This window comes from Lepisma saccharinum, chromosome 16 (assembly GCF_977018435.1).
Source record: "Lepisma saccharinum chromosome 16, izLepSacc3.1, whole genome shotgun sequence".
NCBI lineage: Eukaryota > Metazoa > Arthropoda > Insecta > Zygentoma > Lepismatidae > Lepisma > Lepisma saccharinum.
Genome location: NC_139244.1, coordinates 47,950,849 through 48,082,518, shown reverse-complemented (window position 1 = coordinate 48,082,518; position 131,670 = coordinate 47,950,849). Strand labels below are relative to the sequence as shown.

The 131,670-nt window shown below is 37.9% G+C and overlaps 2 protein-coding genes across 4 annotated transcripts; one reads left to right on the top strand and one right to left on the bottom strand.

The window, feature by feature from the left end:
* Positions 1–19,841: 19,841 nt before the first annotated feature.
* On the top strand, positions 19,842–79,054 carry LOC146000471 (uncharacterized). Of its 2 annotated transcripts, none has more exons than XM_083138133.1 (9): positions 19,842–20,010; positions 32,822–33,004; positions 46,891–47,082; positions 51,106–51,173; positions 55,820–55,974; positions 57,779–57,925; positions 68,068–68,322; positions 69,334–69,479; positions 76,406–79,054. In XM_083138133.1, exons 1-9 carry the CDS (start codon positions 19,910–19,912, stop codon positions 78,282–78,284), a joined length of 3,126 nt encoding a protein of 1,041 aa, XP_082994259.1. In that variant the 5' UTR covers positions 19,842–19,909; the 3' UTR covers positions 78,285–79,054. The 2 variants fall into 2 exon arrangements, with proteins under 2 accessions (XP_082994259.1, XP_082994258.1); XM_083138132.1 differs by having other exon boundaries at positions 69,331–69,479.
* Positions 79,055–96,754: 17,700 nt separating this feature from the next.
* LOC146000065 (thioredoxin-2-like) lies at positions 96,755–119,579 on the bottom strand. 2 transcript variants are annotated; one of them, XM_083137389.1, is made up of 4 exons: positions 119,479–119,579; positions 102,906–103,010; positions 99,215–99,340; positions 96,755–96,963 (listed from the first exon to the last, which is right to left on the bottom strand). In XM_083137389.1, exons 1-4 carry the CDS (start codon positions 119,503–119,505, stop codon positions 96,901–96,903), a joined length of 321 nt encoding a protein of 106 aa, XP_082993515.1. In that variant the 5' UTR covers positions 119,506–119,579; the 3' UTR covers positions 96,755–96,900. The 2 variants fall into 2 exon arrangements, with proteins under 2 accessions (XP_082993515.1, XP_082993516.1); XM_083137390.1 differs by lacking the exon at positions 102,906–103,010 and having other exon boundaries at positions 119,479–119,561.
* Between the last annotated feature and the right edge of the window lie 12,091 nt (positions 119,580–131,670).

The window sequence follows — 131,670 nt, the reverse complement described above, 5'->3', positions numbered from 1 at the left end:
CGCTCTTGGTTCAAGGTCTGTTCCTCACTCAATTCGCAGCTCTGTCCTGGCCACCCACCTGTAGTCTCGAAGGAAAGAACAACTGAAGCTCGGAGCTTTTAGATTGCAAACAATGCTCACGAATACCATTGACTTTTAACGGTTTAGTCTGCAACGTAATCTTGATACAGTGTTGAACATTCGAAACCTCCAAACGATTCCGAGCGAAGCAAAACGCTTTCGAGGGTAAACTTAAGCGGGACGTTACTGGTCGAAAATGTCGGCATCTCCGCTAGCGCCGCCCGCCACACTTCTCCCGATCTCTCGGCCTCGCAAGAAACAGAACGGACTGTATATTTACATCTAGATAAATGGAACCAAACTGCAATCAAAGCTACAAAGAAAAATAAACTATAAATACCGATGATGCATGCAGGTTCATTTTATATTATTGTTGTTTTTCATGCCACTTACGGTATCGATGTAGCTACTCTTGTTCTGTGTAAAAACAATGTTCCCTTAGGATGTAACAATGTTCCCTTAGGTAATGAATTTATGTCTTTGATTGCATTTGGTAGCATGTTAAATAAGCGTATTCCATTATATGTTACCCCTTTTTGATAGAATGTGGTATTGTGCAGTTCCATATGTAAGTCATTCTTCCCCCCTTGTTTTGTATGTGTGGTAGTCCCTATTTACTGCGTATATATTTTGACAAATTTTCATGAGTGTTAGGAACTGGTAAAATCTGTAGTTCTTTAAATAATGGTTTGCATGGTGCATCTGTTGGGGCATTTTCTAGAATTCTAACTGCTCTTTTTTTGTAATCTGAATAATGTAATGGTTTTGTTCATGTTCCCCCAGAAAATTATTCCGTACTGTAGTACAGAATGAATGATGCCATAGCCCATAGTATAGTGTTTTTGCTGCTTCTAGATTTACTACATTTGTTACTGTTTTTATTGCATAACAAAATCCACTAACCTTGTTTGCTGTAGCTTCAATATGTAGATCACTTTAAATTTTCAGAAAGTTATATGCCAAGAAATTTGATGTTAGATACATATTCTATGCTTTGATTTTGAAAGTTAATTTCTGGTGCTTCACTGTTACAGCTGTTGATTTGAAATGTGATTGCATTTGTTTTTTTTTAGTATTTACCACAAGACAATTTTTCTATTCACTATTATGGTAGCTCATAATTTGTACTTTACAACAATGTACTTAGTTTAGACTTTAATCTGAAGTCTTGTATAAAACTAACGAAAAACGAACACTATGTAAGGTGGACTCAATATGGCCTACATAGGAATATATCGTAAGTACCCAATATGACCTAAACGTTACTTTTTAACAAAATCTTAACTGTACCCATCTTATTATTTGGAACTGACTCCAATTTTCAGTAAACCTCCAGAATCATTTGAATCTTGCGATTAGTTTTACCTTTCTGACTTTGTACACCATTAAAAATAATCTCAAACCTTGGGTAGGCCATATTGGATTCAGGTACCTTACATTAAATCATGTGCTATATAGGTACCCCAACACGCTGCAAATAAATTATTGAGAATTAGATAAGTCGTATCTGATTAAGCTAAGTTTTAATACATGTTCTTAGAAGTTGGTTAGCTACAGAAAATAATTTCCAATACTGGGAAACGCAGATTTCCACTGAAGAATCGGAAAAGCCTGTTTCACATGGAGGTTATCCTTGGGTCCATCTTCCTCCTCCAAGTTCCTGATTTTGGACTCTCGATGGTCAATGTTTTCCTCCGCTTATCGGCCATCTTGCTCTTGGTACCACACTTCCTTCCTGAAGATCGTTCACCAGTCATCGCTTGCAATCCCGTCTCGTTATTCCAAGATGCGTCGAATAACAACTCAACCGAAAACAAGAACAAAACAATCAGTGTTGTTCTTTTCAGTGGCGGCGATTGGGTCCCAAAACCGGGGGGCAAGGTGTCGAAACTGGGGGGGGGGGGGGCAAGGACAGTATATTTCCTTTTGTAGATAAGATTTAGCATAGTGCATGGACAAAAGTGGCGAAAAGTAAGGGGGCAACTGCCCCCTCTCGCCCCCCTAATCGCCGCCACTGGTTATTTTACATCCAACACCGTATCAAAGGTTCCAAAACATTACAAACAGGGGAAGCAAAAACTAAACTAATTCAGGCGCCAGGCCCCTTTTCTCAGTAGCAAGCTTAATTTTTGGAAAATTAAGTATTTTTGGAAAATATTGTCTAAAAAAGCCATGAACCTACTTTGAAATAAGATTATAAAACATTTTATATTTAATTAATACAACATTGGATTAAAAGTAATTAATTTCTGCAAAAAGAAAAGTAGGTGCGTTAATTGGTCGAGTTTCGATCTCGCCACCGAAGTTCACGGGTTCAAATCCCGTCTTGGGCATGAGTGCTCACGATTTGCCAAAAGTGGTAGAAAATCAACGATAAATAACACAAATATTTATACGACTGACGAGGCACATTTTCCGAAACTTCATATTAAAGAACAGGATAAATTAGACAATAGATAATGTCTAGATAATATTGAACTCTAGAAAAATTAGTTACTAAATTATTGTAAAAATTACATTAAAATGAACACTCGAAAAAGTAATTAGTTAATTTCCACTGCTAATAGCATTTTTTATATTTTACCTCTGTTCGTATAAGAAACTATAAATACTCATTAGTATATGCGTAATATCTCGTTCGTATGTGCATATGCACTCACATGAACAGGATTCAGTTTTTGTAAAGGTTATTTCCAATATCATACAAATGATGAAAGAAAAAATGTTTTCTTATTTTTGTTCACGAGCTGCAAGTTTTTCAGCACAAACTTAAATTTTTAACAAGAGATGGCACTTTACTTGCAATTTCTGAAATTCTAATTGTGTAGAAATGTTTGAGAATTGCTTAGATATTATATTTTTAAAAATATGTTGTATTTAATATTATACCTGATGTAGCACAAAAAGTTTACAATTATTGAAATTCTACCTTACATGTATTTATTACTTTGGAAGATGGCATGTTTATGGAACTGTGACTTTATTCAAGTTAACTATAGGATGTTAGATGCATTGCACTATTACTGCATTTTCATTATTTACTATTTTTGTAGAGAGCGCTTTACAACCAGCTCTTATTTATTGTGAATGGAAACTTCCGTTGTAGACATGCTTCTGGTCTTCTTCACTCGGTGTCCAATGTAGTTTTGCCAAAATCTCAACTTGAACCTTTCAATACATAACTGTGCTAATATCATCTGCCAGGCTGATTAGCACGGTTATCTCTGACGTCAAAGCTCTCAACTGAAGATATCTTCGCATCCTAAGACTATCCCTAGCTTCTTCATTTCCTACTCTTTCGCAGGTGTTCCAGAATCATTGTTCGGAGCAAGTAATCTTCTTGGAAGTTTCCACTCGTTAAGTTTGAGCTCTCTACTGCCCCAAGATTTCCATCCCTTCGGTCGGAGATATGGCAACACTGCACGAGACGCTATTATATCTCGTAGCAAATCTACTATATCTCCAACGGGAGAAACGGGAACCTGCGGCCAAACCCAAGAGAGATGAAGGCGGGATTCGAACCCAAGACTTACGAGAATTTGCAACACTAACCACCTTGCCATTATAATATAGGCTAATATAGTATCAGAATTCCATAGAGCCTCTCACCTCCTCTGGGTTTTATCTCATTTCGTTCTTAATGCAATACATCCTATGTTTAACTGACGTACGACATTTAATTTATATTTACTGGGAAATTCCCTGTTCTTAACTCCATGATGCCATGAAGGCTGATAGGGTGATGTGAAGGTAGGGCTCCATACATTCACGATTTCCGCCTTACAGTTATACGAATGCCATCTTCCTCAGTAGTAACACTAAAAAGCAGCTACAAGAACACCTAGCACTACAGTCTTAACTCGACATGTACGCAATAAAATAAATAAATAAATGTTGTTGCTTTTTAAGAAATGGAACGTGTACACGTCACCCCCAGATGTTAACCTCAGATAATGCATCGCGACTACGTATTTCGTGAGTATAAGAAGTAGGATAGAAATTACGGAAGGGTCCGGTATTGTAAATTCTTACCGTAAATTGTTATAACACTTGTCATATTCATTTGCATGAATACAATTTCTGCAATTAGTGGACTGTGTGCTGCTTCCATGTTGGTCCACTGTTTCGTTACGGATTTGTAGGCACCAAAGCTTTCAAAATAGATAACCAAACAGGCACTTAAAAAGGAAATATGAAATAAAAAAAGGCACCAATGTAGACAGTGAATACGAGCTTAATTATACCGCGTTTGTTACAACCTGTCCCGGTTCCCGCGCTAGTTGATCGCTGGCTTTTCTCGGTGCTGGGGAAAGTCAAAGCCAGGCAGCCAATTAAAATACTCAACGTGGCAACAGCGTCTACGTAAGCGCCTCTCTTCTGGCTTCCATTCGCTCCTCGCTGTCCAGCAGACGATTTTTTCCTCGTTTCTCATTGGCACCGAAACTGTCGAGCGATCCCTAGCGCGGGAAACGGGACAGGTTCTAACAAACGCGGTATAGTCTAGTCGGTTGCACTCTTATTGACTTCAATCCTTGTATTATATTGTACTCTTTGTTACTTTCCGTCGCTTCTCTATTACTTTTGACTAATCGCGACGATGGTGACAATGGTGATTAGGCATGGCCGTATTTAGAGGGGGGTTTCTAGGGTTCAAACCCCCCCCCCCGAAACTTCTGACATGTTGGATTAATGGAAGTTCAGAAACCAAAATCTGTAACTAATTTTCAATTTTTTTTTTCGAAGCATCACAAAAGTACAAGGAGACAATGTTGAAACGATCAACCTAGAATTTTCATACAATTGGAATTCTGAAACTTGAATGAAACGGAATTTATTCTCGGAATCGCAGCCCCTTCTGCTGTCCTCTTTCCAGTGTTGTTCCTGCGGTACTATACCGTCACAATGAATATAGACTGAAAATTCCCTTATGATTGTCCCAAAATTCCCTATCCGTAAAAGTCGAAAATCCTCCTTGATAGGAGTTCAAACCTAAAATCTCCAGTTTCGTAGCGCGTTACGTTAGCGATTGAGGTTACAATCCATGCACCAGGCAAAGTTTAAAAAAATGTAACTGGTTCCACACTTTTCAAAATTCCAAAAATTGAGTTTTAAGTTCAAACAACAAAAACTTTATGACTAAAATTTCCATCTAACTTTTACAGCTTTTTCTTGAAAGTATCTAAAATTTAATTACAAAGTATAATAATTGTGCATTTCAGTACACACTATATGAAACGTAAAGGAAGAAAACAAAAGAGACCTTGTGCTGGATATTCACTCATCTGCTGGATTGAGTAAACCCCCTCAAGGATATAACAATGTTAATAATAATAATAATAGTAATTAGCATTATTATGGGATAAAATAGTTTTATTATTATTACATTTTAATTATTATTGTATATTTATTGTTATTATTTCTATTATTCAAATTTCTGGCGACGCCCATGGGAACAATTATGAATGAACCCCCCCCCCCCGAAAATGTTTCCTGCCTACGGCCATGTGATTAGGTAACACTGACGAAGCGACACACACAAAACGAGAGATAACCTTCTACAGTAGACAAAGAAAGCAGGGGAATAAGCAAATCCGAAAATTTAGGCTAGTTTATGCAGAATAGGCACATACTGGCACTATAAAATACGCTATGAGGTTTTAGACAACATGAGACGAATTTATAAAATTGACGCCTACCTTTTAATAAAAAGGAATAAGAAAAGGCATTGACTTAAGCACGAGAATGACGGGAGAGGAACAAGAAAGCATACAAGAAAGATACCATCCAGACATTCACATGGAGTACCTGAAAAAAAAAAACACGGAAAAGCTGCTTATGTGTTAGTAACAATGAAACAATGGACATACAGCGACATTATCTAACTTATTTTGCCACAATAACAGACGTACACATAAATTAACACTCAAAAATAAATATTTAAATTTTCTGAACTTACGCCGTAAAGTTGACAATCCACAATCATAGAATATTCAAAACTGAGGAAATTATAATTTGCTGGACGAACAGATGCAATTTAGGTTGCTTGCATTGCTTCACGGAAAACATAGAAACCGCAATGTGTAACAATTGGTTACGTTGTTATGTACACATAGTTAAAAACTAAAGTAATAGCATTCCCAAATCATTGTTGAAGGTAAGGCTTTTTGTGTAATGGTTAGAGTTCTCGACTGGACTGCTAGCGGTTCTAGGTTCAATCCTTCTTACGAGGTGTTTTTTAATCCTCCATTTATTAACCAAGAGCATTATTGTTATTTATTGTTATTTTTTTTATTGATTTAGTTTATTTTACTTCGCGTTTTGTGCCTCTTGGCTAATTTGCGAAGATGGGGATGAGTGATGAAAGGATGAAATTGATGAATGGATATTCACAAACAACCAAGCCCGACCGGGATTCGAACCCGGGACCCTTGGCGTCGCAGCGCGATGTGCTAACCACTCGGCCACAAGGTCGGGCTAACCAAGAGCATTGTAACAACATTATTTGTGATAGCAGTGTAAAGTGACCACATTGTTCTGCATCTGGAAAAAAAATTGAATAAATTGTCACACGTTCAAAGGGATATATTCACATAGAAAATGAAGGCTACAAGATCGTGAATTATGATACCACAGAGAAGATAATTTTATTTAATTTTATTAAAATTATCTTCTCTGTGATGATACTCTGACTATAATTGTACATGGATTTAAAGAAATTGACAAAAATTAATAAAATAACTATTTATATTTGTGGTAATTCAACACACACTTTTTTCCACTCGAGTTAAATGCAAGGCTACCTGCTCAAATATTGAATGAACAGTTTTCATCATGTGCAAATACCAGTTAAATGTATACGTCCTTCGTTTTTGTTACTATCAAGTATTCTGTAGGAGGCGAGTTTCATCTACAATGGACATTTCCACTCATTTTTTTTTTACAACAATTTTAAAAACTACATCCTGGAAAAATGACCCCTGCAAGTTCTCGCGTTTCTCTGCGTGCAATTTAAGGCAGAAACGAGACTTCCAAAGTTGCAAGGCTAGCGTTGCGCTGGAGAGCTCGTTTGTCTTCTGCTTCGAGCGTCCAGTTCCGGATGGGTAGCTCACGGTGAGCGCAGCAGTTTTACAAATTTGTGCCGATTTATATAATGGAAGAAGGAGCGATAGGAGAAAGGAAAGCTATGCTTTGTAATGATCATTCTTCTATGAAATATCCGTGCTGCTCACGTGCAAGGTAAATGGAAGGGTTCAGTTGCGTGTGTGTTCTCAGGCCATGCGAAAAATATTGCTTATAAAATTGGTTGCTGACCAGACACTCAAAAATATTTTTTAAACTTATATTTATCGATATTTACTGTAACCTATGTAGTGCAAAATAGGAATTTTCACATTCTTCACTTTATTTATAAAGCCTATTTAACTTTCTTTTCCATAAAGTAATTTCAGTTTGTGTTCCATTTCTGTTGCGCAAATTAAGATCAAATATTCTTGTGCAGATAAGAGAAAATACACTGAGAAGATTACATTAGTTGCACAGTACATATCTATACTTAGTTTATGTATAATTATTACAAGGAAATAATGTGTATAACCATGGGCGTATTTAAGGGGGATTCAACGGGTCTAACCCCCTCTTTTTTTGGTTCACTAAAATTACCAGTTTCCTTGTTCTATCCGCTTGTTCATAAAAAATTCCTTCGGACTTATTTCATTCTCTTAAATTAGAGACGTATAGGACGGGATACGGATGGGAAGGAAATTACGTAATTCCACACACCAGATGGGACTGCAGACCAATATCTGCAATTTCCTGATAGATTCGAAATTTCTGCGATAAGAAACTGCATTGAGACTGTCAAATCAGTTATTTTTCCCCCTCGAATCATATTAAAGAAATTTGGTTCTTAAAAACGTAGTTATACAAGATGAACAGAAAAGTATCAATACTAAGCAGCGTGACTTCGTGACTACAAACCTACAACTTTCTCGTGTCCAACATCCCCTCCCCCCATGCTCCCCAACAAGCTTCAGGCCAGCAGTGTCCTGGATTTTCACTTACGAAATAAAGCAACCCTAATCATACCAAAAGTTGATCCATCCCTTCCACCCGTGAACTATAAATACGCCCATGTGTATAACAATATCCCATACTGATATAGTACGATATAATTATTTTGAATTTTGTACTGCGAAAAAAGCCGCCTCATCTCGTTACCCCGAACTCATTAATTGGTTGGTTCACAACTTCACCACTAAGGATCCTATCGAGACGAGACATGGCAGCCATGGTCTCGTTCTCGTTGAGAGTTGTAAATGTCTGTCTCGTGTTTATTTGTAAATGTTTCATTGACAGTCTCTTCTCAATTTATAAACATCCTTCTCGGTTTGGGAGGGCAATTCTCGTTCTCGTCTCAAGTCTAGAAAAATATAGAATTAACAACGTATGCAAAGGCTTATCATTATAAATACAATAAAAACCTTTCTTATTTTTATTTTGACTCCTCGTTTCGACGGTACAGCCCTCGAAAACTAAATATTATCCTGCTTATATATGCAAACAAAACTGCAGATTCAGAATTACAAGGAATGATCTGGCGTTGTAATTATTATACAAAAAACAACAACATGATTTATCTGAGGAAGTCGCTTGTTCCAGGTTTGACTCTCGACCTGGGCATGACTGTTTCCTTGTGAGTGACACTTCATTGAACTGGAAATTGTTACATGGGAGGATGTTTGCTCGAGACTTTGGGGACAGCTTCTATTGTTAATGTTAGTGTTGCTCACGAGACGAGGCATGTTCCGTCTCGTCTCATAAAAGGAGATGGGACAAGTGAATGTTTTCGAAATGAGATGGGGCAGAAGAAAAAGTTCGTCTCTTATCATGGCAGGTTGGGCATGGACGTCCGCAGGATTTTTTCCAGGGAGGGGCAACGAAGGTATTTCTTTCCAGGGGGGGACCAACATGGCATATTATCCCCAATAATAGTGTTTATCCCTCAAAAACATTGCTTAAATTTGAATTTATCATGTTTGTGCAATAATTAACACACATTATTGTAGCTGAAATTGAATTATATGTGTGAAATATGTAATTTTTGGTTGACTTTCGTTTTCCAGGGGGGGCACGGCCCCCCTTGCCCCCCTTCCGGACACCCATGAGGTTGGGTGATACTTAGATTGTGCAATTGGTGGTAGTGTGTGTGGGGGGGGGTCCTCCTGCCCCCGTCTTCGAATACTGCTTGTAGTTATTCATCTTCATTGTAGCGATTAGCCAAAAGTGTGAAGAAATGTGATGTTAGAGATGATACATAATAAATTAACCATACGTTCTCATCGTTGCTGTTAAACAAAGTGAACGGAAAAGCGATGTAAAAGTAGGCTAAATACAAAAATTTGCAATATATATATTAACTGAAGAAAACTGTCATTTACTGCAGGAAATTTAAAAACTCACCGTACCTTTTTATACCGTATCACCTCTTATATTGCAGAAATTGGCGTGTAAACCAGTGTGTTCTAAAAGTATTATCTTAAAATTTGTGAAGAAAATATTATGACGAAAATAATTGTAATTCCAGAAAAGGCATTCCTATAACATTAAGTTCTTGCCAGTCAGAACTAACCTATGTATTCGCAATTAACAAGGCTGTTCACGTGTTCAGCCATTGACTGTTACAATGTTTGCTTTGTCACCCTAATGGGAAAACCCTCTATCGAGTGGCTGAATTACAGTAAATACTACTCTACTGCTAGGGCATAATTCATCTCCAAGAAATGGAGCACAGATTTTTGAACTGGAAGTAGTAAGATACTTGTTTTACACAGTAACAAGTGAATTTGCTGTCGATTCCGCGGCTCAAGCTAAGTTGACGGGATGAGCAGAAGCCCCGCCTGCACGCATTTCTAAGTGATGACGTCAGAGGACCTCCTGTCTGTGGAGAGGACGTTTTCAAATCCGTGACGTAGTGGGTGAATTTCAGCGGTGTTTGAAGGCGTGTTTCTCGAGAACCGAAACAAATATCGCCGAGATATTTTGCACGTCTCATGTTTGTGTCATTATCTGTAAAATGAATGGATTTAAAACGTTTTTCATCTTTCAAAGTCTCGAGCAAACATCCTCCCATGTAACAATTTCCAGTTCAATGAATTGTCACTCACAAGGAAACATTCATGCCCAGGTCGACTAGTCAAACCTGGAACATGCGACTTCCTCAGATAAATCATGAATTTTCTGTATAATAATTACAACGCCAGTTCATTCCTGGTAATTCTCAATCTGCAGTTTGGTTTGCATATAGAAGCATGATAATATTTCGTTTTCGAGGGCTGTACCGTCGAGACGAGGAGTCAAAAAAAAGAAAATAATAATAATAATAAAAAATATTAAGGAACTTTTTTTGTATTTATAATGATAAGCCTCTGCATACGTTATTAATTCTATATTTTTCTAGACTTGAGACGAGAACGAGAATTGCCTTTCCAAACCGAGACGGATGTTTATAAATTGAGACGAGACTGTCAATGAGACATTTACAAATAAAAACGAGACAGACATTTACAACTCTCAACGAGAACGAGACCAAGGCTGCCATGTCTCGTCTCGATAGGATCCTTAGTGGTGAAGTTGTGAACCAACCAATTAATGCGTTCGGGGTAACGAGATGAGGCGGCTTTTTTCGCAGTACAAAATTCAAAATAATTATATCGTACCATTTCGGTATGGGATATTGTCATACACATGGGCGTATATATAGTTCACGAGAGAGGGGGAGGGATGGATCAACTTTTGGTATGATTAGGGTTGCTTTATTTCGTAAGTGAAAATCCAGGACACTGCTGGCCTGAAGCTTGTTGGGGAGCATGGGGGGAGGGGATGTTGGACCCGAGAAAGTTGTGTGTTTGTAGTCACGAAGTCGGGCTACTTAGTATTGATACTTTTCTGTTCATCTTGTATAACTACGTTTTTAAGAACCAAATTTCTTTAATATGATTCGGGGGGAAAAAATAACTGATTTGACAGTCTCAATGCAGTTTCTTATCGCAGAAATTCAGAAACTATCAGGAAATTGCAGATATTGGTCTGCAGTCCCATCTGGTGTGTGGAATTACGTAATTTCCTTCCCATCCGTATCCCGTCCTATACGTCTCTAATTTAAGAGAATGAAATAAGTCCGAAGGAATTTTTTATGAACTTGCGGATAGAACAAGGAAACAGGTAATTTTAGTGAACCAAAAAAAGAGGGGGTTAGACCCGTTGAATCCCCCTTAAATACGCCCATGGCTGTACACATTATTTCCTTGTAATAATTATTCCTAAACTAAGTATAGATATCTACTGTGCAACTAATGTAATCTTCTCAGTGTATTTTCTCTTATCTGCACAAAAATATTTGATCATAATTTGCGCAACAGAAATGGAATATAAACTGAAATTACTTTATGGAAAAGAAAGTCAAATAGGCTTTATAAATAAGTGAAGAATGTGAAAATTCCTATTTTGCACTACATAGGTTACGGTAAATATCGATAAATATAAGTTTAAAAAATATTTTTGAGTGTCTGGTTAGCAACCAATTTTATGAGCAATATTTTTCGCATGGCCTGAAAACACACACGCAGCTGAACCCTTTCATTTATCTTGCACGTGAGCAGCAGGGATATTTCATAAAAGAATGATCATTACAAAGCATAGCTTTCCTTTCTCCTTTCGCTCCTTCTTCCATTATTTAAATCGCTACAGATTTGTAAAACTGCTGCACGTGTTCGCTCTCCGTGGGCTACCCATCCGGAACTGGACGCTCGAAGCAGACGACAAACGAGCTCTTCCAAAGAAGTGACGTAGTAATATGGCGGCGGCATGTTTTCAGCGCAACGCTAGCCTCGCAACTTTGGAAGTCTCGTTTCTGCGTTAAACTGGACGCAGAGAAACATGAGAACTTGCAGGGATCATTTTTCCAGGGTGTAGTTTTTAAAATTGTTGTAAAAAAAATTGAGTGGAAATGTCCATTCACTTTTTTGTGTGGTGTAGCGCTATTTCTTGATTTTTCACTTTGCATAACGCTTTTGGTGATTTTAAGCTGGAATCTAGCCCGGCTGCCCGCTGGCATTTGGCAACGCTGTCTGTGACAGTAATCTGTGTGGACCAGTAACTTAAAGCATGGGGTGGGCAGATTCGCGTACGAGCGCTCGAGGTGATAGGTTCAGTCGTAAAACACGGTGCATATCCGACAGAGCAACACAACGCGAGTGATTGGTTCAATTTCGACGACGTTATTGACAAGTTAATTGCGTGTAGAGTGCAGTGCAACGATTTAGTGTATTTTTCCCCTTGGAGTATACCCTAGACAGCGACCCATTAGATCATCGTGGCTTCCGGCGGACAGCCGGATACCACCCAGGATGCCGCAATGTTGGACCCGAGAGAGAGGACGGCGGCGGAAGGACTAGTCGACCTGGCGACACAGGAATTTCCATTAAACCACCATGATGATGACATTACCATGACCGACTCAGTAACACGCTCAGGTAAACGGACCCTGGACGAGGTGAGTAAAAATGATAGCCAACAAGAGAAAATGTTCCGCCCCATTCAACCGGACACAAGACCTCCAACTCTTTGGTATTCGACCGATACCACCGGCCCATTTGTGGTCCTCTTAGAAGGACACAATCAAAACATTGGTAAACTTTCTAGTGGCAGTTTGGGCAACAAATTCCGGAAGGCCAACATACCCGTGTGTTTAGTGGAACAATGTGGCAAAAACAGGGTTCGGGCCACCTTTAAAACAGCCGATACAGCAAACGCTTTTGTGCGGAACGGGACCTTTCTGGACTCCCTGGGAGTCCGTGCCAAAATACCTCACAGCCTGATCCAACGGGAAGGGCTCGTGTATGGCCTCGAATTTGACGTGACAGAACAAGACATCTTAGACGGCATTGACTCACCATTTCGGGTCACATGCGCTAAAAGACTAAAGAAAAAATCTGGCGCGAGGATGGTACTTCCCACCTCGTGGACACCAAGTTGATATGCCTTACCTTCCATGGTAAACATCTACCTGAAAAAGTGCTGATCAACAAGGAAATCTTCACAGTCAAACCGCGAGTACGATCGGTGTTACAATGCTCTAGCTGTTATCGTTATAACCATTCCCAGGTTCAATGCCGGTCTAAACCACAATGTGCTAACTGTGGACAAGAAAGACACGGGGACGGATGTTCCAACCCCCCTCACTGCAGCAACTGCAAGGGCCCCCATGGGGCACGTGACCGCCACTGTACCTTCTGGCAACGAGAACAAAACATACAAACTCGCATGGCGGAGGAAAATATCTCCTATTACGAGGCGAAGGCCAAACTTTCCGGTACCTTCCACCCACCCCTAACCCGGGAAGATATTTTAAACCCCCTGCTCAACAAGCGCGACTTCCCCAAATTGTCTCCCACACCCACCTCCACCCCCTCGAATGGAACACGCCAATTCGGCGCTTGGGACAATCCTTTCCATACCTTACAGACGCATTTTGCATCTGCACCCCCCACCCCAAGTGGTCGTCAGACCACCACACCGCAGGCAGTGGAAACAGTCCGCTCCAAAAACAAAATCCAACCCCGCCGCTGGACTGGCAAGTCTAATCCTCCTATACCCCATTACCCCCAAAAGGAACAACCCCCAGACTCACACGTTAAGGCACCCAGCCCTAAAGTTGACAAAACAAGAACGATTTCTAGTTCCACGACATCAGAAGATGACTTTACCCCCTCTCCCCCCATTGGGCGTAACGCTCATCCGGCCCGGAGGGCCTCCCCGGACACGGTACCACCACCGAATTTGGAACCACAGCAAGTTCCATATCCCGATCAACAAAGAATCTACAAATCACTCCTGGACCTCATAACAACCTTATGGGCATCAGTGCTCCAAATATCAAACATACGCGAACAAAAGATTCTCATCCAGCAAATACAAGCCCTCACGACCCAACTATTATCCATAATAGAAGGCTGATTACCTTTTCATTTTTGTTTCTTTTTCCTCTTCCTTTTTTCTCGTTTTCTTACCCTATTGACAAAATGAAGATATTACAACGAAAGCCCGCCTACCCCGGCACAGACCGCCTCCATGAATCTCTCTCCCCGTTTTATTTTCCCTTCCTCCCTCCCCCTCCATGTCATTCCCTGTTACCCTTCAATGGAACGTCCTCAGCTTTTCGGCTAGAAAATGCGAATTACAGAAACTGGTGGCGGATTATAAACCGCATCTCCTTAGCCTACAAGAGGTGAAAGGAACTCGATACGAGAACTACAGACTCCCACATTTCATCTCTTACGGTCCCCCTTTCCCCGCAACACAACGAGGTGTTGCTATTTACGTCCATGAAAATATTCCACATTCCCCCCTCCCTCTCCCTTCCTCCCTTCCTCTAATTCATCAGTTTAATGTCGAACTTGTTGCCGTACGCATTCAGTTTCATCAACACCTATTCACACTCCTCTCCCTCTATATTCCTCCCCACCACTCTTCACAAAATATCCCTTTATCCACCCTCACCGACCTACTCGACACACTCCCAGGACCCTATCTCATAACCGGTGATTTCAACAGCCATAACCAATTGTGGGGTAACGTCCAGACCGATAGATTAGGTTACAACATTGAACATTGGATCTCTGACAACGACTTCATTATAATGAACGACGGTACCCCCACCCACTACCCACACAATGGTTCCTGCCCGACTGCCATCGACTTAACAATAGTGTCCCCAAACCTCTTTTCTCATATCAACTGGACAAACGATTTAGACTTACGAGGGAGTGACCACACGCCGATATTTATTTGTTTACCAAACACCTCTCCGACTACAGGAGTGACTGACATCCCTGTCCGTCGATGGAGACGCGAGTCTATCAATTGGAATACCTTTCGTTCATACTTCCTTAACTTATACTATATGGATGACATACCCTCTCACCGGACAATGACGTACACCAAATTCCTCCAAATGATCACGTTAGCACTTGATCGGAGCGGTACGCGCCAAAAATTCTTTTCCATAGACCGATTCCCTAAGATTCATTGGTGGAACAATCAGTGTGCCGCCATCAAAAAAAAAAAAACCGCACTCAAAAAAGTTTATGCCAAACACCCCACGCCCGAAACATGGCAGGAGCTCCACAAACTACAGACGCTCGCAAAAAATACATATACTAAAGCCAAACGACTGGCATGGAAACTCTTCTGCCAGTCCCTCGATGTGACTATCCCCATAGGAGCCATTTGGCGTAAATTCAACTCCTTTCGACACCCCCATATTCCCCGCCCCCGACCGCTCCATAATGCCTGGGAAGCGGAATTTATGGACCTCCTCACACCCCCTACGGTTACCTTACCTCCCCCATCCCTAGCCCTGACAAACTTTTCCTTTACAGCAGATTTCCCTGCCGTTACAATTCCGGAACTTCAACATATCCTAGAGAATTCCCCCTCCACTGCCCCAGGATATGATGGCATCACTTACGACACCCTCAAACACCTCCCAGAACAAGGACTCAATATCCTCACGGCAATCTTCAACTCTGTTTACCGCAGGGGTAAAATCCCACGAGGATGGACCCAACATGTTGTCATTCCAATATTAAAACCGACGAAACCAGCGACCCATGCGACGTCATACCGTCCTATAGTTCTTATACCTGTAATGGCTAAATTATTCGAAAAAACTTTACAACACCGCATAACTTGGAATTTAGAGAAACGAAACTTTTTTCCTCCCTCTCAAATGGGTTTTCGAACCGGACTCGGCAGCCAAGATGCTATCTGTACTCTTACAGTGGCAATTCAAAATAGCCAAATCATGCGACATTATTGCTTTAGTTTATTTATAGATATTGCTCACGCCTACGACTCGGTCCACATTCCCATATTATACCAAATCCTTAATACTCTTCACATTCATCCGGGGGTAGCCCAATTAATATGGCACTTATACCACGAACGAATATTGGTTTTTTGGTTCTCCCATAACGTCACGGGACCACGAATAATTCGGAGTGGTGTCCCCCAAGGCTCCCCACTTAGCCCAATTCTTTTTAATATATACACTCAATACTTGCATCAAACGCTAAATTCCAATCATCATATACTGCAATACGCTGACGATTTTTGCTTCTACAATAGCACACCAGATGCCACTAGAGGCATCTTAGACCTACGCAAATTTATCATTCAATTACGTGATCAATTAGCGTTCCGCGGCTTATCATTTTCCCCGGAGAAATCACAGATCATTATTTTCAATCCGTATACGCTTACCCGCTATCCCAATACGTTACCTCATTTACATCAAATTCCGGTGGTCCAAACCTGTAAATACTTAGGTATCCATTTCGACCGTAAATTAACTTGGCAACCGCATCTTCAATACTTGCACACAAGAGGGAAAAAATTGATCAACATTTTGAAAGGGCTTGCCACTACCAAATGGGGGGGCCACCCCTCCATTATGCTATTATTTTATAAGAATTGCTTTCGCTCACTTTTTGACTATTCGGCACCCATATTGGGAGGGATGCCTGATCGCTGGCTCCAAAAAATGGATATCTTACAACGTCAGGCACTCCGCCTTTGCCTCGGATTAATGGCATCCAGTCCCAATGTAAGCGTTTACGGAGAAAGTACTGAACCGCCGCTCTCATTCCGATATCAATACAATACCACGAAATACATATTGAAAACATGGGAACGGCACTCTCATCCCTTCAATACCGAGTTCGCTATTCAACGCCAACTGGCAGCAAATTTCACTCTCGATCGCCCTCGCCCTCGGCTTTTCTTTTTATCTTGTTATAATATTGATCGCGACGCCTACCATCTCAGCTTTACATTTACATCCCCTTTGATATACACTTTACCAATACTCACCGCCCCTCTCCCCAATATTAACTTTACTGATTTCGGTCGACACGAATACTACAAAGAACTCTGGCCCGACCATACTTTTATCTACACAGACGGGTCCAAGAATGCCGACCGCGTTGGATGTGCCTTCTATGTCCCTCAATACAATGTTGTCCGACAATTCTCATTATCATCAGAAGCGTCTATTTACTCGGCAGAGTGCTATGCCATTTATCAGGCCTTGATCTATGCCCGTGAAGCACAATACACGCACACTTTAATTCTCACAGATGCCCTCAGCGTATTACTCACGATCGCTCGTTGTGGTAAGGATGCTTACCGGTTGCAACTCTTTCCCGTTTTAATTTTACAAGAGTATTTTCACCTCCAAAACAAAGCCCAACGCGTACAGTTTACCTATGTCAAAGCTCATAGCAATCTTAATCCCCATCAAGACCTTGTGGATCATTATGCCAAAACAGCTGTGGACGTCCCCCTCCCCTCCCCTATACGACTTGCCTATACTGATCTTCTCCCACGGGTCAAAAAAAAAATTCACTCTCAGTGGGAAAATTGGGTCCACGACGCCGTGGCAAAAACCACTACTTACAAATGGTTCTATGATAAACTCCCTATTCGACCCTGGTTTCATCATTTAAAAATGCCTCGTGAAGTGATCACCTGTATCCTACGCCTTAGAACGGGACACGTGACCACAAACGAACATCTGGCACGAATACATCAAACTCCTTCCCCCAATTGTACATGCGGAGAACATAAACAAACCCCCACCCACTTATTTTTCCAATGCCCGCTATGGAACACCCAACGACAGGCACTCCTCCACAGACTCCGTCGACAAAAGGTTGCTTTCCCCTTCTCCTTGCCCACTCTACTTTCATCTCCTTCCCCCTCTATAATGTGGATTCTCTATGGATTTACCCGACAGTGCGACCTTCGCTTTTGACTCCATCCCTCATCCTTACTGTATTATAGTGACAGTGAAGTGAAGTGTGAACCAATATAAGCTGCTCGTCAAGTCAACCTTGCAGCAGGTTTTATGTATCAATCCGCGCGAGAACTGAGCTCAGAATCTTCCGTGCCAGTCTTTCCTCAACCGCCGAGCTGCTTACATCGCAGACACTGAGAAAATCCACAGTATTGCCAACCGCACAACACATCAAAACCCGCATGCATGTCAAGTGGAATGTATTTTTGCTTCTCTTTGTCTCCTGAAACATAAAATTTTAAAAGTACTTTCTGCGCATAGATTATTTAATAAATGTGTCATTACTTAATATAAATGCGAAATATCTTCGAAACATGAGAGCGTGTGTGTATATTTCGAGCACGCAAAAATAAAAATGAACAAAGATAAAAGTAAACAACGATAGGCCCTCTTGAATTTAATGACAATTTTTTTTTTTTTGGTTTAGAAAGAAATACATTTATGAAAAACGTGGTTGCTTCGTCCGCAATACATCCGTTCCTGTAAGACACACGCAATTCAAGTTATACCACCAAAAAAACATGATTTGTTATTGGTGATATATACAATCAGGTGCATTGTCTGTCGCTATTACTCTGGTTTCAATTTATGAATCACTTCACTAAACCAGGATTCAAATCTTGGTCTGTCCATTTCTTGCGGATAATCACCCTTCCCTTTCTTTGCGCGGAACAGTAAATATGCACCTTCAACAAAGCTTTCATTGCCGCCAGTGGGTGAAACAATAAGCCTCCCCCTTCCCCTCATCGTTGGTTTCTTCAGCCCTGGCGTGGTTTTGCATGCTGGTATCCTTCCATGTTTTATTCCCCCTTCCCCCACCCACCGAGTTGAAGGACGTCTCGTCCAAATAATAAACATGTTTCTTCTCACTGCGATATCTTTTAATACCGCGGAGATTCTTTTGTCGTCAAAAAACAAACAATCGTTTCCTCTTGCTAAACTCAAACAGCAAATCATTCAACACCCGTGATACAATTCGTGCGCACATTGACGGCAAATCACCTCACGCCCTGTTTTACTTTGATCTTGTTGCCGCAAGGAGGATTATGCATTCAAAACAACTTGCTTGTCTTTGAAGAAAATTTCCCTTCGGACGAAGTCCAAAATAACATTAGGGTAAAACCGCGCGCTGAACAGTAGATTCAGCCATTCTCGCCGCTCTACAATAAACATAGGGTTAAAAGAGTGGGATGTGCAACACTGGTATCGCCGATTGCACGCGTTCTGCAACGCATTCAGTCTCGCTCGACTCGCTCTAAAGTTTCAGTGTCTCTTCAACGCACTACACATTGCAGTTGGCGAATCTACGGTTCTAAGTTCGTCTGCACAGTGATTGCAACCAATTAAGTCCATACCTGCTAATGGATGTACTATTTTGTCTGTATATTACAAATTAAATAACTGTTTTCTTGCAAGTATGCAGTTGTGTCGGAATAGAACCCGTCTCAGTGGAACTATGTTCTTGCGCGCACGTTTGGAACTACATATGCGAAAACCTGCTGCAAGGTTGACTTGACGAGCAGCTTAGTGCAGTTTATATTAGTGCGCGAACTTTTAGCCCTCAATGTTCTCAGACCGTTGCCCAAGACTGCTACCATTCCAGCGGTGAGGGGCATGAAGAAGAAGAAGAAGAAGATGGGGTGGGCAGTCTTACGCATCCACTTTGACGCATCTTTGAGCCCCGGGGTCATGTCCACGTAGTTCAGTCACAGATTGTTCAGTTGGTAACTTGGTACAACCAAGGGACCAAAATAGTTAGAATATCACCGATAGATGGCACGGCAGTCTGTAAAACGAGCGTTGCAAATCCTGATTCAAAATTTGGTACTCAATCCCGCTCAATCCATTCCATCAACCGATCTGCAGCTATATTGTAAACCCGCAAGTGGTTAATTGTAGGAGTTTTGTGGATTTTGGATTTTTTTTCTACACGGGATGAGTCTGACTTACCTGCAAAGTAGGAAGTGTGCCGTCACTGGATGTGGAAACACATATCCAACGGTGAAACTTTTCCGCTTCCCTCGGAGTTTGAAACGGTAAGTAGACAAATTGCAATTATTTTGAAATTTAAAATGTCAAGTTACAATGTTACAATAGAGTTCGAGTTATTTTAGTGTTATTTCAGTACTGCCCCAGACAAGAGAGGGGAATAAAATCATTGTCACATACCAGTATATAATTGACGTCAGATACGTATAAATATAAATAAGCTAAGCTGTAGTACAGCGCCTAGAATAATATAGTGTGGAAAACGGCATGCTTCTGCGCTCTCTGGCTGGTTCCACTCGAAAATGATCCGCTAGTGCGCTGGTGTTGACCCCGGTGCTTGGTGTTCGACTGCTTATAATGGAAGTAAATGGAGTTTTCGCTGCAACGTCTGATTCTTTTACATGAAGCATTTCTATGAATGTGATAATTGCTATGATATTTGGTACAGTGGTCGCGAAGATATTAACGAACATTCTAAAGATATACACACTGAAGCATTTGTATTTTTGATATTTACTGTCTCTTTTCTTCCGCTTTAAACTAATCGCGGCGATGATGATAATGATGATTGCATGAAACGACAAGGGGAACCCCACAAAACTTTCTTAGTGCCATCGACATGAGTGTAAGGCAACTTTCAAACCAATGGGACAAGCGACACGGGATGTTCACACTGCCACACTAGTGACACACATTTCCAGACTGTAAAATAGCATTCATTGCACATGAGGGTCCAAACAGCAAACGACACGTTCATATGGCGTATTGTTACTTCGGTCGGAAAGCTCCTTAAAGGAAGTGTGCTGAGACCGAAGTGACGTGCTACAGGGGGAGTTCCCAACTAAGTGATAAGCGACATGGTGCCTTCAGTCTATTAGCAAGCGTTGCTTGCGAACAACAGATAGGCGACACGATAAACCGCACATTACAACAACAGATCTAGGTGACATGATAAGCCTAACGTGTCGCTTCTGCGTTGCTCAAACTGGGCCATTTCCTCAATAGCTTGCAACATGTTGCCGTGGTTTGTTGTTCGCGCATACGCGATGCAATGAGTGTCTTGCTTTAGTGAGATTGCGCACCCAAGCGGCACGCGACACTTATCGCTTGAGGATTTCACCAACCGAACGCTGACCTGTGCTTCCCATCATGCCGCTACGATGTGAAATGTTGCTCTTGATTGGCTCCTTTCCAAGCAACATGTGTTACTTCGGTATGAAAGTTGCCTTGGACCGAATGACCCGTGTCGCTTTGGTGTGAAATCCTCGTATCGTTTGTCGCGTGTCGCTTTGGTGTGAAATCTCCTTGAGGAAACGGTGCAGTCAGAGCTTTTGTCCCCACGGTTCGATAGGCTGCATTGATTTCAGACTGCTTGCTTTCAAGCAACATTTGTGGTTTGTCGCCTCGGTATGAAATATCTCTCAGGATACTATTTATATTCTAATAACATAGAAAAATAAACTCCAATACACCGTCCAAGACCTGACGTCCGGAATCACATTGCGATGTTTCTTCTTGTGTTACGCATACTATTGATTTATTCATTTTATTTTACTTTTCTTTCCAAATTAATGCCATTTCGTGACTGCAAATCACTCCACAAATATAACTGTTTCCATCAATTCACTTACCGCCTTTCTAGAGAAACAAATCTACACAATATATTCCAAAAACTAACTAAGCCGCTTTACTTTCATAACAAAATTAGCACCTGGGTCGATCGCACTGCCATCTACTTGTCATCGTCTCGGGGAACCAGTTTCTTGGGTTGTTTTCCACACTATGTTATTCAAGGTGCTGTAGCTGTAGTGAAAGAGATGTTAGAGTACAAATACAATCAACATATTCTAGTTCTTTTTTTCCCCTAGAATTCCAAGAAATTATTGTTCTAGTAACGTTTTCACTTCGAAAAAGTTATTCGCTCATTCGAGAAGAGACACTATCATCTACAAGAAATTTAACATTTGAAAAAATATACTTAGGTTCTACGGCTTTTCTGTATTATATATAGCCTAAATTAAAAAAAAAAAAGTAACAATAAGGAAAATATACTGAAGCTAGTATTCTCACTTAATTTTGGTAGTAGTGCTTTCCACCTGTTCAATGAACACTGATTTTTTGTAGTGAAAAATGTCGAAGAGTCAGCGAAATTTACTTTCAGGGTGTGTAATTGATTTGGTAAAAATCTGATATTCCCCGGACACCTATAACTTCTTCGTTTTGTCAATTTTTGACATTTGTACTTACCTATCTGCTTCGCGGAACATTCTTTAATGTCTATTCACGTTGATCAAAGTAATTGCAATTTTTTTTAAAAAAAAGTGTTTTTGTAACTGAAGAACGTACATTTCCGCAAATGGTTTGGGGGGCCTATGTGTCAATGGTTCGTGGGGCTATGTGAGAATGGTGTGTGGGGCTACGCATATTTTTTTCGAAACCAATTTTTAACTATTGTAACCTATACGTGACGCTACCTAACCTAACCTTACGGAAATGGTTCGTGGGACTATAAGTCAGTGGTTGAATTTCCACTATGAAACATTCCCACATCACACAAAACACCTTCCAGATGTTAGACAATGCTACAGGAACTTATTACCGTAAGTAGTTTCTTCTGTAAAAATGAATAAATCTGTCCGGGGAATATCAGATTAGTACCATTGATTTAAAGCCATGTATCATGGTTCCCTAAATGTCTATACCTAAAGATCAGCTAATTCTCTTGATACGTGCAGAAGTATTTAAAATGCACAGGAATTATAGTTCTATTTTTTCTCCGATTTTTACAGGTTTGATGAAGTTTGCGAAAGGTCCTAAAGTTAAAAAGGACCTAACCCATGCATACATGTGGTCTGTGCATTTTTCAAGTAGAATGTTTTGCAGCGAAAAACGGGAGAAGCTCACCCCACTTGCTGTGCCATCTATCATGTCACAATCTGAGGAGAACCTAAGTTTTAATTCTAGTGAGGCATTGACTTCTCATTCACCATGTCTAGAAGTAGATGAGCAAGTGATTGTTACAGAAAATGTTACTCTTGATGTTTCCCATGTTCACAACCATAATTACTCTTCACCATTCCTTTCTCCACCTCCAAGCGACCCCACACAACCTCAGAGTACCTCTACACCAGAGCTAAAACTTTTGTCTTCCATTAACCTATTTTCCTCACCACAGCCAGGCACATCACAACCACAACTTAGCATTATCCAGTCCCCAATTCCTCATGCCAACTGTTCCATAAAACCAAAATGTTCCGTTGAACTGTTCACCTCTCCACAGGCAAATATTTCAACATCAAGTGTCAGCTTTGAGTCTTTGGCTGAAACTTCCAGAGACACCGTATGCATTTCTGATGAAGCATCTTGGCTCAGTCTTAATGCTTCCCAGAAGCCTGCAAGAAAAAGGAAATCACTTTTGGGTTTAATTAATTCTACCAGATATTGTCAATTGACACCAAAAAAAAAAAAAAAAGATTTTGTTGAAGTTTCTTTCAAAGAAAGAGAGAACTATATCTCGATTGAAAAAGCAAAACTAGGCAACATCATTGACTTTGGAAGAGTTGTGTGATAACCACACAGACTCGGTGAAGTTGGTGGAAACTTTTTCAAAATCAATGTCATTGTCTTCTGCCATATTTCTTGCAGGACACATGCGTTGTTCCAAGTTGAAACCAAAGAGTAGAAGATGGACACTTGATGAGAAATTATTAGCTCTTTCCCTTTATAAGCGTTCTCCCAAGTGTTACTCCATCCTTAGTACCATGTTTGCCCTACCCAACAGGCATACTCCGGTTAACCTGCTGAATGCCTTCCCTTTCCACACTGGAATCAATGAGCGCATTTACAGATTAATTTCTCATTCCCTCAAGTCCAAGAATGCATGTTTGATGAAATGTCAATCCGGGAGCATGTGCAATATGATTCATCCTTGGACCGAATCATTGGATATGAGGACCTGGGTTCTGGTCGCACAGATCGTGTGGCAAACCATGCTCTTGTATTCATGGTTAAGGGTTTGAAAAGTAAGTGGAAACAACCTCTTGCTTTCTATTTCAGCCATGGTAGCGTGGAATCGGGTACCCTAGCCGATCTCCTGAAGGAAGTTTTGTCTACCTTCCAGAATATAGGCCTTCACGTTGTAGCAACAGTATGTGATATGGGTGCTAACAATGTGAAAGCCCTAAAAGATTTAGGTTCCACTTGGAATGATCCCTATTTTCATTTCAACGGGCATAAAATAGTCACAATGTATGACCATCCGCATTTATTGAAATGTACGAGGAACATGCTGTACAGGCATGATGTAAGAGTTGAGGTGAAAGTAGGTGATCATTTAATGGTGAAAAGAGCTAGCTGGGATCACATTCGGCAGCTCCATGATCGAGATTTGAAGGTGGCAACAAGTGGTTACCAGCGGCTACATAAATTAACATCTGCACACATGGACCCCACCTTTCAGAAGGCTATGAAAGTCAACCTTGCGGCACAAGTTATGAGCCATACAGTGGCTGCAAACCTAAACGCTGATAGCATACATCCTTGTGTCCTATCGGATAGTGCACATCCTGCCGGGTAAAGGAAAGTTAACTGTTGAATTCAGGCATATTCAACATGTTATCCCACTAAGGTAATAGAGCTTGTTAGTTTATTAGTTCATCAGGAAGCAATGTGCTTGTCAGTTCCATAGGAAAGTGGCCTTATCCTCTCTTGAATCGGTTAATTAGTAACAAGTTCTTAATTCTTGTTCATGGGAATTGTGAAATAGTGTGTTCAAATTGCGATAATTTGTTTTTCGTTCTTTCGAAGCAACTGCATGAACACAGCATATTGTGATTTATTCCTAAGTATCTGTTGTTCATGGAAAATGTAAAATAGTGTGTTCAAACTGCAATATATATATATATTTTCTTGAAGTCAACACAAACATAAGATGTGATTAATTCCTCATTATGTATTGTACGTTGCAAATATTTTATAAACTGTATCAAAATGATATTTAGCCGTTCATATTATTACTATATAACTTTCACCCATTTTATTTACGTACTGTTTAGCCTTTCTAATTTTTCCATTTTGTGTGTGGGTGTGTGCGTGCGTGCAAGCATGCGTGTGCGCACATGTATTGACAGATTTTATTCATGACGACGGTCAACCAAACAGCAGTTTTGCTCATAATAGAACTTCATATGGTATTTCAGTTTCATAAAGGTAACACGATTAAGTAGCTAGGCATGTCAGGTTTAGTGCTGTTAGCATGTATCTTCAAGTTGCTATAGTTGTCGCTAGCTGCTTGTATCTTGACATTTAAGTAAAACACGCTTTACATGAAACGTTTCAATCTTTATAAAGGTTTTTCTTCAGACTAAGAACCTCACAAAAAAAAAGTATTTGGAGACCCTGATATAGGGTTCAACGTTGTGTGTGAAGTATTTTTTTTATGGAAATAGTTTCATAAAGGCATTTAAAGTGTCAGTTTATAATTACACTGCAGGTTATACAGGTGATATAGTGTGCAAGTACAAAACAAAACGGTATCAGTTTGTTACATCGGAGACACTTTAAAATCGGATATTTTGTGTTTCGTATGGTTCGTACTTACCAATTGTGTATTGCGGAACATATTTGAAGGTGCCATTAAGGTTTTCACATGATTAGAAAAAAAATTTACACTAAAATAAGCCATTTCTCTAAGTGTTACGAAACGCATGTCATGGTGCGAGCCCCAAAAACCATTTGGGATCGTATAACCATCCACGAGTAGCCCCACGGACTATTCACAGAAGGTTAGGTTAGGCAAACATAGTTAAAAAACGGCGTGGTTATGTTTTCGCTGAAATTGAAGCAACTGGAATTGATTTCCGGCTGAAATAGATTGAAAGATGAAAGAAAATACCTCGAAGAACTTCGACAATGCTACAGAAACAGATTTCAGTAAGTAGTTTCTCCTGTAAATTTGAAGAAAAGTCTCTCCGATATAACGAACTCTTACCAACAAAACTAAGGACCTAAATTAAACAATTCCTTTAAAAATGAGAAAGGTTTAATAAAATTATTTATAAACAGTGTGCCTGGTATTATGTATATACTCTATATTGTATTATCTTTGCAGCCCACTATACAATTACTGTGAATGTATTTTTGTTTGCATGGAGAAATTGCATTGTGCGTGAAAATTGCTATCTTTCCCCAATTAAGAGAAACTCTATAACCAATATATACGAGAATAGCTGAATTATTAGTTGCAAATAGGAAACAACTATGTTTCAAAATTATTGCATTATAAAGTACAGGTTTTCTTATAAAAATTTCGAATCCATATTCTTTTTATAAAATTGTTTTGTCGCTAACTCGATTAAGGAGGTGCAAGGAGAAAAACAGAATATTCTATATATTGGTTGTGAATTTTTTTCTAATTGAAAATGTTCGAATTTCTTGCAAGGGGTAATTTCTCCATACTATAAAAAAAAATACGTCATTTACAGTAATGCTACAATCTACTGCAAGGATAATACAAAGTTAGCAACACTAGCGATCTACCTAAATCGAAAATTTACAAAGTTGGCAACACTAGCGAGCTACCTAAATCTAGAGAATTTGTAAACTGGATGGCTACACTGCCAGCAGCAACTGCAAGTAGTTCCGTTGGTACAACCAGTTAGCGCCACTTGCAGACAAGATTTAGTTCAGCTGTTTAACACGGCTCTTTCCAATCTTTCCCTTAGGGGATATATGATCTGTGCTTAAAGTAAATTATGAGTAAATTCAAACTGAAGACGAAAATGTTTCCATTTAGAATTAAAGACAATTTACTAGGTAGAAAATGTGCAGTCAAAGGATGCGCAAGTGTTTACCCTTCTGCAAGGGTTTACAGATTTCCTAGACGTTATTCGAGGTAAGCTGTTGGCAAAATAAAATACGTTTGAGGTTTAGTGTCCACTCTCAGTAAAGGAATAATAAAAGTACAGTTGATAGAAGATGTTACTTGTGTTGTATAAAAATGATTTTATGTTTAGAGTGAATATTATTAAAAATCGAAAGAACGCAAATGTAGCGGCAACTTTTCATGCGTTTCTTTTTTGGAAAAAAAAAAAACAACTGAAATTTTGGCTTTTTTTTCAATTGCCGCTAGCTAACCTATTTGGTAAAACTTCGGTATGGTCCCAACACCTCTCACTCGTTTATTTAGTCATTTTTAACATTCGTACTTCCCTATTCTGCATTGCGAAAGATTCTTCAAGGTGGTATTTTGATTTTTTCACGAAAATAATTTCAATTTGTGACGAGTAATTATTGTTCTTCCTTTTTTCGCTTCCGTAAGACAATATGCCGAGACAGCTTGACTAGCGTGGTAGATCATCAGTGGGTATGCATTGTTTCCAACCTTGTCAACCGAAAAATCCCCATGAACTATTCACGGATAGCCCCAAGAACCATGCACGGATAGCCGCACAAACCGAAAAATCCCCACGAACCATGCACGCGTAGCCACAGAAACCATTCACGGATAGCCGCACAAACCATGCATGGCAAGGTTAGGTTCGGTTAGGTTAGGCAAACAGTTAAAATTGTCATCTTGCAAAAAAACGGCGTGGTTGGAAACACTGACAGGGAGTTACGTCATCAAACATTCACAACATTTGGTTCACATAGTGCAAGGAAATAAACGCAATGGAAATTGTACGTGGGAGAGATATTTCTGTTGAAAAATACATGATTTCCAGGTGAAATAGATTCCACGATGAAAGAAAGTACCTCCACGAACTTCTAAATGCTACAGAAACTCATTTCCGTAAGTAGTTTCTTGTGTAAAAATGAAGAAATCCGTTGGGACCATATCAAAGTTTTACCACCTAGGTATTTCACTTGCATAGTGTCAGTTATGGGCTTAGAGGTTCGTAATGTCATATTTTGAAACTGGGCTAAATGATTTTATATGGTGTAGCAGCCAGACGACACATTTTGGCCATTTCTTCTGCAGGGTATTCGAAAAGTCACACGACCGAGACTGAACTAACCAAATCATTCCATCCAACAGAAATTGCCATAAGTATTGAATACATAAGTAATGATTTGGGTGCGATAAAAACATGGTGTGATGCAAATGGCCTTCAAATTAATGCTAATTAGTTATGTTATACATTTATTGGAACTCGAAATGCTATTGGTTTGGTCGAGCACACTAATACAAAAATTAAAATAAATGATGATGTCTTACCTTGAGCTCAAGTAGTTAAAAGTCTTGGACTAATATTTGACACTCGTCTATCATGGGATGAGCATATTAGCCGCAAAATCAATAAATTATTTGGAACACTTAGTCTTGTTTAAATTTAACAAACTATTATCTTCAGAAATGAAGCAGCGATTAGTTGAAACACTTATATATCCACATCTCTACTATTGTGACGTAATGTACTCTGGTAGAATAAATAAAACTTTACAAGCAAAAATGCCAAAATGCGCATGCGGTTCATATTTTGCATCCCGAGGCATGAACATATTTTCCATAAATAATAAGAATATCCTCAATATGTACCCTAGGCAACTACTGCATACATATTGCCTTATAAATAAAATTATTACATCTTGCAAGCCGTCGTATCTGGCAGACATGTTGATCCCTCGCACCAGTATTCACAGCCACCATACAAGAAACAATTTCAAATTTAACCTTCCACTGTGCAACACACAGGCATATCAGTCGTCGTTTTCATATTTTGCTGCAAAAATATGGAGTGCCCTACCTAAGAGCATGTCGAGCATATCTAAAATAGAATCTTTCCGAAATGAAGTAAAGAATTTTCTTTTGTCAGAGCAGAGATTGTGTTCAAATACTATGATGTAACTTGTATGTTGCGGTGGGTCAGTCAGTAACGCATCTGACTACCATGCTAAAAGTCCCGGGTTCGATCCCCGGCCGGTTCAAATCTGGGAACTTTTCTAACAATGGAAGCGGCCCCGGCGCCCTCTCAGCGTCGAATAACATGGGTACCTGGGGGGTAAAGGTTGTCATGGGTGTGATGCTGATCACATCACCCCCACTCCCGACCGGATCAAGAAAGTGTGTGGGGCGTTACTTCCACACCCCCTATACGCCTTCATGGCATGGTGCTATTTATTGGAACGACTGAAGATGACCGGACCCCTCTCCAAAAAAAAAAAAAACGGAGGAGGAAAAACCGATTTGTCCGGTTATGTGGAATTGAATGTAAGGAGGGAATTTTTCAATTAAAAGTGTACTTAAATATAACTAATATAACCTAACCTAACCTAACTGAATGGTTTGTGGGGCTATCGTGAATAGTTCTAACCTTGAAGGCATATCTGAGACACATGCATGCTCCCACAACACTCCTTGTTATTTATCACCGAACAGGGGTGTAAACACTGGCTTCGCGAACTGCCTAGGGAAGTATTGAACGCAAACGAGCAAGGCACACGCATTCACAACGCGGACGCAAAGGAGCAAATCTGCAGTGTTGTTAACCTCCATCTCTTACCACCCAAAGGAAAGAAGGACGGGAAGTAGATTCTAGCCTAAAACATTAAAAAAGTAAATGATTCTCTGCATGAATGTTCAGTTTGGAGAAAAAGTTCCAAAGGTGTAAAAAATATTTGTACGAAGTAAAGAAAAGCATGGATAAAAGACAGATGTCGAGTCGCTTGCAAAAATTTCAATGGTTTCTGTGAGTATGTATGGAATTGTCAAAACAATAAATCTTTATGCATCCTATACATAGGCCTAACAGACGATTTATGGTGTTATTTATGGCATATTCATAAAAAAGTATGTTTTTCAAAACTACGAAGTGTACTGACCACATTTTTCATGTCAGAGGACAGTGCCAGGTGTGTCTGACATCTGGCTATGTTATGTGACCAATGCCCAGATGAAAAAAAATATTTGAAATCTATCCTACAAAAAACTAACCTACGTTGGTACCCTTGACCCTCTATACACCCTAGAGAAAGTGAAATATCATGCATGATTTATGAATTTTGTTATTTATGAACATTTTCAGTTGAATTTTGCTCTGGGAAATGTTATTGTGAAGTAAAGTAAGTACGTCTGTTATCTTAGCATGTTACTTTACTGTGAAGCAGAACAGCTCGAAGGCTTCACACAAGTGAATATGGCACCCAAAACGACATTTCACAACAGCAGCTATAATTTTACGTGGTTGGTACTGATAGTTACTTTCGACGTGTTCTCTTGCTATTTTAGTGTGCATGCAAACAGTTTTTATTAACAAAAAGCAGCCAACATACTCTGTAATTACAGGTTTTTACTTGCACGGACTATAGTTTGGGATCAAATATCTCCGTTATTTGTGTTTCCCTAACGCTGAAACCAGTTTTATATTAAATAAAACATTGAAATCTGTAGATTAAACACAAATTCAACATAATTCTCGAGTGGGTACAGTGGTCAACTTCTCCCTTCCCCCTACCTGTACTATAGAATGAATAAAAATTTAACGTTCTTTTGCCAATTTCATAAATACCCACAGAGACCATCCACACACTGATGTTTTGCAAGCGACTCTCTTTCTTTTATCCATGTTTTTCTTCATACAAAAAACAATATACACCTTAGTAACTTTTCTGCATACTGAACATTCTTGCAGAGAATCACTTTCTTCTTGATGTTTTAAAAATATACACATAGTAATACACAATACCCAATGCAAGGTTCATGTGTCGATCGCTTTTTGTATGAAAGTTATGTACGTTCAAAGTCTCGGTTGCATGACTTTTTGAACACCCTGTAGTTATTTGTTTTTGCTGTCCGTGAATTTGTGTATGTGCCTACCCAATGCATAGTGGTAAGACTGGTATCTTGTAATCAACGGATACTGGGTCTGATCCTCAGTAGAGACATGTGGCATTATGATTCGGATCCCATTTTATAACTGTAGGACCAGTCCTGATTAGCCTATTAAAATCATTACTATTCATAATTTGTATGCGGAACTAGATGTTCATATACTCCATTAAATAATTAAGATCAGTATGCCGCTACAAGGGAGATTTAGATCTCAATGTAACTTATAATTTCGAATACTGTTGTTGGAAAATGGCTGTATTTTTGATTGAATGTCATACATATAAAAGAACGAACATCCCTGATGGCAGAAAGTAATGTTTCCACCTTGTAATCAATGGGTTCCAAAGACAATCCTCAATAGAGGCACAATGGTGCAGGTCCCATTTTAAGCTATAGATTAAATGAGCATATCTCAGCATAAAGTGGACTTAAACAAAATTTTACTGACAGAAAACCAGATTTAGAAAAAACCTTTTTTTTCGGTCATTTTTGGCCAACTTTTTTTTTTCCAACCATTTCCAACTCTACACCTACCCACTTCTTTGTTTCGGTGGTGATCCAATTTCCCATGTTTAAGTATACTTAATTTCAATCCTTTCATTACGAAAAATGTTAATAAATAGTAACATATGGTCGTAACTATAGGCAACCAAGTAGTCTGACGTTCCCACTTCAAACCCTAGTTCCAGCTCCAATTAGTCTAACTGCATAAAAGTGAATGTACACAAACTTTTGACAACCTACTTTTAGTTCGGCTTTATACACATTCAGAATTGGTACCCTTGACAGTCTGTAGCCCTTCGAGAGATTGAAATATTGGTAACGGTTCCGATTGTTTTATGTTTTTTTTCTAATTCTCCTAGCAGAAAGACTAATTATTGTAGAATTTTGGGAATTATTGTCACATGAAATTTGAACCTCCCGTAAAGTAATGAGCACTATTTGGATTTCGAAAAAGTTATTTATGTTGGAAAAAGAAACTTTAAAATTATCTTACACAAACACTCCCCATGGACAGGGCATTCTCCGTTGATAGAAGCGACAATAAGGATCTTAGACTAGTGGAAATGAATGTAGAAGTAATTTAGAACCTTTTTTTTAGATAGCATTTATAGATATTATATCAATGCTAAGAGATATAAACCTGGCCTGCCTAATCTAACCACAAATAGCCGTTGGCAAGTACAGAATTAGGAACGACTTGAGATGATTGAACCCCTCTCTGATTTTCTTCATATTTGGCATACTCACTAATTGAGGCCTCCTAATCATGAATCTGAAGTTAAAATTTGTCAGAAACGTCTAGAAATTGCAAAATAAGCGAAAATAAGGCGTTAGTTTTCGGAATGGAAACTGTCGATTTTTGCAAAATATTTTGTTTCACAGCCAAATTCCTGACACCAAATTTTAACTATGTTTGCCTAACCTAACCGAACTAACCTAACCATGTGCCAATGGTTCGTGGGGTTAGTGCCAATGGTTCGTGGGGCGAGCGTCAATGGTTCGTGGGGCTAGCGTCAATGGTTCGCAATTATTTCCAATTTCTAGATCCTGATACTACCACAACACCAAGTTTTAACTATGTTTGCCTAACCTAACCACGTGCCAATGGTTCGTGGGGCTTGCACTAATGGTTCATGAGGCTATCGTCAGTGGTTCGCAATTTCTAGACGTGACCGACAAATTTTAACTTCAAATATGTGATTAGGAGGCCTCAATTAGTGAGTATGTAAAATATGAAGAAAATCGGAGAGTGGTCCGGTCATCTCAAGTCATACCCAGAATTATATAGAAGTATATGAAAGTGAAAAACCAGTGTCAAGGAAACACAAATGTTTCAAACTTACTTCCACAATATTTTCCGACATTCGAGATGCATTTCTCATCATCCTGTACCACTTGTGTGGAAAACATTACACAGTTGGAACTGTGACCAGTTTCTGCATTTCATTCTTCATATTTTCCTATTTTTATATGTTTTCATTGTTGTAAATACATATATGCACAGGAAGTCATTTTTTTTCTTTTAGATATGTGGAATGGTGTAAAGTGGCAAAGAATCCGCGTCTTCCGCTGCAGATGTGTGTGCATGCATACATGTGTGAGTTCCATTTTAAAGATAACATGTTCAAAACTCCAGCCAGAGAGGCGCTTGTTCCGCTAGCATTGCCATACCTGTCTGAAGATAAGGAGGAAGAGACACCAATTGCTACGTAAGTAGTGAGCATGTTGCACAATTGTGTAATGTAATATGCAAACTGTAAATACACTTAAATTTCTCCTGATTTAAAAATTCAATAATTTGTATAGGCAATAATAGCAAACATTTTGTGTAAAATAATATACAAAATACTAATCATGTTAAACCGTAAATAGTGTCATTATCATTAAACTTTAAATAAATATGGCAGCTGATATTTTGCAAAATATAATAAAATAGTTGCCAAAATTCAGCTACAGAGACTAAAAAAATATTTTAAATTACAATTATGTAGAACATCTAGGATGTTTTATTTTCACTGGAAGAAAAAGTTACCGGTACTGAAATTATTATAGTTTCATTAACACACTTAACAAATATTTTCAATGTAGGTTCATAAATTTATATACAGCATCAGAAACAGAAAAATGTATATTTACATGTAGTTTATTTACTTGAATCAAACTGTTCAAATATTTTACAGGGCTGTTTACCAGAATAAGCCTTTCTGTAATAAAAACATATCTATATGTATAGTGTCAAAAAACCATACAAGCAATTTCAAGTGTGTTTTTTTTTAAATAAAAAAATCAATTTAAATATAAAAATAATCAAAAATTACTTTTTAAATATAAATCATGATTTTTATCGATCCTGCTACTACATGTAAATAACAAAATTTGATTCACCTGAAAATTATATTAGTGTTTTTAATTGCAGTAAGGTTTAACTGTTTGTAAATGTACATAATTTGTATATTTCGCCAACATAAATTATTAGTACGTGATTATTTGCTTCACAGACAAATGAAGTCAAATTTTGCTACATTTTTAAAGCATCACACATGTAACACTTTTTCCTTACTAATGCTTTTCATGCATTGATGCTATGTCACCATACTCAAGTTTCTTTCATTTGTTAGCAAACACCACAAAGTATTTTATAATTCTATGAAATCAGTTCATTAAGAATATTTTAACCCAATCTCATGTCTAGAACACTATATTTTGTATGGGAAATGTCACACACAATGCTGGAATTATAATATGTTCCCAGATTGCACATTTTCCAGCATTTTATTTATTGTTTTATCTTGGTCCCATGAAAAGTATAAAATTGCGATTCCATTGTCCTAGTGATTTACTTGGGAGTAAAAAAAAATAATATAAATATTTGCATTAAAAGAAAGAACTTTAATTCATTCAAAAACATATTTGATTCAAGACATCCCGGGTTCGATACCCGGTGGAGGCAAATAGTGGTTTGGATCTCACTTTAAACTGTAGGTCCAGTCCAGATTAGCCTTACTGTGCATAAACTGGACTTAAATCGTCAACTCAATCAATTGATTCAAGTACACGATTCAACTGGTTGCATGGACTAGCAATTGTGAGATTAATGACTTTTAGTCTGGCAGCTAACGAAAAAAAAAAGATAAAAATCTTGCACTTCTTGATAAAAGCAAGAGACTTAGTAGGATTAATTATACCATTTAAGCACATTTCAGCCAAGGAGTTCACATATATCTTCATGCTAATGGCTATCAAATTTTATTTGATGTATCAAATCAAATCAAAATAATTTATTCGTAATTAGGCAACTACACGTTGCAATAGACTTCGTCACAGTGAATTTACATTCCAATATTGTTATAAGCAAGGTTTAAATTGATTACAGCGTTTTAGATACAGTACACTATTGTACATGTTCAAGCATATATTACAATAAAAAATCATTTTACATACAAGTCCTTATTCTTAACAGTTTACACATGTTATGATTACACATCCTGGCTATTATACAGTACCCATATTCCTTTCACTGTAACATAATTCTATTTAGTGTTAAGGTAATGATAATGCTATCCCCGTATACGTTGTTGTTAGGTATATTTTACTTAATGATCTAAAGATACAGGGAGATTAGCTTCTTTAAACTCAGTTACATTATAAATACAATTTTCTGTTAGAAAATTTTGAATAGTTTTCCGGAATCTATTCATGTTCAACTGCCTAATGCTTAGGGTTAACAGATTGTAAAGTGTCTGAGCATTATATTTGTAACTGACTTTTGTTTTACTAAGTCTAATATGGGGTGTGCCAATATTATACTTTTTCCTAGTATTATAGTTGTGAACCTCTGAGTGCATCGGAAAGGCTCCGATGTTTTCTTTTACGTACATCAGTCACTGGTAAATATATATTGCAGGTAGATTCATTATTTTTAGTTCAATAAAAAAAGGTTTGCATGTAACCATATCAGACACACCCATAATGAACCTAATAGCCGTCTTTTGCCATTTGATTACCTGTTGTACACCACTAGAATTACCCCAGAGTAATGTGCCATGCAACAAGTCAGAATGGAAAAAGGCGTGTCACCATGTCTTTACTGACAGATTTTTTCAGTTTATATAAAATATATACTGCTGGACCAAAAAAAACCGGACACTTGCATTTTTTGTGATAACGCAATAGGTCGATAAAAGCTCTGGTACAAGGGCTAACTAAATGTTGCAGAAACTGAATTAAGTACGAATGCATAAACAAAGTCCGAGCCTATGAATGGTGCATATGGTACTACATGATCTGCCGAACATTCTGTAATATACCTGCGAGCTGTTATTGCAATTCAGATGTCAAATATTAAAGTGTCCGGTTTTCATTGTCCAGCAGTATATATGACCCTTGATAATATAAATGTATACCCAGCAACTTTACAGGCTCATTTTTGTTAATGTTTGTTGTGACATTCAACAATGAGAAGCATAACATTTCAGTTTTTGTGTTATTTAAGATTAATTTATTGGACTGTAGCCAGCTCCGAGTGATATCTACCATGGCTTGATTTGTTAAAAGCAGATTATTTAAGTCATTGTCACAAGTAACCAGTGTTGTGTCATCTTCATATATAATGGTTTTACATGGTAGATGGCTAGGTAAATCATTAATATATACCAAAAATAGAAAAGGGCCAATAACATAACCTTGTGGTACACCAGTAGTTACATTAAGTGGCATTGATACTGTATTGTTAATTTTAACTATTTGTTGTGGATTGGTGAGGTACGACTTAATTATGGATAGTTCTATACCTAAAATGCCATAGTGCTTCATTTTTCCAATAAGTAGATCATGTGGAGTAGTATCAAATGCTTTACTCAAATCAAGGAGAATTCCATATGTGTACAAACGAGATTCAAAACCTTCAATTATAGAATCCACCATAGATTTGACTGCTTGGATGGTAGAAAGTCCATTTCTAAAACCAAATTGCGATGGGTTTATAAGTTGATAACCTTCAAAAAAAGAAGTCAATTGTTTTTTCATACATTGTTCAAAAATGTTTGAGAAAATAGGTACAAGTGAAATGGGTCTATAGTTTCCTGGGTCACTTTTATCCCATTTTTTGTATATTGGAATAGTAATTGTAATTTTAAGGCAATCTGGGAATATTCCCTCTTGTAAACACCAGTTTATAAGGTATGTCAGTGGAAGGGCCAGTAAATCTTTGATTTTCTTGACTATGGCATTTGAGAAACCATAATAATCCTCACTATGTGAGTTTTTCATTTTCATTGTTATATTTACTATTTCTTGTGGATATACCTCATACCAATTAAATTTGATACCCTTTTCATGAGATTTACTTAAATTAACAAAAGTATCTTCAATGCTTTGAACATCTTGATCGTGGTTTTGTAATAATAGAGTACTGTGTACAAAGTGCTTATTAAATGCATCTGCGCTGATTTGTGTGGATATCTCTAGTTTATTTTTACCTACTTCATTTTTATTACTGTCCAAGCAGCTTTGCATTTATTGACAGAATTAGTTATGTAATTTTCATTAGCTTTCATTTTGGCCAGCTTAATTTATTTTCTATAATTATATAATGCCTTTTTGTATTCCATTTTAAGCTGACAGGTACCATTTTTATCTTTATTGTATAATCTGAGATTGTGTTGTCTATACTTTTCCAAATTACGCGTATACCATTTTCGTGTATTTATTTTTTGTTTGGTCTTATTATAGTTGACATCCTTAGTTTTTCTAGAGCAGTAGTAATTTAATAAACAAGTAATTGTGTTTATGAATCTATTCCATCCATCTATTACATTTTGACTTTCAATTATTAATTGATGTAAATTACTTTCATTTAAAGCAAAGCTTAACATAGATATATGGCTCACTCCGTGTAATCTAAAATTCTTAACCAGTTTGGTATTAGTGGGTTGTGTTGTTTGCAAGATTACTGGAATGAATAGCCAAAGGGCTTTGTGATCAGATAAGAGCAGTTCAATTGTTCCACATGATAATTCAGATATGTTTATATTAGTAATAATATTATCTAGGCAGGAAGCCTTTCTTGTTGGCTGATCATTAACATAATAATAATCAAATGATCTAAAAATATCCCATACAGTTTTCTTGTCATTATTGTCATTTAGAACATTTATATTAATATCTCCCACATATATAACCTTATACAGACTGTGTTTCTCAAGGAATGTAGTTATTTTTTTCCATTGTGTTATGAACAAATTTAAATCTGAGTTAGGTATTCTGTAAACTGTTATTGTAATTATTTTTATGTTATTGATGATAACCCCTGTCACCTTAAAACTTTCCTCTAGACAGAACTGTGTAATATCTAGTACCTTATAGTCAGTCATAAAATCAGATCGTATGTAAATCAACTCCTCCCGTGTAAATGCAAGCTTATAGTTGTGTGGTATGTACATTGTTTCCTCATATTTTCTTAACCAATGTTCATTCACACATAATATGTGACATGGGAATTCAGCAAGAGCAATTTCTAATTCCGGCAGCTTGTTTCTTATAGATTGCAAGTTAATATGTAATAGCATAATATTCATAGTATTAGAGTAGTCAAGATGAGAATTTATTTTGTTTTTGGCAGAGGTAATCGCCTTATTTCTAAAATTTCCATGAAAAGATTTAGTTAGATTTGATTGTGTGATCTGTCCCCATTGCAAGGATGGGCTACCTATGGAGGCAGATTGACAGCGTCGTTTCCCTGGTTTCACTTGTTCAATATTTCACTAACTAAATATCCTTTCCCAATTGTGTTAAGATGCAAACCATGATAGGTATGAAATCTTCTACCTATTTTACATATATCTACCACAGTTACATTGTCTATTTGCCCATGACCAATTAGGTAAATCATTTCGGTGAGGGACTGTGAAAACAAGAGTATTTTTGTATGTTTTAAGTCTAGTACCAGTTTTTGCATATTTTGAAGAAGCTTATTACCGTCATTTTTAGGGATGTCATTAGTACCTGCAAGTAACACCACTAGATCATGTGAGTTCAAATTTTTGCATTCCTTTACGACTTTTGTAGTGACATCTTGGAATGTGGCACCAGGTTTAATTGTGCTGTAAGTCTGTACACTGCTCTTATTTATGAGTTTTGTTGAAATATCCCTACCTGCCGCATAGAAATATATTCTACCACTTTCATTTATTTTGGATTGTACTTTAGACTTGCAATTGTACCTTGCACTATTGGAATCACTTCCTTTCTGCGTACCAGTTTCTTGATCTTCCAATTTTCCTGTGTTTTCTAGGGAACAGTAACGTATCTGCTTTTCATAGATATACGTAAGTAGTATAAACTATCATAAAATATATTAAAGAAGCTATTTCATTTTCACACGGAACTAAGCCATTAAAACTCATATAACCTGTAATTTCCCAAATTATATTTCCCAGTTTTGTAACAACGTTGATGTGCAAAGATTCTATATCTTGTCTGTAATGTTTGCTATTAAAAAAAGAAACATAAATAACTGTATTTTAATAATAGTAACAATGGATATTTTATTTTGAGATATGAGTATGTCATAGCTTCATATGCATATAAATGAACAGAAAAAGAGAATTGAAATGTTGATGAAATGGCACATTAATTGTTCTTACATGGTGCTGATAAAGACTGTCTTACCAGCCACCCAAAGTGGCTTACTTGTTTCTGGTGTGACAGTCGTAGCAGCCATCCATTAAAGCTTAACTCATCATTGTCTTGTTAAAGAGCTGTTTAAGAACCTGTTATCCTGCTATTCCTAGACAATGTGTAAAGAGTAGAGTGAGTGACGTGCTAGGAAGAAGACGTCTTGCGCGCCAGCTCTGTCTTCGTCCGTTTAAATCAAGTTGGAACGAATGTTTCGTGTGTCCAAAAGTGCCGGGAGTTAGTGCGGTGTGTGTGGTGATTGTTTTGTTTTTGGTGTTGTGTGGAGATCTGGAAGCCAGCTCTCCAGGAAGCCGTAAGTATTGAGCTTTTATAAACAATTTGCTTTATGAGAACTATCCTCCGAGTTTTCCCACGCGGTGACTTTTCGGAACAGTCAGCAAACCGTCGACACCACAATGAAAAATAAACTTTGAACTTATAATCGCAGACAATATATTTCAGTAAAATTACACACCTGTTTAGTGAAAAACAATCCCGAATGCCCCAAGAAGGGGAATCAAATCGAAAAATCCCCACACAGAATAAAACAAGAGAAAATGATACTCCATCCTTCCAAATTGGCGGTCCGGTCTCAGATCGGTCTGGCCTCCACTCACAAACAACAGTAGTTAATAAAAGACTGCGCTCCCAGGAAACATTAGAGGACCCAAGAAAGAAGAGAAACCAGCAGATAGGGGGCGGCCCCCAGTCCAGCCCCCCACCCCCCGTAATTACAAGGGGGAAGGGAATTGGATACAATGAACCCCATAATGGAAAATATTCCAGATACTGCGGATATACAGCTTGGACTCTTCATTAAACTGTCACTAGAGCTAAACCTGATGATAACCAAAGACAGGAACATCGCATCAGAGAATAAGACATCTATTCTGGGAATAGTTGCTAAAATGGCTCAGGTACACCAAGACACAGTGGCGGAGAACAAGTCTCTAAAAACAGCATGCGACATTCTGCAAAGCACTGCCAAAGCAGACTCCAAACCCTCCTACGCTCAAACGCTGGCCCAACCGGCGGTAACACAATCTGGGAAAACTGCACAAATACAGAAGACAGTGCAGAAACCCAAGCACACTGTCTTCATATCAGATGAGAATCAAACAAAAGATTCAAAAAAGGTGCAGGAGGTATTTACAAAGGCAATTAACCTCCCCAGGGATGGTATTAAAATAAAGCAAATGCGGACGACTAACAAAATGCTTATAGTGGAAACGGAGACCAGAGAAGAGGCAGAGAAGATAATAAATCATCGCGAACTTGCCAAACTCAAGATCAGGGCCGAATTTCCTAAAAAGAGAAATCCGCTTCTCATCGTCTACGATGTCCCTTCAAATAAATCCGAAACGGAGCTTTATGAGGAGATTTTCTTGTTGAATTTAGAGAATCATATATCATGGGAGGACTACATCAAAAAGTTTAATCTCAGATTTAAAACAGGACCACGCAACAGGGCAAATTGTCATTGCGTATTCGAAGCTACCCCTGACTTAAGAAAGATCCTACTAAAAACAAGCCAGGTTTTCATATCCTTCCAGTCATTGTCTATAAAAGACTACATTGCCGTGTCAAACTGCCATAAATGTGGAAATTTAGGACACATAAGCAAAAACTGCAAGGACAACGAAATCTGCACTCACTGTGCTTGCGAGGGGCATACCAGAAATAAGTGCCCCAGGATCGAAGAACCAAAGAAGTGTATACCCTGCCTCAGAAGGAAAAAAGAATGTGACGGCAAAGACTGCCCCACATATAACATTCATTTACAAAGACTAATTGAAAGAACCGATTATGGACCATAAGACAAACTCCAAACAGTCATCCAGGGCCAAGAACAGGAAAACACCCTGCCGCGTTCGCCGCGATGCAGCAAGGGCGGCAGCATACAGAGAAAGAAAGATAAGAGAATGGAAACTAATCTTAGCTACTAAAGAAGAGAAACCGATTGACGATCTAATTATTAACCTGCTAAAATCGACAATACTTAACTCAGAGTATTGCAATAGTCACTGCAATAACAATCCATTATCAAATTTTTACCTAACCAACAATCAATCCACCCCTCCAGCGAGACTACCTTACCAAATAATTAGTCGAAACATTCCCGGACTACCCATGAGCGTTTTCACCGCATTGCCTTGCATTTTCCCCACACTTAACCCCCCATATGGCTCCCCGGAGTCATCCTACTCTGAAATGCCACACAGTTATTCTCCACTTTCCTCATCCACCCCGCCATCACCAGTTTGTGCCTCACCAGTCCATGAACCTAATACAAACAATGTTTTAACTCTGCCTATGACCCCACCCGACTCTGCCTATGACCCCACCCGATTCCCCATCGGAATCACCCGAGAGACCTCACACTATCTACTATTCTCCTAAACTCAAAAGGACTACTCCCTCCCCTCCCTCGCCAACAAACATCCTTGCGCAACTGCACCTGGAGCCCACCCCCTCAGAACTTCCGCGAACAAACCTTGTAAACACAACCTCTGCTTCAGAAAATAACCTCAACCCCAACGCTCCTGAGTTCCAACCTTCCAGTAAATACCCTAATTTTTGCAAACCGACACTCCTAAACCCACCTACACCGGAAGTCACTTTCAATAACATAAACCCAGATACAATATATAAAGATTTCGAAACGTCTTTACGCCTCAGTCGGCTGGAACAGAAAGATAACCTGGCAACCGCACTGAGACTAATAATCAGATATAAACATAAGAACGGCAGAAACATTACTTTTCCATATCCGGAGGCTATAGACAAAATAACTCTAGCGTCAAATAACATACCAATTACGGAAAATGAACTCTTTGAACTCCTTGACAAGGTTTTCTCACGAAGGGAAATGCCCTTCGAGCTGGAAGACATTTATGCTGACTTCGCAAGGGCGTACGGAAGAGTCGCGTTTATCCACCATAAAGAATGGCCGCAATGTTACCAGATCGTCAGACATCCATGAACGGCCAAATAAGAGTCTTACAGGCCAACCTCAATGGTGCAAAACTAGCTACCCAGGAAATATTTGAATTCGCAAATATAAATAAAATTGATATTCTGTCCATTCAAGAACCGTATACTATTAATAGTAAAATACCATACGTACCGTCAGGAATAAAAGTATTACATGACAGCGAGAAACCACAAGCTGCTGTAATTTTAATGAACAAGAACATCATTCCAACCAAAATCGCTCAATTTTCGAACTCGCACATTAATTGTGTACAACTCTCCCTAGAAAACTTTACGTTCATCCTTATAAATAGTTATTGTCAATTCAGCACTAACCTCGAAATTTTTCTTGACAAGATTGGGGAAGCATGCGATGCCTACAACATCCACAAATTACTGATTACTGCGGATGCGAACTCTTCCTCCCCTTGGTGGCACGGCGACACAACGGATCCTAACGGAGAGTTGATGGAAGATTTTATTGCGAGCCACAACCTCTTTGTCGAAAATGCTCCTGGTAATCCGCCAACGTACAGGGGAAGAGCGGGGGCATCCAGCAACATAGACATCACTTTATCAAACAACAAACTCTCAGGAAAAGTGGGAGAGTGGAAGGTCTTCGACATGGAAACCACGAGTGACCATAACATAATCACCTTCTGTTTATTAACCAACATCAACGAACCCTCAAGCAAGGCCGAAAATACGTACGACTGGAGAAAAACTAATCATAGGCTTCTTATGCAAGCAATAAATCTCCCACCGCAGGTGGACTTTACAAAGACCGTGCATGAATGGGCAAAATACGTGACAGAAGAACTAAAAAATGCAATAGATCAATAAACCCCGAAATTATCGTCCAGCGGGAGACAATCTGGTAAGCTCTGGCCCAAAAAACTTAAAAACCTAAAGCAAGTCATGAAGAAAGCACGTAAGCTGTACCAGAGGATGCGAATACACGCTCTGAGGGTAATAAACTTAGATCTCTACAGGAGGGCCAAGAGCAGATACGAAGCCGAGCTGAAGAACTTTAAAACCAATAGCTGGAAACGCTTTGTCGAATCAAAATTAAAAAATGACAAATGGGGACTCCCCTATAGGGTTGCAATGGACAAGATAAAGATTGGAACTGGTTTTACAACTCTGCAGAAAGAGGACGGCACCTACACCAAGGACCTGCAAGACACAGCGGAATTGCTACTTAACACTCTACTTCCCGATGATAACGTAAATGAAGATAACTACACCCATAAATACATCAGAAGTAATTATAAAGAAAAAAAAAACAACAGACCCCTCCTTCCCTTCAGCGTGGAGGAGGTCATAACTGTAATCACGGCCACAAGAAGCAAAAAATCGCCGGGTCCAGACAAAATTCCTGCCGAAATCATTAAAATGGCAACCCCGGCAATCGCCCCTTTCCTAACGTCTCTGTACAATCAATGTCTCATTGCTAAGGAATTTCCGAAAATTTGAAAGGAATCTGAACTTATTATTATTAAAAAAGACGGGAAAAAAGAGGAAACGCACCCAAAGTCGTACAGACCGATCTGTCTTATCAACATATTGCGAAAAATATTCGAAAAATTACTGACTAAAAGACTTTTGGAATTCACAGCTTTAACAAACAGCTCAGACATTCAATTCGGCTTCACGAAAGGCAGATCTACCGAAGACGCTATAAACAATCTATTAAACACGATTGGCTTGGTTGATGAGAAATATGCGGTGGCGGTGCTGGCGGATATATCGGGGGCCTTCGACAACCTCTGGTGGCCCCACCTCTTCCAAACTTTGCGGAACTTGGACTGTCCTGGGACACTGTACACTATCTTACTTGACTACCTCACCGACAGGAGAGTGTTTTTATCTCTTCCAGAAGGAAAAATCAACAAACTTATATCTAAAGGGTGCCCACAGGGATCGGTACTCGGTCCACACTTGTGGAATGCTAATTTCGAACCATGTCTCCAAGTCATGAAGGGCCTACAGGTAGTACACAAGTGTATTGCGTATGCAGATGACTTATTGCTGGTGATAACTGGAAATTCCAGATGGGAGATTGAATCACGCACTTCTACTGCTCTTAATAGATTGACGCAATGGTGTAACAAAGCCAAATTGGATCTTTCTGCGAATAAAACCAACTATGTTTTACTAAAAGGAAAATTAAGTTTTAACAGAAACCCTACAATTAAAATAAATAATAATTCCATCAAAAGAGTGAAGGAAGTAAAATATCTCGGAGTCACTCTCTACGAGGGGCTGCTTTTCAAGAGGCACATCGAAACCATTACCTCTAAAGCAGAACTAATAATGAACAAGGTGGCCACAATAGCCTCCAACAAATTCCATCTGCCACCCTCAACTTGGAAAACGAACTTGGTCTACATTTATGACTCGATAGTATCGTATGGTGCATCTGCGTGGGCATCGACATCCGTAGGGAAATCGACATACGTGCATAGACTCAGATCGTCGCAGAGAAAGGTTCTGCTCAGGCTAACCGGGGCGTTCAGAACAACATCTACCGAAGCCTTGCTCACAGTAACGGGCACCTTGCCGTTGGATTACATTATAAAGCTCCGGGCCCTTTCCTACTTTTTCAGGAAGGGCAACGAAAGAAAGATAACCGAGATGCTAGGAAACTTCTACCCAACATTCCGTGACATAAAGCATAGAGTAAGAGAGGATTGGCAGAGGGAATGGAGCTCTTCCGAGAAGGGTAGGAGACTCTACCAGTTCATGCCGAACACGAACGAGCCTTTGGTGCATAAAAACAAGGGGTTCTCGAGGGGCTTGATCCATTTTCACACGGGCCACGGCCCATACGGCACCCATCTTTTAAAAACTGAGAGACGAGACAACAATCTCTGCAGGTCCTGCACGACGGAAATCGACACCCCAGAGCACAAGGTATTTTTCTGCCAATCTTCGGACGAAATTATCATCGCAGCGAGGCGGGAACTTCCCCACACGGACGTCTACAATCTGCTAAGGAGTCCACATTTTGATAAATTAAATGCTCTGGCAGACACAGTGTCTGATGCGGAGCTGAAGATATTCATGTGAGATAATCGCCGGCGACCTTTTGCCCCCCTGCCCCGCCCAGCCCCCGCCGAAACACCAAGAAGGAATCCGAGGAGAGGAATCCCTGCGCCGCCTCCCGAGCCCCTCCCCGAAGAGGAGTCACCGGAGGGTGCGTCGGGGCGTCGCTGCTGCGATGTCGCCGCTGGACGAAGGAGGCGGCCGAGAGAAGAAGAATCCACCCACCTCGCACGCCTGGGGAACGACACAGGAAGTACATGAGACGGATGGAACGGCGTTAGGAGGAACAGCAGTGTTAAGTAAATGATGTCAGCTCGATCCCCAGGGAGGACCAAAAAATGCTAAAGAAACAAATTTTAAAAAATTAATTAAAAAAAAAAAAATCCCAAAACAAGAAACTGACATCCCGGGAGCTTCCCTTCTGGAGATTTTTAATTTACTTAAGAAAGCTTATCTGATCAAATTAGATCAAATAAATGAATCACCGCTGGAAGCCAGTGGACTCCCTGGGAGTTGAGCTCGGGACTGAGATTAGAATTACAATTTAAGATTATAATTTAACAACATCTAATATATGTATGTTCATTGCGTTCAATTAACTTACACAAGTTGTACGCTTAGCATGGTTAAACATATTCTATTTTTCTTATGTAATATATTAATGTTTATATTTCTTGTACTTTAAACATATATAATTTTAACAGGTGAAGGTAATAAAGGGATATTTTTAGTTTCATAAACATTAATCACTCCCGTTACATTGATTAAATAATTAAATAATAATGTAATAAAACAAAAAGTTATGACCCCTGGTAGTGAGACGGGCGTGATAGGATGCCATTTTATAATGTAGAGAAGCAACGACAATAAAGCATCGTTCTTCACACGGACATTGCTCCTTGTCCGTCGTGATCCCTTGTCCCCTCCCTGGAATGCAGACGCTGCACTCTTGCATGGACGTGTGCCAGATCAGCAGTTGTGCACGCGGCGGTAACGACCCTAAAGAATTCAAATACAAATACAAATATCACACTCCAAAATTTTAATTTTATCTCTTCTTTCTAATTAATGAATAGCAATCAGTGTGGGCGCAGGATGCGGCCTTTTTTTGTTCTCCCTGCTCTGGTATGCCAGACTGGGGCTCTGGACTTGTGAGTTGGGTTCTGTGGGTTTGATGAGGAAAATAATCTTGTACATCAAACCGCTCTGGAATGCCGGAATGGAATCTTCTGCGACTCCAATATTATGCATGCTTGTCTCACTGCCAGGGAATCGTTATCGAGAATGTTATTGAAGATGTTCTTCATGATGTTGTTGAAATAATATTGTTATGTAATGTAATGTCATGTCATCTGTTCTGGATTCCAGAACAGAAATAATATCACATAAAGTACATCAATTATATCATGTATATGTTCCTTGTATAACATTACAATTTATTATTATTATACCTATTTTAAAATGCAAATAGTAATAAATAGAGGAAATAAAGTCGGGGGAACCGTCAAATTCGGAGGAACTGACGTCCTGGTATATTTTTAGGAACCAGGACAATAAGACCATACCCTCGAATGTAGGCGGGAGGAGCCGGGCTTACTTCGGGGGTTCCCCCCTTATTACATGTATTGAATAGCTGTATATTTGTGTATGATTGTTGCTTATAGTTGATAATTGTCTAAATTATATGATAATGCAAATTCAGTATGTAATGTAATAATGTAATAAAGGGAATTATTATTATTTTGTTATCCTGCTATTCCTAGACAATGTGTAAAGAGTAGAAGATAACCTTGTAATAATATTAATTACTAATTGCTAATTGAATTCATCTATCATGTACTAAGTTATATCAAAATGTTCAACATTTTATCTATATGTGTATTGAAACTCATTTATGCAGGGACCCCCAGGCTCCTGTTAAGAATTCACCATTGCCTTTGCCAGCTTCACAGCCTACAGCATTCTCACCTGCTGACAAGAAGCCACGTGAAGATGCAGTTCCTCCAGGTCCAGTGCCTCTGCCTGTGCCTGTCATTTATGACCATGACTATTGTTCTGACATTAGCAGTTTGGATTATCAGAATCTAGGATTGTGAGTATATGTTTTCTTGTCAAGAGTGGGGGTGATAGTGTGCAAGATAAAGTGGAGTTGGACGTAGAATTCTGTTCAAACTCATGAATCCAATGTTATAAGTTGCTAATATGCTTCCAACAAAAAATCCAGCATGGCACTTATTTTCCAAGCTGGCAGAAGATGGGAAATTTTGGGGACTTCAGCTTGTTACCTCACATTCCACTACACAGCAAAAATGTTATTTTGAAATGAAGCGTGTTATTAGAATCAATTTAAAATCAAATAATCTTTTTCACACAGGAAACTAAAAATCGATGTTGCAAAACCTCTTGAAGGTCAAGGCCTGCCCCATGGCTGAGTGGTTAGCACGTTGTGCTACGACCCCAGGAGTCCCAGGGTCCAAATTCTGGCCTGGACATGGGTGATCTTTTTGACTGTTCCTTCGTTAATTTTGTATCATCACTCATCCTCATCTTCGTGATTAGCTAAAAGTGGCAGAAATGCGAAGAAAAATAAACCAAATCATGAATCACGCACCAGTCAAGGCCTGCCAGGTGACTTTTTATTGAGTGATACATGTTAATTGAATTCAGTCCCAACTTCTGTTATCGAGATATGAGTTTGAATTTAGGGCTGAACTGATAGTGAAGCCAATACTCTTTTTGATTCTCACCAATAATCAGGCTTGAAAATTGTAACAGTTAAAAGCAGGATTAATATTAATCCTAAGTATTCCACTGTGATTATACACATCGTTTACCTGTGTTTTGCTCTAAAATATTCAAAGAATTACATTGGAAGTAGTCATCGAATCACACAATACAGGTGCAAAATACTTGAAAATTGAAACTTTAGATGTAATTTTCACGAGTATTGGACTCCACATATTGTCACACAGCATTTTTACAGAACCTGGAAAATGCTCAAACTCTGAAAAAATATCGGACGATGTTGATGAATAAATTATGACTGATACTTACTGATACCATTACTCTTTGTATTGGTTGATACTGATATATATTGGCATAGCCCTATTTTATTTCTTTTCTATCTTGTTCCCTAATTTTCCTCATGATAGCGGGTCAGTGTAGTTTTTAGTTCCCATCAGGGATCTGATTTTGAACCATTTGAATTTTCTTGGTAAACAAGGAAGTCAAAAAGTATCCTTATTTTTTTATTAACATACTATGTACTAGGGATGGATGGGCCACCTATAAAGTACCGATATAAAATTTACCGATACCGATAACCAATATTCTACTGATCGAATATAAAATTCCAAATGACCCTTGAAGAATTTGAATGGTTCATTGACCTCTTTAATGAATGTGTTTCCAGGTGACTGCAATGCAAAAGAATGTGCATATTTAGACATTTACTGTTTATAGGATATAGAGATTATCTATAAAAATTATAATAAATGGCATAATTTTGCACTAAATTAAAATATATTTATTTATAGATATATCAGATTGGTAAAATAATCGGTAATTTTAACGATACGTTGATACACCAATATGCCTATATTGGCTGATGCCGATAGAGTACCGATTAATCTGTCACATACCTTCTACAGGGAGGTTATTTCAGTCGGTCGTTTACCGCCAGCGTGTTGGCCGTTCAGCGGACTCTTCACGCAACAGGTCCCGGCAAATTGCGTTCAGGAAGTCCGTAACAGAAACAGCTTGTTTTGTAATGTTTCCACTTTTCACAATTTCAGTTACAATTACAATTGAAATAAGCACGTACCTTGTCGCAAGGATGCTGGAAAAGGTGTCCTCCCAAATACAAATATTTCTGACATATAATCTTAGATTAGACATCGCTACTTTATCGTCAGTTGACAGAAATGGAAGACAGCATCCCGGCACATAAAGCAAACCGAAAGCGTAAAATGATATTTAAAAGTAATAATAATGATGATCACTAACCTCCTGTGTTATAAGAGATGTTGAAAATGACCTCCTTCAACATCAATACAACACGTTTCTTAGGTTCAAGAGATCCTGTCTCTCGTAATTCCCTGACCACTTTTCTGCAAGAATTTGTTTTCATGTAATTATCGTACATAAAAGCTCTCTGTTCAAGACTATATTTGTTTAACGGCATAAGTAATGAATGAATAACAATTAACACACAATAAAGCACTGGCCATGAGTAGCACATTACAATAACACAGTATAAACAACACGCGTACTGATAAACGCAAACAGAAGTGAACATGAACGTACACTGACTACGTCTGGTAGCCGACAGTGTTGCTAACCATTTTTCGGCAATGTCCCTACAGACGTAGTCAAAATGTCCCTACAACTGACCAAATGTCCGTACGCCAAGTAAAGCGACTAAAAAAAAAACATCACCTCATGAGCATGCAAAACAAGATAAAATATACACATTTACTTACCAAATCTTTCTGCTGGGTGCTTCCACAATTAATGAAGGAGCAAATTTACAATACATGACCCCTCCCCGATTTTTGTAATATTTGGCATACTCACTAATTGAGGCCTCCAAATCACGAATTTGAAGTTAAAATTTGGGGGTCACGTGTAGAAATTGCAAAATAAGTGAAATTGAGTGGGACGGGAATTTTTTTTCCCGATCCCGGTCCTGACTTTTCAGGATCCCGCACACCCCTAATGAATAACATTGAGTCGTTTACTGTTGATTATGTTATTTGAAGTCATACATGTTGCTGCTGTGAAGAGATAGATGTTGGTTGGTGATATATATGCTGTATTTCCTTCAGTCTTTAACAATTTTGGTCCCATTTTATTTCCCTTTTTTGTTTTTGTATCACTTAACATTGAAAATATTCTTTCCGTTTCCACGTTAGAATGCGGCAATGTTAGCACTATTTTCGCGAGAGTGGAAATGTTTTCAAAAAAGAACTTACCTTGAAAGTTTTTGGTAACCGATAACATATTCCAAAATTCTGATGAAGATTTGTTAGTTAGTTCTTTTTTCTCCTCCTCACTAAAGTATCCAGATAAAGTAATTCATAAAATGTCATTTTCCAAGATTGAAAAAAGTACCTACGTTTTCCCTCATTTGGCAAAATCTGTCCCTATGTCCCTACACGGGCGAAATTTAGTGAAAAGTCCCTATGCGTAGGGACATGTCCCTATGGTTGGCATCACTGCTGACACGTGCAGTATGAAGCGCTGACAACTCCCCCAACCCCCGATAAACTGCCGGCGCTGTCGCAACAACTGAGGATAAAGTAGGGATGTCTAATCTAAAATTAGATGTCAGAAATATTTGTATTTGGGAGGGCACCTTGTTGCATGAAGAGTCCGCCGAACGGCCGTCACTCTGGCGGTAAACGACTGAAATAACCTCCCTGTATGTACTAATAGGATTGAAAAAACATATCACTTTTCAGCATAGTCCTTGCAGTGTTTCTAGTGGCCCTGGGTTCAAACTCGAATTTGACATGAAAAATCCCTCTTCTGATTGAATGCTTACCCACCAATGCTTCGTTTATCTTGTCTCATCATCTGTACTGAACTTTTTACCATCGAACCTATGGCCAATAGTATCGGACTGTATTGATGAATAAATTATGTTGTCCTGTGTTTTGTCCTTATATGTGCTGAGTTCTCCCTTACAGCCTCAGCTTTTAACCCAGGTAAGGATATTTTACTGCCCAGACCCTTGTTTATTTTAGTTATGGTAAGGGGTTGGGCCTGTATAATGTGATGGGTGCAAAATAGCCTAAGAGCTGATGCACTCACATTTTTAAATTCAATCAAATGATCAACCAATTTTATGATCCAGGATTTTACATTTTCCCTCATTATTCATTCAATCTTGATGGTCTGAACATAGCAAAATGTTATAAAATTTCCTCCATTTTACATTTTACCACTGTTTTTTCCAACTTGGTCCCCTGAAAAACATAAATTTTGATGTTCCACTATTTCAGACTGCAATAGAAATGCCTATGTCGGTACAATTATATTCTTTGCTATAGGTAATAATTTTGCATCGTTTTTCAAATATAAAATTATTTATTACTATGTACATTCTTTTCAGCTTTAAATCAACTCCATCATGTGAAGATGCAAACTCTGTAGCTGGAGGAGATGATTGCAATGATAATGGTAAGTGCTGTGTTCACCCTCATTATAGAAAAAATTCTTAACATGCACTGCTGGCAGTGGCGGTGCCAGGATTAATCATCTGGGGGTTGCTGAGGGGGTGCAGAATAAAATTTAGGGGGTTGCGATGTTAAAAATAAAGAACGCATGAAATATGCATGCATGTTTTAGCAAGAGGCGCAACCACAAATTTGTGTCTGAGGGGGAGGGGGGCAAGTATCAGGATAAATGCCAATAATAATAATGACGTCATTATTATTAATAGTAGTATAGAGCGACCACAAGGAAAGAAAACTTGGATGAAAAGTCCCCGCACAGCTTTCCCTTCAGGCCATAAAGAAGCATGTCCACTCTGCCCCTCCCCTCCACGTGGGAGCACGGTGCACAGGAGTCGTGGGTCTGCGCAGGTTTCTTTGATTGTGGTTCCACTATAGTAGTAGTAGTATCAAAGACAGTATTATCCTCGTAAATCATGCACAAAGGGGAGCAGTCAATACTAAAGCATTTGTGTTGGACAAACAATTTGAAATATTTTTTATACATGTTCAACTTCACATTAGCTTAATAATTGAAAACAAGCTCAAACATAAAATGCATGACAAATATAATTCTTTTTGTACATATGATATTTAAAACTTTCATGTACAACATATGTTTTACACATATGCAACATGGATCGATGCAAAAAATATAGAAAATACATATGCAACATGTTAACACTAAATTGTGTACGTATTCAAAGTTTCTTTAATACATATACATAACATATTATTTAAATGCATTACATAATCAATTCATCCATCTCATAACAAACCAACAGCAAAAATGTTCCTTTTCAAACAAACAATTGTTCATACATTTAAGACCAAACTGCTTAGCAGTAGCAGTCGGAAGTACATAGTTGATCTTACTTCTCTCTCTGGTAATTTACAATGCATTTCAGAAAAGAATGATATTGCTCACTTTGATTGCAAGTAAATTATTAGATCCAAATTCTTGCAAACTTAAAACAATATTAATTTAATAGGACAATGCATTCTCTTATAACATTTTAATTTAGATTGTTTGCCGCCCCCTAGCTACGGATCTGAACTTTTACGAATATACAAAATGTATTTTTATTTGCATAAAATTTGAAATCTAGGCTGGCAATTGCCTCTCTGTTCCCCCCTGCAGGTGCCCTGGCTGTCTGGAAGAAAAAATAAAGAAATACATGAAAACTAATTACATCTTGAGTATCATTTTGGCCTGCTGCTCTTAGATTATGCTAGCCTTGCTTTTTTTTTTCCACTTCAATGTTTGCCCCTTGCCGCCCCATAAAATTGATTGCGGCTTCTCCCTCAATGCTTGGCTGTTGTATATAATAACAGCAGTCTCACTACAATACCTAACATTCAGGTGCTCAATGTGACTACGACATATGACACTGTAACGGTTAATGTTTTCAACATAAGTTTTGAATAGGGGTGCTGAAGAAAATTAGGGGGTGTGCAAACACCCCTTCACGCCCCTGACTGCTGGCCTCCATGGCGGGGTGGTTAGCACACTACTTTATGATACCAGAGGTTCCAGATTTGAATCCTGGCTTGGACATGGGAGTTGTTTGCCAGTGTCCTTCATCAATTTCATCACTCATCCTCATCTTCACGATTAGCCAAAAGTGGTAGAAATGCAAGGTAAAATAAACCAAATCATTTAGCATGCGCTGACATAAATATGTCTGATCTTCTCCAAGCTTCTCCATGTACAGGTCTTCAGACATTCTTACATTCAGACAATGGATATTTTGACAGCCAGACAATCCCAACTACCATTACATTACTTTGCACTCAAGGGCCTGAAGTCCCCCTCCCAAATCCTACAAATGTTTTGTTGGAAATAGTGTATTGTGGTGATTAATTTTACGTCCTTTACAGGAAGCATTTTGTATAATGAGTTGTAATGTACTGAGAAATTCATCTTCAGGGCTTCTACCCCCTCCTCCTCTTGTGGCCAACACAATAGACCAAAGTGAACAAAAAAAGTAGTATGTTACAGTGGTATATTCCTACAACCATGCAAAATCACTTTGAAAATAGTTTGATACTTCTTGGGGTGGAAATAATAACAATGTATAGGAAAAGCAGTGTTGCCATCTTAACAGAAAAATAATTTTCGAAAATCACATCTAGTATTGGCAACCAAATTTGCAGGGAAGCATGGTAAAAGACTACTCTTTGAGGACACATAATCTTCATCCCACAATTTTGAAAACAAATGGAAGATAAAGAAATTGTAATTTTCTGGTAATTTTGAAAATTTGACTAAGTTACATAGCATAATTTTTGGAGGGGAAAAATCGACAGACCATAACCCCTTTTCAGACAGATACTTCATCCCTGCTTGCAACACTTGCCTTTCCATTTTCCTGCACAGCATGTACTTAGCACCAATCATGGCTCTGCTCTGTTGAAAGAGACCAACATTTAGTGACTGAAATTGACACTCCCGTATGCAGTCCCTAAATTATTTTATGATTAGATAAATTAGTCTAGGTCAGGCTCATTGTTTCTGGGACACTTCAGATTATACAGGGTGTCATTTTAATGGCGCCCACGGACCACGGAAACGTACAGAAGACATCAAAACAAAGAACTTTTCTCAGTAACATTTTTCTCGTTGGTGCGTAGTTTCGCTGCTACAGTCGCCCAAAAAAGCACATTTTGCCGCCTGAATGCTGGCAACCACACACAACATTTGATTGCATTTGTGACGTCATATCCCGTCGTGAAGCGATGTGTTCCAGGGTTGCCAGGAACACACATATTCTGTAAAAAATGATATAGCTACATCAGCCACATTATGTACCGTAAAACAAAACGAGAAAACACGTTCTGTAACCTAAGAGGAAGTAAACAAACAATACGAAAAATGGTAGAAATAAAATAGAACTCAAGTGGAAGTGGTCATATCGAATTTTGCTTCAGTTTACATGTCAAATATTTGCAAATCTAGTTACCAAGTTGGCATCTACAATTTAGTCTATCTACTTCGTCCTTCTGATACTAGTTGTCTGTGACACAGTGAAACAGAACAAATGACAAAATACAAATGAAAAAACTCAAAATTCCAAATTTAAGCAACACATAGGCTAATATAATGTATATTCAGGGCATTATGAGGCAAGTGGCAAAATCGTTGAAAATACAGGGATATATGTAGTAGTAATACAAGCTCTCCGACGACTGTGTTTACCCATGCACCGGATACACATGTAATAGTTGCAGCTGAGAACAGGACATTCGTTACTGATTCATAATTAGATTGTTACTGTGGTTGTACGTGTTTTAGCCGAAATGTAACAATGTGAACCTCGGATACTTCCCTTATCAGTACAAAAGTACCACATGGCATCTGGACACAAACCTGTAGATATTAAACTTTCAACAACTTTGCAAATATTTGACATGTAGTTGGGCGTAAACAGCCACATGTAAGCTGTAAGTCCAATAACATTTATTGTTGTTGATATTTGACATGTAGGCTGAGACAAAATCCGATACTGACACTTCATTTTCAATACGTCTTGTACCATTTCTCATATCGTTGGTTCAATTTCCCCTTCCGCTGAGATGACTGCTGATCTTCAGGCTGGTAGGCTATGATTTTCGGTCTACTGGACGCGTTCCTCGCTTTGTTTTACAGCTAATAATGTGGTTGGTAGTTTGTAATTTTTCACAAAATTTGCATGTTCCTTGCAACCCTGCCGTGTGCTGTTTCACCGTAGGAAATGACGTCACAGATACGATCAAATGTTGTGTTGGGTTGCCAGCATCCAGGCGGCAAAACGGTCTTTTTTGAACGGCTGTAGCGTCGAATCGACGCACCAACGAGAAAAATGTTACTGAGAAATGTTGTGTGTTTTGATGTCCTCTATACGAATCTGTGGTCCGTGGGCGCCATTAAAATGACACCCTGTATAATAAATCAATTAAAGGTGTTCAGGTTGTTAACTCACAACACCCGATCTTGATAATAGTGCTGCTGCATGCATGCTGTTTTTCTGTAGGGGTTTTCTCCCTTAGCCTTTGAAGATTCCTCTTCTCTCTATTACTCCCAAGAGAGTAGGTTGCCTCTTCTGCCAACTGTGCCATATCGAAGGACTCCTTCTCCACTGCATCTGCTGTTAAGGACTTCACTGTAACCCTGGCAAGGGGCCCTTACATGATACTATCAGCTGGAGCCAGCTGAATGTTTTTTTATGAGGTGTTACTCCTCTAGGTTCCTTCGCCTTCTCACCAGTTGAGATGAGCATCCATCGTCTTCCGCCATTGGAGCCGTTGACCAATAGGTTGCTTCTTAGTCTGGCTCCTCCTCACTAGCCTGCCAGCATGGGAGTAGCTATGCTACAGCTGATATAGCATAGTGAATCATCATCAGAGCATGCAAGCCCCACCACCAACTACAAGGTCACTCAACCACTAGGTGAGGGCTTCTGGGACAATCCTTGTAAAAATATAAGTTGCTATGTTTTTCTTATCAGTTAACCGTGAAGATTTATATTGAAGACTGCCGGAAAAGAGATTAACATTAAACTTTTTAATAATTATAACAATGTGTAAGTTGCAAATAAGTGTGTCAAGTTGTGTTCCACTTCTCTTTCGTTGTAGGAGGAGTTGATCATTCAGCAAATGCTTTGAACTCAAAAATGTGTAACCTGTGCAGGATTTGTGCAAATGTTTCATCAAGTTTTGTACCTATATTCACTGATCAAGGGCTTAAAGAGAAGGTAGAAGAAAAAATTCACCATTGTCTGCCTATTACAGTAAGTAATCTTTGTTCTTCATTTTTTGATTGCCTGTGGTGCATTCAATTTACTTCATAATATCTAATTTTTGTTATATATCCATACTTGACATAAATAACCACAATAATCCAATTGAAATAGTTTCTTCACAATAATCAATGTGATATATTTTGTATTTCAACTATTTTCTTTTACTTGTGATTAGTCACATGTTCATAATGCATCATAAATCAAAATTTTTGGTTTGCTGGCATATTAAAATTAGGTAATACTAGAATTTTAAAATTTTGATCTATTTTAAAAAATAATACTTTCCATTCTGATAAACTTATCCATATTGTTTTGCATCTTGTATTGCTATTTTATTCCCATTTACAGTTACTCGAAATATTACAATTAAAAATTTCTTAACGTCATTTATGTAGTTTATTGACTACATATGGACCATTTCATGTCAAATCAACAGACCATCTACCACCATGCCTTCCAATTTTGACCAAATTTGCATATTTTGTTCCCTCAGGTCACCTGATCATGTGTGCATATATATTTTTTCAAAACGTTTAGTTAAAATTGGAGATGATACCCCATGGTGCAACAGCCCGTTGAGGGTCAGGGCCTACCTACTGACTGCCAGCCTCACTCCCATGTGATCCTAAGTGCTGCGACACCAAGGGTCCCAAGTTCGAATCCCGCTCGGGCTTTGTTGTTTGTGAATGTCCACTCATCATTTCATCACTCATCCCCATCTTCGCAAATTAGCCAAGAGGCACAAAACATGAAGTAAAATAAACTAAATCAATCAATCAATCAAACCATGTGATCCTAAGTTACAGGTTGACGTGTGGTCAGCATGACGAACCCCCAGTGGTTGTAGGTTTTCATGAGTGAGTTACACTACTCATTCGTAGATCTCCAATTTCCTCACGATGGTGGGTGGCCATCGGTCCCATACACAGGCCGAAATCTCGTTAGCAAAGTTGTTACGGTTCCCCCAGGAGACTCGAACCTGTGCATGTCCCTTAGCCAGAGCTCAGAGCATGATGCTTTAGTCCACATGGCCACAATGCGGGACTAAAATTGGAGCAGTGGCTTTAAATTTTACCATTGTCCCATTGCTTTGACATTGAATGGCACGTACAATATCTTTTCAAGACAATATTAGCACACAGTACACATTTTCACAAATATTTCATAAGATAACAAGGCTGCATTAAGTATCGGACAATTGACAAGGAAACTTTTAATATTGTGCTTTGGGGGTTTATGTTGTGGTTGATTACCATGTGTGATTACAAAATGAGGTAGTAAATGTACAATTAATGTTGCATCTTAATTTTAACATTGCAAGCCTAAATTATATGTAATGTTTCTATCAAACACTAAATATGCATTTACACTTAAGGTTTCAAATGCCAGCCCCCATGGTGGAGTGGTTAGCACATCACACTATGACACCAGAGGTCCTGGTTTTGAATCCCGGCCTGGACATGGATATTTGTGAGTGTCCGTTCATCAATTTCATCGTATCATCACTCATTCCCATCTTTGCCAATTAGCCAAGAGTGACACAGAAGCGAAGTCAAATTAAGCAAATCAATCAAGGTTTCAAGCATGAGTGTATTTTATCAGTTATGTGCTTTTAAGTATGATGCTTATGTTAAGTTGAATCTAAAATCTTTAAACGGTAAAGAAAATTAAGATTTATTGTTTCTTAAAGACTGAGACACGAATAGTACTGAAGTCTGCCAATAGTTATAAAATAACTATCTTTCGAGGCAGTATATGGTACGATGTGTAATATTGTGGTTATATCTTTCAGGTGTCATCTGGAGATACACTGCCACTGCAAGTGTGTTCTCCCTGCCTTGGAAAGCTAAACGAATGCCATAAACTAATTAATTCCTGTGTGGAAGGTGACAAGAAGTTAAGAGCATTGCTTGAAGAATACTACACTTGTGATTCTGAGGTTGGTACACTTTGGGTTAATTTAAGTTATGAGGGTGAGTCAAAAGAGAAGCTTATAAGTCTGATAAATATTACAGGCCAGACTCTGCACATGCTGTATCAGCTGTTATTTACAAAATGTCTGCACTGGTTGAAAACTGAAGCTTCCAACGTGTAGAATTTTGTTGTGAGTGAATATATGGTATTGCAGTAATGCATAAGTACCAGTCTACCTAGTTTACGAGTGTTGTATATGGTTTGACAATGGCATTGATTCGTGGACAGAAAGTTGGAGAGATTTTTGCAGAGCAGGAGATGGTGCATGAACAGCTGTAGTATTGTTTTCTTAGAGGCATCCATTTGCCCAACTCAACACTGAAAAATATCCATAGATGAACAAGGAACAGTGAAGAAACAGATGGTGGCAGAGACCACCAAAACTAATAGAACCTCTACAAGTAAGTTTTGCAGAAAATATTAGTAACTTGTTTCCATCTAATTATCAACCCCGTCTTTTATTCCCCAGGCATGAAAAGGATTCTATATTGGAAAATGACTACTTTGTGCAGTCATTGGACTCGCTCTCTTACAAACTTCTTAATTACTGCTTGGGTTATTAATATTGGAATAAAGTAATCTATTTATTGAAGTTGTATTAATTTCGGTGGCCACCTCAACAATACACTAAAAAAATGTGTTGTATAATGCTTTTTCGGTTTGTTCTGTGTTGTATATGAACCTAAGTAGTCACAAGTTAAAACTTTCTTAATGATTTGCTCCTTGGATACAAATCAGAGCCACTGGCAGCAGAAGAGCAGGACATCCACCAGGGAGCTGACTTGTGGAAGTTTCCTTCTTCCAAAATCGTAAATATACATACAGGGTGTTTCTGTGACCTTGATTCAAACTGTCATGGTGGTTGGATGGAAACTGACCCAAGTATCAATATGAGATGAAGAACCCTGTCGGGAAACGCACCGTTAAAAAGTTATAAAGCAAAACTAGTTGGAGCTTCCTCTGAATAAGACGATTGAAGATGCAGCTTGTAGATGTAATACGGACATTCAGGGTGCACTACCCGACAGTATCAGCTGACGATTGGTTGCCAAGCCAGTCCCCTCCTGGCAAGAATCCTTGCTGCCCATGATATTGTCAGAATAACTCCAGGGATGTTAGAGCATATGACAGAGCTTCTTGCAATGCTGTTGTGCCATCATTTGGAATAAGTACTGTGACAGGGTGGCGACAGACCTGGAAAACCGGGAAAAGTCAGGGAATTTGAGGTGTCAAAAAAAGTCAGGGAATTTCGTCTTCATTGACTTTTTTTAAAAAAAATTATTTATTTAAAGATATTGTTATGAAACTCTGCACGGGAACAGGAAATCTTGTTCGTAAGTTTCGGCCTCAACTTTTAGGCCCCTTTTATGCGCAACACAACCACGGCGCCAGAAACCAGTGATGACAGGAGGAGAGAGAGAGAGAGAGAGAGAGAGAGAGAGAGAGAGAGATTTCTCTCGCCCGGGCTTCTCGGCGGGAATTTTAAATTCGAATACTCTTTGGAGGAAAATTGTTATAACTCGGGCACTATGGGAGCAATCTACTTCGGATAACTTTTGTTTTTCAGCTAAAACATCAGCGCATGCATCCGTGTACAATTCATAACGCCGGACCGAGGAAGGGGGCTTGGGGGCACGACCCCCGAATTTAAATGGAAAAACATAAAAATTTGGAGTTTGCCTCTTCTTCCCCCGCTATTCTGGGGAGAGGGAGCGAACTTTAGTATTCTTTTCAAAGAATGGACATTTCTCAAGAGAATGTAACATGTTTCATGTTCTTGGGTGCCATACAAGTTGAATAATAAGCCAAAATGCGATATTTTTTTTTACAAAAAATAGGTAATTTGCATTTTTGGAGGTAAATTGTTATAACTCTGGCACTATGGGAGCAATCTACTTCGGATAAGTTTTGTTTTTCAGAGAGAACATCAGAGCATGCAACCGTGTACAATTGAGAACGCCGGACCGAGGAAGGGGGCTTGGGGGCGCGACCATCGAATTTCAATGAAAGAAAACCATAAAAATCTGAAGTTTGCCCCCTCTTCTCCCACTATTTTGGAAAGAAGGCGGAAACCTTAGTATTATCTTCAAAGAATGGACGTTTCCAAAGAGAATGAAACATGTTTCATGTTCTTGGGTGCCACATAAGTTGAATAATAAGCCAATATGTGATACTCTTTTTTACTAAAAATAGGTAATTTTCATATTGCTCAGAACATTGTTATAACTCGGGCACTATCGGAGCAATCTACTTCGGATAAGTTTTGTTTTGCAGCTAAAACATCAGAGCATGCAACTGTGTACAATTCAGAACGCCAAACCGAGGAAGGGGGGTTCGGGAGCACGACCACCGAATTTCAATTTTAAAAAAACAACATAAAAATCTGGAGTTTGACCCTTCTCCCGCTATTTTAGGGAGAAGGCGCAAACCTTAGTATTCTCTTCAAAGAATGGACGATTCCAAAGAGATTGAAACATGTTTCATATTCCTGGGTGCCATACAAGTTGAATATGTGGCATGGATATGTTGCGGAGATTGGGGAGGTTGGTCATCAATATGAGTTTCCCAGGCTTGCTCCAGACCTGTGTCAGAGTTTCCGCCCAAACATAAGAGTATGAAGGTCCAAAAAGCACATTCATTTCGTAATCAGCACCATGATACCATATGGTATCATCGGGCGAGTACGACCTTACTCTGATGATACCATATGGTATCTAAATATTACGTGGCAAATGCATTGAATTATCATTTTTTCTCGTCCGTATGGGAGTAGTAAGGGGACTTGTCAACATATGGAGGGGATAAGAGCGGGTGGCGCCGTCCGATAGTTGTCGGACGTTGTAGTAAGGCATTTTGTTGGGCAAACTGAAGGAATATGGAAACAAATAGGTTCCATTGATACATACGATTTTTGTCGAATATCGCCACCCGACAAAGTATCTCACTACAACGTGCGACAGAAATTGCATGGACTGCAACATCCAACAAAAATCGCATGCATAAACAAGAAGAACTTTGGACTGCAAATATGCTGCTGGAATTTCATTACTCTTCTGGCTCACTTCACCTTATTTAATGTAGCATTGCTTACGAAGGTCTTCTTTCATCATCCTGACGTATTACTGGTTTCGCACAAGTAAACATACGTTTACAATAACATTGCACTATTCTTAGATATCAAGAAGAATCCAACCAAACGGGATATATATTGAATACTATCACGAAAATGTGAAAAATAAACCTGCATTGGTGAACATTATAAAGATTGGCAAGTGCAGGCTCCCAACCTCAAATTTACTGCAGCACTAGTATTGCAATGAAATTAACACCACACACTATCCTGTCTGTTTAAATTCGTGAGAGATGGTCATTAATATCTCACTGAGTAAGGTGAATGTCCAATATTATTAAATAAAATACTAATAATAAATACGTAAATATTTTAATATCATATTTACTCGAATCATTCGATCATAAAAGCAAATCACTTTCACTTTCAAGAATTGACTTTTCTCTGCCAGCCCTGCTAAATTTTCACTTTCCATCTACTGATTTATACGAGGGGTGGCCAGAATGCAATTTCCAATTAGTAGGGACATTGATTTTTCGCAAACATCAAAACCGTGAAAAATTGTAATTGCTGCGAAGTTATGTTTAGGAATGTGCAGTGATATCTGGACACATTTTTCACCCGTTCGAAATATCGAAATAATGCGAATTGTGGGCATTTTTAGCAATTTTTTAAAAAAGAAATGTCCTAAAGCAATGAAAAATTACATGAAATCCAACATTCTTGTCTTTTCTAGGCCATATTTGTGTACATAGAAAATGCAAGTTTTCCAACATTTAACTCAAGAGTAAACTATAGAGTTATACGTACATGGAATAATTCCGACAGCCACATTAAATCATGTATTTTCCACGATTTTTTCAACTTCTATCAAAACCATTTTCATCACAGAGCAAAGTGGCAGGGTTCTAATAGGAGATCGAGTGCGTATCTACCGTCACACGGGAGCCACATCTTCGTATTTGTCGCACGAGATATGTTTTGAATTACCAAGCTAAGTGTGCACCATCGGCATTTGTCGAGCGAGTAATAATGGAGCTCAGTTGTTAGGGTGTCTGACTACTATGCGAGAGACCCAGGGTCAATCGCCTGCGGGGTAGAACCGGGATGTTTTCCACCTATTCAAACTACTCCGGCGCCCACCCAGCATCATATGAAGCTGGTACTTTGAAGAAAAGTTGAGGGATAAAGGTAGCCAGGAGCATGGAGCTGATCACATCACTCCCACCTTCAGCCATGATCAAGAAAATGTGGGGCCATAACTCCACACCCCTATACACCTTCATGGAAAAGTGCAGGGGAGCACTTTACTTTTACTTCCTCAAAAATCTGTTCCAACATATCAAACTGTCACGAAAATACGTAGACCATGTGACCTACAATTTAAAATAATAGTTTAAAAGCACAATGGAGTATTAAGTTTCGGTATATTTGGCAGATAAATGTTCTAAAACAGAAACGCGAATTTTTGGAAACGTAACACTAACAAGTCAAAAAAGATAATGCCAATTTTTGGTGCCATAATATATCTGTATCTGTCACGTGAGATTGATTGATTTTAATTTTTTGGGTGCGTCACCACTTATGGTCATTATGCACCCTTCAGTATATACGGGGAAAATTACATTATTTAAAATCCTTACCTTAAAATTAAAAAAAGAGGTATGGAAAATAACTTTCCCAAAATAACTTTCAAGATATCAAACTCTCACAAAGAGGCATAAGCCATGTGACTTACAATTTGAAACAGTAGTTTAAAAACACCATGAAGCTATAATTTCAGATATTTGCCAGAAAATGCGCTAAAATGAAAATGTGAATTTTGGGAAAAATAACACAGTATAGTAAAAAATAAAAATAAGAAAATACACAAATTTAAAAATAAATATCAAGGTCCCTACCGATTAGGCATAAATAAAACAAGTATATCAGTTGTAATTTATTGCATTAGTAACAGTGAGTCCTAACCTAATTTTCGGCATAATCACCACCGTTGTTCTGGCATTTGTAGTAGCATGGCACTAAATTTTGTATGCCCATGGTATATGTGTCTGACAGCAAAGATTTGAAATATCTCTATCGCAGTGTAGCTGTCAAATCCTTGTCCTGTCAGAAACCTCTTCAGTTAAACAAAGAGATGAAAGTGGGTACATTCAAGGCCAGTGCTGTTCAGGGAGTGGTCCAAGATCTCTCACCTGAAGTGGTGCAAAGGGCCCATGTGTACTCAGCTGTATGGGGTTGTACACATTCGATTGGCCTTCCGTGAATTGTCTGCACCATCGTCTGACCACACTATCACTCACGACGTCCGGTCTGCACACCTCACACGATTGCTGGTGGCTCTGTGCCAAATTCTGAGCGTGCAATGTAGGCTACATCGCAGTCGGTGGGAGACTGTATGAGAGCTGCAATCTTTAACCTAGAACTGTCCCTAAAACGGCTGCATTGCAACTGTACCAGATTACAGCTACATGCCACTTCTTCCTGCCTGCATGTGTGTGTGTCGCTCTCCGACCACTAGTGCTGCGTATAGGCACCATTGGAGCTTTTTTCAGGATGCCCCTCGTATATAAACTTTCAGAAGCTGTTATTATTTGTGTTCTTGTTTTAATGTGTGGTTAGCTAAATCAGGTACCTATAAAATGTAATTCTATAAATTCCTTGCGTTAAATTTCTAATACCTACATTCCCTTTTCGTCAGCATTAATGGTATAACTGCATGTTGTCAGTTTCACAGTACTTCACTTGGATATACTTTACTGAAGCAGAAATCCCATTGATATTGTAAGGAAATATGACACTTTATTTTGTTCGATTCAATTGTTTCACTTATATGAAAGAGTTAAGTTGTTTGCTTTACAGAGAAGAGAGAAGTAGCTTTATGCATCGAAAAATAAAATGAGTCTGCACTCATGGTTCTTGCAAGTAGAGGATTCCAAACCTCAGTGGAAATATCAACATATAATACCGAGAATGTATAAGTAGACTGATAAATTACAAATTGTATTTCTTAATCAATCACTCTTATCTCATTTAGTCGTAACTTTAAAAATAATCAAGTATTTTATTTTAAGCTTACTGCGTATGACAAAATTCCGTAATCCTTCCCTAGCTTGTGAATTGTAATAATTTTCCAAATTCACTTTTTTGCTGTTTGAATTCAAATCATAGAGAATAGAGAAATTAAGTCAATTTCATTGAAGATAATATTGGTACTTAACAAAACCATACGTAGAGCTGTATGAGTATATTATTTCCATTTTCAAAAACATCGATTTAGTTTAGTTTGTAATTGTCAGGGAAAAATGTAAATTTTGTCCTGGAAAACCTGGAAAAGTCAGGGAATTTAATTTCTGCTTGTTTGTAGCCACCCTGTGTGAAGTTTTCATCGTAGAGTGCTACAATATAGTGTAGTAATGTCCATATTAAATCTACAAGCCATATCTTTGAGTTCTATTCTTATTCCACTGTCACAGACAGCCCGAACTAGTTTTGGCTCATACCTTTTTAATGATGTATTTCCGGACCAGGGTTCCTTATCTTATATTGGTACATAGGTCAGTCTCCATCCACCCTGCCATTTGAATTATTCACAGAAACATCCTGTATGTAGGCAAAAACAAATACTGTGACAAAAAGTAAGAATTACTGTGGAATCTTGATTTAATGTTTTCAGGAGACTTGGATAGGTGTTTATAATGCAGAAAAATGTGTAATCCAAGAAAATTGTATAATATGTATTTTGCTTTTTTGGAGAAAAATAAGATATTTATAAGGTAGGCATTTTTTTAAAGAAATAGTAATAAAAAAGAAAAGAAAAATGTCTCGGAGGGAAACAAAGGACATTTTCAAACTCCGCTTGATAATAATAGTAACAATGGATATATTGTTTTGTAATTTGAGTATGTTTCATTGCAAATAAAAGGCCATTGAATAAGTTTTGGCAAGAAATGGCCAGAATTGTGGATTGGTTGCTTCATCATGACAATGCTCCCACCCACACAGCTCCGCCTGTCTGACAATTCTTGGGAAAGAAGAACGTGGTGCATGTGTTCCACCTGTCCTACTTGCCTGAACTACCTCTGTACAGCTTTTTTTTATTCCCATGAGTGAAGACAACTGAAAGGGAAGCAATTCTCGGTGTCATGGATGAGGTGAAAGATAATATGGTAATGGCTTTGAATAATATTCCTTGCCAAGAGTTTCAGTGCATTGACTCACATGAATAATGCTTTGAAGGGTACTAAAATTTTAAGTGTAAAGTTCATTGCAACTGCCTAGAAAATAATTCTGGTTATTTGTGAATACCCCACGTTTAATTGCAGAAACTCATTGTGTTTACTTTGCTGGGCTCTCTTTGAGAGAGTTTTGGGTAGTGATGCTTTGGTGGAAGATGATCATCAAGTCAGTTTTTCATCATAGTCTGTAATTTGTTAGTATTTTTTTAAAAAAATGTCATTGGGGTAAGCATTTTTTTTGTTGTGCAACTGGAATTTATGATTTTTCAAAATTTTGTTAGCCTTTACAACTTCCCAGTGAGGCTTTTTTTAAACAATTTGACAAAAGGGAAGGCATATTTTGTACCATTTCTCCTACCAGTGGGGAAAGCATTTCTTGAGTGATAGCTTTCTTCAGTTACCAAAAAGTCCTGCTATTGCTGCCTGAGAGCCACACTTCCTACTATATTATTTTATTTATATTATGCATAAGAGATCAAGATATGCATTGTTAATATACAAGAACTCTTACAGATGGCAAGAGCAGCTCATGTTCATTACAATCAAGATTGTGGTGAACAGACAAAGAGAGAAAGAAATGAGCAAAAGGGAATAGTTGGAGGAAGTAGAAAGATTGAAAAGCATCTAAAGGAAGGAAAAAATGGGAGAAACAGAGACAAGAGCAGAATGAGAAGAGGATGATTGCACAAACATTGCTAATTGAAGAAGACTGCTGAGACATAGTGGAAGTCAACGTGGCACAGCTCATGCTAGTAGGACTGGTGAAAGCAACAGAAGATAATGCATACTGATGAAGTGCAGAAACTATAGAGAAACAAGAGTTTATTAATAATATTTTTTGAGCAAAAACCAAAGACAACTTGTGTTTCAATATTTTCTGCGCATAATTATTTTTTTAAAGGATTATTTTGTTGCCTTGCACAATTTTGTACAATAACCAAAATAGTGTCTTATTGCCAAAATAAAAGTGAGCCTCCCCGATGGCGCAGTGGTAGTGTCGTTGCCTTGTAATCAAGGGGTCCCGGGTTCGATACCCGGTGGAGGCACATAGTGGTTCGGATCCCACTTTAAACTGTAGGTCCAGTCCCGATTAGCCTTACTGTGCACAAAGTGGACTTAAAACACGAAATCAACCAACCAAGATAAAAATGTGAATTCTGGCTATGGGGGATGGTGGTAGCCAAAAAATAATTTTTAGCAAACAAAATCCCACTTTTACTTTTAGGATGACTACTGTATTTACGCGTGTATAATGCACACCCTGGTTTTTGATGGGTAAAAGTTACAAAAAATTATATCTCGTATATAATGCGCAGTACCATCCAGTTTCAAGAAATGGCTTTCTTTAGTTGTAGGTCGTAAAGCTGTTGCTATGCTGATCAAGAGTGAATAATATCACCTATTCAATGAGTCACCTGTTGCTATGTGGACCAAGAGGAGAATATCCTCTTGTGTAAACAATAACAAGTCTCCAACCCATACCACCTCCCCCCTCTCCCTCCACTGTGTTTAGCATCCCAAAGCTTTCACTCTTTAATCACCTTATTTATTCTGTAATAGTAGAAAGCGAGATCAAAATTACGTTATGGATTTGCAGTGCTCAAGAAGTTATTTTCTATTATTTCTCGCCAACAAATACTGCTGATATGCATCCCATGTGACGGGAGGTACATGCTCGAATTTTGCCAGAGTTGCAGTGCTCTTCTTGGTGTCTCAGAACACTACATTACAAAGTGAAGAATCGTGTGAAATGGCCTTCAAACTTTTATATGTGGTTTTGCTCATTCCTACTTTACTTTTTCTAAAAGAACTTCAAAATATATACTATCTCTGTGACTAATGTAACATTTATGCAAGGCACACTCAGGACCTTCAAACTAGTAGTTAGCAACACAAGATTTCTTCCATTAAGGAATTTACACACTCCATATATAATTATTTGGCCAGTAATACATTTTAATTATTGTTTTCTTTTTCCTTATGTTTTCTTTCATCCAAAGCACCATAGAAATCAGAACGCTCCTTCATTTTGTGATGAACTTATTCCAATCGCATTTCACATTAGTGTCATTATCTTGTATAGAATACTGTTTCCATATTCAGAAACTGCAGGATTCAAGCTTTACAACGATATATAACATGATAGGGTTCCGTAAACATGAAAAGTCAATGCAAGTGTCCCAAAATCATGGAACGACCGTGTATGGTTTCATATTGGCTGTCTGAATTATTCCGTGCATAATCCGCACCACAGTTTTTAGGAGCAAAAATTTTGGAAAAAAGTGCACAGTATACATGAGTAAATACGGTATTTACTGATTTCGTTTAAATATATAGGTCTGTAAATGGTCAGTATTTGGTCAGTTAAATCAGTAATTTTGACCACTTGAGTAGTTTATACCCCTGTAGTTTGTTTTTGCTTTTGTATCTTCATCATCAGTACTGTTATTAATAACTAACTCTCTAGCCTTCTTAAACCTGAAGGTTTGCACCTGCTGCAACACAAACCTTCCATCTGTCCCTATCCTGAGCAAGATCAATCCAGTCTTTTCCATCCTTATCGATTTCCTTTAGATTCTTCTCAACGTTATCCCTCCATCTTCGTCTTCGTCTTCCTACAGGTATCTTACCATCAGCTTTCCTCTCCATTCGTGCTACAGGACCTGTCCATCTAAGTCTTCTTGATTTAATTATTCTAATAATATCTGGGCAGGAATAAAATTGTACAGTTCTAAATTATGTTATCTTCTCCACTCATCTGTGTCCTCATAATTATTAGTAATAATTATTATATTTCAGTGTCTTACTGAAGGTGGAGGAGAATGCGACAGCGAGAGTTTTGGAGGTAGCTTGTATCAAGAGGAGATTGAGAAAGATCAGAACTTTATCTCAAGAGAAACAGCATCTCCAGCTGAAATTGATTTTAATGAAGCAGATTCAGCAAGTGGGGATGTGGAAAGTTGCAAATTCGTGGTGGTTGAAATGAGCAAGAATGGCCAGATGGCCACCAAACAAGATAATGTAAAGGAACAAACAACTATAGTTTCTGCAGAGGTAAATATGCTAACTACAGTGTTTTTCAAAAGTTCCACAACTCTTTTGTTCACTTATATCATAAGCACTGGGAGAGATATTCACACTGGTGTTTTATCATTATGAATAGATGACAGTGAGATGTTTTAAATACTTTGTAATTCAGTCCATGCTGGAAATTTTAGAAATTAAGTAGTGGCTAAAGTCTGAATAAAGTTGTTTTTCCCCCCAGAATGTCAGTTTTAGTGGAGAACACATTATTAGTAGAGGCATGCATATTTCATATTTGATGAACACGATGTATAAAATAACACATTCTCATGTTAATTTTTCATGTTTTTGAAAGGTGTGAGGTGTGTTTTGCTACCATATTTAGTCACGAAATATTGCAAAATGAACTACAAAATGCAAAATAAACTCTTAAACATAAAATTTAGGGTTTATTTACTGAGAACACCTTCTGAGGTCTGTATTATCATGTGAGTTAGCAAATCATGGAAAATGGATTAATTCTGCTGTAAATATTTGAGAAGCAAACATGGACTCCTTTATACAGGAATAAATTTAATACTGTGATATGTTCTATTAGAAGTGAATATTAATTTTGTGTAATAAGTGTAATTTCTACATCAAATTTAGGTTTTTATTCACCATTTTAACACCAAAATGCCATTTTACATACCGCTTTTGATCCTGAAGTACGCCAAGTTTTTGTACCAAAGTTTTGGATCTTTTATTCACCATAAATGTGTGGATCTATTAGAATTTAATGTACTGTCATAATTTACAGATCTGTGATTGGCACCATGCTGATCTGTGGTTTGTGACCAGTCAGGGTCATATGGGACATTTGATGGGCTTGGAAATTGGAATTTTATGGGCAAAACAAAAATATATTTTAGTTGCTTCTGGTGTTGGTGGCAACACTAGCAGTTCAGAATTTTGTCAGTAAATTGTTGTGTAAGCTTAGCATAATTGAGGGACCAGTTTGTTTATTTCATATATTTATTTCCTCTTTTTTTATTTCAGCAGAAGCCAAAAAGATACAAGGTAGTATTAGCACGAGTAAACAGCAAACATAAGTACTTACTCCAGGATAAAGACCTGTTAAAAGGGTTACTAAAAGGAAGGGCAGAGCATATGAAATTTGGAAGGAAGGTCAATTCTGATTCTGAAAGGTATGTACTAAAAATATGAGGGTCATACCAAAAGTAATGAGGATTTATTTTTTGCATGCAAATCTGTAACAGCAGAATAATGAGCATTGTGTCGTAGCTGGTGCCATCTGTTGTGTATCCTTGAGTGTTGTAAGATAATATGGTGGAACCTCAATTTTATATTTCTCAGGGGACCAAGCTGAAGAAACTTAAAGTGTGCGAAAATGTAAAATCCAGAAACATAAATCGGGGTTCCACTGTAGTAGCTTTCATCATGTGATCAGTGTTAATCCTAATAAAATGGCAAGCAACCATTTCTCGTTTTGTCAGCCTGCTGTTGAATTTCACATTAAAGAAGAAATCCCTGCTGCAGAAATTCACCATAGACTTCAGCGTGCAAGATTGATGAAGCATTTTAAAGGTGGGAATTCAAGCATCCAAGATCAGTCTCTTGACTGTCACCCTCAAAAAGCAACAAGGAGAGTGTTGGGGAGGTTTTCTTGAATCTGGGCAAACCATTAATGCCCCTCGTTATGTCCAGACAATGTACAAGTTCCATCGTGCATTGCACAATTAACATCCTGAAAGATCATCCTCCAGCATGACAATGATCGGTACTTCACACCGGGAGAAATTGACAAAATGGGGTGGGAAGCTCGGGAGTTTACAGGATTCTTGTTGGGAAACCTGATGGTAAGAGACCTGTAGGAAGGCCAAGATTAAGATGAAGGGATAAAGTTGTGATGGACCTAAAGGAAGTCTGTAAGGATGGAAAAGATTGGATTGATCTTACCCAGGATAAGGTTGTGTTGCTACAGCCATAAACCTCCGGGTTTAACAACACTCGGAGTTAATTATTTGGGGTGGGAAGCTCTTCCACAGCCCTCCTACATCCCTGATCTAGCACCATCAGATTACCATCTGTTTAGATTTGTGAAGGATCAGATGTGAGGCCAATATTATGAGACAATGGAGGCAATTCAGAAAGAAGCATGTGAGGGTCTCCGCCAGGCTGGAATGGAGTTCTACCCCAGGGTTATTAAAACTAGCATAATAGTGGGGAAAATGTTTACAAAGAAGTGGAAATTATTTGGAAAAGTAAATAAAAGACTGTAGATTAAGGTTATGTATTTGGTTTTCAATATCACATCAAAATAATTTATAAAAAAATGTTGCTCACTGCTTTTGATATGACCATAATATCAATGTACTTCTTTCACTTAGCATCAACCCTAAAAGGAGTCATAATACAGTAAACACTTTTTTCAGGATACCTTCTTTCACTCTGTGCCATCAGGGCTAGTTCAAATTCTGGCCTGGGCACAGGTGTTATTTTTTAGTGTCCCTTCATCATATCATCACTCATCCTCCCTCATCTTCCCATTTGGCCATAAGTGGCAATACTCATGTTTTCCGCAAAGATGCTTTTAGTTTGACATATCAATTTTGGTGTGCATTGCCACCACCCTCGGAACGTGTTGCGTTGTTGCTGGCACAAATTAAAAACAGCTTCAAGTTTCTCTGTAATTCCTGAAGATTTATATTGGTATACGGTAATATTGTGATTCAAAGCGAAATATTGTGAAATTTATCTTTAATTCCCTATATATGCAAAATTTCTATCAAAATTCCCATCATTGTAAACATTCTCCCTCAGTTAAAATTATTTACAAGCCACTGGTTGTTTTGTGAACTTTGCTTTATTATTAAACAAATTGGTTTGATTTATAGCAGGTTGATTTAAATCATGTGTTAAAAAAAAGAAAGAAAAATAATATGGACAGCACCCAAGTTTCATACAGCATTATACTGGCCATGGGTCCAGATGCCAAAGCCTCGTTAGTGTGCAAAATGCAGTCCAGGGTATATTATGTGGAAGGGAGGTTGACATTTGGTATGGATGTCTTGTGGGAAGACCAAGATGAAGATGGAATGAGAATGTTAAGATAGACCGTAAGAAAACTGATAACCGATGGTTAAGGGTTGGGTTGATCTTGCTCAGAATAGGTACAGGTAGAAAACATGTTGCTGTGTCAATGAACCCTCAAGTTTAGTAATTTAAGAGAGTTAGCTAGTGTAAAGCATTTTGTTTTTCTTCCCCTTATTGTGCGACTTGTGCACAGAGATAGTGTGATGGTATACCCATAATGTTAAAAATAAAGAAAAATCAATCAATTTTCCCATCTGAAATAACTTTTGTTAATGTTAACTTGTAATATTTCTGTTATTTTTCTCACTCTATTTTTTGTTATTTTGACTATCTTTGTTTAACACATTTGCAAATGCATATTTACAAGGAACTTCTATCATACATTTTTCAAGGGCCTGAGGCAAAAAAAAAAAAAAATGCAAGATTTGAAATTTAAAGTATCAGAAAAAAGCATGTGCGAAGATTTGTTGATTGCTAAAAGGTGATTAATGGTGTTAACACTGACACCTTGTAATCAAGAAATCCGAGGTTTAATTCCTGATGCATAATGGTTCAGATCCCACTTTAAACTGTTTGGTCCAATCAATCAATCATGAATAGCCCCTAGGAGAACACTATGGACTTTAAAACACATCTGAAGGCAGATTGAGGATGATTTGAGTTTTTTCATAGTAAGATAGTATTTAACATATTTCTCGGTGAAAAAAAAAAACAATAGAAATGTCAGTTTTGAAAATTGTAAATGCTAAAAATCATGTGCAATATTCTAGTAACACAGTTGGGCCTCCCCCATGGCATAGTGGTAATGTCCTCACCTTGTAATCAAGGGGTCCCGGGTTCGATACTCTGTGGAGGCACATAGTGGTTCGGATCCCACTTTAAACTGTAGGTCAAGTCCCGATTAGCCTTTCTGTGCATAAGGTGGACTTAAAACAACAATTCAATCAATCTAGTAACACAGCCATGTAGAAGATACTATTTCGTTAATTTTCATTAATACTGGCTGGTGAAATTTCAGAAATAAGGTGAGATGATCTTTGTGGCATAAAGATAATTGCTACGTTCCCCTTGCACAGTTTGCAACCCGTGCTCTTTCTGTCGGTACCACTAACTCTTTCTCGGCATACACTGAAGCCATCTGAGGATCATGGAATCACGAACACTGGATTATCATTTCAAACAGTTTATCGTAGGAAGAATCATACAGTCACTTTGGTGTAAGAAGGGGAGTAAGACTCAGGTTCACTGATGAAATAATTTAGTTATCATTTGGTTTAACTGAATGGCAATATTAGCAAATTTTGAATAACACTATTTACACCTGGTCCACCCAGGGATGAGGTCTCCCTAGTCCACCCAGGAAGGGTTTTGTCAAGAAATATACTCAAATTACTATCAAAATTTCCAGGTATTTATACCTGAGGTTTTACTCTCCAACCCCCCCCCCCCCCTCTTGATTACATAACTATCGCATCATAATAAAGTTACATTAGTTGAAATTTTTTATGCATATGTTCATTGAACGTTACAAATTTTAAAAGTTGAGATGTTACACATTTCTATCTGTTAGCTTGTTTTGCAAAAAAGAAATTTTAATTCATAAATTGCAATCATAAGTTAATTACATTTAGGTTAGTTACTTCTGTACAATTGAGCGCTGATTCATGTAACATGTGAAAATCTCCAAACAACAATTGCGAGGGCCAACCTGATGGCATAGTGGCAAACGTCATCGCCTTGTATTCAAGGGGTTCCGGGTTCGATTCCTGATGGAGGCACATAATGATTCAGATCCCACTTTAAACTCTAGTTACAGTCCCGATTAGCTTTTCTGTGCATAAAGTGACTAAAAAAACCTCAAACTGCATGCAGGTTTGCATTGGGCTTCTCTCCTTGATGAACAGCCTCTATGCTAGAGCAGTTTGTAGTTTCTGGTGCGAACGCTCCTCTTTCACCTAGACTGTTGTGTCAATGGGAGAAATAGGTGACGTGATTGGTCCCTTGCAGGATTGTTATTAATAACATATTTGTTATTTTTCTGAAATATTGACAGGTCACTTTTGATCGTTTTTTGCATCTCGCAACCAGATGAACTGGTTGATGAAGTTGATTTTTGTTGTGCTCATCTATCAGTCCAGCAAATTTTGTTTTTATAGCTCTTGCGATTTCTGAGATACTGATAGTTGGCACAAACTGATTGACATCACCCTTGCATGAGGATAATTTATTTTTCAGGTTTTGTTGATTAGTATTTCAAAGTTGCTGTAATGAACATTATGTTTTCCATAGGTCCAAAACCTATAACTTTCCCTTTTTAACCATAATGTCAACTGTAATAAGTGTGGGGGGAAAAATGACACCCAGTACGATGCTGATGTATTGATACTGGCCGAGATACATTATCTCTGTACTCTTGTGTAATTTAAATATCCAGGAAATTATGCAAAGTGCATAATTTTTATTATTTTTTGCAACTACGTTGTGAGGAGAAATGTGTTTTGTGCTTAAATGATTTTCTCATGTGAAATTATAAACACAGTCAAAAAAGTTTTGCATCAGGATGGAAAATGACAAAATATATATGAAGCACAAAGTTTATTGACAATCACAGTGGGAATACAAAAGAAAAGATGAAGAACAAGACATGTTGAATGAAAAGGGAACAAGAAACGTACAATTTTCTCAGAAATATTTTTAAAACTAAAATGGCACAATTCATGATGAAGATGAAAAAACAAAGAATTGTCACAAGAAGACTGTTCGTCATAGCGGATCCATCAGAAACATTGTCTACCACCTGGTGTATCCTTCCCTGGCTGCAAGAAGGTCTTGAACATGCTGTGGCATACTGAGGATGAGACGATCAAGGTGATCTTGCGGTAAGCGATCTCGTTCATCCTGTGCCGCAAGAAGAAATTCACGAGGATTGATGGGAGCCACAGGATGGTTTGCAATGGCATTTTCTAGCATTGCCCATGCATGTTCGATGCAATTCATGTCGGGACTTTGCGCTGGCCAGAGCATGCGACGGATATTCTCCACCTGCAGATAATCGTGCACCATCTGTGCGAGGTGTGAATGGGCATTGTCATCCACCAAGACAAATTCGTCACCAGTTTCCTGATGAAATGGTTCCACAGTCGTCTGGAGAATTTCCCTGACATAACAAACAGCTGTTTGTGTCCCTCTAATTGGAATTGGGGGTGTTCGACGTCCGAGCATGATCCCTGCCCATATCATGATTCCTCCTCCTTGGTATGGATGGGCCCCCTGAACACCACGAAGCCCGTCTTGCAGTCCAGGGCCTCGCCACACCCGTCCTCTTCGTGAATCTGGCCTTAGACAGAGCCTACATTCATCTGTGAAGAGCACATGAGCCCATTGATCGGGTACCCAATTTCGATGTGCATGGGCCCAATGCACACGTTCGCGCCAATGTCGTGGCAATAGGTACTGGTGCCGGAGAGGTCTTCTGGAACGTAAACCACTTCCTCGGAGTGTGTTACAGACAGTTTGGTTTGACACACGCCCAGCAGTGCCTGCCTGGAGGGCATGAGTGATGTGCCTTGCCATCATGGTATTCTGTCGCCGAGCTGAGAGTCGTACATAGCGGTCTTGTGCTGGTGGTGTGACCTGTGGACGACCTGTCCGTTGACGATCTGCTACTGTTCCTTTATCTGTATACCGTCTTCAGGTCCTACAGATATCGCTTTGCGCCACTCCAACAGCCCTAGCTACAGTCCGTTGTGACATGCCAGTCTACAGTAGCGTGATCCTGGCCCGATCAAACTGCACTATCGAACGCCTAGGTATGCCTTGCACACAGCTGCACTCGCTCGCCTTCGCTAACTGGACACGAGGAAAACCTAAGTAACCTTCGCTGACTACCGTGGAGCTACGCTCGAACACACGCATGCACTTGCTGGCTCCGGTAGTCGTCTGTGGTTATCGGCATTGCACATCGACTGCGTTACTTCGCACAATGAGCTCTGCTTCATCGGTTCTTGTCTGCTTCGGCATGTTGCGGACGCTATTTTCATCACTTCTCAGGTGATGCAAAACTTTTTTGACTGTGTTTAAATAAAGGGTGTCTCAGAAAATTTTCGTTTTTGAATCTGCCCTCTGGGGCAATTCGCACATTACGGAGAAATGAGATAGATTGCAAACGCTTGGCAACATTGTTAATATTTAGTTGCCATGAAGCACTTTACGGGGCAGCAACGTGCTTTTTTGTGTTCATGCGTTTTATAAAAATAATGATTCTTATCATGTGCGTTGTTTGTACCGGCATCATTATAACCTGGTAGAAATGAGAAATGCCCCAAGTGCAAATTTATTTAAATATTGGGTGAGAAAGTTTGAAAATACTGGAAGCACTATGATGAGTAAACTGCCGGGACGTCTAAGGTCATGAAGATCGAACAGAAACGTTGATCGTGTGTGCGCCAGACTGTTAGTGAGGATCCTTGCTAATCGTTAAGACTGCGTGCAGCAAGTTCAAGAATAATTGAATGTGAAAACATGAATGGTCACCATTTGCCCAATACTCTTTTCTACAAATAAAATATTAATGTTTAAGCTTTCTTTTGGTAATAAATTTATCTTTATACAAAAAAATTAAGTATTTACTTTAATAGTTTTAAACCCGAAAATATTTCTTAGACACCCCTTATTTTAAAGAAAAGCTCTGGTAGCTTGATATGGTATAGTTCTAATGGAAAACATGTATGCTAAAGTTTATAAATATTCTGAACAACTTTTAATTATTTCAGTTCAAAGTACCAATTGGAATTAGCAACAGTATCAATATTGAGTCACAAAGGTATCGGCTCTACCCTAGTAAAAACCATTACTGATGGAGCTTCACTCTTGAAAAACATATTTTTCATTTCAGCATTTCCTTTCACACATGCAGTAGCAAAATGCACTGAATAATTATAAATTTTTCACAAAATTCATATGTACTAATTATTCATGTCTGCTATTAGTAAACTAATAGGTCTTTCTTCTTCTGCAGGAGTGACACCCTCTCCAACTATCCATGTGCAGCACAGGATTACCATTCCAACACAAATCACACAGAAGAATCTCAGCTAGACATCTGTCCTGTAATTAAAAATGAAACCAGCACTTCTACAGCAGAAGGAGGCAATAATGGAGTTAACAGTTTGAAAGAAGAAACAAGTTCTGAGCCTGAAGTCAGTATATATTCACATCTCTGTTCATCTTGTGGTGAAGTGTTTGAAAGTGGACAAGAATTGCTTGAACATCATCAATCCCTATACTCGGACTGTATGATTCAGAACAATGTGAGTCCATTGACTCAGAACTCTTGTGAACGATCTTCTGTTTCTGGTCACGATTCTGTTAAAGAGCATGAAGTTTTCAGTAATGTTGAAGACCCCTTGAACGGTTTGGATCCTCTACGAGACTCAAATAAAATGTCCTTGCCTGCGAACGATAGCTGCGAGATTACTAACTTGGCAGAATTTTTGTTTGAAATTGACAGCTCTAGTTTCATCGATGGAAAAAATTTAAGTGTAAATATAACAGGTGAATTTAATGGTGTAAGAAAAAATGTTAAATCGAAACTTATTAAAGCCGTACAAGGAATTGTTGCTAAAAGAATGTCATTGGAGGGAGAGGCAAAGGAACTTAACGACGAAAGTGATGTCAAAAAAGAAACATATAAGTGTGATGTGTGTTCAAAGACTTTTACTAAAAAGGTAGCTTTTGATAAACACATTGAAACGCATGCTATGTCTTTAATATGTCAGTTTTGCGGAAAATGCTGCACAAGTGAAGGAGCACTGAAATCGCACGAGTGGAGGCATAATGGTCCAGTTCGTCAGTATGAGCGGAAGCGGAAACATCCCACCGAACCAGATGGCACTAATACATGTACAGTGTGTTGCAAAGTCTTCAAGAGTAAGGTTATGCTTGAGAAGCACATTGCTCTCCATAGCAGGATCAGGTCATTGATATGTGAAATATGTGGGAAAGAGTGTAACACCCAACAAATCTTAAATAACCACGTGGCCACACACAGCAATGCAAGGCCTCATCTTTGCGAGATTTGTGGCAAAGGTTTCAAGACTCGAAGCACGTTGCTTAGCCACAATTTGTTTCACAACAAGAAACATGCTTGTGAGTACTGCGGCAAGCATTTTGCATTCCTATCAAAGAAGAATCTACACATCCGTGTCCATACCGGAGAGCGTCCGTTTGCCTGTCACGTGTGCGATAAAAGTTTTCACCTTAAGGAACTTCTTCGCCAGCACATGAATATTCACGGTGAATTGCAGCTTTTCGAGTGTGAAGAGTGCGGAGTGAAGTTTAACAGGGTAGGCAACTTGACCACGCATAAGCGACTGCACATGGAGTTCCCGTACACTTGCAAGTTGTGCAACGAACAATTTACGAATCGTGGTACATACCTGGAGCATAGAAGGGGACATGGATTGCCGGTTCAGACAAGGGAACCCAGGGTCTGCGATGTGTGTGGAAAGGTGTTACTTTCAAGATCAGCATATTTGTATCATTGCAGAACACATACAGGAAACTGGCCATACTCATGTCAATACTGTAGCAAAGGTTTTGTGCATAAATACAGCCGAGATGCTCACCACAGAACGCACACTGGTGAAACACCATACTTCTGTAGGATTTGTGGAAAACGCTTCCCATCCTCAAATGCCTGTAGCCGGCACAAAGCTACCCACTCAACTGAGCGACGTTTCCTGTGCACTTTTTGCCCCAAGATGTTCCGATTAAGGAAGTACCTCAAAGTTCACATTCGCATCCACACAGGCGAGAGACCTTACTCTTGTCACGTATGCAACAGGTCGTTCAAACAAAGTAATGGATTGGTGAGGCACAGAAAAAGGCATTTCTAGAATAAGTTATTGCAGATATTGTGATTAAGAATTTCTCAATAGAAAACACAAAGAAACACATGATGCTGAACATGAAATTATAGTATTTCTGTTGTAAAAAATTAGTTCAGCTCCAAAGCCAACCTATTTCCAATGGCTGTCATTGCACAATCAGGAGAACTTGCTGTTTTTAGGAACATATTGAAAAATATGCTGAAATTACTACAGCTTACACCCTATACTGAAAATCAATTTTGCACTGTGAATTGCTTCTTGATTTGTATCGTTTTCTAACTTGTCTGCCAAAAAAGGAATTACAGCGGAACCTCGATTTTATGTTCCTGGATTTTACATTTTCCCTCATTATGTATTCAACCTTGATGGTCCCAACATAACAAAACGTTTAAAAATTTTCCTCAGTTTTACATTTTCTTGCATTTTAAGTTTTTCCAGCAGCTGAAAAACGTAAAATCGAGGTTCCACTGTCAATTAATGGAAGTTTGGGGAAGTTTTCTCTTGACCATACATATAAACACTAGTGCCATCTGCCTGTAATTGAGGGAACTAATTCAAATTAAACTAACTTGATGAAATAATTTCTAGCACATCAGTTGATAGAACATTTTGATGGAATGTTAAGGACCTAGATTCAGTTTTCACATAGCTTTTATGGTAATGAGCTATTTCATATACTAAGTGTAATGTGAATATATATTTTTAATTGATGTTTTTGTATTGTATAGTTTGTTTTTGTCAAACTAGTTCTTTTTGTATAACATTTATATTAAAATGTTTTAATATATAATTTGACATGTAATTCTTTAAAGAGGTGGACATTACTCTTTTTAAACTTTTATGATGAACCAGTAATTTGGACATAACAAATATTATAATAGCAAAAACTTCAGTTGCGGAAGTTCATGTGGGTCATGGGAAAAATGACACTAGGAACGCCTTCCACGACAGATCCAGAGCTCCAGCTATTCCTCATCGCACAACTATGGTTGGAAAACCTGCAGTATCTTGGTCACATCCTCTGCCCTACACATTCACACACCAGTTAAAACTTACTTGCAATATCTGAAGACTTTTACCTTGCTGAAACATCCACAGCCCTCAAACTCTTGCGAAAACCCTGATTTCACCGTTGCAATCAACATCAATATCCATCCATAACGCTGCTTTCAGCAACCTCTTTGGGAGTGATTGCCTGGATTTTTATGTAATTACATATTTAATTCCAGTGTAAAATTTCAATGAATTACACTATAGGTGACTCTTATTAATTATTTATTTTACATATTGTACCAATGGCAAAAAAACAACACAAATTTGCAACTTCTTCACCTGTGCTAACTCATATGACCTAATGAACTGCCAAGTAGGTTTATATTTTATGGATAACATTTATTCAAATGTAAACTCTGTTTTTTACAGGACCTTGAATATTAAAATGTTTTTATATCAAAAATAAGGTTAGCACATTCCTGATTTTGACATTTGATATTTCATATGATTCTACACATTTGTAGTAATTTTAGATTTAAACAATTATTTTGAGCTTTTTCAAATTAGTTATGTATTTCTGCCACAACTGCCAGACAAGCTTAAGACTTATAAGTGTTATAGAATATGCAATGTAAAAGGTAGTGCAATGCCACCAGACATTGCAACAAATGTAAAAAAATTCATAAACATGGAAAGAAGTAGGAATTAATTTAGGTCCACTTTTTACTTAGTGCAGAATAACAGAAGAAAGATCTGAAGTGACCTAATGTTTACGGGTACAAGGGATGAGACATTTGGTACTCTCATCAGTATGGAATAATGTAAGTATCAGATAGGCAAGTTGGGACTGGACGTACAGTTTAAAGTAGGATCTAAACCACTATACCTCCACTGAGTATCAAGACCGGAACATATTGATTACAAGGCGACGATGTTATCACTATGCCATCGAGGAAGCCATACCAGTGGATTGGTTTTATCAGTAATATTATTGTTGTTTTTACCAATTGAGTTAACAATTGCACATTTTAAGGGGGTTCTAAAGCCATGCTAAAGCATAGACCCAAATTTCTAATGATAGCCATACAACTAATATAGATTCGGTAAGGAAGAAATTTTCCGACATAAAAGATTGTTTTATTCACTAGAACATGTGAACCTTATAATTTTGTTACGATTGAAGGGATTTAAGTAAATAACAGAAAATAAAAGGTCTCCGTCATGTTCAAACTGCTGCATACAGATGGCGCTGAAGTGGTAGTTTTGTTAATACCGGTGCATTTTTTAAAAGTTGCCAGTCTATTAAGGATGATTTTTACGAAACGGTCTTCACATGTTTCTTGTCTCAAGTATTAGGAGCACTGTGTGTAAATTTAAACTCAGTTTGAGCGTCCATAAACTAGTTCTTATATTAATAATTTTTGAAGTGGCGTTTCATCCTCAAGATATTTATATCAAACGCTGTTGCCAAGTTTACATTCCGTATGTTATTACAATAAGTTGATTGTCATGTTTGAATGATTGTGTGTTGAAAATGGGGAAAGTGAGACAAAATTATGGAAGTAAAAGACACCCATTTCGCTCTAGAAAAGCACTGTCCCAAAGAATACGTCGTGAACGTGAAAAGCAAGAAAGAACTAAAAGGTAAGTCTTGTTTATATTTAATTGCTTGCTCGTATCTGTTACAGATATCAAGTGTGCTACAAATTCAGTATGCATAATACAGATGGACATTTCTCACACAGTATACATATTTGTTATTATGTTTCTTTACACATTTTTTTTCAATCAAAATGAACGTATTGTCTGCATGCGAGGTGTAAAAGATACATACACAAGAAAAAAACGTTTACAGTTTTCCTTGTGAGTGAAGTTTTGAAATTCACAATTCATACGATTTCTGTTCGCTTATTTCGTACAAACAGAACGCGAGGTCAAGGACAATTGTTGATTATTTGAGGTACACGGATATCTGCTTGCAAACTCTTAGTAGCCAGTCACTTTACGAATTCACTTTGCCCTTGCACCATCTTCAATACCGGAGTTCCATTATTTGTGACTAATAACAAATCGATTATCGTTTTGTCCATACAATGTGATATAGTAATTCTTTGAACAAGTTAACATTCATTGGTTAGGTTGCTCATGATCCACTATTACATTACGATAGATTTGGCTAAAATAAGCTTGTTAGGTTAGCACTGGTCAGATTGAGTAACTTCTCCACAACGCCCTTTCTACAGTTTACTTCGAGCTTCGAATTAGCACAAAAACAGTATTCCTGTAACGCTTTTAACTCCAACCTCCTCTCATAACTTTCAACTAATCGTGGCCCATTTCCTCCTAACGGTAATACTTTATATATTTAACATAAATAAATTTGTAAAATTCGACTGAAACCAAGAAACTTTGATGTCAATAGCTTACATAGCTGATACTGTGCATAACAGTAACCAGATTTTAAGCGTTCTGCGTTATGTGCAAGGGCAATTCAACAGTAGACAGGATAGAATTTACAATAAATATATCTCTCTCATGTGCAAATGTTTTCTTCGTTTGTGAAGAAGAAAAAATGTTTTGTGATAAACAAAATGCATACTACACCAGTAATTAGTCAAGAATAAGAGCACGATCACGTTACAAATGTAGTTGTATTTGTTTTGTATAACTCGTACAATTCATAATTGCTTTGTTCCAAACTGAAAAGATTTATTGATATATGATATATAATTGTGTGAATCATATTGCAATGATTCACAAAACAAGGTCTGAAGATCAATACAAATAATAAATAGCTGTGAGGATGATACATTTCTCTGCCAACATGCAAAAATGATACTCCCTCTGTCCCATAAATATAGTCCGGTATGCTAACTTTTTATTTATGTTCTTTTCGATACTTGATCGGCCAATTTATACTGATCCTTGAGTAATAACGTTGTATGACTCATTCCCGTGTTTCATTTTTTTCTTCTGTATACACAAGTGTCACAGTTTGAATATCGGACAAGTATTTTGTGACAACAAACAAAAGTGTACCGGACAATAATTATGGGACAGAGGGAGTATGTTATAGGTCTACTAACTGTTACATAAACACATATTGTATACTTGAGGGAGGTTGTAAAATTACCCTAAATGGCGTACCTTCCAATTTACATTTTTCTCATTATGTGAACCTAAATCATTTATATTTCATTGTATTATTTTATATATATGCTAAACTGTAGGATAGCAAAACTATGAACATTTACGTATCTAGGATATCCTTCTAAAGTCTAAGCATTTCACAGCATATTTCTACTATAGAAAGGTTAGGCTACATGTATTTAATGTTTTGAATATGCTCCAAATTGTAGGCTTTTCATGAAGAGAGAAAATTACAACAATAATTTTAAATATCCAAAATTAATCATAAAAATAGCTAATATGTTCCGGCCTCCCCGATGGCGCAGTGGTAGCGTCGTCGCCTTGTAATCAAGGGGTCCCGGGTTCGATACCCGGTGGAGGCACATAGTGGTTCGAATTCCACTTTAAACTGTAGGCCCAGTCCTGATTAGCCTTACTGTGCATAAAGTGGAGTTAGAACACCAAATCAATCAATCAATCAAGCTAATATGTTCCCAATTAATATGCAAAAACACACATACACGCACACACAGTATGCAGAGGGTACGGACATATAAACTTGAGCCGGCCCCCGTGGCGGAGTGGTTAGCACTCGAGTTCGAGCACTTAGGGTTCGAATCCAAGCCTCGGCATGGTTGTTTGTGAGTGTCCATTCATCAATTTTATCATATCATCATTCATCCCCATATTCGCAAATTACCCAAACGTGGCACAAAAGGCGAAGTAAAGTAAAGCAAACCAATCATATAAACTTGATATTCCATAGCATATTCTCCAAATTTGCCAATAAATTAAACGTAAAGTCGTCTATGGCTTTACCTTTTTCAGACATTGTTTGCTTATCAGATGTTTGTGACAACATGTGCCAATAGCTCTGATTTCATAATGTCGAGCTTCGTCACAATTACACGCTGCTCTTATTTTTATAGCTACTTATAATAATGTAAAAATCACAATTCATTTTTGGCATTTATTTGCTTTTCTTATGTTTCTTAAAGAATCACGTGAGCATTATTTTGTCTTGTGTTGTATGTCTGAAATCCTATACCTGATGTCAATCATGCCTTTCTTTCGCAGGTATGCAGTAGACAATCCAAATGCACCCTTATCGCACAACAATGAGGAGCACACCGCAGTTTTGGACTCGGATGTGAATGATAGCGATAATTCATCTTCGACGTCAGAATGTGTACCCTCTACACCGAATGCTTCACCTGTGAGAGGGACTACATTGTCCTCTTATCTACGCGCACTACAAGAAACACCTTCACTCAATGCATGTAAAAGCGATACATGTGAAGATAGTTCCTCAAGTTCACTATCGCCAATCACAACCACATTTGAGAGACTTAAAAAGGGAGTGCATTATGGAGACAATTTTACCATATGTGACATGGGTCACGTAATTGAACAGGCACGATTACTGGAGGCGCATTCATATAAATGCAATTTTGGGGGCTCCATGATTCTAGTTAAAACATCACAGAATGGACTGGAGAGTAAGTGCTTCTATGAGTGTAACAAAAGTGAATATTCTCATAGGCATACAATTACAAGCATTTCAGGAGATAATCCAATTTCTATAAACATGGTTACCGTTCTAGGAGCCCTATCAGCTGGCAGTTCATACTCTCTTGAAGAAGAGAAATTCTCGTCCATGAATATTAAATATATGAGCCAACCAACGTTTATTCATCATGAGAAATCTCTGGGCGACATATTAAAGAAGTGTACAAATGAAGCATTAAATGAAGCAATTGCCGAAGAGAAGAAGTTAGCAGAAAACAGAAGTGACATCGATTCAGAAAACTACCATAACATTACAGCTATTGTTGATGGCGGCTGGTGCAAAAGAAGCTACGGTCATGGGTACAATGCATCGTCAGGAGTGGTAAGTGAAGATATGGTAAATAGAAGGTAAAGCTATCCCCTGAGCATTGCACCGTACCATGAAGGCAAATGGGGGTGTGGATTCCACATTCATGACCCATTTATCCCCCAGGATAGCCCCCAGGTACCTATTGATTTGAGCTAGGGTGAGCCCCAGAGTCGCTTTATGCAGGGAACAAGGTTGGAAAAATTCCAACTTAGATGACCCCCCCCCCCCTCGGAATCGAACCCGTGACAGTCAAGACGCCCCATCGACTAGACCACAGCGGCTCTACCGATAGTAAGTATCTAAACTAATAGTTTCAATAGCAATTTCGTTAATCGATTGTTAACGTCATCGCGTTGTAATCAAGGAGTGCCGGGTTCGGTACCCGGTGGAGGAACATAGTGGTTCGAATTTCACTTGGAACTGTGGGTCCAGTACCGATTAGCCTTTTTGTGCATAAAGTAAACTCAAAATCAAACTACTCAAACATTAGTCTAGCTCGTTTAGTGATTTCGAGTTGATCATTTATCCTCATCGTGCAAGTGCACCACATATCTAAATCAGGTGGATAAACCTAATGGTGAGAAGTAGGTGTTTGTGTTCTTTGTAGTGAAAAAATGGAATAGAATGGCCCATCCCTCATATTCGCTGCCACTGATGAAAGTGAAGAGGAACAATTATAGAAATAAAAACATAATTCCTTCCTCCTGACTAGAATTCATATCTGATTCACAAGATCTGCCAATGTTCTATACACTATTGGATCATTAAAAAAGTGGCGTCTGCAAAATGGGATGTAAGCTGCCTAAAATGCAATTTCCTTTTCTGAAGAAGAAAATATTTAACTTATTCTGTAGGGTTACAGCAACTTATATTCGTAAAAAAAATAATGTAACAAATAACTAGCTTTATTTGTGATGACTACAGTGCAGAGAACATCTAAAGTTGCACTGTCCAGTGTAATAATTCTCATTCTCAGAATACAGCAGATTCCGTACGAGTTTCAAACACTGAGAAAGAGGGCGAGAAAAAGAGGGTAGTGGGAGAAAGAGAAAGAATGCGTACCAGAGCTAGAATAGAAAAACTTCAGCCGAAACGTAAAGCAATTGGCCATAAAGGGGCACTAATATCGAGGATTAGGATAAATTTCAATGAAGATAAGTTACTAGTTGAGTAGTTTACATTCACCTAACAACTTACAGATCCACCCATCCAAAAACACACGCGCACGCAAACATCACAACTGTTAGAAAATTACCAAGGGCGTTAGAAAATTACCAAGGGCATTGCATCTCACTGAGCAAATTAATGGTTGTGCTTTAGAATTTTGTCTATGTCATAAAATTGATGTAAAAAGGCAGTTGTTGAAATTTGTTGTTGACGATTTGCTAATTATGAATTTGATTTTCTATTTCAGGCAGTTATTATTGGAGCCGAAACACAGTCCTTGCTGTTTGTTGGCGTGAGAAATAAAGTGTGTCTGATATGTCGCGCTATTGATGAAGAAAAAATGAAACCAAGAATACACATATGTTTTAAAAACTGGCAAGGGCCATCTACTGCCATGGAAGCAGACATCATTGCGGATGGCCTAAATTATATTGAAGAAGTCCACCGCTTGCGCTGCACAAGACTGATTGGTGACGGTGATGCAAGCACGATGACCAAAGTGCGTGAATGTGTATCGTTAGGTTCGCGTATACTAAAAATTGAATGTGCCAATCATGCTGTAAGAAGATTTAGTCTTGCTCTGGACAAAATTTCTTCTGCTAGCAAACGTTTTCCAGGCCCTTTTAGTTGTAAAATCGAGGAAATCTTTGAAATAACGATCATCACGACTTGCTGTTGGAGTTCGGGCAGTGATTATCCAGTGCAATAAAGAACATCAAAGAAATTACGGAGACTAGACTTCAGAATTTCAGAAGACAATTGAGGAATGTCATTTGTCATGTGTTCGGCCGTCATCAAAAGTGTGGGGAATTTTGCAAGAGAAAGGAATTTGATCCTGATGGTGACTGTTACATTCAAATGAAAGAGAGTGGTGTTTTAGGAGCAGTTGAGCAAGAATTTGACAAAACGATAATAGCCATTGCAAATACATTATTGTGGAATGCTACCAACAATCCGGCCGAAAGCTACATGAGTCAGTTTGCGAAAGCTGTAGGAGGTAAAAGGGTGGATTTTTCTAGAGCTGGAAGTATTCAACGTAGAGCTTGTGTAGCTGCATTGGCATACCAAACTCGAGGCCAAGGGTGGCATGATGCTGTACACAGAGAACTCTCAGGTGTCAGTCCTCCTTCTTCTGTAACGTCATTTATTAGGAGGCGGGAACTACGCAGCGAGAAAAGAAGATGCCGTAGAACACAATTTGGTCAAGTTTCAGAACAACGCAAGTTTAGTAAACAAATTCCTGCTGGCGGCGATAATCATTATGGAACTAACCCAAGAGTTCCAGATCTTTCAAAAGAAATATTTGACGATCTAGCTGAAAGATATGTAAAAAGATTGAGTGTATCAACGGCAGATCAGCTTGAAGTACTAACACGTGGCCAAGCCAATAGCGAGAGATGGCGTGAAGCAAGAAGTAAAAGAATACCATTTTCTTTGTTCAAAGACGTTGCTTCACGAAGACCAACAACACGTACTTCTTGTTTGGTAAAAAGAATAACGAATCTCCATGAAAATAGCAGCTGTGCCCTTTCACTAGTTTATGGAAGGGATAATGAACCAGAAGCTCGTAGGCAATATGCAAGTTTCCACCCAAATTATAATGTGCAGCAATGTGGATTATTTGTACATAAAATGCACCCCTTTTTATGTACTAGTCCAGATGGTTTGGTGAACAGTGATGGCTTATTGGAGATAAAATGTCCATACAATGCCCGAGAATGTATAAGACTTGTTGACGTTGCTAGAAGTAGCAATATCGGGTTTAAAGTAAACGAAAACGGCAAGTTGTACCTTAGAAAAGAACACCGCTATTATTATCAAATACAAGGACAGTTGGAAATAACAGAAAGAGACTGGTGTGATTTGTTTGTATGGTCCCCGAACGATACCCAGACAATAAGAATTCTTCGGAATAAGCCATTTTGGGAAAATCTTTATCCCAAACTCTACAATTTCTATTACGAGTCAGTGCTACCTGAACTGGTGGATTCACGAGCAGTAAGGGGTATGCCCCTTAGAGAACCTGATCATGTGTTAAAGGCTATAGAAGATAAGAGAAAAATGTAAAATAGGCTTTTCAATTACAAAAACTTTGAGTATCATAAATTAAATATATAATTTTGGTAGTGCTGTGCTGTAAAAAGTTATGTATGTATTGAGTATGTGGATTTTTAGTTAGTTAAAATTGTAATGGACAAGACTATCATGTTAGGCTTTATTTTTTTTAGGTTAAATATATTCAAGTTTATTTTTTCTAGCGATCTGAGTATATTTAGCATGTTTTGTTTATGACATACAAATGTAATAATTGTTTAGTGCATTTATTCATATCTATCATGTAGGCCTATATGCTTATAAGGCTCCGATTTGCTTGCCTATGTATTCATTATTCTTGTTTGCTTGACGGTACCTGCTGAGTATCTGTGTGTGTGTATTACATGTTACGATGTTCCTTTGTCACAGTTCATACAAGAAGGATTTCTTTACTATATCTCATATATTGTATTTTGATTGCTAAATATTTCTTACGTTCTGTAAAACATTCTGATTTATTCTTGATTTCAGGCATCTTAGAAAGAGTTGAAATTAATGATTAATTTTTGGGCCATATTTAAATAATTTTACACCTATTTATGATTTATGCCACTCAATAATCTAACATGTATTTTGATAATTACTTTTTGATACTGCATTCTAAACGTAGTTATTAAAATGTAATTCCATACGAGTATATTTTTTAAAGGACCCAATTAGGGCAGAACGTCAAATTTCCTTGTCGAAACTATGGCTTTATGATCCAATATTCATTGTGCAGCAGATTTATCGCCTTTAAATTCCCACCAGAATTGAAATCCAGACTGGGGAAGCTGGGAAATCTTATTTTATTAGTTGTTTGTTCACATATAGAAGATATTTTTCAACCCTTTGTTTAAAACCATTGCTGTTAAAACATTTGCCAATGTCAGATCGTCATAACTTTACTAAACAACACCAATGCTTTCTGTAACTTGGAAACTGTAAAGACGACGCTACTCAAGTCAGCAATTTGCCGCAGTAAATATACATGCCTGCCTGATAAGTATATCTGAGAAATTGTGTGAGTACCTACTTTTGGAACCCACTATAAGGTACAACCTACGTATTTACACGGATGGTACTAAAACCTCACAATCTGTTTTGTTCTGTTTTCAAGCAATAATGCAATACAAAATGACTTCGTACATGGATTCATGCATTGACTACAATTGACTAACGCAATATTTGAGGAGGCTGTTTTTTGGTACAGTTACGTTCTTCGTTTCTATGTGCCACAAATATTGCCATCTTCACATGTATAATCATTAGAGTCATTTCACTATTATTTTTTATGTAATCCATTGCATTTTGTTCCGTCTTTTCCATAATTGCTTGTTGCAAAATTTCGTGAGAACGAATAATTTAATATGTGCTTTACATTTGCTTTCGAACAAATACAGGCAACACTGTCAGGAAAATCTCAAATATTTGCTTTGACGCATCAATTGCAAACTTAATGTATGTTGCAAATTACTGCAACTTCATCAATTCCAAATGTTATTATGTTACATACATATATTTAATATTTCAATGTCATTTTACAACGATGAAATAAATAACTCTTCTGTTTAGGATGTATTTAGACGACTGCAATCAAATATTTAGCACATTGTTTTCTTCCAATATCCCTCGTTTCAGTTCTCTTAACTTAAGAAATAAAAACGCAAACGTGACGTCATTTATTGACAGTAAATGTTGCTTCAATATCGTTTATTGACCAACCTGTATGTAGCTACTTGGATTATAATGCGTAGATCTGGCAACATGGCCTTCGGTTGCCATGGCAAACGGTGCTGCCATCTGTTATCGAAATATTACCAGAAAATTGCCTTTAGTACGGCCTTAATGAATACTTTTATTCACATGTATGTGTTGAATAAGAATAAGTGATAAAGAAACCCTGAGGCATAGTAATGAGTGGCAAGAGTAGTCAGAAGGCCTCCCAGATGACATACTGGTAACATCGTTGCTTTGTAATCAAGGGGTCCTGGGTTTGATACCCAGTTGAAGTAATAACAGTTCGGATCTTACTTTATATTGTAGATCCAGTCCTGATTAGCCTATCTGTGCATAAAGTGGACTTAAACTTGAAGAGTAACTCAGCAACAAACTAAGACTGAAGGCTCATTTAATCTTCACTTAAATAACAGTAGATCAGCATCCAATACAGGTAGGTCTAATCTCATAGTTTTTACTCACGAGAATTTCAGGAATTAATGTGTGAATTCTGCATGGAATTTCTTTACAAGCATGAAAACAATTGCAGCATCTATTAATCCAAATTGTATAAAAACTAGACATTTACAAAAATTCTCGTGTATGTTTGTCACAGTTGTTTTGCTCTTATTTAAAGGCGAGGAGGGACAATTTCCCCTAGGTCTTTCTCGCTGGGGCAGCTGCTGATCACTGTTGCCAACTTCGCTCTTTTGGAGCCAGTTCTGGCTCTTTCGTGCACTCGTTTGACTGTGAACTGTGGCACCCGCCCTCTGCCCCACTATGATGCCACCACTGGCTCCGGCCCATAAAGACCAACTTTTGCCATGAGTGTACATTTTGCACATGACGTGATATTCGTATAGCTATAGGCTGCATCACCCACTTTTCTTTCCTCCCCATGTATTTTTATATATAGCACTGTGGCTAAGATGAAGATGACAATTTTGTTATCCGAGAACCCTTTATTTTCGATTTTATATTAACATCATTGGATTATTGGGATGGGTGATGCCGCCAAATCTAGGCGGTGAAAACTAAGAATAAATTGCCATCACTTTAAAGCCAACGGCAATAGCAGCACCCCCACCCCTCTGACAACTAAAATTACCCTAGTAGGCACTTTATGCAGCCTTCGTTAATCTAGCTCCTTGAAAGTCTTTAGCTATATTAATGGTGAAATTTAGCTCTTTTATGCACATCAGGTTTGGCAACACTGCCAGGATGGCCGTAGGCGGCAAGGAGAAATTCACTAAAGTAAGAATCACGAACCTTTCGACCTTCTGTAAACAACCGTCTCACTTCGAGTAACGTATCACTCCGCGCCAGCTGTTCGTGAATGGTGCGGCCATCATATGCTGCTCACTCGCAACCTTTAATTTTACTAACATGGAAAAACGTATTCTTATTTTAACTGATAATCTACACATTGAAGTATAATAAATTTTCTACAAGTGATTAAATACGTGTTCTTGTTCAAGAATGAACATATTTTTCAATTTATCTGACACTGGGTTAACAGATCCCCCTTCCCCCCTCCTCTCTCAGTATGACAGCGCCAAAGTTATACAAGAGAGAGAGATTCGTTTCAGTAATTCAAGCCTTTTGGTTTTATTTCCACCAAATTATTGCCCAACATTGTTGACATGTGGAGTATTGTTTTCTTTGTGCAACAAATATACCGCCAGTTTTAGCAGAAGCTGAACAAAATAAGCTGGCAAATAAAAAGAGATTGTTTATCTTTCTCTCGGTTTCTCATGCACTAGAAAACAAGAAGACTATAATAAGCACATTATTTACGCTCGTCTCATGCAAGTAATGTATTTTCTTACCTTGATTCAGCAGTTCCTTTTTGAACTTGAGGCATTTTCGGCGCTCAACAGAGTACGGTCTGTCAAATTTGCTTCCCAAAAAGGAACTCAACGTGGCACAAGAGGCGATTTAACATCGACTGCTAAAATTGGGGAGATCGTCATCAATAATCACTATCAACATCTTCCCCACAGTGGACAGGACGGCTCTTTGATTGAAAGAATACGAAAGCACCTCGCTTTGTATTGCGCTTATCTCAAAATCAGTGTACTTGTTTATACGAGCAACGTGTTTTTTGACCGGTCGTTTTCCTTTCTTTCACCACACCGAAAACACAAAGACGCAGACACACAATTACACTTGGACACCAACTTCAAGGCTTGCTTAGGATAGTACCGACACGTCGTCACATAAACGTTAAGAACAACCTGCTTCTTGCCACTTTTCAAACGGCTGTATTTCCGAAAGACTACTCTGAAAACACGGGAGACCTTCCTGCATGCATGGAAGTCGCCATGTTCGAAACGGGCGCTATTTTCTTGCTATTCACGTGATCGATTGTAATTTATACAATAATCACGTATTATTATTATAAATAGAAACCTTTAATGAAAATATATTTTAAAATGTATAATCCAATGTAATTTACACGTTTTTCTTCCATTAGCGTACTTTCATAGAACGGACTACATGATGCGGAAGAAATCCGTTATTAGGCTGTTGCCAACCACAATACTTCTCACTAAGTACAGAAACGGAAGTGGTATGTCGATTGTCGGCATATGATAGTATATTTTCAAATTGTCAGTGACGATCCTCCGGGGATGGGGAAGGGGGTGGGACGCGGGAGTCGATCTATAATACAGAGGTGTTCACCATCTGGATGGTGACATCCTCACACTCCCGAATACTTTTGCAGGTGAAGGAGGGCAGGCCGTAGGGTGAGGGAGGTTGATATGAAATGAACACCTCACAACAAGAGAGAAGAAAAATGTGACAATATTTAAAAATTCACCCCCCCCCCCATATGCATTTTATTTTATATGTAGCGTACAATAAAATGTGACTGCCTCAAAATATTTCTGTATTCTACAGTCTTCTTTCCCCACTTTTATGCTTCTCTAAGTTGCTGTTTTAGTTTCCCTTGGTGTCTTTGCTGCATAATTATTAATTTAGTCAATCAAAACATATGTATTAGCTTACTTTCATTATCTATAATAATAAATCATAACACTTTTAAACATCAAATAAATTTAATGAAGAAACCCCGGTTTCAAAACATAATTTATCTCAATGTTTTTTTAGTAAAATATGAGAGAAAATTAATCCTTTGGTACGGAACAGTCTTACTCCTGGGGGATAAGATGTAAATTTTGTGTTTGATTTTTTTTATTTAGCGTTGCTTTTCTTCCACTTTTGGCTAATCCCGACGATGAGAATGACTGATCGTCAGATGAAATTGATGAAGGGATACTCACAAATAACACCCATGACGGGGTGAGCCAGGGAACTTCGGTGATGAGTCTGAAAGTCGGCCACCGCAAGATGTAAATTTTTTTAACTTTTTTTAAACATACATTCAATAACTTTCAACAGGTCATCACTCAGTGATACACTGCATATTCCGCATCTGTTGACAAATGGAATGTTTTTACACCTTGTAGGCTATGTGGATTATTTTTTCTTTCATAAGTTTGCAACACTGTTAGGGTACACGTGCTTTTGTTTGCAGAAGGTCTGAAGTTCTATGATTCTCACTTTAGGCTTATGGGACCATTATTTTATTCGTTCTCTCGGGAATATCAAACATCCGATGACATAGAAAAGTACATGGATGGAAAAAGGACACGTTGAACTATGTCATAGTAGTAGGAAAAGTTGAAACTCCCATTTGATGAGCCGTAACTTGAAGTCCTATAAGGAATACATGGGATTCGGTAAATACTAATTCATCATATTTTTCAAAAATCGTATAAGGCTTAATAATCAACTTAGGAAATCGCTTCCACTTGCCACATGGGGAGAAATTCATACTCTTCATTTCTGGCGGAGATCTTTTTAGTAGCATTGCTCATTCCGACGATATTGGAATAAATGCATGCCTAGTGCATAATTGTCCCTATTCACCTTAAGCTAGGAAGCAGAGGTTATTGTTGCAATTTATGGACTATTTATGATGAAAATTCAAATTGAACCATTATCTTTTTTTTTTTTTGGTGAGAATTGCTTGTAGACCAATGACTGCAGTGTTTATAGCAGATGCAGCAAACAATGAGGTGATGCCAAGTCTTAATTTTTTCCATCTTGTAAGATACAAACTGCTTTATCAGGGCATCTACCATCAAGAAAGTCAAGAATTTTTGCTATCACAATGATTGATCGATTTAATTTATTTTACTTCACTTTTCTGGATAATAATGACGAAGAGGATGAACGATGGTAAGATGAAATGGATGAAGAGAAATCGCAAGCATATAGGGACAACACGAGCCCCACAGATTATACTGACTGCGAGTCCTGACGACAGCTTGGCTAGTCTGCAAAATGCAGTTCAGGTGTAATACATGAAGGGAGCATTAATTATCCATTAATAGATACAAAAAGTAAAGAATTTTAAATTTGTTATTTTTTATGACTGAAATTTAACTGGGTTTGGTATAGTCCATCTGTGTTGGCTGAGACCATTGACGCAAGTGTGCATTCTCTAACTGAACGAGTTCAGTGAGAGGTGACAGCTGCAAGTAAATAGTAAGATTGTTGAGAAGGGGGTTGGAAGTTGCAAAAGCCATCACAAACACGGCAAAGCAAGTGATGATAAACAAAAACAAACAAGTGCGTAAAAACGAAATACTGATCTGAAATGTACAATGTATGTTGTTCCATGCATGTTGCTACCTACCTTCTCTTTCTCATGTAGATTCGTCTACCCCGGGCCTCCCCGATGGCATAGTGGTAACATCATCGCCTTGTAATCAAGTGGTCCTGGGTTCAATACCCTGTGGATCCCACTTCAAATTGTAGGTCCAGTCCCGATTAGCCTTACTGTGCATAAAGTGGACTTAAAAAACCCAAAATCAATCATCTAGCCAGAAAGTATTGTGCTTCTTCACATTGTTCGTTATTTACCTCTTGCCGTGGAAGGTGACATTGTTACAGTCTGATAATCATTGGATTGTTTTAATTTCTTAATGATTATTTTGATTAAGCATAATCAATCCCCAGTCTTTACTTCAATATTGTGAACAAATCAGTAAAGTTGTGATTTATTCACATAATTTGTAAGCTGTAAAGGTATTATTTATAAAGTGTTGATGTCAATTAATTCTATTACAAAAATTGGAAGCTTGTACCTCAAAACCTGGAATTATACTTGAATTGTATTGAGGTCTTGGAGTAGCCACCCCAGATATACTAGCACCTGTCCTCATCACTCAAGATAATGCAAACCTCAAAGTGATCGTAATCTATACTACCTCCCAACACTGGTCTGCAAAATGATGTTTGGAACCAGCCTACATAGCATGATTGAGTGACAGACTAGAGATTAATCAATCTGATCCCTAAAATATATAATTATTCATTCTCTTATTTTCCTGTAGTTTACGGTTATTACAAGCATGAGAAAACAGTTTTTCTTTGTGACGTTTCAGGAGAACACATGCTTCTTTCATCAGACATTTATTTTCATTTAAAAAAAATAAAAAATGTCTGATGAAAGGAGCATGTGTTCTCCTGAAACGTCACAAAGAAAAACTGTTTTCTTATGCTTGTAATAACCGTAAACTACAGGAAAATAATTCTATAATGCAAGCAATGCATACATACAAGAAAAACTATTATTGATTCTCACCTGGAAAAGTCTAATATGCACTAAATCCATTTGCAAAGAAAATAACTGGGAAATGCTTCCAGCCAGTTGGAATTAAATTCGCAAGAATTAGTTAGTCCATTCTGAAGAATCTGTATAGATTAGGAAGAATGTGGAAAATTTGCGGATTAAAGTATATAAAGATTTGCAAGGCAATTAACGTTAATAATCTTCCAAAGAATGCATCCTAAAAAAATAGATAATCGTCAAAATGCAATGTTTGAAACCTGCAGTTCCCAGAAGTTGGAATCAAATCGTTGCATGCTCATTGGGAGAAAGTGCACAACCTCTGCCAATTTCTCACAGCAAGACATTGCTCCTCTATGCTTTCAATATATAGAGCTGATAGTTTTGGTGTTATTTTAGTTAGTGCCCTTTTAAAGTAGAAAAATACGTAGATTCTGGTCACAGAAATGGTTTTGGCAACGAGAATTATACAGCCATATGAATTTGCTGAATGAGTTTAAAACTGAATGACAAAGAAAATCAGAAACTATTATGCATGGATGAAGCTTCAGGTCGAACTACTGGAAAAAGTACAACCTATACTTCAAAAAGAAGACACCAGATTTAGAAAATTTATTAGTATCTTCGAAAAACTCTGTCCCGTTACGTTTCATTGCAATGGGGAGAGGTTCCAAGGATTTGAAATACTCTTGCACCAATCCACCAAAAACAAGGGACCAATCATGCTGGAAACATGCCATGCAGAGTATTTGAAGGAAGTGGGTTCATTACTTTTGCATTCGTGTATTTTCCTAAGTGTATTATAGTACACCTACAGCACTCTTCAAGAACAAAATAGCATCTTGTGATATTACTAGTACTGGGTTTGAATCCTGTATGATGTATGGATATTTGCGTGGTGTAGCACAGTACGATATGACGAGCTTTATAACAATGGCACCATATATCTATTTTTGTGGTCTGAGATCCTGGGTTCGAATATCGGATGAAATGCATTCTAATTGCTTATCTATCGCTCATCCATCTAATCAGATCAACATAATTTCTCCTCTAAGTTCAGGCAGCAGCGTAATTTGTGGAGCCAGGTTGCTAAAGGTGAAAAAAAAATAATAAATCTTAACATGTACATTTTAATAAACATGGAAAATTTGGTGGTGTGAGTGTTCTGCCTTGCCACTGCCAAGTTATACCTATAGATTCCATCATCTCATGCAACCCCTCTCATAGCATATGAAATTATACCAGAGGATGAGCTTGTAAATATCATGAGCTCCAGTGTGTTATTTTTCTGAGTCAGTGACTTTTTTATATTCCTTCTGAAAAGTTGTTCAGAAGGAATTAATTTCTTTCACCACAAACCCCTCATTGCACTTGGTTCCACTACCTGACACACAAATAAACTGTTCATAGCACTCATACACTTATGCCTGTCACTGTATTCATCGCTTTTCACATTCCACAGACAAGGCATGAATAAATACAAATTATAATAAAATTCCTCCACCAAAACCTGTTTCCAACCATGTCAATTAAACACCAGAAAAACAGGAAAGGAAGCTTTGCATGTGCACAATTTCACCAGACTGATGCAAAACTTACAAATGATTGGAATGCCAGATTTTTGGGAAAAACTGAAGGATTCTTGGAAATTGACACCACTCGCAACCCCCATCCACTTTCACATCTGGTTAGGACAGTAATAAATCCTCATGTCTGACAGGAGGGGCAACAACCTTGAGGGGGAGAAAAGGAGGCATGCTTCTTTGCAAATGGATGGGTTGCTTCACACACACATGCACATGCAAGTACATATTTGCACAACAGCAAAATATGTAGAAATGAACACACATCTGTATATGTATACATATTTTTATTAACTCTGAAGTTTTATTTCTGGAAAGGTAAAATAATAGAATTACATATAAATATTAACAAATAATCAATTAATTTTTGCCTGGCATTATTTTTGTAGTGACCATATGAAACACATGATGCATGAAATTTTATCTTCCTTTTTTTCATCTGTATTTGTTTATTAACTGCTCCAGCCTCTCTGCATTAGTACCAGCAAACATATCCAACTGAAATATAGTTAATAGAGGAGCAAGAAGCATAAAATATAAAGTTTCAATTATGCAAAGAAATCGTGTATATGTTTTGTAACTGACTATCCCAGAAAAATAATACAACTGAAAAAAATGCGAATTGATGTGGAGATAGTGTAAACTAATTGTGAAAATAAAAGGTAAATGTGCCAGACATTCAGATATGTTTTCAGTGAACTTTGCAGTGCAATGTCAGTTTCAGTGTTATCTTCTACCCAACTGCTTTTACATGCGTAATACGTGCACATGCAGGGTTTTTCAAAAAGGACTCGCTGGTTTTGTGATTTTATTGCGGGGAACTTACGGAAGATATTGTCATTATATGGATGTACATCTGTGCCTGATTCCAAAAGTGTTTATTCGAATAGACCCACACAGTGCTTGTTCCACACTTCGCCACTAGGAGCGTATAATGCAACATGGCATCATCTGGAAAGGAGTCTGATAGATTCAAGTAACGCAGAAATTACAAGCAGTATGACTTCATTCGTAGGTGCTTTCAGACAATTCTCCACACAGTTGAAACACTCCACTCGACTTGCCTGATCTGTTGATGTCTGTGGGCTTCGTTGGACAGCTTTGCAGACCAGGTTCAGAGTCTCGTTCATGCTGGTGGTCGTCGGTCACTGGTTTTTGTTTTATGCAGACAATCCATAGCCACAAACTGTTTGTACCACTAATGAATGCTTTTCTTCATTGGTGGCTCTTTCTGAAATTTCATCCTCCACTGCCATCACGTTGTAACAGACTTTGTTTCATGTAATTCTCTCCACATGCTACCATATTGCATTGCATGCTCCTAGTGGTGAGTTGTGGAACCAGCAATGTGCAGGACTATTCGAATAAAAACTTGTGGACATTAGGTACAGATGTACCCTCATATAATAACAATAAGTTCCCCACGATAGAAATCAGGAAACCAGGGAGTTATGTTAGGATAAACCTGTACTTTTACAAATAGTCCCATCATACAGTTTTATCTAGCTCTAGATCAGAGTCTGCTAATATTTATTTCAAAATTTGCATGCTTTATTTTTAGTGCACTATGTTTTGATGTTCCTTAATAATCTGCACTGTCAGGGTTCTCGCTGACCAGGAAATCCTGGTAAAGTCAGGAAAATAAACCTATGAGTGAGAAAAAATCATAGAATTTGGAAAATACGTCCACAAACCTGGAAAAGTCGGGGAAAAATCAAATGTTAACTTGCTGGAATTTGGGAATGAAAATGATTTTTTTTTTTTACCTGAACCAGTGTCTTGTGGGAAAAGTTCTGTATATAAAAATGTTTTTATGCCAGCCTTTATGATGAAGTGGTTTCCACAGCATGAGACTATGGCAGGGGTCCCAAGTTTGAATCCTGACCAAAGCATGTTCTTTGTGAGTGTCCTTTCATCAATTTCATCATATCATCACTCATCCTCGTTGTTACTATTAGCCAAAACTTGCATAAAAGCAACGCTAAAAAACAAAAATCCAAAAACTTAAAAAAAAAGTTCTTACAGTTCATTTTTGTTCAGATATGTTGAACAGTCTTGAATAACCTTTAGTCTCTTGGATAGCCACTCTCAAAACTTGATTATTGGCATATTTTAAAATTGGTATAAATATTTAGGGAATTTGTTTTGTCAAAATCAGTGGAAACCCTGGCTGTAGCAATCTTCCTCTTCCATATAGTAATAACCATTCAGCATCACCAAATGTCCTGGGTTCGAGTTCCAGCCTGGATATGGGTGTCATTTTATGAGTTTCATCTTTTCATCACTCATTCTCACCAACCCTTCCTAATGGCATAGCGGTAATTAGAGTGCTGCTTCAAGAGCTTTTCGCTCGAGTGCCCAATAGATCCCACTTTAAAACTGAAGGTACAGTCCCAATGACCCTATTTATCATCATCATGATTAGCCAAAAACATCAGAAAAGTAACACAAAACACACGCAACTAATCATTCAACTAAGTCTGAATATGTTTTTAAGTCTACTTTATGCACAGAATGGCTAACTGGGACTGGACCTACAGCTAGTGGGGTCTGCCTCTACCAGGTATTGAACCTGGAACCCATTGATTACAAGGTGATGACATTCTCACAATGCCTGTTCAACCAATTGATAACCCTAAAACACACACTAGTGCAATTTGTGAAAAAAATAATAATCATGAGACTGTTGTGAAGCAAATAAGCATCAGTCTCGTGCATTAGTTAGGAATGCTCATACTTTTATAAATACCTTCTGATTTTGCTTCATGAAGAAGAATGCAGGCATAGCAGAAACTTCATACTCCTGAGCAAGATCCTCAAACTCATCAACATCTATTTTTAGAAATAGCACATTAGGAAATTTTGCAGAAAATTCCTGTAAAAAAGTTATGAAATGTTGATTGGAGACCAAGTATCAGATTAAATACAGGGTGAGTCATAAATATGGCTACACGTTTGAAGTAAATGTAGCGTGATACTGTACAAAGTCATTAGTCAAGATGGTGCTGAACATGCAGCAGCATGGACAATTCTATACCAGAATGATTGTGAGGCTGGCGAGATATAATTTTAACCTAACATTGTTGCTGTCCACTATGGGAGAGTTGATAAAATGACTGCTTACATCAAATTGTGGTTTAGTTTGTTTAAGTCCATTGCTGTGCACACGGCTCTCATGATCTTTCTGGTATGTAATAGCTCACGTTGCAACTTTAACTTGCTGCCGCATGTTCAGCGCCATCTTGGCTAATGATGTAAGCTCAAGCGCATGCCTCTTATCTGAAATGATAAAATGAAGTTTCAAGTTTAATGTACCATTCGCCATTTTCATCTACATTGTACAGTAAAACAACACACTACATTTACTTCAAACGTGGTCATATTTATGACTCACCCTGTATGTATGTATGAAGTGGGGAGCTTAGACTCTGTTTTTTGATTGGTTCCTTCTGGATCCTGGTGTTTTATTGGCGGATGTTGTGGTTTTATGGAGAAGTGTTCAAAAATATCTCAACAGAAGGCATCTTAATGTAGGAAACCTGGCATGAATGTATCTCAGTTTTCATTTTACATGCAATCTTTTGGTGTGAATTTTGTTACATGGTGACTTTTGAAGCACCGGGTAAGAAAAATGATCTGACAAAATGCAAAATACAGATATGGAATTTCTGAAATTGTGTAGAATTCCTTCACCAGAAAAATAAGTGGTGCCAATCCAAAAGAGCAGAACTAAACACACACATTTGAGGTTATCTTTATCATAAATAGATATCATCTACAAGGAAGACCAACAGGTACATACACGGAAGACCAAGGAGAGTGTAGTTTAACAGTTTTAAGTTTTACTTTTACACGTTTTCGGGGGTTTTTAAGGAAGGATGAAAAGGGCATCGAATAATGCATCGAGGCAAGGGCAAGTTTTAACAAAAATGTTTTTACCATTTTATCCTGTTACCCTATTCCTTGTTTGACGTAACTTGGCGTGGCATGGTGGTTTGATATGTGCCTAGGAAGAAGCCTGAGGAACGGTGTGGTAAGACCCCCGAAACGTCGCTTTGACCAATGAAGCATACTCACATATCGTAAGTAATTTTTTTTATATATTTTATATGAAATTTTATTGTTTATCATAATAGTTGTTGAAATGTTCATAAATGCTTATGTTTATTATTGAGGGATAAAGTCTTTTGGGTAGCAAACAAAATATTCTGACTTATGTTCTGGGACATACCTGCCTTACATCTAAGAATCTTTTTGTTAGTTGTGACGGTGACTTTATAAACTGGAAAATAGTGGAGTTTTTCAGCCATTGAATGGCCATGTGTGAGACCCCTATTTGAGTCGAAGCTCTCAGTGGCCCTGTGCAAGAGACCTTTAGTGATAAACAGGCTGAGGACCAAAGCACACCAAAAATTTAAAATAGGCATGCAAAAATGTCAATATAGGCACTAGAAATTGATGGAAAGTGGCAAAAGAAAGTAAAGAAAATGAAATGCTAAATAGACATCTGTAAACAAAATAGGCATTTTTTTCTGCTTCATTTATCATAGTCAAGAGTGGACTTGAATGATTTTTCCTTCAACATTTTTCAAGACTTACAGTAGGAGCTCTTCCTATATGCAGCCAGTCACACATCTTTCATACAGTCTCTCCTAGTTAGAGAATTATGGTGCATTCTGATTGGCTATTACAAACTGCTGCAGAATTTATACACTGTGGGATGGTTCAAAGTGATTTAATTGTTAAACATGCGAAAAGAAGAAACATTTCCATTTTCTAGCACTCACAAATGTAGTTATGAATGAAATAGGCATTTATGGCTGAAATATGTTAAAATAATGAATATACAGGTAAAACTCGTGTATTCCTTCCAGAAATGGCTTGAAATGGATTCTAATTTTAAAGGCTTACATTTCCAGGTTAGGAAACAAAAGTGTCATTTTAAGGAAAATCATCCTAGTGATAACCAGTGGCGTAGCGTTATAGTACGCCCGGCGTTCCCAGATTTAAAATTTCAAAAATGGTTAAATGCTGTGATTATAATGTAAAACGTGACTAATTTCATATATGTTTGACCTTCATGGCATTATAATAGCTATTATCGCGATCCGCTTGCAACGCTCCACTCTCAACACTCATTCTAGCATCTTTTTGCAATGCCTTTCCTGGCCAAACGCCGAGCAGGTTCGGCGTAAAAGACTCTATATTCCTTGCTGCCTTTCTGGAGGGAAAGCTTCGATTTCTACAGCACGCGCGTAAATGCTCTCTCGTAAACCAGAGGTCTACCATGATTGGTTCATGTGACACCTTCTGCCTTCTGAAGCAGACGACAGCGGTAGAATTCCTACCCGGTTCTTCGCTCTTCGCGCTCATGCAACTCGTGCTATGTGATGCTACAATACGCAATATTGACTGACGTAACTTTACCAATCTCAAATATACTGTTTCTTAATGGCCACTGCATTGTATGATTTATCGCACGAACAGCGTTGTGCATTAGAAACGAAAAGATCAACACAGTTTTTGTCAAATAAATTGGTGAAGTCCTCGTGGTAGAAATTCAGCCTGTGGCTGCTCTTCTACTTAACCCGCAAAACTATTAATTTTTTTATTGTATTTTTTCGTTATTATCTAACTACTTAATATTGTGTCAATGGAAATGTTTAGCATTCATTTGAAAACTCTTAACATCGAATGGTCTCTGGACAAAATTATTTTAAAATGTTTATCAGCATTCTCAATATGTAATAAACAGTGGTCTGAATTACTAATTGACACTGTTACGTCAGTAGAGTGTACGATATTTGGATCATCCACAACATTGCCGTCTACTGTTGTGCAGAGGCGCTTGTGATTCAGGTAGGTTTCTTAATGACTTTCGTCATGCAGAAAGGTATAAAAAAGGTATAAAACACCAGAGTTCAAAACATTTCTGGCATAGTGAGGCATCTCATTTTCTAGCTAAAACATGCATTGATGATGTTTTATTGAAAACCCAGCTGACTTCAGGCAAATAAATAATACATGTGGCGACTAATACCATAAGTAAATTATTAAGCAAGAAAGGGCCGACCCTTCCTTCGGACTTGGCGTTCCCACCCGAAATGTCCATGCTATGCCACTGGTGATAACCACAATTAAATATCACTAGAAATCACATAGTGAAGAGGACTGCTAAGCAGAATCATAAAACATATCCTAAACCTGCTCCAAAATTGATATTACTTAATTGAACATTGGAAATTTAACATTTCTAGAATAGTTGTAAACTACTATGTACAGTCATGGACACTTCTGGGTTGTAATGATTCCATTGAAACTTAATGGGAGTGTTTCAACCCAGAACTGTCCGTGACTGTACATGTTAAAAGTCGCTGATTATATATTATATATAATTATTATTAGACAGGCTGTAGCATGTTCAATGTAAACAAACTTACAGTAATTCTTGGTGCCATAATCTTGCATGGGCCACACCATGTGGCATGAAAGTCAATGATGACTAGTGTGTTCCCAGCTTCTCTTAGCCTTTGTTCAAGGTCCGCCTAACATACAGAGAGGGAGAGAAGGTTAAGTGGTAAATCAAAGCACAATGACCATTTATTGTAGTCAGATCTACTTGTTGATAACAACAATTGCAATGAAAGTACTCTACGTTAACCAACAAGTGGCTCAGTGATTCATTTCTTTAAGCAGCAGATTTGCTAGTAACGCCATTAACCAACATTTATTGATTTTCTTTGTGCAATCAGGGATTTTTGTTTTCTTAAGTGAAATTTCTTAACCCTCTGTAAGGCATGTGGGGTACTTGTGTCCCCCATTGATATTCATTGTGAGGTTGCAACATTGTGATCTATACTGCACATGGGTGCTTTTGTATAGCTGAACATTCTTTCTTTGTCCTTGTTCTGAATTAAGCTGTGTTGTTCTGTTGCACTTCTAGGCCACATAATATAAAGTTAACATCAGTTGCATGATTGGGGGACAGTTATACCCCACGTGCCTAAGTATGTAACAAGAAAAATATCAAAGCGTAGAAAGACAGAGCACAGCAGATTCAGATGTTACACAGAAATGGGTTAATCAGAAAGGGGAGAACATGTAGGTATGCGTTAGTGACGAAAGTGAACATGAAAGTGAGCCCGAGACTGCTTCATTGTTACATATTTAGGCATGTGGGGGCTAGGACATCAACTTTATACACTCATGTCCATAAGTTAAGAGATTTGTGAGATACACTAGAAAACCATTGCGTCACTGTGATAATGGATGCACAAAAACATGCCCTGACAACACTGAAACACATAACATATGTGTCGGACAGGTCAGCACCACAACCACTATGTACGATACCAATTAGTGTGGCTGGAAGAGTCCGTGTGGGAAGAGGTGTTGAGTAAAGTGTTTCTGACTGCATGTTGTGTGCTTTTGTCCCACAGTATTTGAGTTGTAGGGAAGCAGGATTGCATGGCGAACACATTTGGATGACACATGCGTGGGTGGATCATCGGCAGATTAGAGACCGTCCAAAGTCGGCGAGAGGTGGGTCAGGAGTTGAATGTCGCTTCTCGCCTGTGGAGACGCTTCCAGGCAGACAGAAACATTCAACGGCAGTATGGGCACTGCAGACCACGTGCTACAACCCAGTGCCAGGATCACTATCTTGCTTTAAATGCCCGAAGATGACCAACCAGCACAGAACCTGCACTGGCTAAAGACCTCGTAGCACCCTCTGGGAAACACATCTCCCATCAAACTGTGTATTGTCAGCATCGAGAGATTCCTCTGTATGCAAGGTGACCCGTCCGATGCATTCACCTCACACACGGACACTGCCTGGCTCGTCGAACATGGTGTATTGCTCACCATGAGTGGACCCAAAAACAGTGGGGTACTGTGCTGTTCACAGATGAGTCGCAGTTTAGCCTGGTGAGTGATTCTCGATGCCTGTTCATCTTGCATGCACCTGGGACATGGTTCAACCCTGCCAATATTGTGGAAAGGGACCAATATGGCGGTGCCGGTGTTCTCCTGTGTGTGTGGGGGGGGGGGGTATCATGTTAGGAGCATGTACACTGCTACATGTGTTTCCATGGGGTACTGTGATGGCTGTGGTCTAGGAATGACACCCTGCAACAGTATGTCAGACTTTTCCATGGTGCATATGGATAACAATGCCAGACCACACACAGTGTGCCTGGTGGAGGAATATCTGCAACATCATGCATCTGGAGTGGCCCGTTCACTCACTGGACCTCAATCTGATTGGACATGCATGGGATACTCTAGGCTGAAGGATTGCAGCCCTAACTCCACCACCAAAAACCATAGTAGACCTCCGAAGGGTGCTCGTCTATCAATGAGATGCGTTAGCGCAGGACATACTGGACGGCCTGATTCACAGTATGGGGAGCCCTTGTGCAACCTGTTTGCCATTTGGGGTCACCACACTCCATGTTGAATGGTTCTGGCACCGTCCACCACAACAAGTATGAGAGACCACACCACATAAGTGCTGCACCACATAAGTGCTGCACCACGTAAGTGCTGCCACTGTCAATTTCCAGTGCAACTGTATACCTTGTACTACTGTTGCACATGTTTCAGTGTTGCCAGGGCACGTTTTTGTGCATCCATTATCACAGTGACCCAATGTTTTCTAGTAGGTCTCATAAATGGACATGAGTATAATATTACATCACTTAGAAAGTGCAGCTGATCTTAGAAGAAAGACAAGGAAAGAACACTCAGCATGCATGAGCAGTATAATTCAGTGTATTTCATGCATTAAAAATAGTTAAAGGGTTGGGTAACACATGTACACTTTACAACACTTTGACCGCCCTGAAAAATTTCAAAGTCCGGAATTCGTAAATTTGGCAGCATAGCGCTTCAGAGCCAACTAAGAGTAGCCAACTTTGCAACATTTCTTCTTCCTGAATGAAAACGCTCGTGATTTTTTTTTCATTCTTTCACATTCCATAAAGTAAAGATACCCTAAAGCAGTAATAAAATATATGAATAGACAAAAACATGTTAAGTAGAAATGCAAATGTTGAAAATATTTCAAGAATCTTCGTTCTGAATTTGAAAATAGGAAAATGTATGCACATCGTGCAACACTGAACAGGTTCTCATCCACCTGGAAAGAATTGCAGTCACATTTGAATGCAAGAAGGCAAATTTATGATGATTTTATGCGAAATGTTTAGTAAAGATACCTTGCACAACGCCAAACGATTCTGCAAAGTGTGTCTTTTCCTTGGTTCTTGGCGAAAAATGGTTCGAAACTCCGGCACAATGTTGCAGCAATCTCCTGGAGTAGTTGGTTAGATGACAGCACTTTCGTTATTTTACTGTTTTTGTCAATATCGAAACATCGTAGGTTCAAATCCCACCCTTTCCTTATTATTTTTTCCTTTTTATTTACCGAGTACGAAGTGTTCTAATAACGTAATATAATATTATATGATATTACTGTAAATATTTATGCGATGCATGCTCAGTGGCGGCGATTGGGTTTCAAAACTGAGGGGACAAGGTGGTGGACGGGGGAGGGCAAGGACAGTTTCTTTCCCTTGGTAGATAATGTTTAGCATAAATATCAACGGAAATATCCAAGAAACGTAGAAAAGCATTCTCGTCCAAAGCCGTTTAATTCCCGAAAAAGATTTTGCAAATAAGTAGGTTTGAACCCATGACATTTCATTCCATAAGCAAACTATCCCCCTACACCACACGGTTCACGTTATTTTATGCACACGGTTCGGATCCCACTTTAAACTGTAGGTCCAGTCCCGATTAGCCTTACTATGCATAAAGTTGACTTAAAACTCCAAATCAACCAATTCATCTCCTTTCAGAATATAAGTGTCGAACGTGAATCACGAGTGTCTGCTGCTATCCCCACCCCAACACCACGTCACCCCCGGCTATCGAACTGCGAGGATTCCAGGATGCAGCTGAGGAACCGAAACAAGTGAGTCCTGTGGAGTGGGAGATCGGGTCAAAGGGGAGGTAAGAATCCGTCGAGCAGTGACCTAGCATTAGAAACTATCACCATATTTCATAGCAACGTTCAAGGTTTGATATCAAAAGTGTCAGAGATAGATATATTTTTCGAGGAACAAAAAGAAAACAACAATGAAATTACTATTTTTTGTTGCACTGAACACTGGTTAGCGAACGATGAAACAAAGTTTAATTATATTGATAATTTATGTATTGCATCTAGTTACAGTAGGCAAAATATAATAAGAGGCGGGTCTTTAATTTTCACTCAGAATGAACTTAAAAGTAACGTAGTTGAAATAAAACAAGCTGTTGAGTTCTCTGTAGAACAAGACTTCGAATGCACAGCAATTGAAATAGCTATTTACAACTTATGCATAATATCAATATATAGAACGCCTAGTGGAAACATGGATGTCTTCTTAAATAAGTTAACATTATTACTAAATCTCGTAACAAAAAGCTCCAAAAAGAATATTGTTGTTTGTGGAGATTTTAACATTGATGTAGCTAAAGACACTGCAGAAAAAAATAGTTTTCTGGATGTAATGAACTCTTTTGGTCTGTTTCATACAATTACAACTCCAACTAGAATCACCAAAAAAACAAAAAGTACAATAGACAATATTTTTACCAATATAAACGTTAATAAATATTCAGTAGAAACTTGCATAGGTTTTTCTGACCATGATTCTCAGCTTATTAAGGTAAACGTAATAGAAGACAAGCGAAATCTTAAACCACGCGCAAAATTCAGATTTGTCAGACCCACAAACAATGATGAGAACATTTCAAAATTCAGAAAAGCGCTTAAATCAGAAACATGGGATTTTATAAACAATATGGCTGTACACGTAAACGAGAAATTCGAAAAATTTCTTGATACTGTAAGATACCATTTTAATAAATGTTTTCCCATAAAAAAAGCACGAGTTCACAACAAAAACAATTGCCTATGGATAACCAAGGAAATTAAAAATCTTAGCAAATTAAAGCGATCATTGCATAAACAGAGTAACAGCCCTACCCTTAAAGATCATTACAAACAGTTCAACAAAAATTACAAAAAAACATTAAAACATTGCAAACAATTATATGTTGATAAAAAGTTGAATAATTCAGAAAACAAAACTGCAGAACTATGGAAAATAGTTAATCACATTACAGGTAAAAAAACGAACACGAATCAAGATATCATATTAGAAACAGGTAATGTAATAGAGACAGATCCGCAAAAAATAGCTAATACTTTTAATAATTATTTTGTTAATGTAGCACTTAACCTGCAACGTAACATCAGCGTAACGGACACATACAAAGAAAAGTTAAATAACGTCAAAAGATCTTTCACACATTCTTTTTATATGACCCCTACTACAGACGAAGAAATTTCCAACATAATTCGAAATATGAAAAACAAAAAGTCGACAGGGCTAGATTCAATGCCGATTAACGTGATCAAAGAGGTTTGCACGTACATTAAGGAGCCCTTGGCTAAATTAATTAACGAGTGTATGGAAAATGGCAGCTTCCCAGATTGTCTAAAAATATCAAAAGTAATACCCTTGTATAAGAAAGGAAATAAAACAAAAATTGAAAACTAAAGACCAATTTCCTTATTGTCAATTTTTTCAAAAATTTTTGAAAAATTAATCTATAATAGGATAATAAAGTATGCAGAAGATAAAAAGATACTCATAAAGCAACAAAATGGGTTTGTGAAATCGAAAACAACAAAAAATGCCATTTTTGATGTAATTGATAATATTCTTTCCGCCATAAACAAAACGTATTCTGTTGTTGCAATTTTTTGTGATTTATCAAAAGCGTTTGACTGTGTGAATCATCACTTGCTACTAGAGAAATTAAAATACTACGGAATCCGCGGTGTATCAAACAAATTAATAGAATCCTATTTATCGAATAGAAAACAGAGCGTTGCAATAAATAGCATATCCAATAATGGGACGCAAACAACATATTACTCCGAATTGAAAGATGTGGTTATTGGAATCCCCCAAGGATCGATACTAGGACCCCTGTTGTTTTTATTGTTCATAAATGACCTTCCAGCAAATGTTGATACCGCCCAAATTACTCTTTTCGCTGATGATACTACGGCTTTGGTAGATTCTGTTAACGATGTAACATTAATTCAAAAAACGGAAGAAGCTCTTACTGAACTACAAAGCTGGTTTTCAGCAAACAAACTTTCTATGAACAACGAAAAAACGAATATAATAAAATTTGGTGTATCTAGAGCCAAAAACTCTTCTATTAAGCAATATAATTTCACAGTAGGGCATGCCGTTATAACAGCTACTAACAATACAAAATTTCTTGGAATATTTATAGACGAGTGTCTAAACTGGAAAGTTCACATAGATCATTTATGCAAGAGGCTAAACACCGTATGTTACCAATTAAGAACCTTAAAAAACAGTTTCAATACAGTATGTTTGCTAAATATCTATTTCTCAAACTTCGAAAGTATTTTGAGGTACGGTATCCAATTTTGGGGAAACTCGGCTCAATCGCAGAGGATTTTTAAAATTCAAAAAAGAGCATTGCGTATTTTGGCAAATGCACATAAAACTGATACATGTAAACCGCTTTTCAAAAAATTACGTATATTAACACTTCCAAGTCTGTACATACTTGAAACACTTACTTTCATACACGAAACAAAATCGAACTATCCAAGGAACATAGACACTCACGATTACAATACCAGACAAAAAGATAACTTCCACATTCCCAAAGTGCGGCTAACTGCATTCCAAACAGGACCTTTTTACTCAGGCATCCAGTTATACAATATATTACCAAAAAGTTACAAAAATTTTGAGAGAACCACAATCTTTAAAAGTAAAGTGAAAAAATTGTTATTGGAATACACATTATATTCAGTTCAAGAATTTCAAGAATTAACTAACTTTATAAAATAAATTTAGATTGTATACACTATATAACATGTACTTTTACAGCACTAGTTCACTTCAACAAATAATTTGTCATTGTGTGTTTTACTATTATATTATGTTATATTATTATTAAAAAATTATTAAAAATATATGTGCGATGTCAACATGTCTTTTGTAATGTACATGCACCAATGCCCCCAGGGGTATTATCGGTGTGAAAATTGCTCAATAAACAAAAATTGCTCAGAGTGGGCCTTCTATGATACTGTAGTCGGCCAACATCCGAAAATACAGTTCTGCTTCGCATATACCAAAGTGTAATTGCATTTAATATTGTGACTAATTTTACTTTAAAACTACAGATTAAAGAGATAATAGTGTCCAGAAAAAGAACCTCAAAGTAGATCTTCACACAAAGTATTTTAATCCATTGCCAAACATTTCAGTTAACAATAATATTATGCTTTTCCATTGACCGTATTTTTGATTCATGGTGAATTTGCTAAAAGGACCATGTCAAGAAATCTAAATATGTAACTTTTACTAGTAAATGCATTTAAAATGCACGTAACAACAGGGGAGGAGAAAAATAAACTTAAAAAATAAGTAAAAATGCAACAAAAACTGTTAAAAATACTGACAAATAAACTAAAAGCCAAAAAAGGCCGAAACATGCAAAAAAAAAAGTAAAATAGAAAGTGTTTTCCGGCTCTAACTGAAGGGAAACGGACATGATATCAGGTTTATCATTGTTTTTAAGGGTCAGAAAAAAAGTTGATTTTTCATCAACTTCCGGAACCTAATTAGTAATTATGACTATTGAAAAAGTTGGAGGTAGCTTACTTAAAATTTTCTGGCTGAGGGATCGTATCGTCCCATATTTTCACTTCATAATAAAGAAAATCATCAAGTTCATATTTCGAAAATGACTTGGAGTTTTCCACCACAAAAATATGTTTTCCATAGTTTGAAGTTCGTTAGTATTATCTTTCAAGGTTTCCATTGTTTTAATTTCACAGATAGTTTATATTTCATACGTTCCTCTCTCTTTTCATCAGACTTTGGAAAAAAGTTGAAGCTTCTTGTCAAACGGGGTCTGGTTCAAATGACTCCTTCTCGCTCTCCTGTTCCTACTTTAAACAAACAACAAAATACTTCGTAACTGAACTTGTTCAAAACATGGAATTTTTGCACAATTTACAAAATATGACAAAATGCCAATAGACATGTTCATCATTTTTTCCTTTCAGCATTTCTCGATTTTATCTGAATTCGTTTCCTCATGAAAATTGCCATGAGAAAATTATAGACATGGCATTATGTGTGAATTGGTTTCTTCAAACTGGTAGCAAATTTTAACATGAGCTACCTGGAGAAGAGGTAGTGTGCTTGATTCTTACGAGGGAGGTCGTAGGTTCGATTCTCCACCGTGCTAAGAAGTTAACATTAGTCTCTGTATTTCACGAAAAGAAAGGAAATAGTAAGAGAAAGTTGTTTCAATGATAGGAGGAAGTCGCATGCCACGTGGAATACGCAGAATCAAGTTACATAGGGCTAAGTCTGTAATGGTGGTTTCGAATATTGCAAAGTTAGTGCGGAAAGTTTGTTATATCTGATACTCGTACTTTCTATTCAAAGAAGACAAACATTTTAGATACAAAGCAGTGAGGAATTAATGATCATTATGAGGTTTTGAATTTTTTGTTTGTCACTCACTATATAAATACTTATTAGTAGTTTCTTATCGAATCGGCCTTCATCGCAATAACAATTTATTTATGTTAATTAGCGATTTACTATTAGTTTTAGACACATGGTAAGATGGTGGTGAGGGGATTGACAACAGTCATTACGAAGGAACGGACATAAAATTACCAATCTTAGCAATTTGAACTCATTAAACGCTCTCCTTCGTTACAGTACTGCACTACATCACTACTTAACATAACTGTATATCTTTTTTTTTAGTATATCGAAATCAAATAATCAATATTTTAGTTGTCAGTGAAGAACATAACTTAAATAATATTACATTTTGCATCCTGAATACATATATGTGATTTGTGAATTAATCATGATGTGTGTGTTAACACAACATATGAACAATAACTAAAAAGAGAAGTTTTAAATTTAAATCCTGGAAATCTTCACCTTCTAAGGGGAAATATGCGCAGAAGGGACGTCCCTCAAGTGTGCATCGGATTCATTTTTTAAATATTCTAATATCAACGATATCTGTTCAGCAAACAAAAAAATAGAAAGAGGAGAGGGTGGGATTTGAACCCGTGACCTTTCACGCTTGATGACAAATAAGGATAGCAGCACCTAACCAACTGCTCTATTTTCTTTTATTTATTTTTTAGAAATTAACCTACGCCGTCCCGCAGCGAACGATCTCAAGGCGAGTGAACGCCTTTTTTTTTTATTGTCTCATTCTGATATACAAGTTATGGAATTACATTGTTTTTGACATAAGTGTATTACTGCTATTACAATTTGTATTTCTATCTTATTAACCTTTACATTTTTGTTTGACCTAAATTAAGTATGAAGCACTAATAAGAAATTTGCATACCATTTCTTCCTTCCTTGGAGAGGAATTTTTTCGTATTGTTCTTGCAAGAAGATACTGAATTGTTTCTGAAAACTGCTCTCGTCATTGTGAAATATATATAATAAGTATTCTGTTATCAACCATTGTACTGCTCGTTGTTTTGTTGGTGGAAAAAAATTGAAATCGGGAAAAACTATATCTGTATCTGTAAACTTTGTTAATGAGGTGCGGCATATACGACTGAGCATTGTTCGCAATTTGTTCCATGCTGTGGAGGAGTTTCGACACTTTGTTATCCTGTGGGCTAAAGAGTCTGGCACGTTGCATGATATACAGTTAGGAAAGTCACTGATTCCATATTGGTATGTCCTATCTCTTGTCACTATAACACGATGAACCACTTTGTACCATATTGATTGGCCTGCTTTTGAAAGGTGTTTGGCGGAGACATTTTCCCATATTTGTGGCCAATTATGTGTATTGAAATCCCTGACTATTCGTGGTACTGTGTGCTTTGAACTATTGATTTCACTATATAACTTTTTAACAGATGGTGTAATTGTCTCATGTCATAATAACTGGTAGCATACCTGTAAAGCGATGTCCTTATAAAACAAAAACCTTTTGGGAATACTTTGGATATCGATGGGAGCTTCTAATGGAATGTTCCGTATTATCGTCTGTATACATGCTTGGGTCATTGACTCGTGCAGTGAGAAAGCTGTTTGAAGGCCAGTCTGTACAAACAATGCTCTTGCCTGTGTGTTCGCGTGTATTAGATTCTATGGTATTAGTGCCAACCCACCTGTCTTCTCTGATAACGTGACCTCATTTATTGCCACCCGGAAAATTGTATCGTGCCACAAAAAGCAGCCAACAGCTTTGTTGACCTTGGCTAAGTGCTGTGGTTTGAAAGGCAGGATTTTTGCTACATACCAAAGTTTAGAGAGAGCAAAAAGTTGATAAATGTTACTCGTGTTTTTAAACTCGGAGAGCGCATCTTGTTCACTCTGAGGACGTAGATTGCCCTTTCGCACGTGAGTTTACTATTGGCTTCGATCGTATCATCGATATTTGCATAGAAGTTTATACCTAAAACTTTTATTTTCTTGTCTACAGGGATCTCCGTATTGATTGTGAAAGGGGCATCAGGAAGGACTTTCGATTGTTTAGTTTTGCACCTGATGTGAGCTCAAAAGTATGTATTTGGCTTTTAACACTGTACAGATCCCTTTCATCCTTTAGAAAAATCATGACGTCATCCATGGAACTGCCAACTTGTATTGTGGTGGAAGCCATAGAAATGCCCTGTAAATGATGCTGGATACTAAACAAAAAGGGGGCTATTGTGAGGACGTACAATGTGCTACTCAAGGGACTACCTTGTAGTACACCTCGTCGCATTTTAAAACTTGTTGTCAAGAAACCATTTATTTTGAGTTTTAGCAGTTTATAATGTTTTGATCCAATTAATAAAAGTGTCTCCGAAGCCATATGCTTCTAAGACTTTGTACAGATATTCGTGGCTCACTCTGTTGTATGCTTGGGAAAAGTCTAAAGATAGAATTGCCTCTGATGCATTCTTATTGTGTTTGGTAAGAATTACGTCTCTTATCGTTTGCAGCAAGTGATGTATACTTTGAGACGTATTACAAGCGAACTGTAAATTGCCAATAAGTTTAACCATATATTTTTTTAAACGCTGATTTATGCACCTACTTATAAGTTTGATGTCACTACTCAATATTGAAATTGGCCTAAAAACTGTGACGAACTTTAGATTTGCCTTTTTGGGAACTAACACTATAACTCCCGTGCTACTGGTCTTCCCTATTGTCCCTGTTGTCAACACTTCGTTGACCCATTTCGTTAATTCGTCTCCTATTTGATCCCAGAAACATTGATAGAATTCTGATGGTAATCCATCTTCGGCTGTAGTTTTATTCCTTGGAGCTTTGAATACTGCATCATGAACTTCCTTTTTACTAAACGGTTGTGTGAGCTCAGTTCTTTCATTTTCTGTCAGTGATGCAGGGAGGTAGTTCAAAAAATTACATTGCGTTTCTGTTGGTTTAAAGGCTTTACCAAGAAGATTTTTATAGTATTGCAAAAACCAGTTGTATACTATGAGGGCTGGTGACAACTTCACCGGAATGTAAAGTTAATTTATGAATGACGTGACTCCTGGCGTGTTTATGTTCTTGAAGACTGTGACTTAGTGTGGCTTGCTCGTCAGGGTCTATAGGAAGCTCTACGTTAACTTAATGATGTTATTGCCTTAAAAACATGTTGACGTTTATGAAGACTCCCGCCTTCCTGTTTCAAGCACATTTTCTCGACAAGTCGTGTAAAATATATGTTTTTGAGAACTGTTCGATATTATGCAAGGTATTGTAAATAAAATGTCGCATAAACTCCTCACAAATTTGCTTTTTTCTGCACAAACTTGATGGCAATTTCCTCCAGGTGGAGAAAAACTCTATTCAGTGTTTCAAACCCCCAAAATTTTAAGTCGAGCAAGCAGAATCGTAAATATCCTTCAAGGTTAATTTTTCCAATTTATTATTTCTGTTTGATTGTGTATTATAATAGCGGTTTATAGTTTCTAAGTTCATAGAAAGTGTTAAATTGAAAACCTATCACCGCAGCGTTTTTCGTCTAGTGGAAGGACCTACTCAAAGTTGGCTACTCTCACCTGGAGCTGAAGTGCAATGTTGCTAAGTTTACGATTTCGGGACTCAGAATTCTTTTGGGGCGGTCAAATAAGATGTTGCGAAGTGTACATCACACACCTATGTACGAGGGAGAATCAAATGAAAACCGCAAAAGTGCCATTAAAAATCTGTTTTTCTTTCTAGGCGTTTGGAAATTTGCAGACACAGTCCTTGACGTCTTTCCGAACTGGTAGTACGAAGCAGTGCTGGTAGGTGGGGTTGGATGTGAGTAACAGCTGATTCAAGATGGCGGCACCACTACGCAGTTGCACCAAGCAGGAACAGCGTGGAGCTATTCTATTTTTATGGAGTGAAGGTGTGAAACCGGTTGATATTCATCGGAGAATGCAGACGAAGTATGGAGACGCCTGTCTGTCACAGCGGCAAGTCTACGATTGGTGCAAGAAATTCGCAGAAGGTACGACTTTATTGACTGATGCTCCCCGTCCGGGTCAGGCTCAGCGAGTTCTGACAGAGGAGTCCATAGCCGCAGCAGATCGGCTTATTCAGGAAAACCGGCGTGTCACCCTGGCTGAAATGGCTTCCTTGCTGAATATGAGCTTCGGTTCAGTACAACACATAGTGCATGACGAACTCCGCTACAGAAAAGTGTCCGCCAGGTGGGTTCCTCGACAGATGATGCAGGTACTGAAAGTCCGTCGGGTTGATGCTTGTCAAGAGCTGCTGAGGCGTTATGAAGAGGAGGGTGAGGATTTCCTAGCTCACATTGTCACTGGGGATGAAATTTGGGTGCACCATTTTCAACCGGAGACGAAACGTGCAAGCAAAGAATGGCGACATTTGTTTTCGCCGAAACCAAAGAAGTTTCGCAGCCAGCCCTCTGCAGGGAAAGTCATGTTGACTTTATTCTGGGATAAGAAAGGTCCTATTCTGGAACACTACATGCGCCCACGTATGACAGTGACTAGTGCCACCTACACTGAGCTTCTCAAGAACAATTTGAGGCCAGCGATAAGCACAAAGCGAAGGGATTGCTGAGTGCAGGTGTTTTGCTTCAACATGATAACGCCCGTCGTCATTCTGCTCGTGCAACCATGAAAACCATCGACGACCTACGGTTCAAGTGACTACCACATCTGCCATACTCACCAGATTTGGCACCATCTGATTTCCACATCTTTGGTCCATTAGAAGAGGGCAGAGTTTCAAGTCTGATGTAGACATCCAATAGACATTGCACGAGTGGCTACACAGTCAACCGAAATAATTTTTCTCACGCGGTATCGAAGCACTACCTATCGGATGGCGTAAGTGCATTGAACTGGGAGGGGACTATATAGAAAAATAATGTACAACTAAACATAATCCCTGCATTAAAATAGTGGGAAAAAATTAATTGCGGTTTTCATTTGATTCTCCCTCGTATGTTACAGAAAATGATGTGCCTAATGCAGGGTTAATCAGGTTTTGTAAAGCATGGAAATAAGTAAATTAACATTATGATGTATAATTTACATACTCCTACACTAGACTAAAACTGTGTCAATCATGAACCAAACATAATAATAATTTGTAGTTCGAAAGCACAGATTCAAACATTTTGCTATAATTATTGACAAGCTTATTTATCATTAAAATAGTGTGTACAGTTTATTCAAAGTTCCCATTTTATTCCATCCATCTTTTGTACAAATTTAAGCATTGCATTGCATAATGAGAATTACACCTAGGAGACCTGGGTTCAATTCCCAGGGTGGTTGATTACAATTCTCAGATGGCTGAGATCCTCTACGACCCCGTGTGTCTCCATGGCATGGGGAAGAAATAAAATAGCAAATCGTCCATTGAGAATGTAAATGTTCCATCTCAAAATTGTTAACAAATCGAGATATTTTGGCTGTGGTCTATTTAGGATGAAATTGTTCCATCTCTGCTATCGTCTGATGTCTATATACAGCCAATATTGGTATATTGAATGTGTTTTTGGTTCATCTACACAATATGGCAGCAGCCACGATTTTTTTCTAAAATTTGGTTTATTTTATTTTACTTCGCGTTTTTGTGCCTCTTGGCTAATTTGCGAAGATGGGAATGAGTGATGAAATTGATGAATGGACATTCACAAACAACCATGCCCGAGCGGGATTCGGACCCAGGACCCTTGGCGTCTCAGCGCAGCCATGAGAATGAAAACTCCAATAGCCAATGAAACCTTACGACAATTTCCCTCAATCAACCACAAATGCCATCTGAGTATGAGATAAACCACTTTTGCATTCTAACCAGGTTCAATTTCCAGTGGAGGCACATAGTGGTTCGGATACCAACTTAAACTGTAGGTGCAACCCCAATTAGGTTATCTGTGCATAAAATTAGACTTCAAACACAAAACAAACTTGTCATCTAACCTCAGTCACTTGTGGGAGCTGCTTAGGAGCACAAGTGCTACTGACATGGTGGACTTTGGTTCTTACTTTTGTGTTTAACAGACAAAAATTTTCAATAGTTGTGGAATCAAAGTAATTGATCTACCAAATGACAAAGTTATAATGAAATTGTTTCATCTCCATTACAGAACAACTACCTAATATCATTATTATATTCTAGTGTTCTAACTCGTAGATAGAACACTTGCTCTCTCAAATCAAAGATAGTGTTGCATGCAGTTCTTCTATATGCAATTTCAATAATTGAAGGTCTCGGATGTAAAACATCGTAAGTGACATTTTGGTAATTTCCAAGTTCATTAAGAAAAAAGGTTGTTAGAAGCTATACTGTAGAAAAATTGTTTTCATGTTGTGTTTATCAATTTCACAAGGCTTCACTGAGTCCAATGCAAATTGTATGACATGGCAATTTCACTCAAAAATTGGAGGATGGCACATTTTACTTTGTAACTCAAAATTACTGAAATGTTACTTACCATGTTTTACACCAGAGCCCTTCAATTAATTACAGCATAAATACTTAACCAAATGACTACTTCCTTTTAGAGAGGCTTCAATATATCAGCCTTTGCAATGTTACAAACTTTCAACACAATGGTGACAAAGGTCCAATAAATATACCATGTCGAACTTTAAAGGGGTCTCCTGAAAAAATGAAAAATTGGACAAGGAACATTCACATTCTCAGTGGATGAAATATAATGTTCTTCACTGCTGTAGGATTTCATGAATTGTGCATGTTGCAAGGCTTTTCGGTTCCATCTGCATTTTTATTGGTTAATTGTCTTTCCATGACATGCAGCTCAAATGTTGGAGTCACCACCAAAATTTTGGGATTACCACAGATGGAACTCAGGAATGATTACACTAAAGGAAGTACTTGAGAAAATGTTACTTGTGAAATATCAATCTCCCTGTTTATCTGCTCTTTTAGCTAAACCCATTACAATGTTAAGAATTGTGTTCTTGAATAGACCTACTGCATAACCGAATTTAAGCAATGAAACCAACTGGAATTACCTTCATTGTGTTGTTATTTTTAGTTTCATGATACGAACATGATTTGGACATTAAAAACTTTAAACCCAAGAACAGGTTTGTCAGCTCACATCATGGAGGAGAAGCATATTATGAAAAAGAGTGATGGGAAACATAGATTTGAATGTCTGGGAAGCTTGTTCTTTGCAGAACAACACTGGAAAAAATTCAATAATGAAAATGGTAACATGTACCCACTATGGAGTTTTCTTTTTCACAAGTGGAGTGAGCCATCATCTTTAAAATTTAATGTAACAGAAAACATCAAGAAACTCTGTGTAAAATTAAGATTTTGAATTGCCTTATGATATTTGGGATTCATAATTTTAAAAAAAATGTGATCAAATTTTTATCTGAAATAAAAATAAAACAGACTGCTTGTTTCACAGTCAAATTGTTATATTACAGCAGTGTAACATTGACAACATCCATTGTATAACTGATTCTTTTTTTGTTAATTTTTTTAACCATTGTTATAACTATCTTTAACCAAACTAAAAATAAATTTCTGATGAAGGGAGTGTGTGTTCTCCTGAAACGTCAACAACGAAAAACTGCGTTTTTATGCTTGTAATAACCGTAGGCTACAAGAGAAATAATTATACAATGCAAGCAATGCGTACATACAAGGAAAATTAAGTGATTTTTTGTGCACTTTATGCTCAGATATGCTAATTGGGTACTGCATCTAGTTTAAAGTGGATTCCTTCCACACTACTGTGCGAATGTGATTCCCTTGGGGATTGAACCCAGGACCCCTTGATTAAAAAGCAATAGGATTACGACTATGCCATTGACATGCCCATTTCTACAGACGAAATACATGAAAATATGATACTGGACCACTAATCTCATAAGGTGTCAAAACAATATTATAAGCATTAATACATCGTATTGCATTGGAAAATGAATATAACAACAGAACCTAAAAGTCAAACTAATAAATGTAAAAAAATTATAAAGTGTTATTTAAATACTAAAAATCATTTGCACAACATGTGTATTAGACATGACACACTATTGTCTGCCAAATTCCTCAAAAACCTAATAATAATATGGGGCAGTGTATATCTTGTTGCAGAGAAAATGTACTTCTGTATCACCCTGCGTATTAGTCAATAATGCTTCTGAAATATTCTTCATTCCATATGATAATCATTAATACAACTATGTAAAGGTGAATTAAAAATTAATTGGACCTGATCTGAGCAAGTATTTGTTTCACAAGTGCAAAATCTTTGCATGAATCTGAAAAATATTAGTATTTGAAAAAAATCCAGTCGTGCACATACAAGGCCTATTATTTCTAACTTATGCAACAGTGAAATTGTTTGTATGGAGTAGTTTCTAATATCTGCACTTACCTGATCTCTTATGTCAAATACTGGCATTACGAAGAGAAAATACAGGCCTTAGTTTACAAATGTACTTCTCAAGCAGGTGCAGCATCATAGTTATAATAAACTCCAAGATTGATACAAGAAGGTAGTTCCATAGCTTATGGAATGAATTCATTGGCTATCACTTCAGCTCCATAATTACATTGTGACATTCTCCCAGGAATGTTCTCCTTCATTGCCCAGGGTGGACCCCTTTTACGATCATTATGAACTTTAAACCTCTCGTTATGTCATTTCATACATCCGAGTGACTGTCGATCCCAAAGTTTAATCAGTCACACTTCATTTATGAAAGCATACATGGATTTCCTCCTTTTTAATCGAAAGTTTACATAAATATATTTTATTTCTTAGAATTTATGGTTATTTTCGAAACAGATAATTCCAAAACATTTAAAGCTCTCTACCTTTTTTCGGCTCATTTCGAATGTGATGGAACAGAAAATCAGAAGTTTGTCATTTGAAAGTAGCGAACAAACATGCATCTATTCATTTTAATGTTGGGTGCTATTTGAAGGGGGAATATGAGGAATTTCCACCCCCGTTTTGAAAAACCAAATCTCAGATTATGAATGACACATATCAACTAGGGTTAATTTTTCCAGCCCATTTCTATACAATATCCTACTTATGGTGTTCCAGTTGAATGAAGTTTACCGCACCATAGCTATGCTCAAAGATTTAGTTCCACAATTTATGGTGACTGTGTACCGTAGCGTCAATTTATATGCACCCAAGTGGTCCGAGCCAATCAATAGCCTACATTATGTGATTTTTGGGGAACTTATAATTCAAGTGTTGAAACTCACCTAATGTTTTTCAAAGGTTGTCGCCCCTTGGTGCCTCTCTTTATAGATGTAATGCTTTCGCTATTCTTTTCGACTTCTGGTGTTTCATAGGTACTTTTGTATCGAATACTAAAACTGGGCTAGATTTTTGACGTATGTTGGGTCACTTTGTCGTTCAATCCTCTTCGAGCACTTGTCGAGATCTAGTTGCTACTCTACAAAAACTCTCCACCAGAACCAGGTGGTTCGTGGGATCGAACTACAGACCTTGGCTGTCCAGATTGGCAGATGTAGCTCAATGATCATTCATCCTCATTAATGGAGCACACTCCCTTTATGGCTAGCCTGATGGTAAGGTGCAAGAGGTAACAATTATACACTTGATGGCAGAACAATACTTGAGTTTAAACCCTTACAGACTGAATCAGCATGGTGTATGGAAATACCTGTCTCTCACTTGAAGCATCTAACCACGAATTGGTTAAACTGTGTGTCCCTATGTAGTGCAAATCTGGAGAGCCATAAATTATGTTGGTGTGAAACAGGCATTGCTCTCTGCTTATCGACGCATTTATTTCAAATCATTATCATCATATTGTGTAATACAGACTGAATGGAAAAGGTGATGGACAATTTGCCTCCTGTTTCTTTTGCTGTTTGGTATACAAGGTAAAACAAAATCATGGTAACAATGTTCATTTCATTCTTACCATGCATAATTGTGAATATTGAGTGCTCCTTAACAGGTGTCATATCTACAGGACCCAATTATGTTCTATTATAATTATCCCACCAAGCGAGAGATGCACGCAGTTACATACAGGATAATTATCATGCTTACTGCAGCTCTTAAAACTTATTTACTCTCGTGTTGGGTGTCTTTCAAATGCTCTCACTAGTCGCTGGTACACTTGCCTCCATTAGTACTCAGGCAGTTTGTTTGTTTATACAGCATATTTGCAGAAGATACAATTCAAAATACAAGTGTATTAATATACGCTGTATAAAACACAACTTACAACTAACTTCATTGACTCTGACATTGTACTCTGTTACAATGTGGCGACCAAAATCTTCATGAAATAAACCTCTTGCGATAATCCAAGAAAAATTATTTCCCTCAGGATGTCAGTAGTATACTTTATGCTATAACCAGGACCACTTATAAGTGTAGAAAAGGCGAGGCTATTTGATTGAACAATCTGATTTGCTTACACTTAAAACAAAGCCAAAAGGGGCCTATACCCCAATTTTTCAGGTGTGATATGCTCTGATTTTTAAGAAATTCTGAATTTCTAGTGTAGAAAAGGCGAGGGCTCAACAGATAGATTTACCCATACTTAAAACAATGGCAAGAGGGGCTTATACCCCAATTCTTCAGGTGTGGAGGTTCGGGTTTAAGTTCTCATAAAATGTGAAGCCTCCCCTGATGGCAAAATGTTAATATTGTTGTCTTGTAAACAAGGGGTTCTGGGTTCGAGTCCTGATAAAATATTTAAGATTGAAAACATGTGGCAAAATAATATGTCCACAAGTGAGATTTTGAGAATAATTATTGTTAGTTGATATACAACTCCCAGATCTGAAAACCTGGTAAAAAGTGTTTTACAATAATATATTGTACAAAAAAACTGAATTTTCTTATTTTCTCATGTTTTATAACCACCTCCTTAATACAATAGGAGAAGAGCGGGTAAGCATAATTAATTGCTTGCGTGCCGGCAAGACACGCAAGAGACACGCTAGAAGGGAGCATTAATGATTTTTCTGTACGATTCACTGAAGGGGCCATTAATCTTTCTGTGCAACATGTAAAAGTGTAACAAAGATTATTGAGATAAAAATACATATTTTCACACAGTGGCAATGAACTGTACCCCCCTCATGCTGAAAGCAATTCTATTCTGATAATATAAGCCTAGGCAAAGACTTAGAAAATATTATGGCAGTTCAAAATCCAATTTTGTCTGTATAAGGGTCTCAGAACCCAGTAAAATGTGGGCATATTCCATATGGAAAAGTGTTAATATTGTTGCATTGTAATCAGGGGCTTTGGGTTCGAGTCCTGATATAAGATTGAAATATATACAACTGCCCACGCATAAGATATTCACTGCTAGTTGATATACAGTTGAGGTTTCAAAGCTGGTAGAGTGTCTGGGGTCTCTCTGACAGCAAAGTGTTGGTATTATTGCTTTGTAATCAAGGGGTTTCTGTGTTTGAATCGGGCCTCTAGAACTGCTCTGTGACCCGCTCATTTCTTACATCATAAACATATGATTTTTCACCTATGAGAATAACGCTACAAATAGTGTCCTCAGGTAATGCCTCATGGAATTCACAGATAATTTTAATGTTTGTCCTGTCATTCACTACAACCTGTTTTCTTTTTGAAGTGTTAATTACAAACATGGGTCTCCGTGCTTTGAATTCATCTGGTGTGTAATACATGTCAGTATTGCCAGTAGTGACACGCTTGAAAGCCGAAAAAGCTTCATATAATTTAAGAAAATCATCCTTGGACATGTCTAAATTATAATTTTCTCTAGGAAAAACCTCATTTCTCCCATTTTTAAGATAAATGTTCTTGATGTTGCAGCTATCAAATTTACTCGAATTTTTTTCCTGATTATTGTGTCTCCCAGTCTGAAACAGTACCACCACAAAATCAGGCATGTCGTATTGTATGCTGGAGAATGAATTTGTAGCATCAAATTTATAATAAGACCCAGATGCAGGCCTCTGTACGCATTGATATGTGTAAAATTGCAGAGGAATTTGGGGATTTTTTAGGATATCTGCTTTGTATTTAAGAGCATAACCGGCTTCATATTCAACAACAGGGATTCTTAGCTCTATAGTCTGAATAATGCACTTGCCTGCATCTGGTAAGGTATTAGGCAGAGCTTCTCCTGTAGTGTTTAATGTGCTGTACCTCATCAAAGCATTGTTATCATTGGCAGCTCTTCTAAATGTAATTCTTAACCCGCCCTTCCACATGATATCTTTGTAATCCGAGAAGAATCCTGGCAACAGGCGCATGGGAAATAGTACAGTGTGACTCTTGGATAATATCTTATCACCAGCCTCAAATCCGCCAATTTTGTAGTATGGAGCCTCGGTTTTGGATAATTTTAGAGTGGCCAAAGCTGTGGAGGTAATGCCGGGATAATCTATTCTGTTTATAACAACGCCATGCTTTCTGATTTCAATTTCAGAGAACAGATGGGGCACAAAATTGTCTACAAGTCTTATATTTGAATTTGCCGGATAATCGGTACCATCGAGCTTTACAACATCAAATTTGATGTATAGATCTGCTCTGTGGGGGTGTATAAAGCCGTCCCCTACATCAAGATCAACCTCTATCTCTGTGTTGGGTTGATTTAAATTTGCAAATGTCCTCCTGTTTGGGGGGAATGATTGTAGCTCATAACTCTCAATATTTTCCATTGTATGTATTTTTATTTAAATGTTAATCTCTATGATAGCAGTTGTTGTGGCTCCAGCAAAATCAACTAATTCTTCTTTTTCATTAGTGACCATCAATTCAATGTTATCTATTCTATTATGACACACAGGAAAATATAATGTTGGGGATGGATTGTAGATGATGGGCTCCATGAATTCGGAATTAGGTTTGAATGTTGCAATGATGCCAGTTTGTTTGTGAGTGCCTATGCCATTTGATTTGGTGATCATTCCCTCGGCCACATTACAGTGAATATTCAGAGTCTCTATGGCTAAGAATTTAGGTATATTAATAGCAGTGTGTTTGATGGCTGGTTCAAGTTTTGTGTTGTTCTCAAAGCCTAACAGCTCTCCTATAGTACCCAGATCCACTGTTTCTGTAGCAGATACAATCTCTACTCTGTGAGTGACAGAATTTTGACTTAACACTACACCTCTGGGTAATTGAGCATTTAAAGTGGATAGATTATACTGCCCTGGAGTGATGACAATTTTTTGATCCCCTACTGCAATTGTGTTGTTATGGTGCGTAATATTGGGGATCAGGTACATGCCGTAAAATGCTCTGAGAGCTATTGTTTTGGGATACACTATGTCATCATGTAATTTGAGTTTCAATATTGAATTTTGGCTGGTGAGATGGAATACCCCCATGATGTTTTAAATACCACAAGGCTTTTTGAAAATTTTCAATTGATGGTTTATTTATTTGAGACATATATCTAAGAACAGATAAACACAAATGTCCACAATTAACATCTTTGAAGTTTTGAACACGGGCATTATTGTAATAAAGATTAGGTGAATTTAGATATTTTATTAAATTTTCAGGTGGATCACCTCCAAATGAATCAAACACAAATGCCTTATTGTTTAAATATTTAAGATAACAGATCCAGTGAGTGCCCTGATTTTTGTACTCATCCAAATTAACAATGCCACACTCTTTGTTGAGTGGTTGTTCCGGTAAAGAATCAGACATGTACACACCTCTAAAATGTTTGATGCCCAGTGGCTTGATTAAAGCTTCAATATCTTGGTTTGTAAGCGGCTCTTGTTTTTTTTAAACTTATTCTTAACACCTTTGCCTTTTTTCTCCATTGCCAGGTTATGGCGCCTCTGCTCATCTAATTCTGCCCTATTCTTCTTGGCATCTATTACTGTTTTTGCTATGGCAGCTGATCCCCCGGCCAAGCTCCCAACAGCCCCGAGAGCAGCTAAGATGGCAGGGATGGTAAATATGAATCCACCTGTATGCAATTTTTTTCTTGATTGCTGTAATTTTTTTAATTGGGGGGTGCTAAGCAACAATTTCATACCATGTCCCTTTGCAAGACAAGAGCTTTTTTTCTTGCGCTGCTTTTTGGTTAAAAGACTATCAATAGTTTTAAGAGATTTAAGACCTGCATAAGGTATTTGATACATAACACCCTTGGCCTTCATTGTAGGTTTATTATATTCACAGCCCCCACCCCAGTTTTTGTTTGGTACTCATAGCTATGGTGGTTCCCAATGCTGCTATTTTTTCACTTAAAGAAGCATCTTTGCTTACAAATCTACCAAATGCAGCCTCTTCTAATTTTTTGTCTGCAACATGTCTCTTGTCAAGATCAGAATGTGTGTTGTATGCTATGTCATGGTCTCTACAAGCAGCATCTAAAGGATTCACACCAGGATCCCCTCTGTTTAATCTATGATCCAGTTTTGTGCCTGGACCACAATACTGATAGCCTGGAATGTGTAGTTCAAATGGCAGCTTGTTTATAATGTCATTCACCAGGCCCCGACCCTCAGAAATATTCCAAAATTTAGGTGGTAGAGTATTAATAATTTTTATGAGATATCCAATCCCCTTAGGGTCATTCACTATAAAATTAGACAATTTGGTGCTTATCATGTCCATAATTCCAACCTTTTCATTGTAAAAATTGCTGTTCCCAGCATTTTCCTCCCCAGCTATCACCAGCAACCTATCTACAAGTTTCCTGACATCATCAACCCAGACAAATTCTTTGGGCAGGGTGTTGTATTGTTTGATTCCACTGCCAGTCTTGATCTGTGACCATATGGGCTTGATTAAATTATTGTATTTTGCCCCACTGCTAGACTTGACTCTTTTTTGTGTGGGATCATTGTTCTGGTATAGAGCATCTGATTTTATTAATATTTCTTTGTAATGTTCATAATCTTGATCTGTATAGCTGCCAGGCCTCTTCCTAGTCATCAGTTCCCACAATCCAAGTGTGCCGGGATATTTAACAAAACCACCTTTTTCTCCGAGACGAGATTCTGAATAAACAATCAGATCATCTCCCATAAATGTTACTCTGAAATTGCCAATTCTATGAATGATGCTACCATCAAGCTCTGTGTCGGCATATAAGCCAAAGACCTCATCTTTGTTGTCTTTAGGTGTGGTTAAATATTTTTGAGCAAGAAGACCCAATTCAATAGGATCCTGAGTAGCTTCAATTCTTCTAGGAGCAACAGGACTAGGTGTATGAATACTGGAAAGTGGGGTGAATGGATAATCTAATATGTTCCTTGCAGCTACAGGTACAAGCTCTGTGATCAAATCTTGATTTTGCTCTGTAACAGTTTTGATATTCTTACCTAAATTATTAATAGCATCAATGACGGGCTGTTCTGTTTGTTTGTGTTTTTCATAAATTCCCCGGTTCTCTGATTTCCATCCCTTAAATTTTTTTACAAGATAATCTCTTAATTTAAGATCATCAATGATTGGCCTTTTCATGGTTATTTATATATGTCTCAACGTCTAGAAAATCGTTGATTTTATTTCTGTATTTGCCACTACTAGGTGTTCTTGTCATATCAATTGTGACAAACCCATAACTGTCCTGGTTCCAGCACCTGCTGCAAAACTTGGAAAAATCATTGTAGCTCAAGTCCCCACCTACATATTCATCATGTATGTGTTTGAGGTTGGTATGATCTTGATGAAACACGCATATAAAATTGCTGTTGTCTCGGATCAGCTGCTTCGGTATTTTAGAAAAAGTCTGTGCTAGGTAGAAGCAATCAATGTTTTTGTGTCGGCCCTGTGTAAAGAAATTTCTAACCTTGTTTTGATTATCCAGTATAACGTCATCAAACACAACAACAGAATTATCGAGACATTCATGGAGTGGCTTAACATCTGGTTCAAAAGTGGCAATATCCAATTCATCATATAGCTTCATCAGCTGCTGATATTTTAATTGTTCCAAGCTCTTAGAGAAGACATACAAGTGCCTGTTTTTCCAGTCTAACCAGTTGGGGGCCAATAAAAAATTATCAACCATTAGTGTAGTTTTACCACAAGCAGATGGCCCAACAATAAGACACCTAATATTATCAGGCAGCAAGTTGCCATTTCTCTTATTCTGCTGTTCAGGTTCTGGCAGCCTTTTTATAACATCCCAGGTGTTCATATTATCACTTTGTTTGCATCGATCCAGCTGTGTTCTGGAAGTCCTAGCCATTTGACAAGTAACTTGTTGCCTTTTCTGCGGATAATTTTTTCTATGAGATATGTGTCAGGCTGTTTAGTTTTGCTGAGCTCTTGTTCATAGAATCTGCCTTTGAGAATTTCTCCTCGGTGATCTTTTATTATATATGTGTTAAGGGTCCCGGGTTTAACTTGAACTACTGTAAATAATTCTGTGCTCCAGTTTCTTGTAAAGCCTCTCTTGAATAAGTGCTTATATTTGCTGATTCTTACTTGATCACCCACCTTGTATTTGGCCTTTCTTGTTGTTGGCTGGTATCTAGGATAATAAACAGTCCTGATCAATTTTTGCTCATCAGATGAAGTTACTTCAGAGGGTTTCATGTTGATTGTGGAATGGACCGAATTGTTATATTTATATAGAAATTCTGGAAGAATATTAATCCATTTATAATTACCTTGAAGTGTAAATTGTTTATACATAAGATTTTTTAAGGTTCTGTTGAATCTCTCTACAATTGAGGCCTTGAGGTCACTGTAACTCGAGTAATGTTTTATTGACCGGCTTTTAATAAATTGTTGGAACACTGAATTATAAAATTCTTTGCCATTATCTGTTTGCAAATAGCGCGGTGATCTTCCACTCTGATTGATGATTGTCCTGAAGGCTTCTGTAACACATGCCCCAATCTTGGATTTGAGTGGCACAGCCCAGGCAAATTTTGAAAATGTGTCTATTACAATGAGTAGATACTTGTAGCCCTTGTTGATTTTATCTAAATTTTTCAACTATCCACTTGACAACTCAATCAAATCGCTCTACCATAAATCATCTATGCCCTTTGTAACTACTGGCAATCTCTTAAAATTATGCCTGGCTTATCTGTGTAATTCATCAACAATAATTTTTCTAGACATAATATGTAAACAAGAATATTGCAACTATGGGGTGTTCAGCAGCTGATACTGCAGGATTTTCTAAATATAATTTGTCTCCAATATGTATTTTAAATTCCAAAGAGCCATCATCTTCAGTATAGGCTGTTTCTAATGTATTGGGGTCTGTAAAATCCTCCAACTCTACACTGGTGATTTTCACTTTGTTATCAGCATTTGTTATTGATAAGGTAGGGTAGTGGTGTGCCTGTGGCTGATGCCAATATTTGATCTTGATTGATCTCAATGTGCCCCCAACAAAAAACTGATAATAAAATTGTGCAGGGGACAGCATATATATTTTGCCACCTGGTGTAAATAGAGAATCATATTCTTTATTGGGGATGCTGTACAATTCAAGAATTACTGTATGTTTTGGATTCTCGATTATGCCTGTTATTTCCTTTTCTGCTGTGAGCAATCTGCTTGTTACAGATTCAAGGTGCTCATTGATCGTTCTAACAACATCATCATGGCCTGGCTTGATTTTTATGTCCACAATAAGTTTCTTGTATTGTTGCACAATCTCTTGAAGCTGGGTGGCAAAAACAGACAGAGCATTTGCTTGATTGGATTCCATGGTCCCTAGCTGTTGCTTGATATTAGCTACAATTTGTTGCAAATTTTCAACAAGTGACAATTTTGAATTTTGAGCAGTAAGATCATGGACCTGTCTTCTGATATCCTCAAACAGGGCATGCAGTTCATTAATATGTTGATTGGTTGGAAGAGTGGCCACTGTCTGAGTGAGATGTTTGATCTCTGTCTGGATATTCTTGATATCTTCTGATTTCAATATGCGATTCACTGCCCTCTTAATATTTTTAAGTTCCTGTGATGTAGGAAGATTTGATACTGTATTTTGCAAAGATTCAAGTGCCAATTTCACATTGTGTAATTCAGAAGCATCAGCCACATTTTGCATAGCATTTTGGAGCAGGGCTATATCTGCCTGAGAGGGTGTGGATTGTTGTAAAATTTCAAGTTTTGTTTGAATATCATCGATCAAGTGATGAAAATGAGATAGCTCAGATTCAGTGTTGAGGTTTTCAAGCTTTGTGATTTGTTGCTGGACACTTACAAGTGTATCTACAATCCCGGGCAATCTGGATTCTAGTACATTTGCCAAATCACTTTGCACTGCTGCTATTGTACCTTCAAGATGGGTTATGGTACTTTGAATTTTTCCAAAATCTTCGTATGTTTCAAGTTGCAGCTTAATGTTGGCAACACTCCGAGTTATTGCATTCAAAGCATCAGAAGATGGCAAGTTGTTCATAAAATTTTCAAGTGTCTCAATTTTTTCTTTAACCTCGGCTATGGCATTGTTCAGAGGATCCAGATTAGGTATTTGGAGTGATTGAATCTGTTCTTTTAGAGTGGAAATCACTAGATCAAAATCTTCTTGTGATTTTATGCTTTTGACAATTGTTTGGAGCTGTGCCTGGACATTATTTATCTGCTCTTCCAATTGCTGTTTCAATTGCTCAGAGTTGGTGGCCTGGGTCTTAAATTTGGCTTGAAGAGCTGCTACAGTTTCTTCCAAACTTTGAAAATTATCCAATGTCGCCAGATCAGTATATTTCTGAAGCAGCACTTTCAGTTCAGAATCAATTTTAAGAAGAGGGTCCATGCATTGTGATTGTAAATTTGTAATTTCTAATTGAAGACTGGCATTGAGTGTGGTTTGTAAAGCTTGTAAATCACTTCTTAATTTCTTGACTCTGACATCAAGCATCAGAATCTCATCACTGTGATCTTCATGCCTTGTATGGCCAAATATATCATTAGGCATTTTTGTTTTAATGGTTATTTATTATTGAATATCTGATTCTTAATTCTATAAAAAAGGGTATAAGCTTGTCATAGGATCCCGGGACCTCAATATATAAGCAGTCACCAGCAGAAACAGTATATACAGTGCCAGAAATCATGTTTGAGTGCTTAATTCTGTAAATATTTCTCCCTACTGAAATTTTAACATCACCCTCAGGGGTTGTAATAAATTGCAATTGCCCACCTACAGGTAATTGGTAATGATTTAAGTTATTGTTAAATATGTACAATGTTTTGCCTGTTTCATCATCAACATCTGTAAGTATGCTGTTCAGATGAATAATTAACAAGCCACTCAGTTTAGACAGCATATCAGAAGAGGGTTGTGGTGTTGGCAGCTCCATAATAGTCTGTTTTTTGAACCCAAATAAGTTCATAGGCATGTTTATTTATTTCAAATCATGCTCTGTAATTGGGCATTGATTTCCATTTTTCAAATCACAATGCCCCCAAGGTAGAGTATGTATGCCACATGATAAAATGCATCTCTTGTCATCATGTGAGTCCAGGGCCACTTTTCTTACAATATTGCTGGTCAACAAGTGATCCTCACTCTGAATTCTATTTTCTGATGTTCTGATTGAATTCTGGGATTTGATGCAATTTTTATAATCTTCAAATTGGAGATCTTTGTCTACAGTTACTTTGCCAACGCCCTTGGCCTTTTTGACAACAGCACTACATGTTTTAAAACTGTACACCTTGGCACTTAACCCAGCAAATTCCACAATAACATCACCAAGTGTCTCATCTTTTAACTTGCCAGGCACCTTTTTGTTGTGGTGGTGTTGAATCTTTGTATGTTCACTGGTATCAAAGTATTGAAACAATTCAGGCTGTGACATATCTTGATAAACATCTTCTGTTTGAATATCAAGAATAAAACTATCCGTGTCCATGTACAATAATTTTACACAATCACCATAAAAAGGTTTCAACACATCATAATACAATATTAACATATGTAATTTGGACAATTCCAATATCGCAGCCCCTACATAAATAGGTTTATCAAACTTAATCTTTGTTTTCTTCATGTTGAAAAGTGCCATGTGCTCATCATAAATTCTTCTATAATTGAAATTAGGCTTTGCAACCAATTTTTTGCTCCGGCTGGGGTCAGTAATTATTTTAACATCGGTATGTTTTCTGACATTTTCAATAGTTTTGCCATACACCGAATTCACCAACAATTTAAACAAGCCCTTATCAAATTCGCTCTTTGCAGATGTTCGAAGCTCCGTATTTGTATCAATGTATGGTTTCAACCATTCTGAGTGCCTGAACCTCAAGACTTTTCCAACTTTGGTTACTTGAACACCATGTTTCATCAGGAACTGGAGGTTTTTGTAATATGCGACATAACCCTGTTTTGGCTCCAGTGTCATCATGAGCTTCTTCTGTTTAGAGCCAGGTGAGCACTGAACCTCGGGAATTGGGGACAGATCAGAAAATTTATTGTGGAAATTATCTGGAATTGTCAGATTAACCTCTAAGAAGAGGCCATAGTCACTGTCATCAAAATTCTTAAGATCCTCAATATTAAAATCTTCAACCCATTCAAGCCCTGCATATGGCAGTTTTTGCATCATGGCATGACCATAGAGGTTGTTGGCATCTACATACAGTATATAATTTGATGGCCGTGCTGGATCATAATCAGGCATATGCTTG

Excerpts from the sequence above, each read along its gene's own strand:
- LOC146000471 (XM_083138132.1), top strand. The coding sequence starts at position 19,910 with ATGAGTCTGACTTACCTGCAAAGTAGGAAGTGTGCCGTCACTGGATGT. Across the intron at positions 47,083-51,105 it reads GATTATCAGAATCTAGGATT|CTTTAAATCAACTCCATCAT; the intron begins GTGAGTATATGT and ends CATTCTTTTCAG. Across the intron at positions 57,926-68,067 it reads ACTACACTTGTGATTCTGAG|TGTCTTACTGAAGGTGGAGG; the intron begins GTTGGTACACTT and ends ATTATATTTCAG.
- LOC146000065 (XM_083137389.1), bottom strand. The coding sequence starts at position 119,505 with ATGCCAGTATTTGACATAAGAGATCAG. Across the intron at positions 103,011-119,478 it reads TATTTGACATAAGAGATCAG|GCGGACCTTGAACAAAGGCT; the intron begins GTAAGTGCAGAT and ends TCTGTATGTTAG. Across the intron at positions 99,341-102,905 it reads TTATGGCACCAAGAATTACT|GAATTTTCTGCAAAATTTCC; the intron begins GTAAGTTTGTTT and ends ACTTTTTTACAG.